Genomic DNA, 144,179 nt, shown 5'->3' with positions numbered 1-144,179 from the left:
AGTTGTTTAGCTTAAGCAAGAAGCTCCGTGGGCTTCGAGCTGCAGGGAACTTTGAGCGTGAGCCAGTCCAGACCAGCTGTGAGGCAGGCATGGTGTCTGCTGCTCATCAGGTAATCTCAGCTCTGAACAAAGCAGGTAACCTACACTTTTTGGCTGTGCAGGGCTACTGAATAACACAAGGCAGGAGGAGGAGAAGCAGCTAAGAAAGTATCCTGAGAAAAAGGCTGGGAACTGAACATTGCAAGTCTCTGAAAATTTGTAGATGATCGGAGATTGTTTAAAACTCACTTCACCATTGACTAGATATGGGTGCTGGCAAATGAGAAGATAATCTAAATGCAGTTTCAGTTTTGGCAACACTTTGATCAGAGACAGGTCATGTTTTAATTTCATTAATGATTTTCATTAAACTTTCTTTTGGAGACATGACTGAGAAGGGAAGAAAAATGTCACAGAAGAAAAACATGTTGCCAATATTGCATGATGTATTATATATGAACATATATGGTGTATGTATATCCATATATGCATATAAATGCAAGCATATGTGTATGTATATCTATATCTATGTATCTATGTATCTATCTATCTATGTATCTATGTATCTATCTATGTATCTATCTATCTATCTCTATATCATCTCTATCATCTCTATCTCTGTCTCTGTCTCTGTCTCTGTCTCTGTCTCTGTCTCTGTCTCTGTCTCTGTCTCTATTTCTATCTCTATATCATCTATATCATCTATATCATCTATATCTATATCATCTATATCTATCTATATCTATATCTATATCTATATCTATATCTATATCTATATCTATATCTATATCTATCTATATCTATATCTATATCTATATCTATATCTATATCTATATCTATATCTATATCTATATCTATATCTATATCTATATCTATATCTATATCTATATCTATATCTATCTGTATCTATAAATCCAAGACTCAAAAAGAGAAACATAGTCCATGACTCATTTAAGGCCAACAATCCTGAGGTCCAAAGTCTTTAATAAGAGACAAGATCATGACAAGGATCTGGGGCAAAATACTCACAGGAGTATTTGAGAAATTAGAATTAATCTGTGACAACAAAAAAAAAAAAAAATAGTATTTCTGGTAGTGGCAACTGAAGCTGCATTTTTTTTCTTATGGGGGCTGCATGAGGTGACACTATGGCTGCTAAGGGCAGTACAGAATGTTAGAGGAAAAGAGAATGACAGAATGTCCTGGTCAACAAAAATAATGTATAGATATGCAGTGAAAACCAATGTAAGCAATGATAATGCCTGATATTTGGGAAGAAATGCAAAGTTGAAATAGATTATGTTACTTTGCAAGAGTGCATATGCCAGTAGAGTGTGCACAAAGATGGACAAAGAAGATGACATCACCAGCTCAGAAAAATTCCCTCTGATCAACGAGCACTGATGCAGAAGATGAATGGAATATTAGCTTGAAATCAAATGGAATTTTAATGAATTTTAAGTTGGACACAGGTAGATAATCTGGTGTGAAGCCAGATATTCTCATGGACATAACAGATGCAGACAGTGGGGAATTGGAAATTTTGGGGCTTACAGTGGGAAGTGCATCTCTACTAAGAGAGGGTGCATAAGCAAATAATAAATTAATGAAAAAGGATCTGCAGGTGTGTCAAAGATGAGGGAATCTATTTTTTACTTTAAACTCCAATGTAATAAAGAAACTGTTGTTATTACAGTGAAAAATACTAAATATATTTGATAAGAACTTGTGGGGATCTTTTAGGAGGCAGGAAAGGAGGAAAAAAACTCCAGACTAAATCTGAATAAAGCCTTTATCCTCTGTCTAACACTTCCAAATCAGGTGTTTCTCTCACCCTAAACCTGAAGGCTAAAGCTCAACTAGTGAAGTGGCTGCTACTGAATCACAGAGTAAGTGAAGTGTCCCTCTAGAGTGGATGCAATTTCTGGTCATTGCAAGGGAAAAAAGAATCCGTGGTTATTTATTGATGTACTAAATAAGGATGTGGGAGCTGAAGTCTGCTTCTCAGAGAGAGAAGTCTCTGGAAACACAGACCTTGCCAAAGATACTGTGATGTGCCAGTGCTGTCCAGCCTTAGTGAAAAAGTGTTTGCTCACCCCACATTGTGCCTGAGGAGCTGCTGACTGTACTAGATCATTGCAAGTGCCCACAGGTTCAAGTTATGCTCCTGAGGAGAGTTCAGCAAAACCCTCACCATCCTGCCCCCAGGCTTTCACTTGTCCAGGCTGAGAAATTTGTCTCCACTTTCTCAAGCATTTCATCCTCTCTCTACCTTGTTTATGATACTACCTATCTTGTAGTACTGCTGAGTTGATTTTTTTCTCTTTCTGTCTGCAATTTAATAAATTGCCTAATGAAAAGATAATTAATGAAAGAATACTTTGAAGCTGTGCTACTCTTCAAGCTTTGGAAGACTGTGGGTTGTCCTGGTTCATCCTGTGGTCTGGGTTACAGACCTCTCTCAACTCCATAGTGCTCTTTGCTTGTTCCAGGACAGAGGTCTGTGTGGCTCTCCAAAGATTACAGAGAAGTCTTATCCCAGCAGGAACTCCTTTTTCCATTTGTGGGTTCACCTCTGCAGGATTGGTGATGGGCTGCACTAGCCCTTAGTGACAAATCTGCAGAAAACCTTTGAGTAATAGAAACTGAAAACTCACCCTGCCCCTAAATCAGCACCACAAGTGCCCTGCCTGGCTTTATGAAAGAAATGACAGACTGGTGTGAAAAACAGCAGCAAGTATCAGGCAGTACATATGCAGATGGAAATAACAAACACTCAGTTACAGGATGCTGAAGATCCTGCTGTTTTCTGGGTCCAGCATAAGGAAGATGATTTTTTCCTGAAGCATGAATGGTGATTACCATCCATTGGAGAGGGCATCAAACTAGATGACCATTAAAGGTTCTTTCCAACCCAAACTTTTCTATGATTTTATGATCCCTCCTGTGTGATTCCCAGCTGACTTTGCTTTGAAAACAAGGTTTGAGGCAGACTAGAGAGGCAGAGACAGTTCAGTAGAATGACCCTAAAGTTGTGACATCTTTGGTAATTGGTTACTTCTGGGAAAGGTAGAGTCACTGCATCCCTACACCACCCTTCTACCATGCTACAGATTGTGTAAGCCCCACTGCAGGCCTTCAGGTCTGGAATGGAGGCCAGAGGGATCACACTTGTTAAGATACAAGCTCATTTTCCTGCTCTTTGTTAGCATTCAAATGCCAGGTGCAAAATTCACAATATTTTTCCATTTTTCTAGGAAAAAGGATGGGTGTGAAAAGAAATGGTTTGGTACTGACATGACTTATGGTGAGGTAAAAGACAGCCAGACAGCAAGAAGTGGCTTCAGGGACTGGAGACTCCCTGTGAGAGCCTCCCAAGGAGCTAACTGAGATTTTATGATGCTGAGAGTCAGAGACAAGCAGGAGTTACTGTGCAGGGATGGAGGAAGGTGGAAAGAAGCCTGCAGAGCCATGATATATGGTGTCCTTTCAGGCTGTCAGATGAGAGAGAACAGTGCTCTTTCAGACACAAGGCTGGGCACATAGGGTAATAGCTTGCTATAGTCAGACTGCAGTGTGGGATTATTATGGCTTTGGATAAGAGCTATTAACTATTGTTAAGGTGATTGATCACTTTTATCATTTTGGTTATGGAAGGAGTTTCACAATCAGAGCTAATCATGGGGCATTGCAGTGGCCCTGTCTACCTAAATGCTGAAATCCAGAGACAGATTGTGAGATGATTACAAAAATTGCAAGACTGTCATTTCCATATTGAACATGGACTGGGCAAAAATCATAACATGCCTATTGCTGAGACACCAGACATAGGGGAAAACACTTAGAAAACTTGCTTGCAACTGCCTCCAGAGAGGGAAACAAACAAGTTTGCTAACTGCTCTGTTTAAGTTTTCCAACACACAAAGTTTCTGCAGTTTTAAGGTTGAGTTGCTGTGCCAGCAACTCCCATGGTGTATGGATGTTTGGGTTCTTTGGCACGATTTCTGCTGCTGCCTGTAAGATTCACTGAGGTTTCATCAAAGAAAACTTTCCCTGTACCTGTGTTTGAGGTAAGGGGTTATAAGAATGTACCTCACATTCAGAGGAATGGAGTAAAGTATTGCATGGCCCAAGAGATGCATTCAGTTGTCTCCAGAGCAGCAAGATGCTTTTCAAGAATACAGACTTCCATCTTACTTTCTTGCATGTTATGTTGTTACGGCCTTTTAAGAAGGTTTCATCTGAGAAGGCTATCTGATGAAAAAAAGAAAAATACATACTAGTTAAAAATTAAACAAGTTTTCAGAAAAGTAGTTGGATCAGACATGTAAGTTCTAGGCATGGAAAACTGTTCAGAAACAAAATAACTAATCCATGACACTCTGAGTAACACATGTCTGATCCTACATTAAGATTTGAGATGCCCAGAACATATCAAATTAATTCACACCTATACCTTGATGTTCTCACTAGCAGTGGATAAGAGTAAAAAGAATAACTTGCCCATACACTCAGCATCAGGAAGATGGCATGAAGGAGGCAGCTCTTTCTGTGCTTTTTCAAGGCTTACTTTCTCTTCTTGGGAACACCATAAGATCTGCCTATAAAAATATTGGATATCCACCATGAGCAATATAATGGTCTGCTCCTAGTAGGAAGTGCATGTTCAGCTTAACCTTGCAGAATTTTTGTATTTAATGGTAAACATAATAGAAATAAGAGGCAAGAGACTGCATCAGGACTGGACAGAATGGGAAAATACCAATGACACAGGCATGGCAAGTCAGGCTTAGATTGATTAGTACAAATAATAAATGGTGCAATTGGAATTCTGCAACTAAGCAATGTATTGTGGTGTGCAATATTAATAACATGCCAAAATAGCAGTGCATGTGTTCACCAGGGTGGGCTCTTGAAATGCTGTTTTCTGCAATGACTGACTGCTACAGGAAGAAAGGCAGTCAGTGCAGCTAGTCTGCATCAGAGACCTCATGCAAAGAAACCTTTCCCTGTCAATTCTATGCTTGTTTAGGCTTTATTAAATAGAGACCTCTGACAGATCCTACCTCACATCTTCCCTAGTATTTTTCCATTTTCTTACTAGGAACACAGCCTCTTCTGTCCCTAAGCTCCAATGTTTGTAGAATGTTTTTTTTGCACAACAGACCTAGTTCTGCCTTGAAAATACCACCACCATAATCCATTAATGGGAATGTGAATAAAAAATGTAAGCATTGTGTAGTCTTCCTGGAGCAGTGGGTTCCAGCTCAAGTCCAGGTACATGAAGTGCCTGAAAGACACTTATGTGGGCTCTCTTTGTGCTCCTCTGACATGGATGACCACCAAGCAGAATTTGACCCATCAATTTACTAGTCATAACACATTCATCTTTCACTGGTGCAAAAGAAGTTCTGTTCATAGATGCTAAGCCAGTGGATAGAGTGATGGGTACATAAGATGAATTTAGGGTTATTTTCTATGACTAAACTTATCTGCCTTGGGAGAAGATAGTTCTACAGGAAATGGAGAGTCAGTGTCAGCTGATGTGCCCAGATCACAGACTGCTTCCTGAACAGAGAGGAAAAATCAGCTCTAAAGTCTGTGAATGTGCATGCTAGCTAGATTAGATTTGTACAGATAGCTTTTGTTTCCGTTCCCTTCTCTCTTGCCTGGTTTAATATGCAAGGCTATATATGGAGAAAATGTGTCTCTATGCTGGCACAGCAAAGATAACCTTGAAGAGTATAAATGAATGTACGTATTGATGGAGCAATTTGTGTTTTTATTGATTTCTTGCTGCGTCTCGCTGAATTTCTAGTATGTAGCATGGGCTGTAACTATTTTGTTATGAAGAATGTTACAGAATGTATTTTCCCACACCAATTCTTAAGGGATATGGGCAATTTATGCATGAAAATATGAAAGAAAACATACAGTATATATTGATTATTATTATTCATTACTATAAGTAGGGTTTAGGGCTGTAGCTAGAGATACTTGAGATCAAAATAGGGTGACATACTTTCTGTATAGGAGGGCTGAGCTTATGACATACCAAGATTTTAAGCTTAAAATACATAGCTTTTGCCAATGCAGAAAAAATTGAAGGTGAAATGGTCACAGAATGACATATTCCTGAGAAGATAGGATATTTTTGTAGAGCAATGATGAATGATGTCAGAATGCAAATAGGTGTCTAGAAAAAGAAAGGCTGGGCTGGCTATCCTCTGTGCTGGGGGACTGGTTGCCCTGCAGGACTTTTTCCAAGCAGATGAAGTGGGGCAAGGTGCCACCAAGATGAGGATGTTGGTCCTAAGGCAGGAACCCCTCTAGGCCCAGATCCTGCAAGTTTCTGGATCTGTGATCCTTTCTTGAAACAAGTTATCTTCAGTTATTTACACAGGAGTGTAAATTAGGGATCTAGTCTGCATTGGTCATACACTGATTAGGAGCATTAAACTGAAGACTGTGGATGTCTGTATGTGTAGCTTGGTTGAGTTTTCTTCCATTCATCCCTGTTTTGCAATTCCTGCTCCTGCCACAGACTCTACCTTCCCTGAGCAGAGAAACAAAGCAGAGAAATATGTTTAGCACTGGCTCTGTGCAGCCTTGAGGGCTTTGAGAGTGGGCACTGAAGACACCCCAAGTGCTGTTTAAGGCAACTCTATGCCAAATTGGAACCATGTCTCCCTTCATCTCAGGGAGTAGGAACTGCACCTTTCTGGTCTGGTGGCTCATGAATGAGGGTGTCCACCCTGCTCTGGAAATTAATGATATCAGAGACACCAGGCTGAGAAGGGAGCACCTGCATTTGGTCCAGTATTTGCTCTCTGAAAGTGCCAGAAGTGGATGCCAAGGAATAGAAATAACAGTGCACATGTAGCATGAGCCTTGTTTTTGGATACTGAAGGACTTTCTTACCTAGAGGTTGCCTCTGGATCATGTTTAGTAGGCAGCAGTAGCATCACTGTCCATGAGTGTGTCTAATCTCTCCTGAGCTCATTTTTACTTGCCCTTTGTAACATCCTCTGGCATGAAATACCACAATTTCATTAGACTTTCTTTTGTAGATCTGGGCCTCTTGGTTGTAAATGAGCATAGAGGCAATTAAGAAGGCTTTCAAAATGGAGAAGGGAAGTAATGAAGTGCTCACACAGATTGGGTGTGTGGGGGTGAACATTGAAATGTGCAATGCCAAAGGCCTGAAGGACTGAAGGTTATGACTGCCCAAATGGAATAGCAGTAGTTCCCCAGTTCTTGCAGGACTGGCACTTACAAGAAATAGAGAGATTAATTATGTAACAGTATGAGAACATCTGAACAATGATTTATTGCATGATGTACATTATCAATGAAGTTTTGGGTCATCATGCATCACTGTGTATGATGATTGCCTGCAAATGAAGGTGGTTTTATCATATTACCTTTCCATTCACCTCCTTACTAAGACTTGAACTGAATAGTCTTCAGAATTCCTGTATATCATGGGTACCACTGTATTGCAGTAGAATATGTTCCTGCTTTTTCTCAGCCCTTTGTCATTGTTTCTTTCTATATACTACATTCTTAAGACAACTACAGAGCCTTATTGTGGAAGAGTGATAATCTAAACCTAGACCAGCTTTAAATTAATGTATTAATAGAGAAATATACAGATTTAACAAAATGACTTAGAGTGATTTTATGCACAGGTGAGCTGCAGAGCTGTAGGTAGGTCCCTAAAGGGGATCACCAGTGGACAGAACTGGTGATAATTATTGCAGCCTGGTGAGAAAAACATGTTGGCACATCCTTGCAGGAGAGCAGCAGTGCTGCTAACCTCCCTGAGCAAGTGCCAGGGGTGTTCCTGCTTAGGCCTGGCACTTCTGTTGTCAGCATTCTTGATTCCTAGCAATGTTTTGTTGAACCAACCTGTTAGTGTCTAAAGACTGTTCATTTCCTTGACTCCCTTTCTCCTGGCTTAGTGTCTTGCAGGGGTGACTTCAGTTTCACACAGGGAGAATCTGCACTTGGTGACACAGGCTGGGGAGGACCCAGGGGTGGCTGCCCTTGCTCTGCCTCTGGCCATGCCATGGATCCATGGATCCCAGCTCTCTGCTCCTTTAGAAAGGCAGATTCTGCTTCCAGCACTCATGCGAAGAGAAATTGGAGAGAGGCGAATGGGCCCACAGCAAGTTTGATTACATGGAGAAGCCTTATTTTCAGGATTCTGCTTTGGGAAAGAGCTCCTGGATCTCAGTCCAAAGGAGAGGCAGGGCACCTCCTGACAGGCTTCCAGGGGGCTGGGATGCTTCCTCACCTCCATCCACACTGACTCAGCTGGGATGGACTCTGGAGCCCTCCTGCATTTCTCATGGGCTCTGCCTGGCTGAGCTGATGGACTCAGATATCTGGAAGAAGATATCTTTGGATGCCAGCTCAGCTGTCTCTGGGTGGAGGGGTGGAGCCAGCCTTGGAGCCAACCCTGTCCTGAAGCTCCAAAACCTGGAAACCCTTTGATAAACTGCTGCCCTAAATTCACATCTATCAATCTTTGAGACACCACATCTCCATTAACACTGCTACTGGAGGGAGCAGAGAGGTGGTGCTGAGGAGCAGGGACAGCACGTTCCCACAGGGCTGACAGCAGGACTGCTGCTTTTAGTGAGAGTCTTGCTTCTGTGGAATTCTAGTGGAATTGCCATTCTGTGCAAAACTCAGGAACAAAAAATACTCCTGTGGAGAAAGATATCTGAATGTTCTGATTGGCAGGAATTACATTTACAAATTTATTTTTGATTTAAAAATTCTGAGCTTAACAACTTGAGGATGAAATCAAGTTAATCTAGATCAAATATGATGCAACAGATGTTATAACTTTCTGAAAATGTTTTACTGATTGAAGCAAAATACTATAGAAAATCTTCCTGCAGGAAGATTTCAGTATCAAGTTGGGGAATGTTTCTAGTTGAAACATATTATGACACAATGCTTTAAGCACACTCTGTATTTGTTTTGAATGCACTCTTTAAGTAGTTTTAATGCACTTTTATAACTTCAAAGAAAATTTTAAAAACATGATAAAGATAAAACAATTTTTTTCTGTGATTGGGATTATTTAGCAATAATGGGCAACACAAACCCAGAAACACCATTTTTAAAATGGCCTGTACGCACTGTTTCACTCTGAAAAGTAATTGCTTTTAAAAGCTACCACTCTTCTTTTATATAATGCTCAGATGTTAGAGTGCTTTCATTAATTTATGCTGACAACATTGTGAAACACCCCTCCAGAAGTACACAGGAGTGGGAAACTCATGGACCAGGCTCTCAAAATACATCAGTGATGCCAAGGCTGAAATATAAAGCAGCAATTTGAGGATCTTGAGGGCACTATACAAACTATTAAACTAATGGAACAGCTGTTGCTGACAGAGGGGCAGGGTTTTCAGGGCTTTGGGAAACTCTTAATTACTTGCTAGGCTGGTAGATTTGTTGCAGATGTTGGAAATTCAGATACTAGCTGTTCAGCAGCTAAATAAAGTGAATATTTTTTAGAAAAACCCTGAATATGTATTGACCAACAGGATGATTCCAAATGCCATTTAATAGTCACTAAAAAATGATTTGCCAGATGACCAGCTCATCCATTCAGGGCTGCTGGTTATTACTTCCATGTCAGTCGTTCCTTCTGCTGAGAATTTGCACCAGTTCCTTGCAAAGGAAGAGCAGGGACTGTTGTTTCTCACTGTGAGTTTTGTGTCCCCAGAGCATGAAATGCAGTCAGAGGTTGCTGTTGAGCAATTCTCTGTGGCTGGAGAGGGCAACACGAGGAGTGGGAGGTCTGGGGTAAGACTGACCTGTGAGACCACAATTCTGTTTCTGATTTTAGGAGACTTGTGGTATTTAAGGCCATATATTGCCAAGATGACAAATTTGGATCAGTTTGGGAAAACCAAGACCTCAAAGCCTCTTTTTGATCATTGGTGTTTCAAGGCAAGTGCAAAATTGAATAAAATGATGTGAAGAAATTTGTGATTTGAGTTCATGGCATCTTCCATGATCTTTCTCTGAGAGACAATGGTCCATCTTTCCTGTGTCCCAAAGACTTTCCTGTGCTTCTACCTGAGAGTGATAACACAGTACCTGCTGCTGGGACTTATTTAAAAGTTTTGTGATTTGGACAGAGACGACCATGACAACAGAAACCACATAAAATTGTCACTTATTTCTTCATAGGTTTCTAAAGAAAGATCCTTCTGCTGTGAAATAATTGTTTTTTAAGTACCTCCTGGAAGACTGCTGGGTCAGAATCCCATCAGTGTGGATCTACCTTGTACAAATCCCCAGAATATGCAGCTGTTTGTTATTTCCAGACTGGGAAGGAAGCTCCTGAAGCACAAGGCTGATTTTCACTCTAAATGCTTAGTACCCCCCCTACTGAACTTAACAGAAATTTCTGGAATTATAAGATTGCACTTTTTTTCCTTATTTTTTTTCCTGTTTAAATGATAATAGAACACTTTAAATAAAATTGAATCCAAATCCAAGTGCAAATGAGTGTAGATGACCCAGAAAATTAAGAACTGAAAGGCTGTATTTATATTGATTCTGGTTTTTTGCTAATAATTTTATGATAACAAAATGCTAAACTAATGGTACCAAATACAAAAGAAAGAGAAAAAAAAATCAATACTTATTATATTCAGACTCAGAATGGTCAAATAGCTATGACCACTTTTTGACACATTTGCCAATATTTCCTTCTGGCCTCCTGTTTGCAGCTGTCTGGTGAAACCTGATGAAAGGACACAAAGGGATAAACCCATCCAGGGTATAACTTGGGAGGAGTGACTCTGGGGACATGTCCAGTCCATTATGGTGAGCAGAGGCTGCCAGCTGATTGGCAGGCCTCCAACAATAAAAGATTGTACCAAAGATGGGGAAAATACTTTTAGCACACACTGGTTTTCCCCCAAAATATGTGCAGAGCAATGCATATTGTGTTCTCAAGAATATGATTGTCTTTTAAAGATAAGTTGCTTGGATATGGTTTTTTATTTTTCTTGGGTTTGGATTTGTAAAATGAGAAAGTTTCCCCTCAGTGGAGGGGAAGTTTTATTTTGTTTCAGTCTGTTCTGGGAAGCCTTTCTTGTTTATGATGAGAAGGATGGAATCTTTGGGTGTTCAATTAGCATAAAATAAAATGTAAAATCTGGTCACTAGGAAGAATCAGGACAATCTCCTCAGGCTTCACCTTGCCTAGAGAAACAATTTAGAAATGCTAGCAGATGTGTTTGTGACATGGCTGAGATCAAACCTAGAAGATATCCTCTACTCAAATCAAATAGGCCTGTTTACAAGTGAACCCTCAAAATTTCTGAATTTAATTCTTTTAAAACTGTCTCCCTGGAGGGTCAATGAGCCAGAGTAGGAGCCACCCTACTGCTCTGTGCTTGCTCTGAGGCTTGTTCAGAGGGGTCCAGGTTATGATCAAGCCACTGAAAGCACTGAAGTGCTGCAGAGATGAAAAGAAATGCCATGTTCCTTTCTCAGACTTGTGCTTTGGTCTAATTAAAAAAAAAAATTAAAAAAAAAAAAAAATTAGTCTTTCCAAACTACAGCTATGGGCTTGAAGGGACTGACATACTGAAGCTTGCCAAAAGAGAGATAGAATTGCCAAGGAGGGTAAGGTTGCTCTGTGTGAGAGGATATTACTTCACACTTGGAAGCTTGGAGTGATCTGAAGCCAGAATGTGGAGTCAGGTAGTTGTTGTTCTGATTTTAGGCATGTTTTGAGATCCTGCTTTACTCAGAATGTTGTCCTGTGTCCCACACTTCAGAGTGACAGCAAACTAGGAATGTTACAAATGGCCACCACCTTCGTTTTCACATGGTTTTCCTCAAGAGATATCTGGTGCATAGTGTTACTGATAATGTAGCCAGCTGTCCAAGATTCATTTGTACCAAGGTACTGTGTTGTTTTATGTCTCTGAGAACCGGGAATGCCACAGGAAAATATCTTTGGCAAGCAGAATCCAGGTTTAAACTCTACCCTAAACTCTTTTAAACTCTACTTCTATAAATTCTATGAGCATTACCCCTTGTCCTGTTGCAACAGACCCTGCTAAAGTTTGTCCCCATCTTTCTTTTCTGAAAGGCTGCAATAAGGTCTTCCTGAAGCCTTCTTTTCTCCATGCTTGACAGCACATTGCCAGGTCATGTCCAGCCCCATCCAGCATCATCCCCAAGCTGTGGGAATGGAGAGCAGGGCTGCTCTCCAGCCATTCATCCCCCAGTTCGTGTTGATGCTGAGGGTTTTCCCGAGCCAGGTGAGGTGCCTTGCATTTGGCTTTGTTGAATTTCCTGATGTTCCTGTGTCAGGCACGTCAATCTCAGGCGCAACTTTGAAATGCTGAGGGAGCCCTGAGAGAGCGCACCCTGCTGTGGGACACGGTGGGACAGGCGCAGGGGTGGGGACCGGCGGGGCGCGGTTCATGTCGCGACAGTGACGGCGGCGTGCGCGGGCCCGCGGCTCCGGCGTTGCCTCCAGAGGGCGCTCCCGGCCCGAGCCGGACGGACCTTCCCGAAAAAACAGCAGCGTGTAGGGAAAAGGAGGTTTGATACACTGCACTGCTTCTGGCTGGGGTACAGCTCATTTTTTTCATAGTGGTTAGTATGCGGATTTTTACCATTCCGATTCTCTCCCGTAGCCCACCGATGAGAGCGAGCTGCCGGCCGTGGATACACAAAGCTTTTGGAATAGCTGTAGGGTCACTACTGCAAATACGGTGCCCAGGGAAAAGAGGCTTATGTGTTTCTCCGTACGTTCTTAATTTTAAGAGCTAGCAACAAAGAAAGAGAGGTGGTGTGAGTCTCTTGTGGGATGCCTGTGACTCGGGATGGATTTGACATCCTCTCCTCTCTCCCCTGATGCTTTAACTGTAACTAGTTGAAAAGACTTTCCTATACTTGGAACAGTTTTTACGGTTGATAAACATGCAGATACTGAGTGTGCTCACCTTTACTTCAAATAAAAGAAGCTGTGGGTGAAATAAAACCTCAAAGAAGATTCACGAAATCTTGTGAAAAGTACAATGTTTTGAATTAATACGTTGGATAAGAACATAGACTTCAGACAGGATTTTTATTTAGTGATTCTCTCTGCCAGATAATTTGGGATCTTGGAAATATGCCTTCCAATTCCAATACTTTTTAATTGCATCAATACCTTTGGGATGGGTCTTACTGAAAAGTTGCCTGTCTTTTAGCTAATAGAATATAGAGTTTGCTTCAAACAAATAGTGATGCTCCCATCCTAATGGTGAAGTCAAACCTGCCAAAGTAATAATCTGTACATAATATCAAGAAAAATTCAGTGGTTTTCATTTTTTCAGACTACAAACAGTGTGGTAAACTCCTGCAAATGTTTGGGATGCATTAATGTTTTCCTAATTCTTCTAGTTATGTTTTTCAGGGCACAATTCATATTTATTTGCAGACACTGGCAGGGCAGACAGTGTGCTCGGACAAGCTGCAGGCACACACTGCTTCAGCAGATTCCAGGGATTTGCTCTTACTGTTTATTCCAAAAATAAGCACATCTCCCCCTAATAAATGTTGTATGCAAATGTGGTTCAGTCATTTCTACATGAGATTCTAATTCATTCATTTAGAGATGTTCATTTTGTAGTGTATGCAAATTTGCATATGTAATTCAGCAAAGGCAGAAGCAATCTTTTATTCTCATCACTTCTGACATTTTAATCAATGATTTATGCCTTATTCTTACATTTTTTAGCCCTCCCTCGGAATGCTAAGGCAGATTATTATGCATTGATATTTCTATACATATATAAAGCTCATTAAGGCTCTTTGACAGAAAAATGGACAAAGTGCAGGAACAGGGAGAAGGCATTTGGGGGCTTATGCTTTACCTTCTCTCCAGACTGGTTTTGCTCATTTGATAAACAACTTCCCCATGTTAATGTTGCTCCATCTGTGCAATAGAGATAGTGCTGCCCAAACTCAGAGGTGAGACTAATTGTAGTTTTTAAAGCTTCTTGAGCTCCCTGGCTGGAAACTGCTACGTATTCTTCTGGTCACAAAGAAAAGGAATGAGGTACAGTCCTAGGTAATGGAGATATCATCCATTATTTCTAGGTTTTGTCTGTGTCAAAGATGTCTATAGAAATGTAACCTCTTTTTATAGAGAATACCCCTTCTAGGTATTCATAGTCACACACTCACTGACTTTTTGACAAAACACAGCTTTTACTGCTATTTCCTTCTTCTGACTTCATTGGCTTTCCAGATCTGAGGGACTCAAGTGAATTTTATTACCTCCTAGGCACCATCAACAGAATAATTTATCTAGTCTCAATGCCAGTCAGTCACTCCTCTGTGAATCCTTGGAGGGCAGTTGAGTTACAAAGATGATTGGGAAAGGCTGAATTGTAAGACACAGAATTATAGAGCAGTAATTTTAAAGGCCTGATTTAACCAGCAGACCTTTACTGTGGGGATGTGAATAGAAAGAAATCAGATGGGATCCAGATTCCATTCTGAGTCTGAACCTGGGTCTCCGTATTTAGAAGAGTGATGAAATAAAACAACAAGGATTTTTAAAAAGTGTGACTTCAGCTTAAAGGGTGAAAATATAGCCTGCAATTCTTTCAGAGTTAGAGCTTTGCTTACGTGATTTTTGGAAATGCATTTGTGTTTCTATATGCAGTAAAGTCAGACTTGCTCCTTGCAGGAATCCAGTTCCAATTTCTATGAGTGTAAATTCATCAGTGGCACTTGTCAAAACCAAAATCTCAAGCATGTTTACACTTGGAAATGGGAACTATAAACTTATACTTTGTGCTTAGAGGTGTGTGTTTGGTAAATGCCACACCATATTTCTGGAGAACACAGGCAGATATATGAGAAATCTCTTCTTTATTCTGTAAGACTGCTGCAGCTGAAGTTCACAGTGGCCCTGTAAAAGGAAAATTTCTGGAGGACACCCAAAGTCACAGTTCAAACACTTTTCATCAGAGTAGTTTCTGAATTACCCCTGCTGCACACTCCAGTCTACACCCCATGTTCGAGTCAATCCATGTGACTGCAGTTGCTAAATAGTTGGCCTGAAGTAAGGATGACAGTCACAAGAGTCCCAGAAGATATAACTGGGTATTCATTATAAGAAAATGCACCCTGACATCTAATTCTACACAGATATTGGTAAGAGACCTCTGATCCTCAAATATACCCAGATAATCTTGATGTCATACTTTCAAGCCCAGGATAATGAGAATAAACAAGATAAACAACCAGTATTATGCATTTCTTTCTAGTAACTATAGTAACAAAAGTAGACATTTTTGCTATTTGTGTAAATCTTAACAACATTATGGAAAATGAGAGCACATCCCTCTGATCTTGGAGCTTAAAACAGCTCTTGTTGCTACTAGTGAAGAAATTTTAGTTTCATTTATATAAAATGTGAAAAGTGACAACAGGGATTGATCTCTTCATTTTTTCTGTTGTTACTGAGACCAGACCTCAGAACCATGAGAGTTTTTAATGTGGAATAAAGGAAATTAACTCAATTGTAACTGTAATGGTTTATTTTTTCTTGACCTTTTTTCTATAACATCCTCCAACCTTCCACTTTCTGAGGGGCATTTTCCATAAATGGGAAAACAGGAAAAGGAAAGAGATTTGAACTGTGCAAAGTGCAAAGTGATTTCTGCTTCTGTATCAGACACAAACAAAACAGACACATTGTCAGTTAGGCACACATATTTTGTGGTTTTAATTGCAGGATATGTGGTGTCACAGGAAAGTCAACCCAGAGCAGCATGTTCTGTGCTGCTGCTCTCTCTGCTGCTCTTATGGAGCAGAGTTGCTCACCCTTGGTGCCCCAGCCTCTCAAGTCATTTCCACATTTCATGAAAAGCTGCACTTCTGGAAGGTTTGATATTTTTTCCAGTATCCACACAGGCCTAGCAATTTATTTTTCAGTAGTAAGTCCTACTCATTAATTGAATTTCAGAGTTTTCCTGTGTGGTTTTAAAGGTAATTTGGCCAGAGGTAAGACTACAGAGCCCAAGGGCTGTAGCCAGCATTTGTTTCACATAAATCACAGCTTGCTTTAGGTTATATTTTCTTTGGAATGGAAAGCTAATTTGTTTAGTTATGTTGGTCTGAGGGCATCAAATTGGACCATACTGTCACTGATAACAAAAACAAGCTCACAGACTGCTCAGGACATCAGTAAAAGTAATTGGTCAAATTACTTCAGCCAGCCATAACTCTAAAGGTAGACATCTGATAAGTAATTCTTCACCTTTCAGGAGCTATCAGTCCATACATCATTCCTGACACAAAAAGGGCCTCATTTCCACAGCTTTAGCACCAGAAGGGTCTTTTCTCCTTAAAAATAACAGCTGTGCACAAGGTAGCACTGAAAATTTTATACCAGTAACTATTGTCTTACTGAATCATACCTTAAGAACAGTTCTCATTGGATGTTTGAGTGTATTTTGTAATTGTACTACTCATTCACTGAAGTAACACGTTTCAAATCAAACCTTAATACTAACTCCAAGCAAAATAAGTCATCATGCTTCCATCTGCTAGCAGTAAGATTAAATAAGTTTAATTATTTAGTAAAGTTGTTTGTGCACAAGTGGCTTCTCTATCATCATTATGTCTCAGACTAGCAGAACAATTTTCTTAAACTAAAAGAGTATTTTTAAACTTATGAGTTATATGGCCTCTCTTCTTAAAAATTTTATGCTCCACTTCACAGAAACATGAGATTATTATAAGGAGCAGGACAGCAGTCTTGTTCATGAATAACATGAGAGTGTTCTCTCTGTTACTGGAGCAGATATCACCCAAACCCCTCTGGTGAACAGTGCAGGAGGGCTCCCAGGAATGGAGTTCCTGGGACTTTCCTCCTTTGCTTTAAGACAGAAGGAGCCCTGCCACAAAGAGCTATTTCTTACAGATTACACTCAATATAGATCCAGACACCGTGTTCTGTCCTTATACTGACTTACATAAAGAATTAAAATTTAGGGAGAGTAAAGACATCTCTTGATGTCCTTGAAGTTTAGTTCTCTTCCCAATTGAAAAAGTTGCACCATGATGTTACAATGCATTTCCCTCCTGGTTTGGTAATTTTTTGCTGTTGTCAAGATTTAATAGGACTGGCTGCATTGGTATAGACAGAATTAATTACTCTAGAAGATCAAAGGTGTTAGTATGACCCTGGCTTTTTACAGCATTAAATGGTGACCAATGTACAAGGTTTCAGAAGCAAGAACCTCAGTCTCCTTACCCTGATGGTCTTTTAATGCTGTCAGGAAGGAAACATTATTTAAGGCATCTGAAATGTGACTCATTAAACTTTTTGTTCCAACACCATTTCTTATAAATGTTTTTTACAATTGAAGAGACATAAGTAATTCTGTTTCACATTATCTTCTCATTCCTTCTTTGACAGGAAGGAGGAGAAGAGAGATCATCCTGGGTCCTGCATTCCAACTAAAATTCCTGCTTTGGCAAACTGTGTAAAGAAGCAACTGCTCATAGGCATAACACTGGTGAAACAAAAATCACCCCAAGTTATGGGACAGATGGAATCTGCAACTTCCAAAGCCCCTCCCCTGAATATCCTCCGTGGACACCTGGAGCTTGGACTGTAGGTTAAGGCACCACAGACATAACCTGAGGTAAAATAAAGTTGGTATTCTTGTCCAGGTGTTATCTCAGACCCAGGGGGAGGCAAAAAAATCTGGGGAGAGAGGAATGTATCACTGATGATGGACAAGGAAAGCCAACACAGCAACTGTGCTAAAATAATTTTCTAGCTCATTTTCTAGCTATTTATATGTCTCCACCACATAGTTTACAATCAAACTAATTTTGTTTGTATCACTTAGCAGAAGTTCTGCCTCCTTACACATACTCTAATATTCAAAGAATGATACTTCTGCAGGATCTAGCTAATACATAAATGTCCTGATGATAATCAGAAATGGACAAATCAGCAACCACATCCCAATGGATCTCAGCATGCAAACCTTGGTTATATAGAGTTTGGTATATATAGGAAACTGGGCTGTTTCTTCTTGAAAGTCAATGTAATGCTGAATTCCAGCCACTACACAAGAATATGTGCAGACAGGAGACATAAACTTTGTTACTTTCTGTTCAAACTTGGGTACAAGTTACTGAAAAACTAAACAAAATACTATGCTTTTAGCTCTTCCCATTAATGGCTTTTTCTATCTGTTTTTACATTTCAACATTTTTAATATGTGACTAGAAAAACAAAAGGGAGGCATTACAATACCAAAAAACTGCTCATCTGAGTTTAACAGTTATATTTTTACAATTATTGATTGCAAATTACTCTCTCTGCAAGCTGTTGAAAGATGTTTTCATGATACATTTTGCATCAAAAATGCCCATCTTCCTGCTCAATAGTTCTGCCTTAAGTTTTCCCAGTCCTTCATCTGCTAGAAGGAGTACCCTTTGTGTGATACTCCTTTGTGCAGCAAACACACTTGATTTGGCCATTCTTTGTAGTAGGATTGTCTCAGAGGGTCACTGAGATGAGGCAGATTAGAAGAAATGCTAAATTAAAGTGAACAACAAATGATCCAAGGGGATGCATGAGCACCAACCACTTGATAATCACTGCAGGATAAGTTGGGCTTGACTGCATGTCAGGGCTGTCTGATGCTGCCTGTGCCTGGTACACCCTGAAAGGCACCAAAATGATCTGATATTGAGATGTGTGGGTTGAATAGTTTGTCTTTTGGATTATCCAAGTACCAAATGTAACAGTAATCCCTTGCTGGAGCCTGACATGCTGGGAATTGACAGCTTCCATGTCTTGGAAGCCAAGGTTCTGCCTTGCTTTAGGCAAGAAAGGGGGGCCAAGGGACCCTTTGCTATCCAGGGCCTTGAACCACTCACCATTGCTTTCCTCAGTATCAGCAGCCTCCAATCTGGGGAATGAAACTATCAACACTCCAGTGAAATATAAGTGGGAGTGCAGATCTGACAGAGATAGGCACTGTCACCACTGATGAAGGTGCTGGTGTGACAGCAAGAGAGCAAAGAGCAGGGAATTATGAGGAAGCACCATTCCCAGGGTCACACTGTGGTCTGGCTGACAAAGAAGTGTCAGTTTTGGGCAGAGATGTGGCTTTGTGCTGCCTGCCAAGTAGGGAGCAGGGAGAGCACTATCCTCCAGCTGCTAGTGGGCTAAAGTTTTTCAACTGAGATGCTGCTTCCTGGGATTGCTGTACCTTCTTTTGTACTTGTAGGCATCTTTCCCATTGCTACTATGTGCATCAAGTTGTCCTGAAGCTGTCAGGGTTTCAGGGATAAATCCATGTTGCCACAAACCCAGTGAGTCTCAAAAGGCTTCTTGCAGTTTATGATTGTCAGGCATTTCTAAATTTTGTGGCCACCAGGAGCTTCAGTACATAACAGAGATTTTTTTTTGTATGTGCCCTGAGAAGTTTTGCTCCTAAACGATGTTGATTAAAAACTTTAATAATGTTTTTAACAACCAAGCTACATGAAAATGCTCAGCCTTTAAGTACTGTCCCCAGCATTAATGAAATTACTGGAAATACACTCTGCATTTGTGTTACAATTATCCCTCAGTTTCTATTTTGTTCCTGTAGATCATCTTGCTTTCTTGAAGTATCCTGTCTCTGTGATTTATTGCTAGATCTGCTTTGTCACCATCTGCTCTGCTATTGCTCAAGAAAGAACAAATCCCCAGAAAATATTACTGTCCAGACTAAGCACCATATAAGCATCCTTTGCACATTCAGCCAAACACAGTCTAATGGTAAGCTAGGATATAATCACAAATTCCCTCCTTTCCTGTTCACTACAGTTCAAATTCATATAAAAAACTTGGTGGAATTCAGCTAGCCTCCTTGGGGATATAGGTTACCATCTGTCTGGTTTCCAGTGGTACATTTAAAAAACATTTGTCCCATTTTCATAAAACATCCTGCTGCACAGAAACCATTTTCATATCTAATTACACAGCATTATGTATCACATATGTCACAACCAGAATAATTTGGCCTAAGTTTCTCTTATCTAGTCTAGTCTGTTTTGCTCTTTTAAATTAAGTTATCCAAACACCTACAAATCCAATAGCATGCCTCTAGCTAGAGTAATTAAAAAAATAAAATAAGTAAATACTGAACTGCCTGAAGAATATTTTGGATTTAATTTGGTAATCTATATAAGATTTTCTTTTCAAAAGAAGCAACATTTGAAACTAAAGGTTAGTGAACTTAACATTGCATTAAAAAAATCCAAATTAGTAAAAGCAGGCAAGAGAAGGGTAAAAGTTATCAGTTATAATGGTGCCCAAACATATGCCAAAAATAGCAAAATAAATTATTCTTTCACACTCCTCTAGTTGTCACCAGAGGACAGCCACTCTGTAGTCAGTCAGGGGACAGCCTCTTCCCAAGCCACAGCTACTCTGGGTGCTTGATGTGAAACCTACTCAAGCCTGTGGGAAGCTTCCCACTGACTTCACCAAGCCATGATGCTGCCAGGGACCTTGGGAGAGGCTCTGGGAGAGGCAGCCAGGCTGGGTCACATCTGTGGTGCAGTCACACCCCTGGCCAGCCATCAATAACTGCCCCCCTGAGCACCTTTACAACACAGTTTAAAATTCTCTGGGTGCACAGAGGCTCTGGGAGCATTGTGATTTCAAGCGAACATGAAACTTCTTGGTAGCAAAATCCCATGAAGAGGCAACATTCCTTGTCCTAGGTCTGCACCAGCCTGGCTGGGCTGTATTTCTGCCCTGCTCAAGCAGGGATGATGCTCCAGCAGTGGAGGCATGATGCCTGGAGCACCCTGCTTCCCCATGCCCTGGCCAGGATCTTTCTTCTCCCCCAGAAATGAGGGCATTCCTCCGGGGGAGCTCCAGCCTGAGTGAGACAAGACTGTCTTAGGAGCTGGAGCTGAATGAGAAGACAAATGTAAGTAAGAAAAAAATCCTTCCTCCTTCTACCCAGAAATCCAAGTAGACCCCTTGGCCAAAAATGATGGTATCCAGCACCAAGTTGTGTCATGATACTTGTTTGTGTTATCAGGTTTTGGAAGATTCAAATAGTATTTCCCACACTACCCCAAGGAGAACACTTGCAGCAGACCACTCTTGAGATGAGATACAGATGATGGATAGCAGCAATTATTTTTTTGAGAACAAATTTTTTCTGTCTGTATCTAGTCAGAAAGCACCTATCTTGTTCACAGCTATTTGTCTAAGAAAAGCTATAAATTTAACTAAAGTTTGCAGGAAACAACCACTCTGGAGAGTGGTGGAATACTTCCCTGTAATCACATTTGTTCTGTCACACTGAAACTGAGGCAAATCAGAAGTCTCCCTCAATTTCTCTGAGAGCTCCAGAGAGATATGACATAGTTGGCCCAAAGAACATTGTTAATGATGGAGTATGTAGTATATGATTTCCCCCCAAAACTCAGAATCACCTTAAAGGAACATGCAGCCATAAGAAGCTCATCCCAAAAGCAGCCAATCTTGATTAACCAGCCTGTCTCCACTGAAATGCCCTGTGGTCTTCCATGTGAGAAGGACTCTGGCTGCTTTGCAAAGAAAATGTCTGTTCTAAGGAAATGTCTTGTTGGAGCGAGGGAGAGAGGGGGTGGATGAATACACAGAGATATTTTGAGACACTTAAATCTGTCATTCCTAGAGGGTCAATGGACTTTACCTAGGGTGTGTGACTGGGAAAAGGAGACTCAAATCCCCCAGGACTGGTCACTGTTTGGTTGCACATTAACAAACATCAGTTGTCTGATGTCCTGAGCACAATGTGGGCACTTGCCCAGGCTCCCCATGACACACAGGGAGAGGCAGGACCATCACCAATGCAGCACCAGAGGCATATATGTAGTCAGAGCTACCCATCTTTTGCAAACTATGATTATTTTCATTATGTTATTGGTGTTAAACTGAATTCACAGTGGTAAATATCGACAGAGAGTGATGTAATTTAAAAAATGGACATGGAATCCTCAGGAAGAATTGCAGAAAGGAAGGGAAAGTTTGCAAACCACTTAGATTTTAGGTAAGTTGTTCTATTCTAAACACATCCCAGTAGGACAGAAAAAGCTCTTTGTAGGAAAAACTTCATAGACATCAGATATTTCATTATACTGCTGAGCTAGTCAAGGAGATTTAGAAAGTATTCACCTATCAATACTAAAACCTATTTGCTAACTACCCCCAGTGGTATTATTATAGTATCAGGTGCAGCTAGCCAGGAGAAAAATAATCTGATACCCATGAAAATTTATCAGCTGTTTCAGGACAGATTATCTGATCAAGAACAGTATGTCTCTGAAGTTATCTCAGAGGAAACCTCCTGAGTTCTATAATATTCAAACTGACATATGAATGAGTATAAAAGAACACAGGTAAGTGTCATAATTTATATTTCGTTATGTCTGTTATCTATGTCTCTTACCTCTTCAACTATCCAATAAAAAATACAGAAACACAGAAGGAAAATGATCTCTAAATTTACCTTGCTGTAACTTTGCACTTTTTGCTGAGTGACAGAATTTTTAACTTCTTGCCCAGAACTTCATTTACATATCATACAAAAACTGTGATTGCCAGAGCAATCATGCTTACAGCCTGGGTACACAATAATCCTCCATTTATGACTTGCCTATGCACAGAGGCCTAAGCACTCCAATAAAGGCAGGATTTAACAGTCATCTCACTTCTCATCATGGAATTAATCAGGACAACTGATGGGAAGGCAGGCATTTAGTAGGCAGATAACAGTCATGATTTTTGCACACATGAAGAGATAGTATCTGATGTCCCTGACCTGTACAGTGGGACAGAAGTAAAAGGTTTGTATAAACTTATTAGAGATGAGAATGAAGTAAAACAAATAAATTATCTGTGTGATTAAGTTGCCCTGTGAAGGAGAGTGGTCACAAGAGGCCATTGCTTTAAAGAAGCCTTGGCTCTATCACAGTAAGGAAGCTGCTGCTGCTCTGGACACCTAGATGCTTTCCATAGTTTCTCATGTTCAGTTCAATGCTGCTCATGTGCCATTAATTCACCAGTGGGATGCACAGCTTTGATCTCATGGATGCTTCCATTTTATTTAACTCAGTTGGGTTTCAAATAAGTCTCAGCCTATTTACCAATCCTTTTTTTGTGCAGTGTCCACATGGCTCAGCAAGGAACTAAGCTGATGTTCACTCCTTGTGCTTTCAAAAATGTATCTAACCTTTTGTGATGAATTTAGCATTGACTAAATGCCAGTGTATTTATTAGAATATATTTATTTTTTTGTTGAAAGCACGCCTTTCATCCTTAAGTGATGGGAATACTTGGCAGCACTTTTTGCATAAATCTGAAGTATGCACTAGGACACTATGTTAATTCCATTTTATGTTTGCTGGCAAATGCAAGCCAGGAATACACATATATTCATAGCAGAATATACATTAATAAACTTAATGAGAATTTTAAGATTCTTAAATGACCCAAACAAAAAAATAAAAAATATAAAGTGATTTTTAAATTATTTTCAAAATTAATAATTGTTTTAGTGTTTCTGTCTCAGTTCAACTTCTCTAACTAAATAAGAAGCCCTAGCTGGTACAATAAACTTCAGAATATAAAAAGTGTATTCAATTTCAAATGTATCTCCTGTTTACCAGAAGTTGAAAGTTGACTAAATTATCTTTTAGGAAAAAAAATTGTTAAAATTTGCTTGATTAGTTAATAAGAGGGTACTAAAGTAAGTCTACAAAATATGGATGCATCTTTGATTACAAATCAATATGACAAAATGAGCTGTATTATTAGTAATAGTGAACCTGAGCATTTTTATTCTTACTGTGCTAAAGATTGTGATTTCCTGTAGTATGTTTTTAATTCCTAAGGGGTATTTGATGGAGGATGTGGGAACAAGCCATTGTGAAATCTGTGACTGGTCTAGCATCCACAGCTGAGAATGTCTGAGGACTGGATAATGATGGCAGAACTACCAGTGTTTCACTGAAGACATGCATTTTTATCCTGTCTTAACTATTGCTGGTAAAGATCTGCAATTTGCTAGCAGAGACTCTTGCAGAATAATTTTCTGATACTTAAGTTCAACTCTGAAGTGCTTGTGTAAGAGTGATGTTTAACCATGCAGCATGTGATCAGCAGAACAAAAGTTTAGGCTAAGAAAAAGACAAATAGGTGACTGCAGAGAAGTGCAATTATTCATAATTGCAAAGTTATGAAAATTTTACTAGACAGTGCACTAGGTTCTTCACAATTAAAAAAAACTTCTCATGGAAGTGTAAGATTAGGTCTTAACTGGGTTAATCTACATGGCATTTGTTTGCTTCACTCCTTGGTGTTCTAAAGTGTAGGATTTATAACAGGTCTATTAATCAAAGTGATGGAACATTTAAATATTCCCACTTAGCCAGGAAGGCATCAAGTCAGTATCAAAATCACAACATTTTAATTTAAACCTGTCTATCTGGAGTTTGGAAATGTTTAGACTATACAACCAAAAGTTAGAAACCAAACATTTGAACTAAGCTGATAAAAAGTGATCATTAATTGAGGCTGAAGTCAACAATCTGGCACTGAAAAAAAATTCTAGGCCCCTGAGCCAAAAGTCTGAAGTAAGATGTCCAAAGCAAGTTGTAATAATTCATCATCAGTTCAGGATGAGATAAGCTCTTTGAAGGAAGCCAAACATGGGTAATACAGGCAGTCTGTACAATAAATGTTAACTTTTCTTCTGAGAGGGAGGCTAATGGTTCAGCTAAGTCAGACTGGGTTTGTATAATAGGATTAACAGTAATTTAGGGCTGAGGCTACTGATTATTATTGTTGCCAAAGATTTATATGGACATGCCAGGTATTGGACCAGTGGTGATAGGCAGTGTACTTGCACAGGCTAGTGCCAGCACTTGCTCCACTGACCTCAGTCTAAACCACAGTAGATGATTACTACAGATGTACAAACAACCTCAGTTATAAAGTGATAAACACAAGTGGGATGCTCTAGTTCAGCAGCAAAGGGCTCAAAACCAGGCTATGAGCAAGCATGTTCTGTTCTGGGGATTTTCAAGGGACAGCATGTGGCTGCTGGAGGTTTGCAAGGCTCACAGAAGTGGGTGGAAAAAGCAAAAGTAGTACTCCTGGTTCTTCCTGTATGGCTGCTTTTGCCTTATACAATGGTTCCCAGTTTCTTTTATCCCCCTAGTGTCCTTTGAAACCTTCCTGAAAAGGATAGTTGTGCATGGGATAGAAGATACAGGAGGGGAGCTGAAGGTATTTCACTGACGTATTTTCCCTTGATTTTTTTTCACTTGCAAAAAGTAGTGCAAGAGAGAGAGCAAATGTTGCTGATGTGTTACTAACATAAGCTATGTGTGGTACACTGGTACACCCTCCTGCTTCTCTCCTCCAGCACTGTGGAGAGAACTGCTGTCTGTGCCTGAGCAGGGACTTGCAGCCTTGCTGGGGGATGAATTGAACTGGAGGGTGGGACCAAGACTGCCCTGCACTCACTACAGATCCTTCCAGCTCTTGGGAAACGCAAGCACTGGGCAGTAACAGCAGCTGGCAGGGAGGAGAGGTGAGAGGCAACTGGAGAGAGATGGGTACAGGTCAGGAGTGGGAACAGAGAGACTGCTGGGTGAAACATCCATGAGAGCTGGGATCTGACACGGTGCTCGTGCAGCACAGTGCACAAACTGGGCTGCAGTGATGTCTGCAACCTGGCATCCCACTGGAGCCTCCCACCGAGAATGGGACATGCACTCCTCCTGCCCTCTTGCATGGCTTCCCCTGACTGCTCTGAACACAGCCTTGATATCATAAACACCATCATTCACAGAAATAATTACTCTCCACACTCTGTGCCATTTCTCATTCCTCACACAACAGTCGTGCACAGTCTGTATCACAATGCCTCTTTTGCAGCACATGCTCTGCACTAACAGAAACAGGTGCCAGAAGGGGAAAAGCCAGGACATTTTTGGTTATGAATACCCTCTCTCATGTCTCCTGGCGATAAACTGCTCCTGCCATATCCCTGGCCTGCTCTGTAGATGGCAGTGTGCAGTTACTTTCTGTGGCATATTTACATATTAGCTGCTTTCTTGACATTTGCTGGAAAACTACTTCACTCAGTAAACACCGAAAATGATAACATCGAAGACTATATTTAAACACTGTAAACTTCATATCTGAAATAGGAGTATTTGTTAAGTGTTTGCTGTAAACTTCAGAGTATCATAAATCCAGTTGTTTTTATAGATCAGATCCCAGAAGAAATTCAAGCAAAGAGTCTGAAATGTAGATAAGCAAAAGAAAATTTCCTCAGGCTGTTGTATATAAGAATAATAAGTAATACTTAGAAATAAAGTTGTTAATTCCCCAAGCACATGACTAAATTCAGTCTACATGAATACTTTAAGTCAAATTCAGAAGCTAAATATTTTAAGTCAGCATTACCGGTCTCCAAAACTAATGTGTTCACCAAAGCATTTTATGAATCTCCTCATAGTTCTTTAAAGTTTTAGTTATTTTTAGTTTCCTACATGGCAGAGTATAGCCTGTACAAGTTTTCCTACATAATTTTTCCTTGAGTAACAATCAGGCTTAACAATTGCATTGATTCCCACATGGTGGTTATGCTCTAAAGTGCAAAGGGTGAAATGGACTTGTGTTGACCCTGCTGTTTGTGTCAGAAGATCATAGAATCATAAAGTGGGTTGGATTGGAAAGGACTTCAAAGCTATTCTCATTCCAACCCCCTGCAATAGGCATGGACACTTTTCATTAGAGCAGGTTGCTTAAAATCCTGTCCAACCTGGTCTTGAGTCCTTTCAGGAATGGAGCATCCACAGCTTCCCTGGGCAACCTGTTCCAGTGCCTCACCACACTCACTGTAAAGAATTTCTTCCAAATAGCTAATCTAAGCTTCCCCTTGTTTAGGTTAAAACTTTTATCCCTTGCCCCATCACTATTTGCTTTTGTAAAAAGTCCCTCCCCAGCTCTCTTGCAGGTCCTCTTTAGGTACTGAAAGGTGCTATATGGTGTCCCTGGAGCCTACTCTTCTCCAGGCTGAACAACAGTTCCCTCAGCCTGTCCTCATGGAGCTCTACCCCTCTGATCATTTTTGTGGCACTCCTCTGGATTACTTCCAACAGGTCCACATCCTTCTAATGCTGGGGAGACCAGAGCTGGGGGCCCAGAGCACTCACAAGAGCAGAGCAGAGGAGCAGAATCACCTCCCTTGCGCTGCTGGCCATGCTGCTTTTGATGCAGCCCAGGATGTTTTTGGCCTTTTGGGCTGCAAGAACCCATTACCATCACATATCTACTTTTTTTTCAAGTGTCACTGAAATACAGTTGATGCCAGCTAGGAGGGTTTGAGCTGAATTTGGTTCCTTAAAGCTGGGCTTTAGGATTTGCCCCTGATAGCTAAAACTAGGCATGTAGCTGAGCATGAGATACAGCTTTGTTCCTTCTCCCACAAGTTTTATCTCCAAAGAAGTAAAGTTGATGTGGAGAAAAAGATAGGAAAGGATAAAGTGTGCATGGGGCTGTCTGGCTTGAGCAGAAGTCACTCCCAGGCTCACCCAGGAGCCCCTAACACGGCACTAGGTCCAATGTTGCTGTGGAAGTGTTTTGCTCTTCATTACAGCAGAGAGATAAGTAGAGTGGACATCAGATGGGATGGATATACATCCCAATAGTGGCTGCCTGCTAAAAGTTCTCCAGTTAAAATCTTCTCTGGTTGGTTAACTACTGCAAACCAGCTCAATCCTTCTCAAGCTGAAGCCCAAGCAGCAGCAGGATTGTGTTAGTGACCCTGAGTTACCACCCACTGATTGTTACTGCACTTGCTCACAAAGATGGAGGTGTAAGAGGTCCAGACCCTCAGGGAGCAGTGTTTGAAAGCCACTACTCACTAAACAGCAGTGACAGAAGAATTGCTCACAGACATTGTGCCAGGGGACACTGGGAGGCAGCCCATCTTATAGGAACCTTCAGCAGGGAAAGGCTCACACCTGGCAGCTCTTTGTGTGAAGGAACATGCCATGGGAAGCACACACAGGAGCCTGTCATGTCATCTCTCCATCTAAGGCGAGGGAGATGAAGAGGTTGCTGGCTGAAGAGGTTGCTCCATGTAACACTGGGGTGGGACACAAATGCAGACTCTGCCTGGCACCACTGAGTCCCAGTTGTGGTGATGGCAGCAGCCAGTTTGTAAGTCACCAACTTGTTTGGTTGTCTCGGGGGATCTTTAATCTCCAAACAGAGAAGCTGAGCTTGGAGAATTGTTACAAGACCTGAGTGAATCAGTGAGTGGGTAACCATGCTGTTTTGGCTGGGGTAGAGTTAATTTCTTCAGGGTAGCCAGTATAGGGCTGTGCTTTGGATTTGGGCTAAGAACAGTGTGAAGGAGAGGCTGAACTACAGCTGGGGTTAAACCATCACAGCAATTTCCAAAAGCAAATGAAATGCTGTACCTGCAAATGCAGGGTAATATGATTCAGAGAGACACTGAACAGGACTTTCAGTCCACAGTATTATTCCAAAAAAAGGACAGCCCAGTGAAGACATCTGCTCAATGTTCAGCTGCCATCAAAAAATTACCAGCAAAATATTTTTAAAAGAGTATTAATATGCCTCCTCTAGGCTTTGATCTAAAGCTATTACTGATCAGAAGTTTAAAATTACTATATATTGATCTCACTAGATAAGACCTCCTTCTGGCACATAAATCTTGTCTGGATAAAATTTAGGATGGTGCACTTCAGCACAGGATACCCAAATATTTCCTGCTCAGAGAGACAGCCTGTGCCTTACAGCATGCTCACTGCATAGGCAGGTGGAGGTGGCACTGTGCAGTGTTCTTGCCTCCCCTGAAGCAGTTCTGGATGGCCACAGAGATGAGACTGGAATAGGTGAGTGGCAGGACCCATCTTGCTCAGGATCTGGAAATGCAGCATATAAGGAGCAATAAGCACTTGAGCACAGCTACTCTGTAGCTACTCAAAATTGTGCCAAGGTGTTCCAGTCCCTGACTTGCTCTAGGCTATGGGAATCGAGGTAGAGCTCTTCCTTAAATCCTACCCACCTGCAATCTGAACAATGAATATGGATCTCAGTCTTTAATCTCACCTAATCTGTCATTCACTGATTAGATTATCATAAATAACTAGAACTAATTTGTATCAACAAATGCTATTTTCTTCAGACCTAAAATGCCTTAGCTTCTTTGGGAAATCTGCTGTTTGTAGGAAGTGTTAAGAGGCTATTCTGCAGACAGGATAAATTCAATGAATGGAAAACCCCACAACTATCTGTTATAAACATGCAATGGTATCAACACAAACCTGGATGGGTGGTCCTCAGCTGGGTGCAATGTAGCCTGAGGAAGACAGTATTGAGGACTTGAGTCAGAGGAACTGAGGGATATGCTCCCATGTTCAAAGAGGCAGAATTTGGCTGTTTTAGCATTGGAGAGCTGATATTTAATGCCCACAATAAATTCTCAGCAGCAGCAGTAATATAAGCCTTTTAAAAAATATGTGTTTGCAATATTAAAATATTTAATAAAATCATTTCTTTGGTTGCTGATTCAAGTGTAAGAAACCAGTTTAGTTTACCAGGTTTAGTGCTACAGTGGAATGACTCTCTTAAATCCAGAAGCTCCATTGCCTGTGAGTTATTTGTGTACAACTTTCATGTGTAAGAAGCAAACTACTAATGGTAGATATATCCTACAAAATAAGCTCTCCCTTAGTTCTTTAAAGGATGTATCCAACTTAAAGGTATCCATAATGTGTCCATTTGGAGATTTTTTTGTGCATTATTTGTCAGTTATTCTCATGTTTTAATTTAATAATAACAAAAGAAGGAAAATGCATATTTTTAAACTTAGGCATATGTTTATTAGGCACTCAGTTAAGGATTGAAACAGTGCCCTCATATGCAGCACTATTTATTTTGGAAAAAAAGAAAAAAAAACATTGGTATGTATTAATTTTTTCTTTTTGAATGTTCTTTTTTTTTCTCCCCCTTGGTTTGAGTGGAAAAAAAAAACCAAAAAAAACCAACCCACTTGTTTTCTTTCCATGGTAAACACATTTTCTTTCTACACTTTTCTACACTCAAATGTCATGTTCTCTCACATCCTTTCACCTTTTTTTGGTCATTGATTCTGTTTCAAGGAAAAAGAAATGCACACTGCTACAGAGTGAAGCAGGTTTGATGCTATCTCTCTCCTCTGACCTTTCTCTTGCACTATTCATTAATATGACTGTTTGGGGAATTAGGGAATTGCCTGGCAATAGTAAACCAAGTTTTCCACCTCTAGCTTGTAAGCTTGGTACTGTTTAAAAATGACTGCAGCAGTTAAGATTATTAGGTAGTTATTTACTAGCAATAACTCATATTTTCTCGGCAAGTTGTAGAGAAGGAGTTCTGTGTCAAATCACAATGGATTAACAGTTTTCAGGTGAAACAGTAGTCAAAACGTGGTCATTTTTCAATCTTTTTTTGGCTGTCAAAACATTTCCCCATGTTCAGTGCTTTGAAAACAGCTGTTAGAAATACAAAACACCAGTCATTTTTATACTTTATTTTTTACTTCTTATTTTGGGCTTTATTAGCTCTTGCTCTATTAGTGAGCTTTTTTTTTTTTTTTGGAATCAAGAATTGTTGCTTTGAGAATTTGTTTATGAATTCCAAAGCTCAGAAACTTCTGTTTTAAAAGTAAATAAAACACTTCTTCAGAAAACCTTGCTTGGTAGCCATAAGACAGGCTATTTTTAGCCACAGCTGGAGTGAAGAAAGGGTAATTGCACATCATGTAAGATCAGAAATTCTTATCTATTCTAGACATCTGTCCCTGCTTTTCTACTTCCAGCAGCTCTGTGCCCCTCTGGATGAGTAGATATGGAGCACACATGTGGTTGTAGAGAGAAAATTAATTCAGAATATGTGAGTTACTAAATGCAACCAAAACCAAGTCATCTTTCAGGACATGGTCTCTGCAGACCTCAAAAGTAAGGCAGGAGTCATCTTCTAAAGGGTAGGTGGGGATGGCTGGGATAATATGTACATCAAATAGGGATAGCTGCATTGCTAACTTAAAAATATCTTCTACTCTTGGTGTCTTATGAGGAGAATGATGACTCCTGAGGTCTGATCCTAACTCCTCTGCCTTGCAGTGCTACAGACTCCAGATAAGGAGCCATTAGGGTGACATGTGTACACATGGATCAAGATACCAGTAATCAAACCTGCTTCTTGAGTGAGCCCTAAGGCTCCTATGATTAATCTCATTTACTTTGACAGTTGTGACATGGCTGAGATAACCTGACCTCTGCATTTTTCTTCACAAGCTATAACCAGCTTTCTCAATTATTACCTGTGGGGAAGAGTAAGTGTGTGTCCTTTAACAGCTGGTTTATGTTAACTTACCCTCAAATATTCCTGAGAGACTTCAGAAAACATGGTGATATTCCTGACTGGGGTGGAAAACCATGCAATGCTGGTCAAATCCCAGGAATAAATCATAGAAGGTTGGCTGTCAGAGCTGCATCCTCCAACCCAAATCAGAAAAGTACAAAAGAATACTGAAAATGAAGCAAGGAAAAATAAAGAAGAAAAGCACTACATTTCCCCTTGATTCAGTCAACCATAATGCACTTTATGGGCTTCATGGGGTCATTTTAATTTGCTGGTGTAGGCAATAGGATGAGGCTCTGCAGCCAGAGGAGGAGCAAAGTTGCAGCTGGAGCCTCCTTGGGACTGGTTCTGGGGCATCTCCCAGCACTCCTGCCAGCCCCTCCAGTCTGGGACACGTGTGTGCCCTGGCAGGTGACAGGGATGCTTGTGGCCTGGCAGACAGCTCTCCCAGCAAAGCAGCTGTGGAAAGGGCATTCTCACAACCAGCCAAGAATAAGGATATAATTTTGGAGAGCAGCACACAGGATTTTATTCAACAGTCTTTATATGCATAATGAAGAAAATCTCGTAGCTCAAGGGCTTGCAATTTAGGCAGCAAATCTTTCAGTTTTATTTTTAAAGGAAAATCTGCTTGCATCAGGCTGTTTTTAGAAGCTGGTACCTCAATCTGGCCTTTTTTACTTTTCTAAATCCAAGACAAAATTTAATGAAGAGCTGGGGTGAAATGACTGATCCTGTAAGATATGACTATCAAGAAAGATATGAGCTGAGCCTAGTCATTGCCCTAGTCAAGACAGACATTATTTAGGAGTGTTTGGGATATTTTGTCTCTGATTGGATTCTAATATCTAAGCCAAACTTCTGAGACTTTACATTGGTAGTGCCTGTCTGAAATTATATTAGGATTTACTCTCTTCCTAGAGCTTCATGGGTCACTGGCTTGCTTTACAGCCTGAAAGAATGCCAAAAGTGTAATAGTGAAATCAGGGGGGGAAAAAAAGACCAAGGAAAAAAAGCCCAAACCCAGAAAATGGTATGTAGCAAAATTATTATTTGGAAATATGAACATGTTTTAGAATATTTTAATGTCTGCTTTTACAATTGATCTATTTGGCAGTAGTGAGGTAATTACGGTGTGCAGGGAGCCAATGAGTTCAGAAGTCATTTAAGAAAAATTGTTTGATCTTGCACAGAAGCAGATGAGGAGTACTATAATGTGTTCTCCCAGTAGGTTTGCTGTGGAGACAGTAAAAAAAGCCTGGTGAATAATAACACCTTAAAATACAATTAAGTATCTTCTCTCCCTGTTATATGACTGATCTCATCTTCATGATTTTTAATACTGAGCTTTATAAACAACAATCAGAACTACACGAGCTTTTAAAAACAATGTTTCTTATTCAAAATTAATGGGATGTAATTAAGTTTATGACACATCACCTGTAGGCTGGAAGGTTTAGGCTGGGAATAAATAATAAGCAAAGTCAGCACTGGTAGTTTGCAGGAACATCACCCAACAAAAGCCAGTCTAAAAGAGAGGTACTTGGAGCCACCCAATGTCCTCAAACTACAGAGGTAGGCTGCTCAGCAGCAGTTTACATGACAGGTTTTTCCTGTTTTCTTAATTTTTTGTGGATTTAATTTAAAGCAAATGGCAAAAATCAATGTAAATGAATCTGCTACCATGCCAAACTGTACCTTCACAGAAAAGGGAGCAGAACAAAGGTCTTTTCTGTCTAGGTCAGAACAATCCAGCTCACCTCCACTACAGTCACATCACATTCTGCAAGCTCTGTCAATATTTCAGAGAAAGGAAAAAGACTAAAGAAGTAATTTAGGACCTCAGCAGTTTATAGGAAAACTTATGTATCTTCAAAGCTTTCCAGGTTGGCAATGTTTGCAGGATCAGTCCTGAAATCTGCCTCTGACTTATTTGGCACGAGGGACATAAATCCACTTGTGTAATTGAAATGCCATTTAGCCACACGAAAGTAAACCAACCACACACACTTGCAAAACCATACTTAAGAAACTCTTAAAAGAATTTTCCTGCAGGATGGAGAAATTTGGGATTCAAAAGAGAAGGTTAATTGTGCCCATTTGCAGGAGACCCTGTACAGCTGCCATCACCAGAGGGTAGCAGAGAATAGCCTCTGCCTAAAGGAACACAAAGACATTTTTATTAACAATCCAAGCACTAGAGATGGAACAAACGAGGACAAAAAAACCCAGGTCAAAGAGTCTTCCTAATGTCTGTGGGCTGGGAGCTGCCTCAGAGACCCCACCCAGAACTCTGTCACTGCAGTTCCTATGGCATCTTAAGATCTGAAATATCTCTATATCTCAGAAGGCTTTTTTCAGACCACTTTTTTCTTTTTTTTTGGAAGCTGATGAATTAATTAACAAAATCAACAAATGAGCTGTGAGATATTTACTCATTGACTGCCTACTCCTAAATGGGGCTTTCCTGCAAACCTGAGAGGACGGCTGTGTTGCCTCTCTTTCCTCTGCACCTGAGACAGCTAAATGCACCATGAAGACCTTACTGAGTTCCTGCTCCAAGCCTCATCCTGGTCAACACAGAGATTCCTTTTGACCTTCCTGGAAGTTGGATTAGGCCTTTAAAAGTCATACATTTTAAAACATTCCATGAAGGTCATGTTTGCTTTAAAACCACGGCGAAGTAAATGCAAAACTGTATTAATATTTAACATTGGCTTATAAAAACTAGGAACTTGTAGTCAGGACAGCTGGTAAAAGTTTAATTCACATCATCGTTTCAAAATGAAAATGCAGAGGAGAGAATATCACATTTTCACTTTCAAAATCTATTTGTTTTTCTTTTATATCTGGTTTTGTTATTTCTATAGCTTTATCTGTTAAATAGCCATGAAAAAATATTTTTCATTTATGCAATTTTTTAATTTGCTTTTCTGATTTGGTGGTACTGGTTATACATACAGAAATCAAAACAGGGAAAAAAAAGGTGCAGAGGGAAAAAAGTAGAACAGATTAGTTAAAAAAAAACAAGTCACAAATATAGTGCTTATGGACTGTATTTAGGAACTGGCCAGAAGTCTAATGTCTTGATAGATGTTTCTGAGTGCACAGTTTTATTGCTGGTACACAGCACACTTTGTTCCTTTTGTTTGACTAAACTTGCCAGCTTTGGAAATTAGTGACATGGGCATTCAAAATGTTGGACAAGTGGTCAGACTCTGATATACATATTCATACCCCAGCAGTAAATGATGTCAGGAAGTTTCAGATGCAGGAAAAACGCATTTTTTCGTCCAGCACAGCTTTAATATAAGTTTCATAAGCACTTTCACCATTCGAGCAAGAGTGCCTCTTAGATAGCACACAGGGGAGACATCATTTAAAGAAATGTTTCTTTGCTTGAACCAGAAGTCTAAATCTGCTCAGTTCATTTAAAATGTTTTTTTCCTCAAGAATAAATGAATAAGCAGCTCCATTTGTGGTTTTTGCTTGGTGACTTGCTATTATTCTTGCAGCAGAAAAAGGATTGGATTCTTACATGAACAGATGTGTTCCTCCTCCCTAACCCCACACTCATTCTCTCCCTTTGGAAAATAGAGGTGACGGGCCTGGTGTTTGACTAAAAGAGGCTATAAATCTTCTGGGGATATGCTGTTATATCGCTGCACATAAAAAGTATTGAGGAAGGGAAACAGGTTAAAAAGCAAAAAGTCCTTGTAATAAATCATATGCTATACTTGGTATTTTAACCCTTAGAAGCGCAGGGCCGCTTTACTAAATTGCCAGCGCGGAGATCCTTCTGCTTCGTGGCGGTGGGAGTCAGGGGCACCAGCGGTGCGTGGGACGGGAGGCGCCCGCAGCCCGCGCAGCCCTTTTCCCGCAGAGGCCGGGCACGGCCCGCCGAGAGGAAGAACCCGCGGAAAGCAAAGGCTGGTCGGCCGCAGCCTCACTCCCTCCGCGTCCGGCCCCGTCCGACCGAGGGCTCCAGAGCGGCACCGGCCGGGCCGCGGGGCCCAGCGAGGCGCGGGGCAGAGGGAGGCGGCGGCGGCCGGGGCGGCAGGTGAGTGGCGGGGCGCGGCTGGGGGCGTGTGTGTGTGAGGGTGTGAGAGTGTGAGTGAGTGTGAGGGTGTGAGGGTGTGTGTGTGTGTGTGTCTGTGTGTGTGAGAGGTTGTCTGAGGGTGTGGGTGAGTGTGAGGGTGTGTATGTGTGTGTGTGTGTGAGGGTTGTGTGAGGGTGTCTGAGGGTGTGGGTGAGTGTGAGGGTGACTGAGGGTGTGTGGGTGTGTGTGTGAGTGTGTGAGAGTGTGAGTGAGTTGTGCGAGTGTAAGGGTGTGTGGGTGTGGTTCTGTGGGTGTGTGTGAGTGTGAGAGTGTCTGAGGGTGTGTGTGTGTGTGGGTGTCTGAGGGTGTGTGTGTGAGCGTGAGGGTATCTGAGGGTGTCTGTGTCAGTGTGAGGTTTGTGAGAGTATGTGTGTGAGTGTGTGTGTCTGCGGGTGTGTGTGTGTGTGAGGGTATGTGAGGGTGTGTGTGTGAGGGTGTCTGAGGGTATGTGTGTGAGGGTATGTGAGGGGGTGTGTGTGAGGGTGTCTGAGGGTATGTGTGTGAGGGTATGTGAGGGTGTGTGTGTGAGGGTGTCTGAGGGTATGTGTGTGAGGGTATGTGAGGGTGTGTGTGTGAGGGTGTCTGAGGGTATGTGTGTGAGGGTATGTGAGGGTGTGTGTGTGAGGGTGTCTGAGGGTATGTGTGTGAGGGTATGTGAGGGTGTGTGTGTGAGGGTATGTGAGGGTGTGTGTGTGAGGGTGTCTGAGGGTATGTGTGTGAGGGTATGTGAGGGTGTGTGTGTGAGGGTATGTGAGGGGGTGTGTGTGAGGGTGTGTGTGTGAGGGGGTGTGTGTGAGTGTCTCCGCGGGTGTGAGTGCTGTGGGAGCTGCCCCCAGCCCCCGCACGCGGCGCAGGAGGCCCCGCACCGCACCGGGGCCGCCCCCTCGCGCCCCGTCGGGGCGGGCGGGCGGGCGGCGGTGGCGGGGAGATGGCGGGGCGGCGGCGGGCGCTGCCGCGGCTGCTGCTGCGCTGCCTCCTGCTGGGGCTGCTGGGCGGCGGCGGCGGGGGCCAGCCCGGCGGCGGCGAGTACTGCCACGGCTGGGTGGACGGGCAGGGGGGCTACCACGAGGGCTTCCAGTGCCCCGAGGGCTTCGACACGGCGGCCGCCACCATCTGCTGCGGCTCCTGCGCTCTGCGCTACTGCTGCGCCGCCGCCGAGGCTCGCCTGGAGCAGGGCGGCTGCACCAACGACCGGGAGCCCTCGGAGCCGGGAGTCACCGCCCGTGAGTGCCCGGCCGCGGGTCCCGAGGCGGGGGGAGACGGGCCCCGCGGAGCATCCCCCGGGCCCAGCCCGGTGCCGCGGCGGCTGCGGGGTCCCTGTCCCGTCCCGCGGGTGGGCTGGAGGCGGGCGCGGCTCCAGGTGCGCTCCGCGGTGGCGCCGGGACAGAGCGGGAGCCCGGGGTGCCGGGGCCGCAGCTCCGCGCTCCCGAGCCATCCCTCCTGACTGGAAGGCGCACTTGTATTTTAAATTCGCACCGGCAAATTCTGCTGTGTCTGTCTAGCTTTACTGCTCCCGGAGGTGTCAGAGGCCCCGGTGCTCTACGCGCATAGCCCCACCGTGCGAGTGGCCGTCAGTTTCCCAAACAAAAGAAATCCGGCAGCGCATACGGAGACTGGTTTCCCAAGTCGCACGTTCTGCGCTTATCTCCCACCTTAGGAAAGGAAGCAATTTAACAGCATCTGCAGCATTTGAGCTTCGTCTGCCGATTAAAGCTGTTACACTGGAGAGTCCCGGCGATTTGGGGGATGAGAGAGGGGGGGAGGAGTGAGATTCTTGAGCTATACCTAACAAGAACCAGCGAATGGAACACGATGTAGACAGGTTTTACTTTTGGTAACTATTAAAACTATCAACAGGAAGAATTTTTTACTGGAACCTACAGGGTTTAAACTGATTTTGTTTCACTTGTGATGGTGCTCTGTCTTCTGAGCAGGTTGGTATATTATAGGGACTGAAATGATGTGAGTTTTCATAAACACTGTGGAATTTATTTCTGCACAGAAGACCTGTTACTTAAGTGAGCTAATTTGCACGGTTTTTCTCCTTCTTTCTTCTCCCAGAACCAATCTACGTTCCATTCCTCATTGTTGGATCAATATTTATTGCCTTCATTATCGTGGGCTCGCTGGTAGCAGTTTACTGTTGCACATGTTTAAGACCTAAACAACCCTCGCAGCCAATACGTTTTTCTCTGCGGAGCTATCAGACCGAGACTCTTCCCATGATCCTGGCCTCCACAAGCTTCAGGACGCCATCCAGGCAGTCCAGCACCGCCACAAGCTCCAGCTCGACCGGCAGCTCGGGCCGCAGGTTCTCCTTCCCCCGGGCAGAGCCAGGCTGCCTTGTGGCGTCCTCACCTCCACCGTACACATCTGGCTGCTTCCAGGCAGCCCACGCAGCCCACCTGACCCAGCCATCAGGATTTCTGGTGTCTCCGCCGTACTTTGGGTATCCTCTCCAGCCAGAGCCTGCCCTGGCTGGGAAGAGCTGCTCTGATTTTACTCAGAGCTGAAAGAAGCTGTGGAGAAGTAATGCAGCCTTTGCAACCACAGGGACTGCTGCTGGTGGGTGTCACACTGATGTGCTCTGTGGCTGCAGGATTCAGAACTGTTCCTGTGGGTGAGTTGCCCTTGAAAAATGAGGGGTCTCACTTGAGACTGCATTTCCCAAACTTGGACCACACTTAAAAAGGAATTGTAAAACACTCCAGAATGTGTTCAGAGACAAGTAAAAGAACCATGTTGGGACAAAGGTACTCAGTGTTACAAATGGCATTTTACCCTAATGCAGTTAACTTAGTTAACAAACAGTGGCTGCATGCCACTGATAATAATCAGACTAATTCTATAAAGCAGCAATAAGTCTGAGAAGTAAGAAGTAAGAGAGGAGTAATACTTGCTAAAGAGGATCCTTGAAAACATCTGACTGCTTACCACTTCCATGAGCAATGAAAGTAAGAGGAAGAATTTTATTAGATATCAAATTGTGGAGGTTTTTTAAAACTATACATAATCTACCTGAATTGACACTGCATATTTGTATTAGTAAACTTTAACAATGGTAGAGAAAACTAGTACTAATTAGGCTAGTTGAAGATCAGACAGTCCCACGCAATCAAATTATCTGTGAGGAAAGCAGAATGTATTCAGCAGTATCACCAATAACTTCTCCACATAAATAGTGTTCTACTAAAGCATTCTTCAGAAGGAAGTATTTATTGTCAGCTTTTTGCTCAGCAAGTGTAAGTTGGACAAACTGATCATGAAGTTCTGTTTGTAAAATTAGCCATGTATAAAATGTAAAGATAAGTTTGTAATTTAAAATGTATTTACACCATTGACATCACTAATTATTTAGTAGTAACATGTAAAAAAATTACCAATAAACTGTGTGGTTGAAATGTTTCTCAGCAGTATGACTCTGTACAGGTAGTATTTGTTGAATTTGGTTGGTGTGACTCTTTTGTATTTTTTTCTGTTAAAATAGTTTATTCTGCTTTTTAAAAAAGATTTACAACTTTAACTGCACCTGTTGTGCAGATTTAATATTATACAGAATTCTGGCTATATAGCAAAAGAACAGATTCATTTGTGTCTTTTACATGCAGCTGCATGTAAAAAGTGAAAAAGTGGTGAAAACGATACTGATTAGTTGGGTATTTTAGATTAAACATCCTGCACTAGGAATAAATTTTGTTTGCCCTTCTACATTCCTTCACCTAAGTAAACCAACAAACCAAATGGAAGAAGAAAAAAAACCATCTAAACCAAATACATGCAGTAAGCAAATGGAAAATACATAAGAAAAAAAAATTGCAGTCATTAAAGGGCTTCTCTGTATACTTATTTTTGTGAAAAACGAAGTCATTCTGTAGGTCAGAATCTGCAGTATCAGAGGCTGAGCTTTCCTTTTTTATCAGCCTCCAACTCCCTGTGTGTGTATGATCTGTTGAAGTACTTTATAGCTAATCTATTTAACAAGTAGTTTGGAAAGCCTTCATTGGTTCTTTCTCAAGAGTTGAATAATTTTTTTCATAGCAAATACTTAGCAATCAGTAGCTATGACAAAAATATTTCAAAATAATCCTTTAAATAAGTTTTTTTACTGCACAATTAGCATTATAATCCAGCCGATTACTGCTAGAAATGCAGTTTCTAAGCAGAAAGACAAGTTCTATATGATGTTTTAAGTAATAGGCCCTAGCTTGAATGCTGTAATCATTAATTACAACCCAAATCATGATACACAGCTGTGTATATGTTTTGCAAGATACTAACAATTTGATTTTGCAAGATACTAAAAATTTTAGATTTAGAGTATTTGGGAAATTGATTGAAAGCTATATGTTCTGGCCTGTAATTTTATTGTAGAAACAATCTTCAAGGAAGGGGGCAAGAAAATTTTTGCTTGCCTTTGATTAAGTTTCATAGGACTCTTCTCTGCATATTTTGAATGGCTATGAATGGGACTGTTCGTCAAGTAACTTTCGAAAAATCATTGAATATTTCAAGAGGTATCAGCTGTCTTGCTCAGAAGCATCCTGTGAGATGTGCTGATCACTCGTATACAGCAGAAACAGCAAACCAACTGTATTTTTTTACAAATTATAGCAAGTCTCCAATTAGAAGAAATCTTCATCCAGTAAACCAAGGCAACACAGACCCATTCTGGAAGCAGAAACTTCACTTTTAACTAAGAAGGGGCAATTTATGTACCTTTAAAGAGTGATTATTCATCAGAGCCACTGACACAGGTGCTGAGTGGCTGAAATTCAGTTTTTCCTCAAAGAAAGACTGTACACAGCAAAGTGATGAGTTTGGCTCAGTCACTGCCCGTTACCATTTGGTGCTGTACTGGCCTGGCTACTGCACTGTGATGGTCTCACAGGGCTCTGCAGCCAGTTAATAATGTTTTAACATAGAGACAGATTTTTGCTACACTTGCATGCAGCCTTAGAATTTAATGATTCTTCAGCCTAAGGAGAGCTGTGAAGTTTGCCATGTAGCAAGAAACAGCCTAGCAGCGAAGATCCCTCTGAACCACCTCCTTTCTTCCCCTGATGCTGCATAATGGATTTGTCCTGATGGAATAGGTGAACTTGACACACAGGAATAATTTAATTGAATCAGACTTACAGAAGTCTGTAAGTTTATAGACTGCTAAGTACTTCACAGATCAGTAGCCAGACTGCAACGAATCCTGCAGATGTGGTTCTTAGGGTGGGAAAGATCAGGTGTAGTTAAAATAGCTGTACTGGGCTACCTGTAAAAACAGCTGAGGTGGGCATTATGCACCATCTGCAAATAAACAGACAAGAAACTATAAACTAAAATAAAAGAAAAAAAATCTATTATTGTTCATGTAGTTGCAGTAGCAGTGACCTATATAGCTGAAGGGAAAGGAGGTGGCCAGGATACAGCCCATGGATAGAAACGCTTTTGCCTGTGCCAGTAGTTTCCGACCCAGATGGATTTGGTGTGCAGACGAGAATGCTGAATTTTCTTCCTATTGGAAAGAGCCTTTTGGCACTAGATACTCCTATGATTTATAGGAACAGGAAATTTTCCTAAAACTTGCAGACAGAACAGAAATGGCATTGTGATAGCACTTTAATGACTAATGAAACAGTTTGAAGGGCTGGATGTATGCTTGAAGCAATTGCTTGCTATCAGAAGTAACATTTACAGGCAGTACTTGCTTCACTACCTTGTTAACAAAGTAGATTTAACTATTTCTTTTGGAATTCTGAACTCAGTTCATACTCCTTTTACTAGCACTACACCAATCTAAAATCAAAATGAAAGAATATTCACATTCATTAAATTGATTACTGTCATTCACACACGACGCAACAAATACTTTGATTGCCATTAACTGGCAATGACTTAGATGAAACCCAAGCCTTCTGTGGATAATGAGCAATAGCAGCATGCCATTTGTTGTGTGTTTCCAAAATTTGGGATTCTGAAGTGTGTATCTCCAAAACGCATCAATACTTTCCAGTGCTAGGAAAAACATTACAAGTACTTGCAAGAATGTCTGAAGGATTCTGTTTGGAACTAGGTAAGCAATAGAGTTTGTGGCTATGCAAACTCATGGATTATTTGTAATACTAATCCCACTGGAATAAAAAAAAAAAGCAGCAATTTAAAAAGTATTTTGTCATTACTGCTCAGTTACAGCTTGACACAAGGACATTAAGGAACACAAATGAGATGAAGTTTTCCAGTCCTGTTTTGCTGCCTACTGCAATGGGCTGTCTGGACTTGAACTCCTCTGAACAATGCATCTGCTTTTGAGGGAGCCACTGCTCCACAGTAGCACATAAAGTTTTTGATTCACAGTTACACTGAGGCTATAATTCCATGCTATCCTGTTTTCATTAGCAAAGGCAGACAAGGAAATGCTTTTCTGTTCTTTTTATTCTTTCAGCCTATGACTTGTGCCAATCCAGGGGCCGGATACTGTGTATCAGGTTAGTGAAATTATTTTAGCTTCAAAATAACGTTTGCTGTAAGAAAGAAGGGATAGGATTGGACAGGGAGCCAGGATCATTATAAACCGATTATAAACAGAATAATTTCATTGGCCTCATGACTGCCAGTATAATACAGGTGGTAAAATATGATGAAATGGAATATCCCTAAACCAACTCTTCTACTACAGACTGGATTTTGTGAAACTAGCACCATCTAAAATGCATGTATTATCAAACCTGCTTGGACAGAATACAAAATAAATTAATTGTCTAGAGTATATATAAAAATCAGTCACCCATCTACTACCAAAACTCAGTTAGGGTTTGGATATACTGATTTTTTTCAGAGGTGGGCTCTGTTAGAGGAAAGAAGTATCAGCCATTATCAAAAGCAAAGGACACAGTATTTACCACTGTTGTCTGAAAAGCGAGGTCACATTTCCTTATTCTTACTCTTATCATTCTTGTACTGCAAACTTCTCTTTCAAAATAGGGTATCACCACCAGAGTAAGTTAGGGCATGGGTGGAAGTCTCTACATTGCAGACTCCTGTGCTCCTCACTGTTTTTTTTTTTCTTTTTAAACTTTTCTAGACTTCACATGAGAACTGAAAAAGACATCTCAAAATAGGTGTTTAATAAAACAAAAACCCAAGAAACTTTAAACCAATTTTCTACTTTTTCAGTTTACCATAAAAAACACAAGAACTCTATATTTGTGAAGTACTATTTCTGCTATAACTCACTTTAAAGAATTAAAACCCAAGAGTGATGAGGTATGTTTTCCTTGGAAAGTAATCTCTAGCATTTCCAACCAGTCAAGTCAACAAAACTTCTTAATTTAATGGCAAAGTTTATTCATTTTTTAACAATTAAAAGACAAAACATTTAAAATTTGCAGTTCAAAACATGCACATTCACCAAATGCCAAATGACATTTAACACTGCATAGAACTGAATGTGTTACTAAAAGAACTATTTAAAAAACACAGTGCATTTAACATCCAGTTAAAACTAAACCTGAGAAACTACCATAAACACCAAGTCAAAAAATCTTCATTCATGCAGCTTCATAATTTCCACAACAGTTTCAGCAGTAATGGCTTAGTGGAGCTGTAAAACCTCACCTTATCTTGAATGCAAATTTTGCTGTTTCAGACTGACCGCTTTCTGCAGCGGTTCATACATATCAAACACTGAAAATTGTAATGAAAAATTTTGTTGAAGTAGAAAAACAATATTAATGCATTTATGGCTTCTATGCTGCATTAAAGAAACACCAAAAAATATGACTTTAAAAAAACAAAAAAACTTGTTCTGGTCACAGCTTTGCAATTACAAATCACACTCTACACAGAAATACTTTTATTTCAGTATCAGCCTTAAAAAAAGTGCCCAACTTTGCACATCATTGCTCAGGTGGGTCCTCCTCATACTCAAAAGCAGTCCAGTTGAACCCTTATATGAGTAGTGGTTTGCATAAGCAGGAACCAGGTTTGGAATGCTAAAATATTCCTTTGTTTAATAAAGATCTATTGGTTAAAAGCGAGGAAACCGGGCGAGCGAGGGCACAGAGGGGGAAGGAGAAACTCATTTGCTGAGTTTTGTAACCAGTGAAAACATCCAGTACCAAGGAAGCTGAACTGACAAACTCATTTGCTCACACAGCACTAGCTTCTCAATATATTATGAGCAGACTTTTAACGAAGGCATTAAAAAACAGGGATCAACAACCACCATGCATCGCCTCAGAACACTTAGAAATAGTGCCTCATGCAGACAGAATGATAAATTCATCAGAACTACAACTGCTTTTACACAATACACGAGAAAAAAAGGGAAAAGACTTTTCTCCTTAAATTTAACACATATTCCAAATTACTCATCATTCAAGATGGGTTCAAATGTCATGATATACATCTTAAGACACTTAATGCTCATCTTTGTTACAAGGTGAATTTTATGGATGAGTGTGGACATATAGGAATCTTCAGCTATCTCTCAGTGTTTCAAAATATTTAATTTATCATTTTATACAAATAGAATGATGACTAAGTATAAATCTGTTGAAATTGCTTTGCAAAAATATGTGTAAAATTAGGAAATGGCAAGAAAAAATTCCAGGTACAAATTGTCAATAGGTTTGTTAAAATTTGTTTCCAGTTACTCTTTTGAATAATTTATATATATATATATATGTATGTATATATTTAAAAATAATTAAGCAAAAGTATTTATATAAGATACTCGATTTTTTAGTGGCACAGATTCATCTTTCAGATGGAAAATTTTATAATAACTTGCAGTGCACATGAAACAGATGGAAAAATCATGTGAACTCTCTATTTAATTCACTTTTGAATTTTCAAACAGTAAGAACAGAGGCATTGTTATGAGCATTTCCGCCTCAACTGTTTTTTTTTCCTCTAAACAAACACCAGCAGAATCCCCTTATTTTAACAAAGACATGACATACTAACAGGATGGAAATAGATTATGTTTCTGTGTACTTAACATGAAAATAAAGTGCATATTGTATACTTGGCCTGATTTAAAATGGGCACACAGAGCTAAGATAATTTTATATTTTAAAATGGAATTGTAGGAGCATTCAAAACGCACCGTTTTTTGCCATATTTGTCTTTTTTGCTCATTTTAAGAAGTAGTAGCTTTCAACCACTAATTACCAGAAAAAGTACAGAGACAGGAGAAAAATTCATCGAAAGTAGCAAAAAATGCACTTTGTGAAATAGTACTTCTGAAAGGATATAAGCATGACATGCTGTCTTACAAACCTTTAAATTGGTCTAAATTTAGGATCTTAGATCTGTTTCAGTCACTCGCTTCCTTTTTAAAGTAGTTAATTTGGGATGTACTGTGTGTTGTTTTCTTCAAACTGTATTACAGTGGTAAGACAGAATTTTATTTCATAGGAAGAATAAGAGATCATGTAAATATCTGACTGTATATATTTCACAATGTATTCTAATCCGTATCTGCATAATTAGCAATTCAACCAATTAGAAGAGAAAAAAAAAAATGCCCATGAACAGAGCATGCATGGATTAATTTTATATGAGTTAAGTACACTGAAAGATTGTAAAGGAGCAACAGTGTCATGGTTAATTTCAGAAATGTTTTGAAGTTGGTCATTGTCCCTTGGATGACAGAAAATAGGGATCCCTATTTTAGGAAAGTGCATGCCCCCAAATTTTTTCTTGCCTTAGGTCAAGTGATTTGGCCCTCCCATATTGATCCATCTATTTATCTATGCCTGCAATGGCTTTTCTGAAGGCAGTCCTTGTCTGCATGACTGACTGGCAGTACTGTTTCTAGTGGGATACATTCCCTTTGTCCTTGTGCCTTCTGTTTAAAGATCACTCCGGGCAAGTGAGAGGAAGACACTGTGTAACACACACATGAAATGCAGACTGCCTTCCCACTGGTACACCTTCCTAAATATGTACCTTCATATAGTGCCTTTTGTTGGGCTTTCTCTGTATTTTTAAGTTTCTCTCAGCATGGAGAATAAGAAATTTGGATAGTGAGATTAATTACATGTTAAGCGTTTAGCTAGATGGAAGGCAAGGAGGTAAAGTCACCTCTAGTAAGTATATGACAAATGGAGGGCAGAGAAAAGATGGGACTGGATGACTTGTTATGATTTGGAGAGCAAAGAGGAAATACTTAATTTAACAGGTCACTGGGGATATAGTTGTTCTGCTTTTCCATCTGGTTGATCTCCACTGAAAGAAAAAAAGTGATCATTCCTATGCAATGCATAAAAAATTTACTTAACAATAAAACCAACTGCTACTATAGAAAATTGTATTTTTAATGTAATTATGGTGGCTTTTTAACCCAGAATTAAACATGGACTAAAGAATTGCAAGAATTAGCTAAATTTCAAAGTTCAAGTAGCTTTTCTTAGTTTGAAACCTGATGGTTGTTGGATGGTAAGTTGAGAAATATCAAGTATAACTATTTAAAGAATATATCACGATGTTCTCATTTAATACCTCCCTCTTTTTTTTTTCCCTCATACCAGGTATGTATCATTCTATGCAGTCACTTCCTCTCCATTTTGATTAAAGGTGAGAGTATGTAAGTATTCTGCATGACCAGTAAGTTGTAAAGAGACTGCTGCAATGTATTTCACACCTTTATAGGAAGTGACCTTAGTGCAAATTAACCAGTATATACCACAGACTAGCGAAGGGCATGCTTTGCTCTGTATTTCAGTGTATGCATTTCAAACAATCTTAGTATAAAAATGTTGAAAATTTGATTAATTTTAAAAAATAAGTTTAAACAAACTTTCATTTGAACCTACAGTATAAGCAGATACAACTAAGCATCACAAAAATAATTAAGTTTGCTAAAGGGAAGTAAGGCAGAGAAATTCTTAAAAATTGAATAAAGTATTATGTGTACTCCATTATACAAGTTGGCAGCCATATTCAACATATGCAATACTAAATGAAAATAAGGGGAAAGCTTGTATAAGGCCGAAGGTGCAAAGACTTGCAGTTTTGAAAGCAAATGCCAAAAAGGCCACTCAAATTAGACTCATTTTACCTTCTCCTCAAGTGTGGAGACTCAAGCATGCAGTTCTGAGATCAGGACCAGAGATAGTTTCCTTTCAAATTGTTTCTAACAGAAAACATTTATGGAACTTCTTTGGCAAATGTTTTTAGGTTAGTTTGACACAAACATCTATGAGCATCTTGACTCAAAATCTTTCTTAAAGAAGGAGAATTAACACCATTAAGATACTGGGTTTTTTTCAGCACTTGTTGAAATCAAAGGCTTGTTATCAACTGCATTTAAATATATTAACACTTAAAAACCTTCACAGATGCTAGTTGATCTGTCAATGTAAAGTATGTTTAGCAATCTGACCACTGCCCTTCTAGTGTATGACCAGTATTGATTCAATTTCATTGTAAAATAAGCAAGCTGGCAAGATACAAGGTAAATTCCAATCTGTTTACAAAGGCTAAGCAAATACTTGTTAAAAATTTAGAGATGGTGTGTTACAGTATAGTTGCACAGTGCTTATGTCTACTGAATACACAAATCCAAACTTTATGGAACAAGACCATCATAGATCTTTCAATGTCTGATAACTGGACCATGGTCGCAGCTCACAGGCAAAGATCCAGTAGCCTGTCTCACAAAAGTAACAACTAAGGCCTAAATATCCTGTTGTGTTCCTTCACCATTCCTCAGGCCTTTGCTTTGTGGTATCATAAGCTCTTATTACTTCAGACTGGGACACAATTCCATTTTCATCTTGAGAGAAGGCGTAGCCATCTGCAGATATAAAGCAAAAGAGAAATAAATTATGTTTTGATCAGTTTTATTCTTTTAAAGCTATAATAAAAGCAACTTAGCAAAGGTGAATAGAGGGGAACAAATCTCTTCTTAACAGTTAGTGAAATCCTATGCCATTTCCTACAGAGTTTTGGGGTTATAAAATAGCAGAAAGAACTCTAAGCACAGTATCTTAGGTATGAAGGGCAACTTAACCATAGGCAAAGAACACAGTCTAATGAGTTTAGGATGTAGTTTAGGATGCACTTTTACTATAAATAAATGCAGTGAAAGGCAGAATTTTAGTGCTATGTTATTAATTGTCAGTGAATACTTACGGAGCAAGTTTTGTTGCAAAGAGTCAGAGCGATATAAGTTCACGTGATTCTTCTTAAAAACATTCTTCAGTAGTTGGGCTCTTTCAGTTAAGCTAGAGAGAAAGCAGACATGTCAAAACTACTTACTCATTACCCTATTCCTTTATGTTCAAGTCTGCTCTATGGGCATTAATTTAAATGAGAAGTGTCCACTCTCCCTTTCCTTTTTAAATTGTGCCTGTTTAATTATTAAGATGATGATTAAAAGCTTGTGTGAGGACAGATTATTAAGTTCTGACCCTGGTAATTATTTTGCTTGTCACAGTACAGGCAAAATATCTGTTTGAAACACTGCTGTGTGCTGGTAACACAAATAAATGAATAATATTGTAAACCTTTGAGTGTGACTCCTTTAGAAATACACAATGTACAGGTGAAGGCACTATCTTTTCTTGATGTAGCACAGTTTGAAAATTGCCAGGCTGAATTAGACTTTTTTGTCTTACATAGAAAGTGTTCCCAGCCTCTATTGAGACAATACCCCAAAGGGATGGGAAATGAGAGGAGGCAAAGCCACATTCATGGTCATCAGCTGTGTGTACAGAAACAATATTTCCATAAACAGTGTTCTAGAAAGGAGCATTCCCCAGGAAACTCTGGAAGGTGATTTTCTGGAGATCATACCCAAATAAGAGCTACTATTGCTGCTAAGATTGGCCACTTCAGCCCACCTTCTTCCTTCCCAGCACTACTGCATTTGTTGTGTTGTATGCTTATCGTGCTTTACTGAGACTCAAGGCACTCCCCATTTCAGCCCAAATGGAAAACAGAAGCATTAAACATTTTTAAAACTGAGACTCAAGCATCAGCCAAATGCTGCAAACTGTAGTGGAAGCAGTAGCAAAGGTATTGGGTTTCCTTTCTGTCTTTCTTATACTAAAGTTCTCTCTAATAGGAACACATGTTACTAAATAAATACCAGGTAGATGAGCCATAGCACAAAAAAATTGCAAAATCTGACAGTTTTAGTAACATGTTAAATATGTGCAAGGAACTATACTAAAAAAAACCCAAACAAATTCTTCAGTCTCCTCTTGATTTGATATGACTGTGAACTACAGGCTGTGTTTCAAGAAATACCAATCTATCAGTTAAACATTTCAGATGCTGAAAAATCCATCCCTCTCTCAATGCAAACTGGTCTAAAAATTAGTTCAGTTAAAAAAGAAATGTATCTTATGTTCAATCTGAGAACACAGTGATTTGTTATTGTTAAAGTTTTGCTAGATTAGCAAAGTTGTCTCTTGTGAAATGATGTAGTAAGAAAACCAGATTTCATATACCTTATGTTACCAAGTTTTGATTACTCAAATTACTTTTTAATATTACTGTCAATTAGCTCAACAGACTTACCTTCCCAGGCTATCAACCAGACTAAGTGGTGCAAGGAAGGGAACCAGGCTGCTTTCCTTACTAGATTACCACTCAAGCCATTAAATTAGAAATGTCCATTCTTTCTTAAGTGACTATATACTTCTATAAGAAGCTGAACCACTGTTTAAGATGAACAGACTTAATGGTTTATCTCATCTTTCTGTTCCCCTCTAGTCTGGTGGTTAAAGCATATGGTGAAAGCTTGCCTTTTCTAAGTTGGAAAAGGAAAATAAGCCTACTATTTCCATACCCACAAATGAATGTTAACTGGAAAATCTACAGGGTAAGGGGATAGGGAGGAGAAACTGCTTCTGTGGCCACATTTTGAATGAAAAGATAGAATGAGACTTCCTTGCAAGGAAAAAATTAAGGTACCAATTCCAGGAAGGTAGCTGGCATCTGCTGACTGCATCAAGAATGGAGAGGCTGAAGTACTGAGACACACTGCACTTTCAGTGCTTTCCTAACCTAACTAACTGGGGAATTTTTTTCATCCTGTTTGCCCCTCTATGCTGTGTAGAAGCCCTCTTTTTTAGTTCAGAGCTGTAAACTGATTAAGTGACAATAGCAATAAAAAATTAGGGACTGAAATCTAAACTGTAAGAATATAGAGAATGAATAAATAAATCAGTATGTTAATATAAAATTACCCTGTTGCCATTCAAAAGCATATTTAAATATCTACACAAGAAGCCAAGAAAACACGATTTCGTAATTAACACAGTAACTAAATGCCTGTGCTCATTATATGTACCTATATGGACAGAGTATTAACTACTTTTGAACATGAAATGTGTACCTTTACAGGCAATTAAACACAGTTGTAGAAAAACTACTACTTTATGTATTCCTGTAACCCTCACAGTAAAGAATTTCTTCCTAATATCTAAACTAAACCTACCCTCTTTCAGTCCTTTATAAATTCTCCTGGCTTTCTTGTAGGCTCCCTTCTCAGTAAATATTCAGATACATACTGATTACAACAGCTATCCAATAAAAGAATCCTGGCCAGTTACCTGTGGAAGCTGAGACTTCTATTTTGTGTTGTAATATTTCTAAGATGGGAGTGGACAGAGTGGGAAAGTTTCTGGGTTATATTTTTTCACTATTTCCCAGTTACCTTTTAATCATGCAGTGATTTGTATATTCTTAGGTTACTTTGGCATTTAATGAGAACACATCCCTTCTTCTGCTGCAACAGAAAAAGATACTCCCAGAGGTATAAACCCTAGAATAAGAAAGTCTCATGTACATATCTTAAACAGATGTAGAGGACATTCCTCACCCATTTAACTACTTACTCTGTACTGGTAACTAATTAATCCAGGCTTCTGCAATTTAGGAGACTCAAAAATGTTTACAAAAGTTTAATCAAATTTTTGTAGATGCAAGTAAGTCAGTTCATCAGACCATTTCTTTAACAATGAATACTTTCTCTGTTTTGGCTTTATCACCTGGATTTAAATTCATTAAAAAAGAATGGAGAGAATAAAATCTTAAGGGATATTCTGTAACATCCAGCAATTTGCATATAAGGTGGATGCTTGTATCCTTCAGAAATACTGGTCTAAAAGTAACTTTGTGGAGAAGAATCAGATCTAAGGAAGATATTCTGGCAGGTAACTAAACAGCTGTCATAGAGCCCTCATAATTATTCAACTATGAGATAAAAAGATAATGACAAAAACAGTGGTGAAAATACCAAGTTTATTTTACCTATATAACAAGGGATCTGGAAGACATGCTGTATATAGAATGAGGGAAAAGCATCCTTCCTAGACAACTGAAGTTAGTAGGTGAATTTGCAATACAAGAGAAGTCTTGGGAATGCAAGTATGAAATATTAAAAAAGGTAGGTTACCTTACTGTATTCTATACCCACAAAATGTTCCCCTTTTAGCACCATCCTGTACTAATGTCTGCTTTCTTTTCTGCAACTCATTCTTCTACAGCTTTTGCTTTTTGCAAAAAGAGCATACATTGCTCCAAAGTTCAGCACATACTGATGGATGAGTTGGTAAATCTGGAGGAAGATATTGCCTTCAATCTGCTTGAATGACCAGTGCCACTGGAGAAAAGCATCTGTAACAATCAATTTACATCACCTTTAAAAGCAAGAGAACTTAGTCTTGCAAGCACTGGTTAGGTCTTGCAGTGATGAAGGAAAAGCAAGCTCGAAGTAGGAACTGCCACCAGCTAGGGGATTCTGCAGTACTTCCAGAGTGAAGCTGCTGCTAAAAAACCAGCACATGGAGCCTGAGAGGAGACTGAATGCAGGTATGCCCTCTTCTGCAGCCCACCACACTAGACTAGGTGTTCCATGGGTGGTGGGATAAGCTTCCAGGCCCCTTGGCACCTCTCCTGCTCCTTGTTACCAGGAAAGATTAACCCAACTAGAGACAAAACGTTCCTGTGAAAGCTCTCACACAAGCTGGATACTACCCCATTAAAATGGTGGTTATCACACTGGTATCTGATGTAATTTGAGCTCAAACTGGTAAATCCTAGTAAACTGATTCCCACTGAACTGGAGGAGAGATACAACAAGATTGCTAAAGTATCTTTATGAATGAGAGGTACTTTCTGAAAATTGAACCTATAGTAAAAGATGTGGCTGTGTTTTTTCTGGTCTCTTTCTGTGCATAGCTTGGTAGGAAAAAAGCCTTCTTGGCTATGCTTTCTGCCATGAAGATACTAAAAGAACAGCAGTCCAAAGAAAAGAAAGAACAGGAAAATCAAGTATCAGCAGTTTTGGCTTTTTTTTTAGGCCTCACAAAACTCACAAAAATGAAGACAAGAGAAGAAAGCTCTAGTTCAGCCAAATGGCACTAATGAATTGGAAGGGGGGGAGAGGGGGATTTTGTCATCTCATACATTCAGCAAGTGCTTCTTTCAGGTTCAGCTTAGGGTTAAAAAGTCTGAAATATTTTAGTAAGTGCACACCTTTATGTTGAATTTACATGTAGAAAATGTCTAATTGTTCAGTTTTACCTTCTCCCTTTTCAAATTATCTGCCTGGTCCATAACGAGAATTCTTGTGGAGTCTTAAGTTAAAAATTTTACTTACCTTATATAAGTTAATCAAATTAATTTGCTCTGGACCGAAATTAAATACAAAGCCAGCTTATTATATTCAATTTCAGAAAATCATAGACATATTTTTTGTTTGTCCCCATGCTAATGAGCAGCTTTTAAAGAATTTAATTTTTATTTTTTGTGCTTAGGCCCTGTTTACGGCTACACTAGGAAATGATGCAAGTTTAAACTCATTTTGTTCTAACCCATTTTCTTTTAAATTTGCTTGTGAATTAATTGTTAACACAGGGAAAAGTGACAGAATTAAAACTGTACTTCAGGCTTGTTCTATGCATAAGAATCAGAAACCAGTCAGCTACAAAGAAACACATCAGTTAAAGCTTTTGGTAAAAACCTCTGTGTAAGCCTGTGAAAAAACACATAGGCTCAGTAGACCACAAGTCCTTCACAGATGCCTTTCAATTTGTACAGCTTTTGAAAAATAACCTTTTGTCTTTGATATGTGGATAAAGCTAAAAATATTCAGCTTTTTATTTTTAAGGCAACGTTCTACAGATTTTTACCTCTTGCCATGCACAACTGCCCCAGGATCCTCAGACTTTGCTTCCAACTCCTGAACTTCATCTACCAGTGTCTTGTAAGTAGCTCTCTTTACTCTGTAAGCACATAAAAAATACTGCCAGATTTACTCTTCTTTAAAGTAGAACAGATAGTTTTAATGCTTATATAAATATTTAATTTATAAATCCATTTCCCCAGACTTAAAACTAAGCTTTATAAGTAGAAATATCAAAAAAACAAATCTAAAGAATGTATTTTATCATCTGTTCTTACAAATTAGAAACAAAAAATATTTATTAATAAAACACTATAATTATTGAAACATTTAAAATAGTAATAACTCTTGTAGTAAAGCTTTTTAAAAAAAGACAGTAAAAAGAATTTAAAATAATCACCAGAATTGATATTACATAATCACCAGAATTGACCTTAATTTGTTTCTTATTATATTAGTAATTAGAACACACATTTAGAAGTCAGTACTTTCTTCTGCAAACTCTGGCATTTCTGTACTCACACTTTGTATACTATATCAAGAAGTAAAGCTGTCATAGGAATACACAGAAGTCCCATCCAAAATACTCCAGAGCTGAACATCATAGCTGCCTGAAGAGAGAATGCACAAAATGCCATGTCATGACAAGAACTAGCAAAAAAAATCTTAGAAATATCAAGTAGTTTGTTGAGGCTATCAAAAGCAAATGTAAATGAATCATTCTTGTCTGACTAATGTGAAATAGAACGTGAACTGCTTTCTAAAATCCCCTGAGTTGCAACATAAATCCAGTAAATATTAAGCACTATTTCATGTTGAGAAGCTGGTAGAAAGATAAACTTCTTAGCTCTTTGCATGGGGAATCACCCCTCCACAATCCTGCTCTATACCACTGTGCTGATTACAGGCATTTCCATTAAAACCAGATTTATCAAAATCCACCCTTCTCCAACTTTTCACTATATTATGAGCACAATTTGCAATCTACTCTAAGATGATGTAACTGACCCTTCATACTGATACTGGACACTGTTACAATTATCCTGAAATGTAACTTAGATCCAAGTTATCTCCCACAGAACTCGCTGTACCACAGTTCCCACACTACCACAGACCTCTGTTAAACAGATTGCTTAAAAATGAGATATATGGAAACTATTTATGTGATTATGAAAGTATGCAACATATTGTTAAATGAAGATCTAGCATATTAATATATGGTGAAGTATTTGAAAACTATGTAATTGTTTTTATCTGTGTATTTGTTTTTTCTATACACCACTATATGTAATACATAGAATTTTCCTCTGTTTGTAACTTGGTCTGTAGAAATATTAAAAACTAAAACATATTGAATGGCCAAAAAAACCATCAAAATATATGGACATCAAAGGAAAAAAGTCCTACCCTTGTAATTCATGCTCAAATGTCTACATCAATAATAATATGGATGCAATGATTAGGATAACTAAACTCAAGCACGTTACTAGAGGTTTGATTTACAGTCAATATTCAAAATTCTTTTATAATGTAATTAGATTGTACAGAGGTTAAAAGCAACATCACTAAACAACAGCCTTTCAAATATTTTGCTTCATTATTTGGAGACTAATTTCTTTCACAGATTAAGCCTCAGTATGCAAAATAAATAAGCTGAAATTTTACTAGTTTTAATTAGCAGACAAACAGTAAGTAGCTTGCAGTAGCTGAAGTCTAATTTCTCGACATGCATGTATGAATGTTTTAGAATTATGTTGATGTATGAAAACAGAAGTGAATTATTTTCAGAAAAAAACCCTAATTCTCATATAATGAAAAAAGTTCAATTTACTCTGTTTTTGTATCCAAATTCCTAATGTCACGGATTCTTTGGAAAGCATTAGAATGTACTTCAAAAATGTGGTAACCTTACCATGGCTATGTTAAAAGGACATAGATATTGCCCTGAGATTCTAACTACTTCTATGAACAGCTGTCAGCAAAGGTGTAAACACTGAGCAGTGGCAGATTCAAAATAAACAATTCATATTTTCAAAGGAGAAAAAAAAAAAAATTGTATCAGGAAGTAGAGGAAAAGTGTAAATGAAGAAAATGTATTAGCAGTCACTTTATAATCAAAACCTGACTTTTGACATATTTGATGAATTACTCATTTTCTAGAACAGCAGCTAATAGGAAATGTCTATCACAAATGCATTTTGCAAGACATTTTATAATTAAGTAGCAATTAGACAGACAATTCCCTTAAAAACAAGAAAAATGTATAAAAATACAACTTGAACTAATTATGATTATTACCTCCTATTATTAACAACATATTTTTATTTATAAGAACATAGCAAAGAGCTGTCCTTGTGTTAGCCACCCGGTATTAAATGTTTGCTGGTGAAACAGCAAAAGTGATAATGTAGGTCTTAGGATGTTAATTCTGACCATTGTAATGCTAACTATGAATGAAGGAACAACTGGCGCCCACTATTCACTCCATCCAGCCTTTGGCTTTACAAATGAACAACATGAATTGAGGCAAAAAAAAAAAAGTTTTTCTGCGTCATATTTGAAAGCCTGTCAGATTTTTTTTCTTTTACAGAGTTAATCCAAACCTAAAAGATTTAAAGCCGACATTCGCATTAAAGACAGAGGCCCTCTTTGTATTTTTTGGATGAAGAGGGGAAAAAATAAAATCCCACAGAGGTATTTCCTTCCTTTCTGTACAAGAAAGCTCCCCCCTCACTCTGTAGAAAACATTTTTGTCTCTAACTTTTCACATCTCTCTACACATAGGCAGGTCATCTGGGAAATGGCAAACCAATCCTTTTCAGACAATGGCACTAACAGGAGCAGCCTGTTCTGGGGACGGACTCTGGCTGCCTCTGTTTGTGGTTTACAAATTGTTCCTAATGTGAGAGATTTGTGGTCTATGCCAAGTCTTCCCCCTTTAGGCCTTGTGAAACCAAATGGAATCTGCCACAAAAGTGGCTCCCAGGGGAATTCAGAAGTAATCCAAAATGAGAGCTGGGAAGCCCAGTTTATTGTAGGACTTACAAATCCTGCGGGGGAGATAAATAATTTGTTCTACGTGTAGCTCATGCTCAATATTAAGACTTTCTAAAATAAATTAGTATTTTTTAAACTTAGATTTTTATATAGGTTCTCATTTTTCTAAAAAGAAAAAAATGCTGAGAAATACTCCTTTTCATGACTTAGTGGCACATAAGAAATCTTGGCTGTAAAACATTTTTAATGCACTGTTGAAGATGTACTGTTAGGAAATTACATGTCAGAATGAACAGGGAATATTTGCTTTTTCCTCATTATGAAATAATCTGCCAAAACAGCTAGCTTAGATTTTAAAAAGCCTTTAAAAATAAGAAGATGAAAACAGTGGTAAAATTCTTGCCGCAGAAAAGCTTACCCTTTTCAGTTTATCTATTTCAAGTATGATCTAGGTACACATCTCATTCCTATAAACTACAAAGCTGTAAAATACCTCAACAGCATCAAACCAGCAAAAATTTCTCAACATTCATTAGTAAGAAAAAACTTAATTAGTTATGTGTATGTGTTTGCCTTCATATATGCCAAAGTACTTACTGTTGTAGTACTAAAACAGATCTGCATTAACTTCCAATGCAATGAAATTCCCACAAGTAAGTTCTTGTATTGCCTCCAGTCTTTCTTTGCTATGTAAGTTTAAAAAAAATCTTTTAGCTCTTTTTAATCAAGAACTGTGTTCCTCAGAATTGCAAAGAATTAAGCTCCTCACTATTAGGATCTCTGGTTGTTAGGTATATTAACCAAGACAGACCACTGGAAGCAGAAAAGATAAATTGGCCAGTTCAAAGATCAGCTCTGCTGTTCCTGTTTGAGAGAATAACTACTGAATCTGAAGAAAGATCTTTGTAATATATCTGGGATTAGCAAATTCTGGCTCATAAACAAATGTCTGCTACTAGACCAAGTACAATTAAACCGTGAAGGTTTGAGGAGTCAAAATGGAAACTACCTATCAGGAATTAAATGGAAAAAGAAAAACCCCTTAGACAAATACTTTTGATTTCTCAAGTGAAAGATGAAAAGCAAACTTTAAATGCAAATTATTAAATAGTTAAAGTATGTTAGTGTCACAATGCTAACATAATTTTAGGCTCTCAGTGAGGACAGATGACTAAAATGAATATGTTTTATGGGATAAATTCTGATTAACTTAAAAAAATCATCTATAAATCACTGACCTTTTTTGAAGTAATAATATTCTCCACAAATGTACACTGAAACGTTTTTTCTCTAAACCAGAGGTTCATATAGGTATAGAAAGGAAGACATACACATAACTGATTATTGTTTTGTAAAGACTAACAGTTCTTAAAAGACAAGTGGGGAAAACTTGTAAGGGAGATGAAAATGTGCTGAAACTGTAGGATAATGCCTACAGGAGCCTTCTGCCGAGAATGGCCTTGAGAAATATTTTGGACTATGAAGGAAAAGCATAGCTTTTATTGTTAAATTATTTCAACATCCTTGAAAATTTAGTACACCATTTATTCCCCCTGCAATGATGACACAAAATTAATCCAGACTGGTAAGAAAAGCAGTGCAACAGGAAGAAAAAAAAAAAAAGGAAATAAATGACAGCACAACTACCCTAGATATTAGCCACTGAAGAATGACTATATTCCACAAATTTTGTGATAATGAAGTGAGAATTGATAGACATTGGTATTTGCTTACCATATAGAGCTCGAAGCAATTTTTAGAAATAGAGATTGCCAACTCAGTTACCTGCAAAGTTCCCTTAAAGTATGGCACAGTAATTCTCTTGTTCGGAGGAAGTTAAAGAAATCATAACTTCCCAAATTTTAGGGGCATTATTTATAACTCTCCCTGCTAACTGAGGAAAAGCACCATAGCAATTTTTCTTAAATATAGAACCATTTAAACTTATTTATTACGATGCATTCTGCAAAAGTTATTAAAATATTATTCAGCTGTTTTTTAAAAATCCAAGAGACAACTATCCATTAATAGCACCTTTTACAGCTGGAGGGACAACACAGCAGGGTGCAAAAGCTGTAAGATCCTCATAGAGAAGCTGTTGATGTATGGGCTGGATAAACAACTGTGAGATACACTGAAAACTGCCTGAAGGGCAGCTAGTGATCAGTGTCAGGCTGGCTGGAGGCCAGGAACTGAAAGTACACCCCAGGGGTCAATACTGGGTCCAGTTTCATTTAACATCTTCACTAAAGATCTGGATGAGAGGTGAAGTGTCCCCTCAGGAAGTTTGCTAACGACACAAAACAGGGTAGGAATGGCAAATGCAATAGAGAGTTGTGTTGCCATCCAGAGAAACCTCAAAAGGCTGAAGAAATGGGCTGACAGGAAACTCATGCAGTTGAGCAAGGAGGAATGCAAAATCCTGCACATGGAGAGGAACAACCCCCAGCAGCAGTATATCCTGGGGGCCACCCAGCTGGAAAGCAGCTTGGTGGAAAAGGACTTGGTCTCAATGGACACCAAGTAGAAAATGAACCAGCAGTGGGCTCTTGTGACTAAGAAAGCAAGTGGTATCTTTTGGTTTCACTAGACAAAAGTATTGCCAGCAGAGGGGAAGGCAGGTCCCCTCTACACAGCACTGATAAGGTCACATCTAGGGGAAGTCTCCAATTCTGGGCTCCCCAGTACAAGGAAACAGAGACAGACTGAAATTAGTCCAGTGTCCTGTAGCATCTCTCATATGAGAGAGAAACCTGAGCTGGTTGGGACTATAGCCTAAGAGAAGGCTTAGGGGGATCTTACTGATGGAGACAGACTCCTGAGCAGAGGGGGCAAGGACAGAGCCAGGCTATTTCCAGTGAAGCCCTGTCATGGCACAAGGGCAAGGAGCACAAACTAAAACTTGGATCTGAACATTGAGAAAACCTTTCTTATTGTGAGGGTGACTGAACAGGGACACAGGCTGTTCAGAAATGTTGCAGTGTCTCCATCCTTGGTAATATTCAAAAGCTGTCTGGACATAGTCCAGGGCAACTTGGTGTAGTGTTGGAAGCACCAGGCCACAGACCTGTTCAACTGTTCTGTCATAGTATCCTATCCTAAATACTTTGTTTTGTAGGTTTTGCTCTACATTACACTAAAACTAATTCCCACTTTTGGATCAAACTTTAGACAAACATCTTACTAGAGAAGACCTGCTCATTAGAGACTGAAGTATATGAACAACTACATTTTCAAAAAAGTTATTTGGTGTTTTTGTGTAAAAAACCCCAATGCAGTAAAGGCATTAAAGGATGCCTATCTAATATTTTAATAAACATGATTCCATATAAGCAGGATACTTGGCATAATACAAAGAGAAGCAATATTTAAGAAACCAATGCTGTCAATATAGTATATTTGAATAGACCTTTTTTACACAGTGCAGCTAAATCTTCCCACAAGAAATATTACTGCATTTCACAAGACTTCTGCAAACCTCAATCAAATGATCTAAAATTCTGTAAAATACATGCTTGTACCTAACTCCAATTTCCATCAGTAGTTTTATAAATCCCCTGGGTCAGACAGAGCAGAAGCAGATGGTGCTCTGGAGAACTTTACAGTGCATTGTCTACAGTACCACAATAAATTATGAAGTTTTGTGGATACTGCACTTTTGCTTAGTTTCAATGTCAACCTCTTATTCAAGTAAAGTATTATTATTCTAAGCTATCTTATTAATCATATAGGTGTAAAAACAGAGGCCAAACAATTCAGAGCATGTAACAATAACAAGGAGCTTGTGGAATAAAGAACAGATTGATTTGTTTTTCACCCCTCCTCAAGTACAGGTTTGCAACTCAAACCACAACCAGATTTTTTCAAGAAAGAGATAACTATACCAGTTTAGAAATTTATCTATTATTATAATTTAAAAATCAGTCTATTTTTTAGTTCTGTTCAGTTCTGTTTTTTAAAAGATGACTTAAAGGAAAAAGTACCCCTATTAACTGCAAGGATGGAAGTACTAATAGAAAGCTCTAGCAGCTTTACAGCCTACTGACACACGAATGGAGGCTGCTCTTATTAGGTGATGTAAGTTACAGAAATTTCATTATTTAATGCAATTATTGCAAAAGGACTACACAGATATAAAAACATATAACAATTTATTCACAGCTTCCTTTATTTGTGCAGTCATACACAATATGACAAAACAAGGACAGCAGGAAATGTCCAGCAACTCCCTGAATCACAGATCAAAAATGCATTTTGGTCAGTATCACAGAAAAGTTTTCTTTGTATTAAAGAGCTTCAAAGAAAAAAGAAAATACACCTACAAAGCAAATACCTTATCAAATACGAACAGACTTGGCATTTAGTTTTAAAAACTTACGCAAACTTCATCTGGCTTAAACAGAAAATATAATTTTTAAAAATATTTTGAAAGTATATTTCAATTATCTGTTTGCTGATGTGATACACAGAAGTATCAACCTAATTTATATCAGTGTAGTAGAAAAACAAACCCAGGCAGTTGATTTTTTCAAGTCCACCAAAAAAATTTTCTTCTGGTCTGTAGTGACACCTTTTTTTGAAATTAAGTGCAACTTGTTTAATGTAATGGGTCAAAACATACAGTGTTTTACCTAATCAAAAAATGTCTACAAAGAATTGTATTTTGTTTTTTTATATTGTTATTGTTATTTCATATTGTTTTTTTCCTTTCTTTCCCGTGCATCTATATTTAAAAGCACAGTCTTTACTAGTAAAATATTAAGAAAATAACCCGTAAAGTTCCTTGTTCACATGCTTCCATACGAGTCAGTACTGACAGAAAACAAATGCATGAATAAACATTTCTGCAGATGTAATGCAAATTGTAATATAATAAAGACTATGCTACAGAGGCTGCAAAGTTGTTATAAAATCAATGAAATATTGAAATGTATTCAGCATCTCTTTTTCACAAGCTGTGCATCCCCATTCCTTCCCACAGAAACAGCATTTTTCTACCACCAAAATCCTCCTTGCAGAAAAGGTATTTAAATATTTTGTTATAAGTAGATAGAAGTTGAATTCCTAGACTTTTAGGATCTGTGTTTAACACTAGAAGAATATAGTCCCTAATTCTTAGCTTTAGTGCTCCAACATAAGAGTATAAGTAGCACAAACTGACTCTTCTTCTGTTAAAACTCAATTTTTTCTTGAGTCATTACCTTGCAGTGTTCTCCACTGAAATACATTTTTTGGAGTTGAATATTTTATAGAAATGGATACAAAAAATGAGTTTCAAAATATTTAGATGAAAACCTTCCTCTGCATCCAATGAGTTTTTCTTCACCTCCATATGCTTTTTCTCTCCCCTTCAAGAGCACTAGAATTTTATTTTCTTGGAAGAGAACCAGAAATAAGCAGGAAGAATCTTACTATTTTCATGACATTAATATGAAGAAAGACCAAATCCTTATTAGAATGTTTGATTAAGTTCTTTTCTATCTCAAAGAAGACATGAAAACTTTGTTTGTAGGAGCTGGGACTTAATTGTTGGATGAATATTGTGTCAAGAATACAGATTAGAAAGAATATAAACCTACTAAGACACAATTATTAACATCTCTAAGAAGAACAAACTTTCTAAGGACTGTAGTTATATAGTCGTTATATATACAACTATATATCCTTATAAATCTGAAGTTTATTAAAAAGGGAGCATTTTAAATGAACACATTTAGGAAAAAAAAATGCATGGAAGTCCCCTTCAGCATAATTTCTCAGATCATACCAGCCAAAACAGACAAAAAGCTAAGAAGCAGATGTCAGTTTTTGACACACTCTAACTTCTGCCAAGTATATTTGGATGAATTTTTCAGGTTTGACTCACACACTTGAAGGAATCAGGCAAGCAGAAATTGCACATGCAAGCAGAGTTGTTTATACAGATTTGTTTCTGTCACATCACAATTTTTTCCACAGAATAAATCCGTGAATCTTTTAGTTTCAATAGTTATGGAAGGCTTGACTTGCTACAGAGAAACTCAGTGAATTCTGCCCTGCCAGAGACCACTCAGTCAGCAGAGGGGCTTCCAGGAAAGCATACAAAAATCCTGCTTCCAGTCTGAGCTGCAGTGTGCATCAACAGGACTCTTAGCCACATGAAGTGCAGTGCAAAAAGCTAGATCAGAGTTTTGAACAAAAGCTTTAATGGTCTATGATACTTTTAGAAGACTTTATTCTGACATCACAGATATTCTTAGAAAGAAAAAAAAAACAACCTCAGTCAACAACACCCTCCTTCAAACAACTTCATGCATGTACACACATCAAAACTACTATATACACATCCATGGATAAGCAAACACACTAACAAAATAAGACTACCCATTTCAAGTACAGATAAAGTTTTATAGCAACAAATAAATGATTTTAGGTTCCTAAGTCAGACTACTTTGGCACAATATTGAATTCAAACAATAAGAGTTGTTGACAGCTAGATCTCTTTAATGACAAACCATTTCTAAAAGATCATAGGAATTACATTCCCTCAAAACCAGGTATTTTCACAGTAACTTTGGTCTGAAAATGTACTAACTAAAACATTGTTATTTCAATAGTGTAGTAGCCACCTTTATGTCATACCAGGTATAACACACCATTTTTTTTCCACTGTGCTCATCACCATTAAAGTTCTGCTGTCTTAAAAACCATAAAGTTTTGACAAAATCTCTAAAAACACCAAATTCCAAAAAAAATCTGCTTCTTCTATAAAATACAGTGTAAGAAACTGCTGAAATATGATAGCTTCAATTCCTTTAATTTACAATAATGTACAGAATTAGTTTTCAGTGGAGGCAACGTGGTAATGTACAAAAGCTACATATATACATAGGTTAAGACATTATGATAGAGAGGAAAACCAGCTAGAAATTGTGTAATTTCAAATTCTTTTCCTTAGGTCTCCAAGTGTTTCCATTAAAATGTAGTAGTTACAGAAATGCCTTTTTTTCCCTGTAACTGTTTAAACAGGAGATTACCCAATTCCTTATCTAAATTACTTTCAATTAAGGGAGAGAGATGCACCTACATTTCCCACATCCTGCATAAATTTTTAAATTGCTGAATTATATCACAGTGGAGGTGGAGTCAGACTCACTCTTTTACTTGTGTAAGGCTTGATTTAGTTGATATGCTTTGAGAACCATTAGAAGAATATCTTTCTGACACAAGAAGGTATTCTCAGTTTCTGATTCCCACTGAGAATGCACAGGAGGTACTGGTCATGCCCAGAAGCAGATATTAATGTTTGGGAAATTAATACTTCAGATATTTCTGAAACTGAATGGTATTGAGAATTTGGGACTGCAGTTCCAATTATATCAGAGAAGGCAGCAAATAAGCATCTTTTATGGATTCAATCCAATTTGGAAACTCAGAGCAGGTTTATACAAATGTGATTACAAATGAATGAGACACCACTAATTACTGTCAAAAGGTTAAAGATACATTACAATAATGATTCCAAGCAGCTCATTAATAGAGAAGGAAGTGCGCAAGACAAGCAGTTCATGCAATGTCATGGCACCTCAAATTTTTTTGAGGCATTTTACAGCTTCAAGTACTTGGCAAATTTGTAAAATTCAAGATTGAAAAGAGCCTTAACCAGGCTACTACTAGTTACTTCATTATAAAAAGTGCTCCAGAAAAATAAGCACTGTAATTCTGAGTACTGCATTTGGTAATATTTCTTTAGAAAATTAAAGCTTACTAAGAAGTGCAAAGCAGCTCACCTGTGTAATCTTTCCATTAGACCACATACTCACAGCCTGTTAGTTGAGCATTTTCACAAGAGTAAAAACTGATTATATTTTAAATAAACATGGCTACCATATTGAAGGTATAAAAGACAGAATGACATATGCACCTCTAGTTAGCAGAAGGATCCAGTAAATATTAGGTCCATACTAAAGACAGAAACAATATTTTTTTCACATATTTGGCTAGTTAAAATATTTGTTAGTTGAAATATATTTTTACCTCTCCTGACATATCAGGTGCCATAGGAATGACTGGCCACAAAGAAGAGTAGATTCCAAAAAACACTACCCAAAGTGCAATGCTTCCCCAGATTGCTATATGGCTGAACTGTTAAAACAAACAAAGAAGAGAAAAATTATCACAGATACATTATAGCATAAAATAACATCCTTGCTACCTAGTATTTACAATGCTATTTTGATATGTAGGATTAAATTTCCATGCCATATATTAATTTAACTCTATTACTTCAGTAGCTATTTCTTAAAGGAAAATGATACTATCAGCAGCAATATTACTGCATTTTCAGCCAATTTAAATTCAGTTATAGTAAGTCCAGAGTAATTTGATTTTTCTAGTTTAAGTATTACGATTAGCCTAATTTTCAGTTTTGAGCATTATTTTTTGTATGTGGATATTCTGTCCTTCCACACAGTAACCACAGTTTGCTACTGACAAACTGTTAAAAGGTGCAATATAACAGATAAGAAGAAAACAATCCAATTATTCATCCATCATATATCACAGAACATTTGAGAATATGGCAAAGACATTTGCTTACCAAAGTCCAGTATGAGGTCTCTAACCCAGCCTTCAAACACACAGTCAGAACCACAAACTTAAGGAGAGAAAGATAGAGAGAGAATTCTTAATATGGAAATCTTAACATACAGAAATAATTAGTTTGGTTAAACTTTCAGGAGGAGACAAGAAAAAGCAAATTGCCACTAGAAGATTTAAGGATACAACCCAGTAATGAGCAAATAATAGAACATTAAGAATTACTAGTATCCATTACTAATGGCCACTGACTTGATTTGGAAAACTTTTCTTTTGCTTTAGAAATCTTATCCTTGCTTCTCAGAACTCTTTAAGTCTGGCTCTTACTAAGGTATTGGCATCTTTATTGACAATATTTTGGTTACACACAAAGGTTTGTGAAAACTGTAGTAGTCCTCTTCTGTAGAGATTGAAAATCCTCTAGTTACAGACAGGATGACTACAACTTTCTACAGCAAGACAGGTTTAGAAGACATAGATGCAGGACTGAAAGCTTGCAATTGTTCAAGCTTGCAATTGTTCAAGCTTACATTAGTCTAAACTTAAAAACCAACCAGAAGTTTTGTTCACTTCATTAGTAAATGAGTCATCTGCACCAAACCCTGAAAAGTTCAAGAGTTAAATGTCAGTAATATAAGACTTATGTTCTGCATACAAATAACATGTTAAGTAACCTTTTATGTAATTGCCATTATACCCCCGATCTTTACTCTTTTCTTATCTTTACACTTTTTATGGAGCAGTCTCTGAAAATCTCAAGTTTGTAGGACATGCTCCATTTTAACTTACAGATGAGCAGTAGGAGAAAGTTTATAATCCCACAGCAAGGACTAGTTGATCCAGGAAAATTGTTTATCTTCTTCCTTTGAAATTCACTCAAGCAAGTTTTTTGTTTACCAAAGAAATACTCATTACATTTTGTAACCCACTTGTGAATGTGTGCCACAAGTTTAGCTTTACATGTAATCTAAAGAATATGAGGCTGAAAAAAGGAGTCACAAAATCCAAGCTCCAACTCTTACACCTATAGTTTGTTGGGCAAGTTGGCAGCACTGATTGTCAGTGTTTGTATTGAATTTCAAGCAGCCTCAGAAATTCAGAAGAAATGTGCTTCAATCAGAAGCTGAAGCAACTAGGTAAAGATGTATGGCAAATCTTTCACTATGTCTGGTGCACAGAAGGATATAAATACTGCCAGACAGCATTCACCTATAAGCTTATACTTTCAATTCTGAAATCCTGAAATCTCCTATTTCAACTGTGCTATTAATGACTAAAAAAAACCCACAAAAAACACCACCACAATTTCATTATCTAAAACATGTGAAATCTAATTAGAAAAAAATGGAGGGTGATTTGGTACACTTGTTCACTACTTAGGTCAGTCATAAGAAAAGTAAACGTCCCTCAGGATGAGATCTAACATTCCTACTGCATAGACAAAATGTATACACAAAACAGACACTGCACATCTCTAAAAGTAGATACACAGAGTCAGTATAGAGACTTTACTGAACTGTGATGGGATCATATATGATATCCCTAACAAAATCACCAGCTATGCAAGGCACTCAAGAATATGGGATTTATTGTTCCCTCCTCTGCCTCATCCAAACTTACAAATATAGTGCACCAAATCCTACCCAGGAAGCAAGAATTCAAACTGGTATTCTGTATAAAGAGTGAGCTTTTTTTTCTTTTAAAAAAACTCTCTAAAATAGTCATACAGACATTTTCACAGCACCCTATTCCTATTTGAAATTTGTATTTAAAGAAATAATTCCAGGACATACTATGAATCACTGCATATTTCTGACTTTATTTGTGGATCCAAAGAAACTAAACTATGTCAACTTCAGAATTCCTTTCTTATTGACTTTTGCAGAACTGATGACTGCAGACTTCTGAAAACCACGTTGAAAACAGTATGAGGAATGAGAATTACCTTAGCCTCAGAATTTCGACATGACTGACAACTGTTACTGCTCATATACTTCATATGAACAGATTTAAAAAAATATAAAACTCTACCCTCACTTTGAAAATCTCTCAAATTCACATATGTTCAAGGTTTCCTTGAATTCCTGTGCAAGAGCAGGAAAACATCAATTGTAACTTCTATATTTCCCCAGACTTTTTAACCTGAAATGAAGGAAAACAGATTTTTGGGAAATTCTTGACCACTATGTAGCTTAGTAGCAAGAAATTAACCTCTCAAGATGGTCAAGATTCAGCTCTCCTAGCTGAAAACCAGCTGTAGAATGTGACATATGAGCAGCACTGTGACCTCTGTTTTAGCATGTGTCTAGAATATTTTCCTTTTATTTCAGTTATGATGTTTCCTTATTCCCCAAAGGAGTGATTTTGATGTGAATTCATATTGCAGCCACCTTACTTTAATGGAAAAATTAATTTTTTTTGTACCTGCCAACAGTGAGGAACTTGAAAAATTAATTAAACTTTTAACATTGAACAGAGGACAGTAAGCATAAATCTAATTTTGCTTCTATGAGAGATCTTGGAAAACCTGCTATTGAGTAACATTCTTATCTAGAAAATGAAAAGCACATATTTAGCTTTACTAATTTATTCTAGGAGATAAAAGGAAAAAAGCCCCAATAATTACTAGTATCTATGAGAGCAACAGAATTTTACTCTTAGGTATAGATCAAGTGTACTTCTGGTGGTTTGACTGTCTCTGAAAATGCATCCTAGAACCTTTGTTCAGTATGGCTCAATGCCTCTTTTAAGGCCTCATGATAAATTAAGATAGAGGGAGAGAGAGCAGGATTGTATCTTCAGAAGTCCACAAAGCACTTCTATAATCAATAACCTGCAATTTCTCCAATGCAAGAACTTAAACTAATATGCATGCTAATTAGGAAATTCTAATTCCCATTATTTAAATACCAGACAGTTTATAGTAAAGCAGAAATATATCTTCTGCATCTTTATTATACTGCTTTGCTTGAAAAATGGGAATTAGAACACAAAGTGCACTTCAAAACTTCTCAAAGAGTCATTCAAGAGCCATTTCTTACTCTTAAGGCCCTGCACTGAATTAAGTCTGTTATGAAGAGAATTAATAATAATAGTAGCACCAAATCTTTGAAATAGTTAGAGCCAATATAAACTTACAGTGTATACAGTGTTACCCAGGAGCAGGTAATCAGAAGTTTTGCCATTGCCAAATACAGTACCTGGAAAAAGAAATGGATAAAAAAAAACATTTAAACATTCACAACAGCACTATATATCATCTTAATTTTGATACAAAACAGATGGTAACACTTTCCACAGGGTACTAATAGATTTCATCTTGAACTGCACTGAACACTAGAGAACTATGACTTTCATCATGCTTAGTGCTCTAAAACTTCCAGTGACTTCAGGGATTGTGCAGGAAACAGGAACTTTTTGTGACACCACATACCAACAAGACCAACTCTCTATTCAGTAGCAGTACGATTAGAGTTTCTTTTAATATCAACCTTATCTTCAGAAAGATGTGAAATACAATGGTTATGGTATATATTGATTATAACATGTAAGTAAGCAGGAAGCTTAGAGTCAGATTTCCACGAATTCTGTTATTTTTTGGTATGGAAACTTCCTTGCTCTTATGCATATTTCTGAATTCAACTTTAGTAAAAATACAAAATATACTCAGTTTAAATTCTTGAGATGCTTGTCATTCATAAAATTTTCAAAATTTACCCAACTCAAATATGTGGATTTATATAAGTACATATCCATTTGGCATATATGGAAACACACACACATCAGTTATGCAGAGTCAGAGCTCTCAAGAGATGCATTTTCATAAAAAATTGTATTTTCATAAAAAATTGTATTTTCATAAAAACCACATGTGTTTCCTAAGTTTAGGATTCTAAAGCACTGAATTTTCCATTATTTATCAGAAGTCCAAGACTACTTTTACAGCATAGACTTTTCTGATCCCAGTTCTGTCAAATTTCTTTTTAGACATGGGATAACTGACAACTGAATTATTATGAGGAAATTCATCATTCTCAATTAAAAGTACTAAGGTGGCTACATTTTCACATGTTTAATTTTGAAATGTTTTTAGCATTCACATACTGTAACTTAAACAAACTAAATTGCAACACTCTGCTGTAGAGGTTCTAATCACCAGGATATTGCTTTTTACTGCATTATACAAAGTAATCAAATGCTGTGTATGTAACAAGTAAGGATAAAAGTAAAAGACAATAAAAAAGAAAAGAATAATAAAGAAGGATATTTAAAAAAAAACTGTACTGGGGGAAAGACAAGCATAAATGTGATTTTCTGTGGGGGGCACTGAGAGATGGGTTTATAACTCCTCTGATTAGGATGGACAGGGGTAAGTGACAAAAATGGTGATAAAAGCTGATAAAAATGGCCTGTAGTTGGAAACACTTATTTTCCACTACCTCAGCTGGAATATGGTCTATTAAACTGCTAATTAAGTATGTTTTCATATCTGTGTTGAATATTTTTCCAGCCTTCATATCATCTTTATAGATGTTTGAAATTAAATCCATTTTGGTGAATGAAGAGTGCCCCTCTCTGTCTCCCATTCCATGATGAGGAGCTCACAATGGCTACATCCTTAGGTCTAGAGATACTGCATGTATTTCTGACAGTTCAAATTTAACTTACTCCCTTGGACAGAGTAGCATACCTTGAAGGACTACAGGATCTGATGCCTGAAAAAAATCCCTGAGCTTATTTTAAACCACAGCTTATTTTAAAGATTATACAAAAAAGGAGTACCTGGTGAATTTACTAGTACATGTAGGTTTGGCTTTTGCCATTTATGTTGACAAAATTACATCCAAAGAAGCTTCTGTGAAGATTTATGTATTTCACATTTCATCCATGACAGTACATGGAGTGTAAATTTTGTGTACTGTACAGTGGTAAGATCCCATAGATCCAATGCTGACAAACAATTCTTACAAATCCATACTTATTCTCTGATCACATATTTCTTGATAGACTCTACTATGATAAATGCAATTTGAAATATTCTATTTAGAGATAAGAAACAGATGGACAAGCAAGACTAAGACTAAACAGGAGAATTTGACCAAGAGAAGGGCTCCAAGAGATTTTAATCTTCTTCAAGATTGGGCTTTCAACACTCTAATAAATACCTGCTAATATATGCACTGCACTGCTTTATAATATATACCTAGCAGTAAAGAGCATAATGAGAGAAAGACAGAGGAACAGGCAGGCAGCCAAGTTTATTTCCACCAGCCAGAGTGCTCTCTCAGCACTCTAATGCATGAATCTGAGCTGTACCTTTCATATTTTAGGGTCTACCTGCACCTCTTCTTTGGTAAGAGAAGGTGAAACCAGGGACATGTTCTCAGAAGTTCCTGTCTCTGGTATTCCTTAGGAAACTAATACCTTCTGCTCCCTTACCCATCCTTACTCTAGCAATGAAAGGGGAAGGCAGCAGGCAATTTGCTCAGACTCACAGAGGACACCTGCCAGAAAGACAATTCTAGCCCAGGGTTTGAGGGCTGAGAAGGCTGAGCTCTCACAAGTGCTTGTACAAATATCTCTGCCATTCACACATGAACTCTGCATCACCACAGACACTCATTCAACACTCATCCATGGTGTACTGCATAAACCTCTCACATGGCTACAGCTTTGAACAGGGATTTCAGTTTAATTTTGAGATTAGGGTTTTAGAGTATGCACTGACATTTTGGGAATCTCATTCCTCCTGGGCTGCCTAAACCTCTCCAATGCAAACTGCTGCCACTGAACACACATGCAGTGTGATGTGAGTGGCCTTCAAGAGAAAACAGGCTGCCACACACCTCCCTTTACCCATTAGGAGTCACTGAGTGTTTTTTCCCCTTAACCTTTTTGGGCACTAGCAGCTGTGACTGTCTCACTATCAAGTCCCAGCAGTTTCAAAATGTCCATGAGAACATTTCTGTCCCCTATGCCAGGGCAGGCTACTCGGCCACATCACAAAACAGGGAGGAGCCTAATTTTCAGAAAAGCTGCAATGTACACACTTGGTTTTTTTTCTCCCCATATACTGGAAAAAAGAAACAAAACCCCATCTTTATGAGAACTTTTCCAGCCCCAAACATTCCCACAAAATGTAAGCAGTGTTTTCAAGTTTGCTTTAACTAACACCACTTTCCTCTCAACCAACCCACTTCCTTCTGCAGCTCAAGTGCACATACAACAGATGAACTGGAAGATGGACAGGACTGATGTCTTGGACATCACTGTTCCTCTGCCACAATCCTACTCACAGAAATATATACTAGCAGGTTTGTATGGCCTTGAAGCAACAGGACAGAATGTATACACAATAAAAATAAATACTGACAAAATGTAAGAGACAATACAAGGGATAGCAGCATTTTAGGATCTTGTAGGTATTTACTATAGTAGTGTATTTTATAAAAATTAGCATAATTAAATAGCAATCTCTTTTTCTCCATCTTGTTACATAAACACTATTGAGATAATTAAATATGTAAGTACATAATATTATTCCTACTTTTACACAGATCTTAAATAGAACATTTTATGTATATGGCATCTGGTTTAGTTCTAGAAATGTTATCTTGAAATTTAATCACACTGAACTGTTAGCATTTAAAAATCTTTCCTTAGAAAGAAGACAATATTTAGAAATTTCGTACTTTTCAATATTTATATTTTTATTTTTTGTAATACTTACCATGCTGGAGGGCTTTTAGTGGAAACCAAAACAGAATGAATGAGTGGAAGAGGCCATTTAAACAATGAACCCAGAAAACCTAAGAAAGAGAAAACAGAAAATCCATGAGAACCATTTGCAATAAACTAGCTCTGTGAACCTTGACCTTTCTTTTTATCTGTGTGTTAGATTCACAAAATGTGTTTTTGTTAGGCCACCACTGTGAAGTAATATAATTGACAGGCACTTTCTGCCTCTTAGCTCTTCATGGGTCATTTGTTTATTTTTATGCTTTGAAAAAAAGTGTGTATTATCTCCTCCTTTTAATTTCAATTCAGAAGGGAAATTAAAATATAAACATATGGGAATATTACCAGAGAAATTAAACTAAACCAGACAGCTATAACAACTGCTACATTCTAAGTGGGAAATTAAAAAGGATTCCAGCTTTTATAATTTGTATTTAGTATAAGAATAAATTCAGATAGTTGAAAAATTAAAACCTGAGTTATACATATGCCTAACCTATATATTCCCACCACAAAGAAATTTAAAAAGGGACAAATACCAGCTTCTTCCTTAAATTTCTCCTTATGTACTCCATTCTTGAGCAGAACAATTTGATAGTTCATAATTTCTTTAATGTATTTGCTAAAAATTGAAGTTTTCCTTTCAAACTTATTTTCATTTGTAAAAAATGCCTTCTGCAAAGAATGGTATTAAGTTTAAGAATAAACAATCTGTTAATTCTTTCTTAATATACTGCATAATGATATTAAAAAACTTAAAAAAATGATGTAGCCCATTTCCTTCAGTACGGCAATTATGTTTTTTTCACTAACAATGCTTTCGACTGTTATGGCTTTTACTGTAACTGACTGATGTGTATCTTGAATGGAAAGTGTTCAAACAATTGAAATTAAGTTGCCTGTCTCACATTTTCCACAATATCTCAATGTCTTTTGTTAGATTATACAGCTACACTAGGTTGCATGGTCCAATTTACACTCCAATACTTTGCACATTTAAACTTGTGCTACTCATTAACCTTTGTCTCTCCTTCTTGCTATGTCATTACCAGAAGTTTTTATTTGACAGAAAGCACAGGTGGGTGCAAGAAAAATTAGTTCTAGTTTTCCATTTTCCTGACCAATTCTTTTTGTCCCATGCTAATCCTTTAACCTCTGTCACGACCTCATAACCTTTGATCCCTTTTACCATAACAAATATCTGCATCAATATTCAAGGCAGTAATGTTTCCAAATCTTTAACACCAACTATTCAACTCATATAGGTGGGAATTTTGTAGCTGCTGAGTTTGTAGACGTTTCCTCATAGCAAATGTTGTATGGGAACAGCCACAGAATTTCCAATTAAGTCAACAGTATATCTGTGCAATATAAATATATATTGCATATAAAATATGCAATAAAGCCTATTTTAAAACAGAAAAAACAACTGTTATCTCATACTTACACTATTTATTAAACCTATCACAACACAGAAGTGTCTGTACTTATGGGACCATGAAAAGACTCATATTTGTAAAGCATTCACAGGGACACAAGAGACTCTGTTACCTAGTTGGTAACAGGTTGCTCAGGTTGGCTTTTGTAAGTGAGGGGATGAAATGAGGAAGAAGGACAAAAATCTCATCTGCTTCAATGAACAAAGATACTTTAGACAAGTAATTATATATATATATATATTGGGCTAACTTCAGTTATACAGCACAAGTGGCACTGATACAAGAGCTCAGTAGGCTGAATCAGCTCTGCACATCTACTACAGACCATCACACGTAGACACTGTTAATTCAAGGATATACTGAAAATGTCCCCAAGTTCAACATAAAATGACATTACTTGAAATGTCACAATTACCTTTACAAAAATAAAATCAGAAGGACCTCCTAGAAAAGTCAAATACTCATGAAATCACAGATTCAGGCACAAGTTTAATATAGTTTTTTGAAAGAGATTATTTATGGTCAATACTATAGAAATTTTCTGTATTTTATGTATTAAAGAGTCCTACATTCTTTTTCTACTACTTATGCTAGTCTCTCTAAGACAAATATCATCCATTTCCCACCAAAAGTAGCCTCAGATTCCTTTTGATCCACACTGACACATTCTTGACTCCAAGTATCTTTTCCCAAAGCTCAAAATTAAACCATAAAATCACAACTGCAAATTGACAAAGAATAGTACCATGTCCCTCCCTCTACAAATCTAGTGACAGTTCTTATTGTCCTCTGCAACACTTCTCCACAGGCTTCAGTAATCCATTTCCATATAACAGTACAAATACATACAGCCCAGTGACAGTGAGGTCTAATCACTTCTCCCTACAGAAGACAGCTTTATTACCAGCAGAAAAAAAAAAAAAAGGATTGAAAAAAATTAAATCCTTGTCCATTTCCATACTTGGTAAAAATGAACACACATACATATATATAAATAAGTATATATACACATATACATGATTTGTACTATTTACTGACAAGTGTACACCTGGAAATAGGAGTAATAAAAATCCCCTCCATTTTTAATTATGAGCAGCATAGAACAAAAAGGGTAACTATACTGAATTCCTATGTATTTTTGCTTTATTATGTTTGATTTCTACAAAGATGTACCTTAGTATTAAAGTCCAGTGCATTTTGGGAAGTCTTGTATAACTCAGGGTATTTCAGCATGTTTTCTTTTCGGCAGGATCTCTCAAATATTCCAAGAGTTAGAGGAGGCATTGCTGTAAACATCTAGTAGATGGTTTAAAAAGAAAAAATTGCAAAACTTTAGAGGTGAGGATTTGCTTAAAGATTGCTTACTCAAGAAACATTCATGGTTAAATGTAAGCAAAGGCACACAAACTATCTTACCACATTGTAAAGACCTATACACCATCTTTCAAAAAGAATTTGTCCAGAAAAGCCATTGACAAATGCAAACCAGACCTGCAAAAGATTAGAACCATGTATTACTCAAATGTCTTGCAAGGTACAATAAACAGATTTTTCCTCAGCTTCACAAAAAGGGACATCCCTACAACACATTTACAACACAGCTGAAAATGCTCTGAGTTAAACCCATATGAAATGACAGACCCATGTTTCAATCAAGAACAAATAGTGAGCAGTCTACTGAGATACCTGAGCAACTCCATGTGAACAGGAAAACATTCCAAGGAGGTAACTATTTTCAGAAGAAATGTCAGGTTCTTCAAGAGTGATTTAAGCTCACTTAATTCTTAATGAAATAAAAATTCTGAGAAATATGGGCTGGTGGAGGGGGAACCTACAGATTAGTAGTCATCATCTTCCCGTTGTTAGCAAACTTGACTAACAGGATTCATAGATTAAGATGCTGTTTGGAACTTAAAACTATCAATAATCCTTACCCATGAAAGGATTAGGCTTTACCAGTGCACTAAAGTAGAACTACTTAGTTAAGAAGCTCTAACTCAGATTTAAGGGCAACAAGCACAATTTTCTAACCTTTCAGACTATACACTGAAAAGAATGGAATGACTTTTTTTCAGACAAATAAGATTTTTATCAGCTATTTTGTATTTTGATTTCGGACTTTCAAAATACAAATTATGATTTAACTGTGCTAAATTTAGCAGATGTTGGCAGCAGTTTCTCAGCAGCTGAGTGTAAGGATGCAAGATGAGTGCATAATCAATTATGCATTACAGAATAATTAATTATGCACTCAACATCAGTACAATTGATGCTTTTTTCCTTGTTTGTATCAAATCCTGGAGTAAATTTTAGAAATATTGATTTGAAAGGGTTATGGTGGTGGAAAATATGTGACTCAGTAGCTGGTCATAAATACGTGTGCATCTTATTGCTGGTAATTTCAGACAGAGTTAAGAAAAGTATCACTCTCTAGGAAGAAAAGATCACAAGTACACATAGACTTGACCCTTCTCAAGGAGTACAAGGAAAAGACATTAACTTTCTACTGTGATTTAACTAGCAGGCAAAGTGTTATAAAACACTAATTTTAAATGAAAGGTACATATATACACTGAATCTATTCACATGTTGACTGCTCTTACAGGTAAATGATGTTAAGCAACACTTGAAAATGTTATGGAGTGACTTTTAAAAAGCAGGATATTTAGGATAAAATTTTAATTTACAATGGAATGTTGTTTTCAAGTAATTTTGTACATAATTTAAGTTAGAGTTTTCAAGGTATTTAAACTGAAAACGGTTTTACTATAAAATTGTAAAGAAATCCTTTAAGGCATAATATTGACTTCCTTAAATAGTAGCATTTCCTTTCTCCTAAAGAAAAGTTATAGGCATTTTAGTTCATTTTAGTATAATAAGGGACTGGAATACATCCTGGCCAGAGGTCTAGATCCAAACTAAAGAAAGATAAAATCTGGTAGAATCTCTAACTTCTAAAGTTCTAATGGAATCTATCAAAAGAAGTCCATGAAGAAGAAAACTTTCAATGTGGCTAAAAACAGTGGTCTCTAATAGAAACACTACTGTTTACTGGAATACCAGATACGTACCTTTAAGAGAAAAAATATATTTAGTATCTAAGCAGAAAAACTAATTTGATATTGTTTACAGGATAGTATTTGAATGTTCACATTAAGAAAAACTGGCTCAAACAACAATGGCTCAAAATTAAAAGATCTAAAAGGTGGAAAAAGGAAAGAAAAAGCAAAAATACAGCCCTCACATCAAACTGTAAGAGGGGAAGAAAATAACCCACCTATTTGCCTTAACTTCTGAATCTTGGGCCCTAGAAAATTACACTGTTAAACCTGTATGAAAAAAGTAACAGAGCTGACTACATTATTAATAGTGAGAATGACAAGAAACACTTGCTCTGCAGTGGGCAGTTTAGTTAGAGACAACGTGTTTCATCCTAGTTATGATGGACAATGAAGGCAGCTGTAAAATAAGTTTTTAGAATCTTGTACATGACACCAATCGAGGAGCAGACACTTATCTCTTAGGGTATAGGTCCTACTCTAATAACTCAAATTACTAATCCAGCTCCCCTTTACAGGATAGGTGATTGGCTCTTCTAAAAAAGTATTTTAGACTATATATGTGAACAGGCAGTGAAAAATCAGACCATTCTGTAGTTCAACAGTTCTCCCATTGAAGAGGAGATTTAGGTCCCCAGCCTGTCTAAAATGGGATGGACCTCAACACAGATCTTTGTATTTCTAAGTTTTCCAACCATGTAAAGCAAAAACGTGGGCATGAGCACAATCACCTTGTGCTGTGTGTGTTTCAAACTGAACGTGGTGCAGTTTGCACACCCCATGTAAGCCATGGCATGGTGAGCCACAGCAGCTGAACTGTGCAGCTCAGACCCAGTGTGAGCATACACAGGAAGCCTGCTCATGTTTGGGGTTGTGCATTATATGGGACTCAGCATGATCATGGCTATTCTTCTGATATGTAAGGCAAAGGAAATCAGGAACAAAACAGTAAATCCCAGTTATGGACATCAACAGCAGAAAGTTGGTAACTCAGCAGTGAGAAGAAAAGTAATTGGGAGAGGAGTAAAATAACCTCCCCATCATCCAAATTTACAAAATAAAAAAATTCATTACAGCTCTAATTGCTTAATAAATTAATTATTTTCATAGTATCACTTAAATTGCTACAAACAGCCATGTTTAAACATCTGGGACCGAACTTTAAATCTCAACTCCACACATCTGTTTCTTCTGCTTGTCTTGGTCTTTTACTCTTTCATTTGATGTTTCATGTTGGGTAAAAATCAAATCTTCTTATTTTTTAAAATTGTAAATACTTTTTATTTAATATTTATTTTACATGATTACTAGTTATTACTAGATAGCAAAATGAGAAGTAGGAATAGGAAAGTTTTGTTCCTCTCAAGGTATTTTGCATAACTTCATAAAATGAGCATTTTAATGATAGAATGTATACAGTAATTATAATTATAAAACTAAAACCAATCCACAAAGGAGTGTTCAATCATGAGATCAATCTCAATTTCAACCACAGTTACAAAGTAATGACAGCCCCTCCAAATTAAGTAGGAGACTTTGCATAGGCTTATTCTACTTTGAGTGTGATGTTCTGTACAGGCTTAATAAAGCACATTAGTGGTCTGTTAGAAATTCAGAGTTTTCTCCTGCAATTTAGATTGATACATCAGAATATAACCTCTCAAGTCATTGTGGCTGATCCTACACAAAAGATGAGGCCCATATTTAAAGAGCTATTGCATCAAGACACAGAATAGAAAAACACTATTACAGATCACTTCTAGTTTCTTATGAACAGGAGGTCAAATATCAATAAACACTGACCACTGTGCCTGAGTATTACTATGGACCTTTACCATTTTCTGAACTAAGAAACCAATTGATGTAAATTTCATATCAGCCCATGAATGCCTAGGATAAAGGCTGTATTTTAGATTAGATGGAATATTTCCCATTACTTTCTTGATTAGTGCTGAGCAGACATTTATAAACAGGATACACATCTATTAAGTAAAGGCAGGTATTTTTAGTTATTGTCAGAATAAAAGGAAAATTGTTTAAAGTAACTTCCTGACATGCCTTTCACAGTACTATTTTCTAAACTCCAAGACAGAGGAGGTGTGGCCACAAAAGCCTCACAGAAGTTTTCCTGATGTAGCATTTCTGCATATTAAGCAGCAGCTTACAAATACTCATTGAGCTCTCTGCTCCCACGCCTGATCTGTACAAAAAAACTGAAAAGAGAGACTCAAGACTGGCAGTTGTCCTTTCTGGAGACATTCAATGATGAATTTCTGCCCATTCACTCACAGTATTGACATGAGCTATTAACATCTCTGAAAAGTCTTCTGAGCTGACAAACGTTGGGTATACAGGAATTCAAGTAGAATTCATTTTGTCCTCTAGAGAAGGTGTATATGGCAAAATGCTTGCATGCATTATATATAAGGGGTCATAACAACCCATTCCAAAATCATCTCTTTGCCTTTCCATCTGCTCAGGAGGAAGAGACTACATGCACATAAAATCAAAGCCTTTGGATCTTTAGACCACGACCTCTGTATCCTGCATTTAACTTTCTTTCTCAAAGAAAAAAAAATAAAAAAAATTGGGATACAAATTTAAGTTATAAATTTACAACATGTTTGCAGGTGACAATGACAGAAATCTAAGAAAAATAAGTTAATATGTTCTAAAGCCAACATTTGTATGCTTTCTGTAAGTGAAATATACATTGTTTTTTTCAAATACTTCTAGAGCTACTGCTATAATCAGTACTTCTGGAAGTCTGATCATGTAAGTAGATATCCAGGCTTTGAAATACAGGATCTAACGTCTGCCACTTTGAAGCAAAAAAGGATCTTTAGTGAACTTGGTTTTTTTAATAGATTCCTACTTTATATTTTTCTAAACAGACTACAAACTTGCTGCTACTTCGACAGAAAACTATTTCCAGTAATAACATGGTAAGGAGAGAAAAAAGAGGAAATTTAAAAATGCAAAAATATGGTAAGAAAAATGCACTCTTTTAGCTATAACATTTGTATATAGAAATGATCAAAGTATTTTCAAATATTGCAGCAAGGTCACATAAATAAGCATCAAAATTGGAAATGTTAATCTAATGTTTACATTAGGTTTAACAGAAATAAGGCATTTTCTTCCAGTAAAACTGAATATTTACTTCGCAAGATAAGACACCAATTAAAAAATATATTTAAAAAAACAGTGAAAATTTAAAGAGTATCTGTTAAGGTAATTAATGTAAAAATACAGAAAGCTATCCATAAAATGTATTTTGTGGTCAAGATTTTCAAAAATTAAATAATTTTTCCACATTTTTAACCCACAGGTTCATCATGAATATAAAGTTTGAATCAATAATAAATGTAATTGCTGTATATATATTTGACTGTAAAAATGCAGCAGCTGTTGGAAGAAAATGAAAGGAGGGGAGAGAGAAGCTTTTAAAATTTACTCTAAAATGTGTTCAAAATTTTATGGTTGCTGTGTGGTCGTGAAGGTAGTGAAAACTGTAATTATACATAATTTTATAATATAATAAATAAATATATATAATATATATAATAAATATAATTATATTCTGTTCTAACCATACCTACCAATAAATATACATTTATTACAACACAATCCTCCCATACCACTGTAATTTTCACAAGATTTCATTCCTTAAAATCCCAGGTGAAAAAACTAGGTCCACTAACTTTCAGGAAAGTATCCCTGTTCCTGAACAGGAACTTGAGGATGCATGGTCACTGCATTCAGCACATGAAAGGTACCCAAGAGTGGAACTAGAACAGCCTGTAAAAATCCTGGGCACTGCTCTGAACAGCAACTGCCCTGCAGTGCAGCAGAGACTTTCAAAAGGGGCTTCAGACCATGAACCCAACAGTCCCTGACACCAGCAAAAAGAGCTGAAGCACACACCTCTCTGGGCAGATTTGAGACAGAACTGTAACTGGATTCCTTAATTACTGAGATGATGTTACATGTACATTTTAATAAGCTAGCAATACTATAAACACATTTAGTACTAATATTTTATGAAGCATTTTTAAAACAACGGGTTTTTTTAAAGTAAAAAAAAAATTAATCAGTTTATTAAAAGTTTCAAGATTCAGTATTAGTAGGTATTTAATTACAGATATACTTCTCTAAAATCACATATAATAACTAAAAGCTCAAAATTAAGATTTTTAACATTTCATGTACTGTAAAATTACCTCAATAATATAAAGGACTATATTCTTGTAGAAACAATACAAGATGCATTTAGCTACTCTGTTATAATTCCAGGCTCCATGAACCAACAGCAAGTTCTTCAAATACTTGAACTGCAAAAAACATGAAAAATGAACAAACATACAATTAAAACACACATACACAAATATTAATCATATCTTAAAATATTTGATTGCAGTATTTTACAGTGCAATGACCTACCTGAGCAATTGAGTAGTCTGAAGAATTAGCAGCCTGTAGACCTTCATTCCCACTGATACCAACACCAACATGTGCTGTTTGTATCATACTGACATCATTTGCTCCATCACCAATTGCTAGAGTTACTACCTTAACTTGTTTTTTAACCATTTCTACAACTTCAGATTTTTGAAGCGGAGATACCCTAAGAGATAAAAAAAGCGACAGGTTTAATACAGGAATTTTAAAAGAATACTTTACATTCTGAGAAAAGGTAATAAATCCAGGTCTATTAACAGCCTGGTCAGCAATGTGGTCTTGTTACTGCCCTTGAAGGGTATATGCTAAAAGCACATTCACAGCAAAATTCAAACAACATTTCTGAACTCTGGACTACTTAAAAGTTGAAAGAGGAAGTCACCTTACCAAGGTGACATAAAAGCTTACCAAGGTGACATAACAGCTATGCTGAGGAAGACACCTAACCAAGAGAGAACTGTTTCAAAATGTATTTTAAAAAATAAAGGAATGGAAAATAATACAACCTTCAAATTGAAGGTGGCTATGTAATCACATTATTCTGTGGCCAGCACAACACATGTACAACTATTGAATTTCTAAAAAAGCTGCATGGGATGAGTACAGCCTTGTGGAAAACCTGGGATGAGAGTTTCTGGGCAACAGCCCTTCTGAAAAATTCTGTGGTTCACCTATATGACAAAAATCTTTCTATGATCTTTTGGTACATGTTTTATTTGAACTCTGCTGTTGAGAATTGTACCAAGACTAGCTATAGCCAGCTTGTACAGACGATTCTTGACCTGAGCACTTTTTTTTCATCTTTTCAACCTTTCAGGAACAGTGCCTTAATTCCTTTTTAGACAACATTGTAGAGGCAGCTGGAAGATGGCACTGTCACTCAAGTTCATGGTGAAAAAAAAAAAATTCATTCATTTTGCTCACTCTTATCTGTACATTTTTACTCTAGAATAACTAATTTAGCATTCTTTTTGCATATATTACTCTGAAACCAATACAGAGTTGGAATTCAGTTTGCTAAAGTCTTTAAGCCAAACATCTGCTTGGAATTAATATCATATACGGATTTTTATTTTTTTTAAGAGAAATATCTACTGAATATCATTCAGCATCATCTTTGCTAGTTTTTGGAAGAATTCATTGGTAATAAATGCTTCTGCACAAGTCAGTGCAGCCTGCAAACTTAAAAGAAAGTGATGTAATTTGTACTTTTAGAACAAAGGAGAGCTTAAGATGTTTACTGTCTTTATATGGATGAAGAAAGAGCTTACATTTTTGTTTAGTCTGGATTATATATATACATTTTTTTGTAAAAAAAATTTAAAGTGATTTACTCTAAAATTAGCATTTCAAACTTTTTACTTTCATGCTCATAAACAAAGAAAATAAGTTTTTCATTACTAAAGACAAAGCATTTAACAGAAACAAATATTTTGGCAGAATTTTGACTTTAGGGCAACATGGGATATTTAAAAATGTTCGCATTAAAACAGTGAGTGTTAAGAGCAAGTATTTAGCTTTAAACCTGTAGCCAATTTTTAAGCAACCACAAAATATGTCAGACATATATATAATATGCATTGAAACCAACTGACCTAAGCATATTATGGAAATATAAAATGAAGAAATGACAGAGAGAATACTACTAGAACAGAAACTTTCATTTTGCCCTTTTTTGTCTCTTTACAAGAATGCTTTCTAAAACACAGCTTTACGTACAGAATACTCCTTAATGGTTCCACAGCTCAACAGAAACAGAAAAATTATCTCTTTAAATGGCATAAAATGTATTTTGTAATCAAGGAAAGAGAAGAAAAAGAAATACAGTTTTAAAAGACCAGTTCTACATGCATCTCCTGCTCGTTACTGTAGTGAGCAAACTCAACCTAGAACAAACACAACACTCCAATTTATCTGTCAGAAGGACTACTGCCATTAGGAAAGTTTGTACACAATATAAACTATTCAGTTTAAAAGACAGTAAAACCTTAGTTTGAAATTCAAACTGTTTTAGGCTGAAGCGTGGCTACAAAGCTTAACCACAAAAGCATTAATTAAAAAATCCCTTGGTAGTATGACATTGCTTTTCAGAAGGGATGGAAAAACTAGAAACCCAGTGATTACTTGGATAATGTAGTATTACTTCCTTTTCCATGTCCTTTTGCAAAGCAGAAAAATACCTCCCTTTTGAACATATTTTTCAGATGAAACTGATTTATTTTAATAGAACAATGGAAGTTTATAGCTGTAATAGTTGATATTTACAGAAAAGCATGAAATGGTTCATTGTATAGAACAACCCTATAATAATTGGTCACGCTAATGATTTTAAAAAGTGTTTCCACCAGCTTCAGGTAATAAAAAACACCCCTTTAGTACCCTTAACACCTTTGTGCACTTCTTATACAGTGTAATCCACATCTTACAGAAAAGCAGCCTGTGGAGAAAGATCTACAGACAACTCTAGGTTTGCTAAAACCTGCAGTTAATTGTAATATCAATTCAAGGTCAAGATTAGTGTCTCAACCTTACTGAGATAACTCTCAGTGGGTTACGAATTATGTTTCTGGGAATATGCAATCTGAGTGACTTTGAGAGGCACACTCTGTTGCAGACTGTTTCATAACTTCAGTTTATTAATTTTTATATGTCAATAAAAATAGTATGGAGAGTGAATAATGCAAACCTTACCTGCAACAAATAACAGCTTTACATGACAAAGCCAAATCCAGGAAATACTGTCTTACTCCAAATGTTAAAGCATACTTCAGGGATTTACCATCAATGATGAGAGCAAAATCATTTTCCTTCCTTAAAGCATCACCAAGAGTACTGCAATGATGGCTAAGTGTCTCTCTTGTTCCCTGTTGCATAAAAAAATGATACAATTATTTTTAATTCTTAGTATTTTAAATCCAAATTTTCAGTGTGATCAGAAACACTGGCACTTTGATTTCTGAGGAAAAACACTTTTGCCTTTTTATTCTGCTATCAAATATTATAAAATGAAAATAATATTTGCAATAGTTGCTCTACTAGAAACACAGTAGAAATGTTGTGTAAGATTGCACTTGCACTCTGCCAAAAAAAAAAAAAGTGTATGTTATAGTGGAACTTTTAATGCTCTTTGAACAGCAACAATAATTGCACATATATTTGCCAAAGGACACAGATATACAGAAAACTAAAATAGTAACACAAAAGATGATTCACATATATAGAGATACTAGAATTTACTATTATACAAAATTTTCCTAAATGTTTAGAAAAAGGGGACACAGATAATTCATGATGTAAATAGAGGCATTATAACTTCTAATTCTATCACATTAAATTCGTATTTTAACATGATTTAACAACTATAACATCAAATACATGTTTTACAAAGGAACATATTTTTGTATTTTTCAATTGCTAATGACCATACAGTCTTCTAAGCATGGAATATTAAAATTAGGAAAGCAACCCCCCAAAACAAACATAAACATCCTCCCAAACCATGGTTTTGGCAGAGTTTTCTATGTTTGTCAAGATAAACACACTCCAAATTATTTTTTACACCACCTTCACCATGATGTCTGGATATCTGAAGCAAGAGAACTTTGAAGATTTTACTTACGTCAAGAGAGCCTTCATTTATAACAATTAGTCCCATGTTCTTTCTCAAAAGTTTACAAGAGTGACCTGTTAGAAAAGATTTTGTTTTTAGAAATCAGTTTCACAAATTCCCTTATAACAAGTTATTTTTTTTTCTATAGGAGAGCTACACAAAGAATTAAAATTAAGATTTACCTAGCTGAATTAAATGATAAAAAAATAAATTTCTACTGCATTTGATAGAATTACATACAGGTAATAAGTCAGAATAGTAAGAATTTCCCTTGCTGCAACATGCAACTATTCTGCCTTATTCAGAGGTGCTTTAAAGAGAGTTGCAGAAAACAACAAACAAATCTCCCTGAGCATTGTAAATTTTTAGAATGAAACTTGGATTTCCTTCAGAACTTGCATATACATATTTTCATTCTTTTCTTTTATGCTTTGATGCATTAAAGAGGATGCATTTTCTGTGCTAATGATTTAGGCTGCCTAGTCAAAAATATTTATCACCCTCCTTAATAAGTGGAACTATTGGTATTATGTGTGTTGCCTCAAACCTGAAGGTACTAAGGAAAATAACCTTAGATCAACGGTATCTTGTGCATATGAAGAGTTCTTTAAGATTAGAAATAATAACATTCTATAAATAGGATCTATATGACTAAAGTAAGGCTTTATTTTGGACAAGTATCTACACTACAGCAATAAGTGCTGATTGGTCACATGCAAAGAATATTAAATGTAAAAGCAGCTTTCATGTATAACTATTTAAAGATACAGATTTATCATTGTTGAAATTAGTCTTTTTTTTACCATCCTTCATAATAATAGGAAAGAGTAAAAATAAACCTTTGTTAAAAGGTTATAGTAATTTAGTTCACCTTTCTTGTAAATAAGGAAAAACAGAGAAGGGAAACTAAGAATACTTACATTCTCTTAATATTATTTCCTCTTACTGTCAAAAGCCAATGTATTTTTAATTAATTTCATATGCTATGAAAAAGTACAATTTCCTATTTTTTTGCCTCCTGTCTAACGTAACATTTTATTGCTCTTAGTGTTTTAACAGAGGCAGAATCCACCATTTCCTACCCTCCCTCTATCACTGACTAAAAAAATAAGTTCACATTCAAATTCTGGAGTGACAAATAATATTATTATTTTTTACAAGACAATTTTCCATTCTGAAAGAAATTTTATTCCATCAACTGCTATTATTTTTAAACCTGTAACAAAGACATAAAATAAATGCAAATGTAATACCAATATTAATGGCAGTCTCTTGTTTGTCCCCAGTAAGTATCCAAATTTTTATGTCTGCTTTCATAAGAGTCTCTATGGTTTCAGGCACTTTGTCTTGCAGTTTATCTTCAATTGCTGTTGCTCCAAGCAGCTGAAGATTCTGTGAACATAGAATATTTCATACATACAGGATTTTTCAGTTTAAATTCAATTTCAATGTTCCATTTATCTTACTTAACTCTCTGTATTTACAAGATTAATGTTCTCTAAACTCATTAATCAGATTTGATATCCACAAATAAAGTAATTCCACTTTATTCCATGAGCTTTAACTTAGATATCTGTGTGGCTTGACAAAACTGCACAGCATGACACTCAAACTTCAATCAGTTATTCACTCAGTAGCTCAGCAGTCCAGCAACAGCTACCTTTTCCTGAGGAGTACTTCTCTGATTTGAGGCTTCAGGAGTGCTAACACTACACCTTCTCTCTTTTAATGATTTCTTTTCATTTTTCACTAAAAAAAATCTGAAACACCTGTCCATTTATCTTAGTACCATAATTTACACTTTCCAGCAAGGTAGATACTTGCAACAAAACTTTTTCAGATTAATTGTTCCTTCGTTTTTTATTTATTGATTATTTAAACTGCAAGGACTACACAACTGTCAGTATATTGCTAGATTTTTTTTTCTATCTAAGCATTATTTCTCAGTAGTGATTCACTTTTCATGTGAAATACCAATAGAAAATACGGACAATAATTAAGAACCTGCTCTTCTGCTCATCCCTCTGCCCATCACATCCTTTCCCCCAACCAACCCAAACCCCAGAAAGCTACAAGCTGCACATACTTTTTCAATTAGTTCATAGCTCTCCTCAAGTTTGAGTACTCTGTTTTGTATAGCTGTAGAAGCACGGTGATAGACATCTAACCATTCTTGATAATCACTTTCTGAAATCTCAGCCACAGCAAAACACAGAGTTCTTAAGCCTAGAGAGAAAGCAGATAATGAATCAGTACTTGTTAGTCCCTTCCCTGATATGCCTGCAAAGAGTACCTTTAGAAAGTTGAAATTATTCTGTATTTTATGTATGCCTATGCTTGATTTTCAAATTGCTGCTGCACATCTTGAAGAACTTTTAAAATATACATAAAGTAAAAATGAACTATAAATAGAAATTTATTCAACAGAGTAACAAAGAAGCTGAATGCAATTCAGGTGATGTATTTCACTGGAAGAAAATAAATTTTTATGTAAGATTTGACCTAGTTTAAACTGTAAAAAAGACATGAAGAAATCAAAACACTTGCTGAATAAGTATGTACATTGAAACCTTAAAACTGTAGAACTGAATTGTATTTCTGAGAAAAGTATTTATGAACTTATTCGCTGCTATGCTGGAAAGAAGTTAAAATATATCAGCATAATGTTACAACTGGCCTCTTCACCCCTTGTCAATATCATTAAGAAATTCTAGTTTGCCACAAGCCAACTTTGAATTCCTGCATTTAGCTTTGCCGTCTCACAGGTTGTTTCAGCTTTCCAAATTCTTAAAATAAAATCACTATGTACCATCTGGCAATTTTACTTACCAACCTTTGAGCTGGTTGATATTATTAACAGATTTTTTCCTTCAGCAGAAATCTGAATTAAGCATTACAGTAAGAATTTGAGACCACATGATTTTAAGAAATATCTATTTTTTGACAACACACATTTTACACTCAATTTAAGTAGCTAGGTGTGAATTTTCTAACAGCTCATTTTCACATGTTACCAGGTTTCTAGAGAATGAAGTTGACAGAACTCTTTATATACCAGCCACAGTTTGCAGGCCAGTAGATTTAGAAGGGGACAGGCAGGATTAATGTAGTTACCCTCTGGCCACTTGCCTACTCTGCTCTAGGAGACAAACAGCACCACAACCAGGGATGTTTAAACTTAATTTGTTCACACGTTTCTGGAGCATACACCTCAGCACTAGTGGCAATTTTGAAACTAAAAGAGGGTGGGCATGAAATAATACATGTGTCTTAAATGTAAGAGTAGTTTAGTATCTCCTGGATAAAAACCATGTGTAATGTGGATAGTCTGACAACTAAACAGCATTAGGAACACGTGTCTCACCACCTAGACTCAGAAGAATAAACTCAAGGCTGTCAGCTCAATGGATTTTTTTTCTTTGCATAATAAGGATATGCTAACAAGGTCCAAAGCAACGAATAAAGGTGAAGGGCAAGAAAGGACTCTATTTAGTGATACTATTTCCACAATGCTTTCAACATATTTTCTGCAGACGATAAAATGAAGAAAAGAAATCCAAATGTATGAAATGTCAGAAAATAGTTTTTTCAAGGTATTTGCTTTCTCTTTTTCAATCAGTGCCTAGGCATTTAAAAAAAAATTAATATGCTTCTTTTCTTTGTGATTTAAAAGGATCTTCCAAATAAAATGTGGAAAACAAAATATCATTAAGCCTGAGTCTTAACAGACTGGAACAACACAGGAAAATTACACAGGACTTTTCTATTTATCCAAGCAGGCATTAACACTCCAACTTAATGAACGCTTACATATAAATGCCAGCCATGCTAACCACTTCATTTTTGAACAACACACCAAGAGAAGGCAGCAAATGCCAAGGACATACTGTCCTGCCACATGAAAGGAAACTCATGAGAAACTTTGCAACACAGTTGGCTGCAATTTAAATCTGAAGTAAAAATAAATACCAATTTTTTAATCGATTCCAGAGAGATGTAATTTTTTTATTAAAGATTGAATTTTATGCTTTCTAAAATATTAGAAATTCACTCTTCTGAACAGTAGATCTTTTAATCTGTTGAAAAGAAGGATACAAAAAATAGCTGAACAAACTTTTTATTCCTTTCATATGTATAGTGGTTGTAAAGACAGGTGGAATTTTTCACTTTTTATGTTGATTTATTTAGTGTAACCTGATTGCTAAGGAGTTGTACTACTGAGTAATGAGAATGGTAATTAAGTACTGGATTGAAATTTTCACATCAATTTGCACAGAACAGCAGATAGTGATCTAATTTTGTCTTTTCTGTAACCAAATATATACCTTATAACCCAAACTAACTTCACACCTAAGAAATGTTTTCTTGACTAATTCTGGTTAAGCCTTTCTAGAACCCCAGTGTGTATCTGAGGCTTTGTGCTGTACCATCAGTCAAATTTGTTTGGGCATAGTTCTGCTTTCAACTCCACTGCATAACTTATTCTAACTCTATTACTTTAAGATTCTTTGAGACTAACCAAATGTTTCCTGCAGAGATCTTGATGTGAAAAACTAACAAAAGAAACAGATCTCTGAGTTTCCTCTGCTGTCAGAGATAGAACCAAGTGACAGAAGCTGCTTAATACACTGGTCAAAATTCCATGATAAACCAAAAGACAAAAACTAGAGAAGTCATATGCATGACAGAAAAATTACCTTTCATGATAACAAGAGAATCTGGCCAGAAATCAGTTAACAAAATGTAAGCATTGTTTTCTAGTTTTCTTTTGAGTGTAAGTTTATTTCTTAAGACACATTAAAGATAATTTTAATGGTTTAGTAGCAGTGTATTAGAAAAATAAAGAGGTAAAAACTCTGCAGTTCAGATTCCCATAACTCTTATAATTCTGCTTCTAACTCCTGTCTACCAACTCTGATAAATTGTAACACTATATACTGCCCAGAACAGCAATTATCATTTCCTGAGATGTTAAGGGGGTATGGCATTGAATATCCAGGAACTGTGCAGAAACCTTTCTACAGCCTGCTTTTCTCATCACATCTGTACTGTGAAATCCACTATAATTAAACAACTAACTGGCTGCTTGTATCAATCACCCTAATTTCACAGTCTTTTAAATTTTACTTACTATTCCTACTTCACAAACCCTCACAGAGAGGTTCCCCACCTTGAGCAACTGTTTTGTAAAAGTGATTATTAAAACTGCAGACACCAAAACAAACCATATGGATGCTGGCAACTCCCTTATTGGGACTGGTGCCAGAAACAATACAGCTAAAAGCTACCTTAAGAGCACTACACTAATAATTTCCAACCATCTTTACTTTGGCTACTTCTTCCTGTGTGCCATCCCTACAGCATTCACTGGGTATGGGACATCAAAGCCACCATGGGAAATGAGATCTTCACAGAAACAATGTGCTATGTGTTTGCTCTCTGGAAAAATATGTTTTGGTTAAAAGATTCTACTGTGTACTCTGTGGGTGTGTGGGTTGTTTTTTAGGGTTTTTTTGAGCATGAAGTTATTACCGAATTTCTTAGGAAAAGGAAGACTTTTCTTAAGCAGACATTGCTAAAATGTAATTTTCAAACTTAACATGAGTAAAACATTACAACAAGACAAAATTGAAAAACTGGAAAGTTGACCAGTAACTGAATTTCATATTTATTTTTATACTGAAAAATATCACCAACCTTCTGTAGCAAACTGCTCTAGATGTTTTAAGGTGATTTCTTTGTATTTTGAATTTTCAGCAAGACGGTCATAAATTACAGTATCCTACAAAACAAATAAATACAGTTCAAACACTTTAATAGAAAAAATGATTAATTTTTTTTGGTAGATAATACAAATCATGTAGAAAAATGCCAGAAAAAACATAATTGCATTATTTAAGCATCAAAAATTAATAGACATAATCTTATTTCAGAAGTTTTAAAGGCATTGTAATCCTCAATTTTCTAAATTTACAAATTCTGATATAATGCAGTCTTTTTCTTCTACATTTTTGATGTTATTTCCCCTTATTTTGGAAAGTGCCAAAATGTTGTCTTCCACTTTTAATATTATACCCACAAAGTAAAATTAGTGCTTCATAACTGCCATTCTCAGATTTTTTGTAGCCAGCTTAATACACAGAATATTAACAGCAGTTTTTCTTTCCTTCACTTGAGATGATAAAAAATGGACATTTATATTCAACAAACTTCCTTTTCTCAAACCATTCTGGAAATGGATTTCATCTCCTTTCCCCTCAAACTTGACTTGATATACAGACCCAGAACTACTGAGCAACTCTGCCCATATGCATTGTGATAAGGATACCTTCCCACAGGTCCTGCTTTTGGGAAAATTCACTTCTGTGTAATATGAAGGGTTGGTTGAAATTCCCATCTAGTCAGTTATGCCAGTATACTATCTCTATCTCGTGATCCATGCCCAGCTACTCCAACAAGTTATTTTCATCCATTTTCTGGGAGTACAGAAGGAGGCAATTAATGGGAAGCAAAAAGGTCTTAGTCCAGTACAAAGAGTGGGATGAATGGGTCTGTCATACCTTCAGAGGCAGTTAGTAAATAAAGACATTAACTAGTTCACCACATAGAACAGCTACATAGCAAAACAATGTAAATTGGAAGAGGTGCAACAACATCCTTTCCCCCACATTTTCAACATTCTGACTGCAATTATTACAATCTTTTGCTTTCATGTTTGTACTGGTAGCATGTATTCTTTGTTACAGTGAAAACAATAAAACTCACAGCTCCTTTGCAGTAGAGTCTTAACTTCCCTGATGGTGTACGAACTATCACTGACATTCTCTTCCTAGTGCTGAAAGAGAAAGAAATTCTCTATATAAGGTGGTTCATAAATACAAGTATTTACCTATATTTTACCTAATAATATCAATATATATCTTATATTACACATAGGATAAAAAGTCAGTGCTATCTATTCTGAATTATGCTCTCAGCTGACTGGGATGGAAAACAGTTTTACTGTCTAACAATCAAAATGAATGCTGTTTTTCTATGCATACTTCTGTAGACCTTTTTCCATCTTCATCTAAATACTGTCTACTGATGACAAAAAAACACCTTAAAGCAGAAAGCACTTTCATCAATATCATAAAGAGGTAGTGTATCATGGACTGTTTCAGTTTTCCTTCCTTCCCAGCCATCCAGAGTCACTCATACATTGTACTGTCCTGCAGTCTTATAACTGTTATCACAGAGCTTTTTTTATCACACAAAGTTTTCAGTATGCTGGAAAGCAGCTGGACTAATTTTAACTGCTCTCTGGCTCTCAGTTGTAAATAAAATCCAAGTTATTTTTTCTTTTTGTCCTCATAACTGAGGTAGAAATTGGAAGAAAGTATGGAGAAGACTGTCATGGTCTGCTTTCTGTCTTCTTCCCTTTGAGGTTAGCCAACAAGCATTCTTTAGGTATAAGATCATGTCCTGTCAAGATGTGTATTTGTATCATAAGTCTTTCAAATTTCAACTTTATAAATAAATCTACAGAAATTATTCAGGGAACAAAACATTTCTCATACAACAGTTCACAGTAAAACAGAGATGGAAATAAATTGTCTTTTAACAATTTTGGTTCCTATTGGAACTGGATCCCATTCATACATCATCAAAGAGCATTATAGTATGAATGGTTCCTGAAGTTCAGACTGCCATGGAAAACATCCTGTAAATGGAACGTGGACATAGGTGAAGGAAAGAAATCTATAATTATAGGTGAAGTAACGGGCTGAAGAGTATCAGCAGATGAACATTTTCTAATCCCCCCTGGGTGTGAACTTTGCTTCAAGTAAAAATTTCTGAACAGCAATATTAAATTATATACTTACTGTGAATATTGCATAAAAGTGCATACAGAGCCATTAACTACTGCAACTTCTTTTCCATGTCACCTTTAAACCTCAGATAAGTAGAATTCCGAAAAGCTTTACAGAGTATCCAGCTGGGAATCTACTTAGACAACACTGGAGAAATTAGGATCATCTAAACTACAATTAAGCTGCCCAAAATAAAAGCAAGTCTCAGATCCACACTGATTTGGGCCAAGACTATCTAGCCTAGTGTTACTTGAATTCATTACACTTGCCTGAATGTTGAATTCAGAAATAGTGGTGGAATTAGTAGGTTAGGGGGCGTACAAACAATAATTTCATATATTTGCTCTTTACAGGTAAAAACTCAGCAGTTTTGTAGTTGCAATACCAGAAGATTGCAACCTTGAAGTCTTGCATGGAGCTGCATATTATTCTACTGAAGATGTACCAAAGAATAACTGGTAGCATTCTGGAACTTTAGTTATACAAACAAGATATTGAATCTTGACTGACATACACTTTCTTAGTAAAACTGCAATAAAGCTAATGACCAAGAGTTACTGCCAAGGACTTCTAACTTTTTATGAACCTTTTTATGGCAGTGACAGTTTTATGTCCTTTTCCTGGTGAACTACAGTAAGCCACTAAATTGTACTGCTACAAATAACTGTCAGTGTGAGACCACTGTTTTGTTCTGCTTGTTCTCTGTAGAAGCAATGTGAGCAGCTATAAAGATGACCTGGTCACAACAAAAATACAACAAAAATACTGAACAGAAGATATTTGCTGAAATACAGACAGAGAAAATGCCTGCAAGCCTAGAAAATTTGAGACATCCTGAGATACCATCAATATGCACAAAACAAAGACACCCTAACTAGAACTTTTTGTCTGGAAATAGGAGAAAATATTGTAAGAAATTAGGAACTAACAAAAATCTGGAAAAATAAAAATTAGTCTGGGAGAAAAGAACACACCATCATCAACTGGCTGTCCCAAGTGAAATACAGAAATTAGCAGCATCTACTGACTGCTGAATGTGGTGGTGTCCTGCATTCCCTTATTTCTGTGCCCTACACAAATGACTTGTACCCAACACAGAGCCTCTCTAAGAGTCAGTCCCAAGCAAATCATCCTCAGAGTGTGTTTGTATATATTCCTTTGCTAACAGTAATTTTTAATAATCTGTAATTTAAAAAAAAAGAAAAAGTAGGAAAAAAAGCCCCCGTATCCTTGTGTGCTATGGAATCCTACAAACCCACTGTTGTGATTTCTATGTACCTGCAGGCTGGGCAACCCCTTGGGCTGTTACAAAGAGGCAGAATAGCTGGTAGTTCCCTTAATGGGATTATAAATAAACAGAAGTATCATAAAGGGACAGAAATACTTCCCTCAGTCACAAGATTTGTCACTTCCAGAAGCAGGTCTTGATGTGCAGTTACTTCTACAATCTAATTTAAGATTAAGCAACCACAGAAAACAACACCACTACAGAGGTTTTGGTACCTTCTCTGTCAGTCACACATTCTTTTTTTACTTTTAGAAGTATCAGGTCTTCAGTTACAAAATCAGTATATTCTGGAGGTCTCTGAATGATTGAGAGGAGGTAAGGCCTCAAATGCTCTAAGATACCTTCTGTTTGCCCAGTACAACAACCAAAACAATGTGGATTATTCATGAAACCAATCACACAGGAGAGACTAATCAAGGTATGAATTACAGACAAATACGTTGGCATTGTAAACCAAAAATACAGGAATTCAGACAAGAAGCTTTAAACTGTATCTATCACAGATGATTTCTGCTAGGCTATGGAGGTATGCCCCAGGGACACAGATGAACATCAGTCATTAAATTAATAGGTAGTACACACTTCAGATATTGAGATATTATTACTCCACATGTACTCAATACTTGCCAGTGAAATTAACTCTGGTGCTAAAAATGCAATTTTTTCCACTAGGAAAACAAGCAGATACAAATCAAAACCTCATTCAGTAGCATTGCTAGACATGTTGGTGCAAGGACTGATGTGCAATTTGTGCATCCATAGTGGACGTTGCTTATCCTTAATGACACAAGGAACCACACACTCAAAATCTTACTCAGTTTTGCAACTGGCCCAGGTGAAAAGACAGTGCATGTAGTTGGCACAGGGATGAAACCAAATACAAGATTTTCTAAGCTTCTTCATCTCTGACACAGTGCCTTGCTTTTCCCTGCCCTGCGGACACATACCCTAGGATCTGCTTTGGGCTGCCAAGAGACAGCAGCAGTTTTTCCATTACAGCACCAGGTAACAGAACACAAGTACAGGGACAACACTGCACTATTCCTTCCCTACCAGTACAGGGAGGCCTGAACAGCAGAGAATCTGAACAACCCTTAATTTCCTACAACTAAAGGTACCACAGCACTTGTGGCATCTAAGCAGACTATCTACTCGAGGCTACGTAAACTCAGCACAAGTCATTAAGACAATATTTGCTAATTTAAAAAATTATCAATATAGTACTTTCAGTATGCTTTCAGTATGCTCACCTGTCAGTTAGACTGACAGTTACTTCCTTGCTATGAACAAACTATAATTACTATGTTGTGCAAGTTTACTTCTCTTTTCACAGACACAAGTGTAATCGCTGAAAAAAGAGAATACCAGAAGTGACAAGTCTACCAAGTATTCCTGCAAGTTTTACTTCTGTAAGATGCTTCTATGGAGGACTGTCCTATCAAATATTGACACTGATGTACTCCACTTGCAAAGGAGTCTTCATCTAGTCTGTACTGGAAAGCGGCAAGGAATTAATTTGCATTTTTTCTGAGAAAAACTTGGAACACCTGCAAACTCTTAACTCAATAGTTTATTCAAAATTTCAGTTTATTCAGATTACTTCTCTGAAGGTACATGCTCCCACCCATACAAATAGTGTTGTTATGGAGCCAAAATTTTCTCTTGCTGTGGTACACGGGTGACCTCTAGTGCATCCAACGAGTCAATTCCAAGCACAGCTAAATATTGCAGAATAAGAACAAAAACACCTATAAAAACTGAATACTTAATAAAATTCTGGGATCAGTATCCACCAAAAAGCTTACACCATCAAAGGTTGAGAGTTAAAAGTGATTCTCCCACCTCCACAAAGTATAATTATTTAAATTACAATTTTAGACTTACACAGAAGTTTAAAAAAATTCTATGAAATCAAGACAAAGAGCAAAACCAGAAACAAATTAGCAGTCTTTCACTGCTACTCCAGAAACACAATATGAACCTTCACAGAAGTCAAATTAACAGCAATGCACTTTGCACTACATACTTGCTAACTTACAAGAAAATAAAAAAGCAAAGCCTGCAAAAAAAGGAAATCATGACATAAATGTAGAAAATTTACGTGTTGTCCTCTACAATATATAAAACAAACATTAATTGCAGACATTAAAAGACATCCAAAATTGCAAAAATTATTTTCTGTTGCATCTTTCATGGTTTCATACTATTATTGCTATTAATGTAACTACAGCCAACTACTCTGATTTCACACAACTTATACATCTTCAGTCTGTTTCTCATGCACTGGACTGTTTTATTTTTTTTTGTTTTGTTTTTAGCTGAGCTCAAGGGAAATATATGACAGGAAGGAAAACAACAATAACTTTTCACAGGCACAATTATGAGTAATCATTTTAAGGAAAAAAGGAACTTCCTCTACATGCAAATCTCTTCCTTATCCTGTGCCAAAGTAAGCAACAGACCTACACAAACATCTCCACAGACAGCATACACAGATACCATACAAACAGCTCTACATAAGAATTGAAATTGCATCCATATTTCTTATGGATACATTTATAACTCCAAGAACTTTAACACAAAATTTTTACTGAAAGCAAAAGATGTGATAAACTCATATCCCCACTAAACCAACTGGTCAATACTGTAGTGACGCTGCTCAGAAGATAATGAGTCTCAGTCTAGAGTATTCAAACAAGTCATAATTGTACAAGTGCAGTCAAGGTCAAAAATTTATTTTATCAGTCATGATAAATACACTGACTTTTTAATAAGTCATATAGTGCCAGGGCTTTCAGAAATACATTTAGAAGTTTGAGTATTTTCCTATATTATTTTTCACAGATTTTTAAAAAATATTGAGATCAAAGGTGTTTTTAATTTTTGAGCAAAGGCAAAAGTGAAAAATATCAGTTACAATGTAGACAACGAGAAAAAGCCTCTGAAAATGTTTTACAATAAACCAGGAGGTGTAATCTTAATCATGTACTCTGTCACAGATACAAGCTACATGACCTGCATGCTTTACCTGTAGAAATATAAAAAATGCAAGTATTTTTATCCATGAGAGAAGTGTCTAAGTATTTTCACAAAAAGACATAAAATACAAATTTACCTTGTAAATTCCAGGACATTTAGCAGTTCATATCGCTCTTCCTGTCCCAACTGAAGAATGAAAAAAACCAAAAGGGTAAAAATTAAAAAAAAACTCAAGCAAAAGAACCAAAACCAACCAGCAACATGTCAATACAAAAGTATCCTAATACAGTTATTTATATTATTTTAACTAAAGCAGATGCAAATACAGTAAATTATAATGTTACTCCAGTGTACTTACAGACTCAATGATTACTGAGTCAGGTGTCCTTCCAGTGAATACAAAACGAAGATTCCTGGCTGCTCTGACCAGTGCTCCTTCATCTGCAGCAAGTTAAATAGTTATTTTACAAATGTACCAGAAAAATGTTAATCAAGATTTAATCAACACAGTCCAGACTTTACTACCTTTCACTTCCTTTTTCCTTTATGGATTTTAAAATTAAATCTGGTGCTGGAACAAACTCTTTGTTTCTCCTGTGAAAACTGATGAAATGAGTTTGAAGTTCAGAGAAAATAAACCCTGAAAAAAACACACGTCTTAGCTCAGTAATGAGAGCACCCTCTTCAATACACCTAGGTAAGCACCTTCCTCAGTAGGTCATTGGAAAATATACAATGCATTTGATTAAGTTCTGGTTTGGAAGAGAAGAGTTACCACTCTTCTCATTCGTGTCATTTGTGTAAACACATAACTTCAATGTCTACCTTCAGGAAACCAGCAATCATGATTTCAAAAGTCATCACTTCTCTCCAGGTGGCTCAGGATGTCAGAATGGAGTTTGCCTGCACTGCCCAGTAAAACACTGCCATGACCTAATTAACTTTATTTAGGGCACTACCTCTGCCCTTGTCTTTCAGCTGTTGAAGGACAGGATTCAGAGAGGCAGCCACCTAGAAGCTACCAATATAGCTTAGTGAATAACCTACCAATATAGGAGCCAAGGAATAATCTCTGCACTTTAGGTACTTCTTCCCATCATAAATTGTAATACAGTAGCTCACCAGAGCTGAGCATATTTTAATCAATCTGCCTTGCTTCGTCATTTCCTGAATTCAAAAATCGTCTGTGAACCACAACAGGCTTCAAACAGACCTTTTGCACTATAATCCTTTCTTAATCCTTAACAGAATTTATCACAACTTGTCTCCTATTAAAAACAGTTCTGTTTTGATTACACAGTCTCTGTTTTAAATTAGCATCATTGTTACCAAGTACAGAATAGGCTTATAGAATAAGCAAGGATATCAATTTGTCTCCTGATTTGATTTTTATTTACTTCTGAGCATTTCCTTTAAAATTCCACAGCAATCTGACAACACCTTAGTAGTGCTGTATGGTTAATGATTCTTTGCCCTTACATAATCCATGGGACATTCAACTGTATTTCTAATGAAAATTTAAAAAGTCAAAATCCTTTTTTACAAAACTGATTTTAGCTAATACCAGTTATCTTTTCAGCAATAAGTTTGGTTTTTTTTCAATTCTGGAAGATTCTTCAAAAACAATATACTGAATAAAATTTGCTTGTTGTGTTGATAGAATATGCTCATTCAGTTACTTGAGTCTCACCTGGAGATGCTGCTTGATATATAATTTTATCACCTTCTCTTTCTGGAACTGCTGTATGACACACTGCCATCATTGTCAAGAACTCACATATTATAGGTGCAGTTGGCTAAGAAATAAAAAGAGGTCAGAGTGTGATTAATCATTTAAGTAATAAATAATCAAAATGTAATAATAGATATAGACAAATAATAACCCCAAAATTTAATGAAAGGTTACCTCTCTTCTTTAAAAACTATCTTTACACTAATTTCAGCATGCAGGATAACTTCTTTCTGCTGTGCTTACATACCGGTTATATAAATAGAATTTAGTGGCATTTGCTATCATAACTATCAAAATAAGATAACCAGAAACACAGAACAGTCTAAACAACAATTTTTAGAGAAGGTAAGTATGAATGATGTATTGAAAGAATTTTACTTTATTCACAAAAGTCTCTTTGGATGTTGTATGTTGTCTTTTTACCAAAAAACTGTATCTCTTACTTCTGTCTAGTACTGCAGTTGACAACACTTTTTGAGAACCTTTAGAAAGATGTAGCAAACAAAAATCACATGGAAAATGTTGCAAGATCAGACTGCTTTTAAAGAAGACATTTAGAAGAATATAGCAGGCACTTCAAAGTGTAAAAAGTGGAAATAATTTAAAATTATTTAGCCAAGAGAGGGGAAAAGAAACATATATGTAGAACAGTTGATTTGACTTGACAAATACAACTAAGAACCTTATCACTACAGCTGGTATTTGCAAAATGAATGAACTGACCCCTGAAAGGTTGTTTAAAAGAAACCCCAGCATGCCCTGTGAGTTCAAAGCAGCTGCCACCTCAACTGAGGGTTTCTTGTAGCATATTTACGGTATTTCAGATTTGTAGTAGACTAAGAAAAACATCAAAATTACTCTATAAAATACAATAATCTCTGAAAACTTAATCTAATTCTGTAGTGCAGAAACACTTGTTTTTTTTTAATGGGAGCAGATTCTTATTCTCTTCCACTGAGGGCCCCCAGATCCTCTAAGATGTTTCCAGAAAACTGAATGACAGATTCTTTTCCAAAGCACTTCAGAATGCATTTAAAATACAGTGGTGAAACCTCTCATTGAATGTGCACCTGAATTTTTAAGATGCTTACAAATGCATTTTTATAGCTTGCATGCTCATATTATATATACTTACTACTACATTTCTACCAGAAAAATTTGAAGACTCAACAGTTGCACACTAAGGACACTTCAACAACAGCAGAAATAGCTGATGCCTCTTTCCAGCTATGCCCATCTCCCTGTTACTAGCACTGTAACTGTAAATGGCCTGTGCAGGTAAGTGTAAGAGTCCCCTTTGCTTTAGGTACACCTGAGAATTGCTCTCAGATATCTACCATTAAATACTGCCTCATTTGTTAGAAAAAGATGCTGCACTGTCTGTAGTTAAACTGGAAGTAGCTTCCTGGAAGGACAAAATTTAAGAAAAGAGCAACTTACACTTTTCAAAAAGAGATCAGTTATACTGTTTAAAGTAGGTATTGGTTATGACTAGGTAAAACAAATCTTTTATATAAACAAAAAGCAGAAGGTGGTAATGATGGTACTGTTTCTTAATCAGATCATAACTTGTTAATTTCCAAGGAAATGTATTGTCTCTTTGGGGCAAACATCAGCCTCCAAAGTGCCTCTGTCATTTCATCATCTGAAGATCTAATCTCACAGAAACATGAACATAAACCCAATATATATGGTTAACTCCTGACTCCTCTCCAAGACCAGATAAGTCACGCCAGGGTGTAAGTTAAGTTGGTTTATCCTGAAAGCTTTAATGGATGTCATGACACCATCTGAACAGCAAGGAAGACTGGTAAAACACCCAGAGGAAGAAGAACACAAGACTAATTCAAACTCGTAACATCTGAGCCATAGCATCAAAACAAAAAAGAAGGGGAGAAAAAAAGGGTTGGATCTAATTAACATACATCAGCAACAATTAGAAAATTATTCATGAAGTCATGCTGATTTTGTATAAATATACAACTTATTTATTTTCCCTCAAATGACATAATATTTTGAATTACTGGAAGCAATGGTTTCATCTCACAAAACAATTATAATTGTTTCTATAAAACTTACATGGTTGTTCTGAAGATTCTCCAGTAATGACACATCACTGAATGTTTTTTCTTCTCCATTTTGTGGGCCTTGCCTGGAAATAATTGAGCAAAAAAGAGATCATTCTTAGCATCATTTTAACAGTTTATATAAAAATAATCCAAACACAAATTTTGGGCTATAGCTGCAATCACATATTGTGAGAAAAAAAATTGAAAAGGTACTTGTTTCACATTTCAAAAGTTTATTTAATTTAAAGAAACTGTACTTTATATAAATACACAAAAATCCAGCAAAGTCTCTCTGCTGAATTCAGGTAATGAAGGATCAGTAAAAATATATCCACAATGTAAGAAAGAGGTTTCTTGTCTTCTGATCCCTAGAATGAGATCAGAAAAAAATATATGCCCAAAGAGAACACATTTGATCAAGAAATTAGTAGTTTTGGGATAGGTTTCTAAATGTTTTCAGAAAAGCAAGTCTGGTATCTGAAAGAAGTAAACAAACAAATTCAGACATCAGAGAAGTCTGCATGCAGAGGTTTTGCTTTCTACCACTTATGATCAAAAAGGAACATTTGAAATTGAAAGATAAAGAAGACAACAACAATGGTGAAATACCGACTTAAGAGATGCAAGGAGGAGATGATTCTGGAGAAATAAATAACATCTCCCAAATTGCACAAATATTCTGGCTGAATGTGAGAGCTCAAAAATGCAGATACTTCTAGGCAGATTTGATACTGCAGCTAACTACAGCTACAGTCTTAATACTACAGCTAAGTATCTAGACGGCTTTGAGTGAAACAATACACTGCTGAAAAGTGAATCCAGTAGAAGGAACTTTTTTATTCATTTACTTTTGGTCTTGCTTTGGATTACATAATCTTACAAAAGAATAAATACATTTGGTGATTTAAGTTGAAGAATAAGCCATATGCACCAAAGGCAGTCCAAAGATTCTCTATGAAAACCAAAAGTGAGCTGTTTTAGTCCTCCAGTAACCACCATGGAGGAATACAAAATGCAGAATCTCCTCTGTACAGCCATGCAAGGACTACTTTTTCTAACTATAATTAAAGTGAAAAATGTGAAGCATTCTTCTTCAGCAAGACTTCCTTATTAAATGCAAGGTAAATAGATCTTGAACTGCCAAATATTAACGCTTTCAGACACACCATGTTTGTTTAGTCTAAGCTTTAAGCTTTGTTTTTTTAAAGCTTTTTGATATATATTCTCCAGATTCTCAGTGCTAAAATATGGAAAAATATTTGCAGGTGTAAGTTGTAACAAAGTGGAACATAATTCTTTCTAATAAAAAAAAAACAAAACCAAAACAACCCCCACACAAAAAAACCAAAAAACAAACCCAAACCAAACAACAACAACAAAAAAAAAAAATTGGGATTTAGTATATTAGTCATGTTAGGGATAGAAATGTTACTGGCACAAATAGATTTTATTAATTGCAACAGATTTACACACCAAAAAATTTTAAGTATCATATTTTATAGATATTTTTAATATATTCTCTGCCTATCAAAGGTTTGTGTTGTTATTTTTTTTAACTATTGTTCAGATATCAGATTATCCATTTCAGATATGCTCATAAACATATTTATGTGAGTTAGTCAAAAACAGTCTTTTTTCATTAATGGCTTATAAGCAAGCATGCTTAATTTCATGTAAACACTGCATTGCTTTAAAGGACTTGTATGCAGTTATGCACACATACATCTTTATAAACATTTTCCTTCTACATCAAATGATGATATTAATGTAAGATTTTGGGGTGTTCATGTGTACTACATTGTACGTGTTTCAGGAGGAATTTTTCAGTGTTTGGATTGGCTTTTTTTCTATCTAAACAAAGAATTATTAATTCTAATTTAGCAAAGATTTTTTCCTTCAAATGTTTTCAACAAAAGATGGCAACACATTTCAATTTTGTGTGACATTATCTTGTTGTCACTTTCAACTAATAAAATAGTGAAAAAGACTGCAAATGGCATTTTCTTCTCTGATGCATCTGAGCTTACTTTGAATGGTATTGCAAATATTTAGTTTAAGAAAGTACAATGAAGAAGCACAAGGCTTCATGTAGATGACAACAGAAAGAAAGCCAGGACTTTTCTTTCCTGAAGTAACTGTTAAGACTTTAATGTTAGTTCCAAGTGTATTTGTGTGCTCTAATCTTAGTTAAGAACTATGTAGTGCTAATATTCTAAAACTACCTGGAGGAAGTAAAATAGTAAAATAACATTACATATTTTTCACTCAAATATGGATTTCTTTTCCTAAATATATTATTATTACTAATATATTACTAACAGTAGAAAAGTGTGATTAAAGTTATCATAGTACCAGATATGTAATAAGAGACAAAACTTTCTCTCCAATGAGTAATTTTAAATTGCACCAGGACTGTCAGTAGAATGACTGCACTATATTTCAGGGACCCTATTAGAAATTCTATTCCAGAGTACCAGAGTATTCTATGAGTATTCCAGAGAATTCTATGGCAACCTAATGCCATAGAATTTGGATGGCATAACTTTATGTAAGATGGCAGTCTATGTGAAATCAATGAAATAATTTCTGAGCAGTAAACAATCTCACATTTAGCTCAATCTCTAAATATATTGCTCAGTATTTTTAAGCCTGAATCTTCAAGAAACAGCAGAAGCTAAATGACTTTTAGAGCTTACCAATCATCTGAAGGAATACTATAATCCTCAGGCTCAGGGCAATGGCTGTGCAAAAAGCAAGGGAAAAATAGAACAGGGAGAAGAGAAAGAATCACAAATGCTAAAAAATTGGATCATGTGTTAGTAGTAAGTAGTTAGTTAATAAAACAAAGTTACCAAAAACCTCCATTTTGCAACTATTTTGCTAGTACCTAGATTGCAAAGCAAATTGCAACAATATGGTCTTTCTATTGAGACTTCACAAACTGTAACAAGCAAGTTTTTGCAAGTGTCTCTCAGGCTTTTGTTTGTAATAATACAAAACAGGGTAAACAATAGAAGAACATGCATATTGAAGTTGCAAGCCTGTGGTATCTCAAATCTATTTTTGTTCCTCTTTGCAAAAAGAGATGTCATAACAGAAGTAATCCTGTCTCTTATAAGTAACATTTTATAGTCACAAGAAGCTGACTGAGTTGTAGATATTTTCAGTTGTAAGTTTATTTTAACTACAGTATTAATGCATGGGTACATTTGGACAGGCAGAGGCACACAGATGAAGTATATAAAAATACCTACCCATATGCAATTCCTGCTACCGTACACTTCTTAAATTGCATGACATTGCATGTCAGGGTACCTGTTTTGTCAGAAAATATGTATTTGACCTAAAAAAACAATAAAATCCATACAGCAACATTCAGCAGTTAGTGACATATCCAGGACAATTCATGACTATCAACATATGAAGTATTTTTACCTGTTCTGCAATTTTCACAGTTTATAGGAAAGAAGCCAATAACAAAAACAATACATAAACATGGCAGATGCACAGCCTTCATATCCTTTTCCAAAGAAATCAATCAAGTGAGATGTCAGGACACTTAGGTTTTCTTCAGTGCATGGTGGTGTATTTAACCATCCCTCACTCCACATTTTGTTGAAGCACAAGAAACTAGTGAAAACCAATGATTTACCCAGTAAAACATTAAACCTTGGACAGAAAGCAATATGATAAGAAAAGTATCTATATGCATTTCTAAATTGATCTTTTTAACATAGAAATATCTTCTTTAAGCCAAAATGTCAATAAAAGCACAAGAGTTCAGAAATGCCAAATTACAGGAAAAGGAGAAATACATTCCTTTCTACCTACTCTAGATCTCCTATCTCCCTAGCATTGTAAAATCTTCTGCTCCATAAACTACTAGGTAAAGCATTTTAAAATTCAAAGCTGAAGCACATGAACCTGTAGTATTTTTAAATTTTTTTTAAACCTAATCTTAAGAAAATAGTTAATAAATGAAGAAATGAGGTAATCTGTGATGAACCAAAAGTTCTATGAGTGACAGGTAAACTTCAATTAATTAAAATTTATTTCTAATTTAAAAAAAATATTAAGGACTCGTAATTAGGAATTAGCTATGTTATACCTGGGACTAATAACACTATGTATTAGTAAAATTGTTTCTGAGGAATTATGCCTTAGCCAAATCAGCTGCTAGATGAAATCTTTCTGTGTCAGGTTTATGCAGCAAACTGTATTTTTTTTTGTGTGTGTGCACACAAATAGGAAAGTGGGAACTGCAACTAAGAAAATTCAACCTTTTTTCCCAACACCAAAGTTTTGCCTTTCTTAAAACCTGAATAACTCCTGCGGGAAATCTCTTCATTATATGCAACCCTCATGTACTTCAAAGAAGAAACCTGCTCTTTTTAGTAGAGTCCTTTGGTTTCCTAGAAAAATCTGATTAAATTAATAATCTATTGAAAACATTAAAGTGGAGATCCTAAGAAGCCTGACTAGCTCCTAATGGTGAAGGAGAATTTGATGAGAATCCTTAGAAATTAAGACAAAAACTACTGAAGTCAAAAGGAAAGAATGTGTCTGGGAATGCGAATAACAAGCTAGCCGCAGAGACAGAAAAACACAGATAATGTAAAATGAAACAGAAGGAAAGCTAAGATTCAACAAAAACTCCTTCCCACTAGATGAGCTTGTACTCTCTTTCTAATCTGGAAAAACAATAAAATTTTCTGCACATACATGTTAAACCCAGGAGGTGAGGGCCCTGTACTCCTCCATGCAGAAGAGGCATAGAACACATTAACCATCAACCAGTTTTACCAAAAGGCACATCTCTTAGGTATTAGTCCCTAGGACTGCTTTGCCATATGGCTAAAACCAATATATTATTTATTGGTTTTGGAAAGCTAGAGATAACTTACACATTCTCATGCAATAAAGTAAAGAATTAGTTATGAAAACTTCTAGGTTAGGAAATGCAAGAATATGCACACTTGTGTTCGTAATACAATTCAATTAAATGAGCATGTAATTTATTTATTTTCCATAGCAAGAGTTGCTCACCACCAGTGTACCAGACAGGTTAGCATGTTTTTAAAGCCAGACTGCAAATACAATTGAGTGAAAGAGCAAATACCACATGAAGCTCTTCTAGAAGCACACCCTGTGTCCCAGGCACACTTGTACTAAGTCATACTTCCTAATCATGAACAACATGTAACAAGTGATGTCTTGTGAAAAGTCAAACTGATTTTACAGTATTAAAAAGAGAACTCCATAGGACAAAAAAGAATTAAGCTCAAATTTCCAGGATTTAATTCAGTCATGAGTCCCCATTCCATTCACAACTTCCAGGCTTTAGTGGCAAGAAAAGAGGACATGTATAGAACTGTGATTCAGCCCTAAGATACTCAATGTCTTTTCTGAGGAATGCAGAGTATGTGAAAAAAAATGACATACTGAAGACACACATTATAAGTGTATATCCTGAAACTAATATAATGCCACAGACTTCCTTTGATTTTGTAACTTTATTGATACACTTCAATCTTCTGTGATCACCACATGCACACTGATACAGATTGTTCATGTAATACTGGTTTAAATTTGCTCATACTACAAAGTATTTTGAAAAACATATGACAAAACTAAGAGAATAAAAATAAGCAAATACTAAGTAAGGCAAGAATATTTTTTAAAATAAATCCTCACATGAATAATTTCAATAGAGATAGAACCAGTAATTCTTTTATCTACCTGTCCAAGTTCCTCATTGAGATTGGAAGTACGAGCCATCGCAGCAGTGTCCGTAGGTTCATAGTGCATGTCTATGTCCTAGAGATAAAAAAAGTACATACATTTAAAAGTCAGTCTTCCAAAACTTCTTACAAAAAATCTAGCATATAAATAGAGAAGTTAAGTATGTAAGAAAAGACCAAACATGAACAGATCTACCTAAGGTAGTTTCAACATGGGAAGCCACAGACATCATCAGATCTCTTCCAAGAAATAAGATTTTCTCATGGGTGATTTTGCTCAGATTATTTCTAGTGATCAGTATTACTGAAAAACTGTTGACCCACACATTTAAAATGATTTTAGCAACAAGTAGAAATACTACACTGTGACTCTTAGGAAGAAGTTAGTCTTACCTACTTCTACTGTATGCACTACAAGTACTTTCTAAATAGCAAGATAATTGTATCTTGAGATAAAAACATGAAGATAAATCTGAGAGTACACAATAAATGTAAGATACAGTTCACATGGTGTGAGTTCTTTTCCTCTTATTAAATAAACATCAGGGTTTGTTCTTAAATACAGTAAAAGATTAAAACATTGTCAAACATGGTAACATAGTGAAACAGATTGCAGATGACCAATTTCTCCATACAAATATAATCTACACACAAAGAGAAATATTACTTCACATAAAAATTCCAAATCCCCAGATTAGGATAAATTAAAGGCAACTAATCCCTCATAATGAGAAACTAGAGCAGGAAGAGAAGTTAAAACCTGCCTTTCTGATTTTTTTTTGTGCAAACAGTGGCAACCTACACAAAGATAGGTCTTTGTTGAAATTTATTTTAAAATACAAACAATTAGGGAAGAATTTCACTGCATTCTCCAATTTGTTAATAGTTTGTTTTACAGCACAAAAAAAAAGAAGAAATCAAAACCAGCTGACTGCTCACAGAAGTATTTAACTTTTAAAATAAAGCATATGCTTACCTGCTACTTCACATGCATTCTTACCTGTATCACCATGACATATCTCACACATACAAATCTATTTCACACATTTGATCAAGGAATTGGGTTAAAGTGTTCAGAATGCTACGATAAATTTACATTTGGAAAAAAATGGAAAAATGGAAGGTATGTTTACATGGCTTCAAGGAAAATAGCTCACTCCTACCTCAAACAGAGTAAACTCTTAATTTTCCCCACTAATTCATTAAGAAAAAAAATAATTAAAGGATGCCAAATCAATCTTTATATATTTCATAGGTGATAATACTAGCAGACGCTGCCTTTGTACAAAAAACCCCACTGCATTAAACTAAGGGTGTGCTTGGAAAAATACATAATAAGCAAAATGCCAAAGTAAAATGCCAGAGCCTGGAAAGAAAATATGAAACTGGACAAAACTCCCCAGCACTGCAAAACACATTCTTATGATCATTCTGAATGAAACTGATACCTGAATATCAATAACAAGAAAGTAAAAAGCACAAAAACACTGTCAAGAGACTGAGACACTATAGTTCATGGCTTAAACATTGATGTGAAAAGCTGCACCACCAAAGCCCACCTTGAATGGGGCCCCTAAATGAAACTTTGGACTGTGAGTTAAGCCCCCTAAGAGAACCTGAGATAAAACAAAAGACACTTTTGTTCATTCATCTCAGGTCTGGGAAGCAACAGATAAGGTTGGGAGAGCATCTTCAGGAGGGCCAAGCCCAGCAGCTGTCCCGAAAATCACCCTAGCTTCAGGCAAGGCTCTCAATCTTATCTTCTATTGCCAGGTTTGCACAGACTCCCCACCAAGGGCAGGGGAGGAGGAGGGTCTCAAAGGAGGGTTGCAAAATGGTGCAACCAATGCAGAGTCTTGCCAGAGACAGTGTCAAACTCGCCCTGGATGTTTCCACCAGGCCCTGGATGTGGCCCAAACCAGGCTGGTTAATGAAATACTAACCCTTTTCATTCTATGCCTTTCAGAGGGGAACTCCCACCACCAAGAAGAGCAGATGGAGAGGGCTGATGACACATTGTTGGGACCCAGAGAGGGGTGACAGATTTCTACCTAATCTTCTCTCACTCTTCCTGTCCCCCCACCCCCTTTTTCTATTTCCTTCTTTCATTTATTGTTACATAAAAAGTATCAATTTTCTGGTATCAACATTTAAACTCGTTTGGTTTTAATCATGTTCTGAGGACTACTCGAACCTGAAGTTTCTATCTGCAATCCACAGAAGGCTCACTTTGCTTCTCCACAACTAAGGGATCACAACAAACATGTTCCAAATATCAATCTGGTGCAGGTATATAAGTACTAAATAAAATAATTTATTATGACCTCCTCAGATTCCACCAATAATAAATAAACAAACAGAAAAAGTCTGATAAAAATACATAAATAGACAAGCAATCCATCATTTCATGTACTTGTGAACCACTTCATTCTAGAAATCAATGCATATGATAAAAATAATATTTACCCAATTTATGAAATATGCTTGGATAAATTTAACGACTTCAAGTGTAACCAACAAGCTGATTGGAATAAGATTATTGAAGAGAATGATAAAAGTCAAGAAATTCAATCCGAAGTTGCTTGCTCCACCATCTGCCAAAAAACAAAGTAATTAAATAAATATTTGAGACTGTAGTTAGAAGTATATATATATAGTCTATTCAAAATACTGCATTAACAGCTGATTTTTGAAGTGTTAGAAGAATCTTTGGAATGAATTACAGTATCACTTGCCTATAGATAAGAGCATCCTCAGAGGTAAGGATCTCTATTATAATATTGGAGTTCAAATTCAGTAATCTTTGCAATCATCTCCAATTTCTGATGAGCAAACTTACTAACCATTTCCTCTTTTACTAAACTTTAAGATCAAAATTTGGGAATATCTATATAAGCAACCAAGTTCTAAACTAAAAATATTACAGTTTTATATTTCCAAAGGGGAAATACATAGTGGAATGAATTTTTTCTCCATCCACCTTCACACAATCATATCCCTCAACAGAGCAAAATACTATGGAAGAGTTAAATTCACACGCCATGAAAGATATGAAATTAGAGAGTTCAATGAAATTCTAAACAACTGGAAATGTGAATATTAACATATAAAACAAGTAGTTTTATGCTATTCATTTCTTTGAAGTTTTAAGCTTTTCTTTTAAAGATAATTGCAGCAGTAGCAGCTCAGAGAGGATGAAAATGGGAAAGTCTGCTGTGCACTACAGCAAAAGGGTGAAAGATGGAGCCTGCCTTGCTGTATTCAAGGCACCTCAAAGAAAAACAGCCTCAGATAGGTTTCCACTGTCTGTTCAACGAGGATTTGGTTGTTACTCTAAGATCTAGGAAAGAAGGTTTTGGAGACTTTCATAAACATCAATTCCAGCATCAAATGAAGTTCTTGTCTAAAAGACCAGGGAGCTAAAAAACTAGATAACTAAGGGGAAAGGGGGATAAAATGCTTCTTACATATTAAAAATATCTGCTATCAGAATAACTATAGGCTGAATACAGCCTTAAAGGACATACCTTACAAAACTCAAAACAATTTCATTTAATCATGGGACACATACCAGAAAATAAACTGACACAGATAATCAGTTGAGAACACACAGACCAAAATATCAGTGGCCAATACTTTACGTTTCTTTTTTCAGGAATAACAACAATTTATAAACTGCTTCATTACTGTGCTAACCATATAATAGCCACCAGATTCTTAAAACTTTTATATTTCCCAGAAAAGGAAAAAAAAGTGCAGAAGAAGCACATCTAATGTCCTCCTTTGATATTACTGAAAATTGTCAATATTCTATGAATTATTTCACTTTTTCTTATCTCACTAGGAAAACATGAAAGTTAAGTTTCTTAATTAAAAAAAAAAAAATCTTTCTCAGCATCAAAAAGAAAGGCAGCAAAGTTCATCATAAATGCAGACGCAGAAACTTCAGGATTGCCTTCAAATCAGAACTTCAATATTTTTCTTTTAGAGCTTACCAAAACCCCAAAAAACCCCTCTTTGCTGACTACATTCAGAAGCTTTATACTCATGAGCTTTGTTCCAATTCTGCCTAAGGAAAAAGGCCCTAAGAAATTCTGAAAACATGAATAATTGACCACAAAGTATATTGATGAAAACTACCTTTAAATCTTGTTCCCTCACAGAGGGTCAGACTGTCAGTATGTTGCATGCTGCTGTGAAGGCCTGTGTAACATCAAACTGCCCTGCATCTGCCTTAAGTACAGCAGCACCATGTTAGAGGAGACCTCTTGTGCCTCTTTTATATTTTTTAGGAGGAGTCTATTAAGTTCTGATATTAATTAGTTAAAGCCCCATACAGTAAAAATTATAAAGCCACACTATCAGTTCCTAAGACAAGCAAGTTTAAAAATTCAGAAAAGTCACTGCAGCTTTAAATGTAATCTATTGGTAACAGCTCCAAGAGGTTTCAGTGTGATGTCTAGGAAGCTGACTGTTTTTGCCAGTGGAATGCTGATGCAGACCTTGCTGAGCTGCAGAGATGGAAAGACTGAAAGAAGCAGAGACAAACAAATAATCTTGCTCTTCCTGCATTTAGCAAGAGCTCAGATGGCACAGTAAGGCAAATTTTATACTTGCTGCAATATACCTAGCCTAATGACTTTAGTCAACAAACAAAGAAGAGAGATTGACAAAAAACCCACTGTGCAAGGGAAGGTAATCATCCTCATTTCCAAATATGAAAGGCAACCAAATATTAAAATATTAATATAATATTTTATATCTTACAATTTAGATCAAGATACCAGTCTCTTCCAGTATGCCTTCGGTTCCATATAGCTGAACCAATAGAGCAGATCAAAGACATGGCAATAAGGATGCAGAACAAAATCAAAATCTGAATATTCGTAATTCGTTCCACATTAGACATTTTAAGAGGTGGACTTGTTGAATTCTGCAAAAGATAAAAGACCAGTAGTGGCTATTAAATATTAAATGAGGTGACACTGTTCTTGCTTTTCAAATTACATGTTACTTTCTAAATATTCTCCCAAATATATCATAAATGCCCTCTTTTACTTAAAAAACCTCCAAAACCAGCAGCTTATAAATCTATGAATTGAAGCTTAAGAATTGTGTCACAAGAGGTTTAAACAATCACACAGAACACTGGTAACACCAATGGTTAACAGTAAACACTAAAAGTGGATGTGCATACACCTTGTCAGTGCAATAGAAGACAGTTGCTAACACAGACACACTTTTTCAAGTAATTATTTTACAAATAAGAAAAGCAAGAAATAAGGCATGAATGACAATCTGAAATTCTTTTTTCTCAACAGTGCATTTCAATTCTGATATTTGAAAACACATTAGGCAAAGTAATTTCAGTCTCTTCCTTCCTCATTTTGTTTTCTGACAAGAATGATTACCTTTGTACTTAAAAGAAAGCCCCATAAGAGAACAGTTTTAGGAGCAGTCAAAAATAAAAAAAAAGAGAAACTATGATAACAGAATTTACTAATGAAGTTTTCAAAGCACAAGTTACAAGATAGAAAAAATGAATATGCTTACTAGTGGAAAATTACTTTGGGACTAAGTGGCTAAAATAACAAGAAATTATTATTTTTATTGCTTTTACTTCATATGAAAGATGCTCTATTACTGACATTTCAGTACTATATTAAATCAAGCCAAGAATTCACCATGGAATGGTAAAATAAAGTAATAAAACAGACAGGTCAGACAAAGTCCAAGTGACAAACCTGCATAAGTTTTGTGTCATGTCCAGTATAGACAACTATCCCGTGAACCCACTGAGTATTTCTCAACTGAGCTCCTCGTAGAAGAATCTGATCAGATCCCAATGGAACAGTACTAGAAGGAAGAAATTTTATATTTTAATACTAAACCAGTCAATGTCAATGAAAAAATGTAATCAGCAGTTGTTAAATCTATTTTCTCAAAATTTACATGATTACTGTCAATAGGTTAGGAACCTAATTTTCACAGTTTATCTTTTGTTTTGATAGAAAAAACTTGACAGATAAAAACCAGGCCAAAAATCTAAGTTTTCAAAAAGATTGCTTACCACTTAAACTTTTATTATGTACTACTAATTTTGATATGGTACTACTAACCGAGCACAGTGAAAGTAAAAATATCTAAATCTCCTGTGATTTATGATCATCAATTTTTTTTCCTAAATGATCTCTTACAAAATTGATTTTCAAAGCAATTTTCAAATGAAGTAATTTTGTGAACTCTCACTCTTCTAGTGAAATAACCATTCTTCATGAACACAGTTATTTAACATTCGCACTAAATTTCATGTGCCTTCTTTAAACCAGGTATATTTTGTTCTATTATTCCTTTAAAACTGTGTATCATAAAGGAGCAACATACCCTCAAAAGACATGGGAAACATTTGTCTTAAATTCAGACAGCTGTCTTTATACATATATAATACATATAATGTAGGTAAAGTTTTTCTTAAAATACAGATTTTCAGATAATTATTACTCTTTTCCATGGACAAACATGGAAAAACATGGCATATCACCTGGCAGCTCTCACCTGTCAAAAGTGCTCTAGTGCTTGGAATTCTTACCTAAAACTACTGTCTCTACTTGTTTGAAAGCAACACATTATTAAGATCACAATTTAACTGACTAAGGACAGTTTTGCATAATCCCCTCACCACTCACCAAACCACTGTCTAGTCATAAACCAAGTCCATATAAACCAAGCTACTGAACTTTTCTCCTTTTTCTAGCTAATTGTTTTCATGGACTAAAACTGGGCAGACATACTTCTGTATACTCATAAGTATAATAAAGAGCTGCACACTGTGGTGATAAGGGTTAGCTCACTCTATGGCTGAGGACAGCAAGAAAACTTTTGCCTCTTTTAGTTCACAGATTTAGCCAAATGGCAAAATATCTGTAATGGTGAAAGAAGATGGAGACATTTCCAGTATCCTCTATTGCTTTTGCAAGTATGTTGAGATGGTAATGGATAAAGTGTAAACCACAACTCCTGGACCTACATAATGAGGTAGGAAGGTCTAAAGATCTGGACAAATAAATATCAATTAGACAAATTTGCACTCCCTCTACTATGGGCAGAAAAAGAACATATCCCTGATTTTTCAGGTTGAAGTAAAGCCAAGATCCAGAAAGTGCTACTTACCTGCAATTCTTTTTCTCTGAAGGTAAATATTATATCAGAGCCACACTTTTGGAACTATCATATTGCACAGGAAGTATAGACAAAATATTCCAAAACAGAATTTCTCAAATGAAAAATTTCTTGACCAGCAGATGGCATCCTCCATACACATTCTTGAGGCATAATAGCCATCAGCATATTCAATATTTATTTTTTAAATCAATTTAAAAAAATTAAATTATTAGATTGAAAAGGAAAATATGTTTTTCCTTCTATCCAGAGAGGCAGAATAAATGTGTGGATCTGTTATAACTATTACTTTCAGAGAAGAATTACAGGTAAATGTTTTTCTCTTCTTAATGGCAAGAACAGTGGAATTATACTAGATCCACACTCTTGTGACCGAAAAATCCTGGATTACATCTGTAAGAAATCAGTAAAAAAAAAATGGAATATTAAGGGGGAAAAAAAGAGGTATTTAGCAATTAGTTAGTACTGTATGCATCAGTCTAAAACCAGAAACATGAACAATACTGGATATGGAGAAATAAGTACCTATCAAATAAATAAGAAATATTGCAAATCTTTGGGAATGAAGGATTCCACAATTCTGGATCTAGCAATAAATCTTTTGTGAATCCACAGAGGACTCTGAATATCAGTATCTGGTAAGCATTTCAGTATTCTAAGAATTTTTAAGCAGTTGTACAAGCATGTGTATTGTAAGTGCACATTTTCTATTTTTAAAGGAACACACCTTCAGTACACTAAGGTATTAAATGTTTTTCATGTACCAAATTAGAAGAATTTGAGGTATATAGCAATGGACTGTTTCACTCCAGACTTACACAAACAGAAGAAAAGAAAAATTAAAAAGAAAAAAAAAGATAAATTATTTCTGTTCAGCTTCTGTAACAGATGATATGCTTAAGAAGTGAGTTACTAGGCACATATTCCAGAACTGTCAGAATTTGATTAGCAGTCTCATCTATTATTAACACCTAATGCTTTCTGAAGGACAACTAGTAAAACAACTCAAGTCGTAGACATTAGGAATAAGGTTTCATGCTTCTAGTTTTTCAAAAGAGTAAAATCTAGCAGAGAATACATAAAAAATATTTACTATTCATATTTTTACTTCATTAGTTTAAGAACATATAGCTGTGTATGTGCAACACATACTGTTACATTGAATCTGCCAAGATCTTCTTCCTTGCTTTTACATACCCATGCCCATCCAGTCTGATGTTTCCAACAAAGTCATAGAGGTGTCGGTTTGGGCTCTCACACTCAATTCTGCCAGAGAGCTGCATCAGGCTTTCTGCATCCTTGATGTCTGCTGTTAGTGGCAAACCCTGTAAACAAAATTCATTTGTCATGACATTAAAAAACACTATTCAGTAACAAATCTACATATAAATCTAATACTAAACAAGAAAACAATCATCCCTATGAGAGCAGAATTGAAAACTACACTTTACTGTTGTAACTGGGTGCTACAGTGAAGTCACCTTGGCATCTGAAAATACCAAGACAGGGTCATAATCCATCACAGAGCTTAGCAAGAATGTCCCTGCATAGTGACAGAACACTCAGTCAAAATCTGCTATTCCCTACCTGTCCCTGAAGGACAATACTGGCCCCATCAGCTGATTTCTGCAGGGCTTCTGCCTCATCATCTGTTAACAAAGCCAGCACCCAAACTATTTATATTTCTACCTATTCTCCCAAAGAAAAACCCTAAAACAAAGCACAAAGAGTGACTTAGGAACAACCACTCATTCCTCCGCTTTTATGATTCCAATAATCCACTGCATTTTATTCAAAGCACTAAAATTTCAGAATCTTCTAGAACATCCATTAATGCTATAAAATGTTTTTATAAGCATTAAGAGATAAAAATATTAGAAATATTATAAAAAATGAAATTCCTACCTGTCGAATTTTTAAGTTTGTCTCACCATCTAAGTTAGATGTTTCAATGTAGCACATGGCCTGTGGTTCACTATTAAGAAAAAAAAAGTCCTGAATTCAAGATTTCAATGGCAAAATCCATAACTTCCTGTAATCCTGTAATACTTATTTATAAAAACACATTTGTCTTATCAAATCTTCAAAACCAGAATAATTTACAGCCAAATCTATAAAATCTAAAGCACTTTACATCTTCAGAGAAGTTTGCCAAAGCCTATTTTCTTAAATGAAACATTGATAAAAGCACTGCACTTACAAAAGAAGCCTAAATCATGGATAACATAATAGGAGTTTTTGAAATATATCCTCCTTCTGCCATTGCAAAAGCTTTTTTATAAATCAAAAGTTTTAAGTTAACACAGAATATTACTACTTGAATGCATAATCTGTATGACAGATACCAAGAAATTTCTGAATTACTCCAGATCCCTTTTCTGGGCATGAGGACAGAACACATACTATTTAAATTTAAGACAGAAAGCAGTTTTGATTCTGAAAAGGATCAAATAAGTCACAAAACCCCCTTAACACTTAAAAGAATAAAGGTTTATTTTCTACACCACTTTAATGCTTCTAGTATTTTCCTTCCTTCTAGCATGAAATTCAAGCATCAATTATTTAAAAAAATTCCTTTATTAATGCAACAGTGGCTACAAATAAGTGACTTAATTTCAGATTATTTGCAGGATAATGTTAAGTAGGCTATTTAAAACAATTTTGTAGAGTACAAGCATTAAAATGTGAATAATTATAAAAAGGTACCTTCAGGCTACTGTTTTATTCTTGGCAAACTTCTCTAAAAATATAAGTAAGTTTTATTTAGCCTGCTTGGATGGAAACACCTGTGTAAGACACACAATTCTAACATTTTCATTAGTTAACAATAAAAACCAAATGATATTTTTGTAAAGCACTTGTAAAACAAACTAAGGCAGCAAAGACATTTCAAGTGAGACTCATGCTTAATTGCAGTAACTGTAGCAGATTACAGTGACCTCCAAAGTAAGTTACAGATCAAGGCAGGCCCATTGATTGGTTAGGGAAAAAACAAAGTGTGGTAAGAGTGCAGACAATAGCATAAAGCTGACATGTCTAAGAAACATGCACTTTGTCACAATACACAAGAACAACGCTGCTTTTGCCACCACATGCAGCAGAGATTGTGCAACATCCAAGTTTGTGCAGAGGGTCCTCTACCAGTCCTACCAATGTTAAACTGTATTCTTTGCTGAAAATACTGAGTTGGTAGAAATATGTATATTCCTCTTAAACATATATTTAACCTGGTGTTTAACTGTGTTTATTCAATGACAACTTGTATGATAAAATTTCATGGGGGTAGTGTAAAAACCAAGAGGAGTAAACAATTTTAATTTCTTAGAGTGTTATTGCATATTTTCACTTCAATAATCTGTACTTGATAGAAGAACCCTTTCTAATTTTATAAATATGTACGTTTTGTTGGAGAAAGGTGAATAGCAAAACAAAGATTATCAAAATATCAGTTTTATTCATATTTGGTATATGAGGACCCACATACACGTATCCTGTGCAACTACTTTATTCTAACCTTGATGACAGACTGATGAGATCAGCTGGGAGATGTTCCCCATTGGTCACTCTCACTACTTCCCCTACTGCCACCTACACATCCCAGTTTGAAATGATTAGAACAGAAAAATAAGTGACAGGGAAAAAAAAACAACAAACAAAACAAAACAAATGAACAAAGACAAAAAGACAGAGTTTGAAATTATTATTCAAACAATACATGTTAATTAAAATGTCTGATGACAATTTTTTCAAAATCTATTTTAATCAGGTCAGAAAGAAAAGAGCTAGAACACTTTCATTTTCACTCAAGTTGTTTATTTTATTGTAAGGCACAAACTTTAGGCTGCAGAACACATCGACATTGTATGTAAACATTAAACAGTCTTATGCTTACATCTCAACTCCATACTTCAATTAAAAAAATAAAAGCCACAACAAGAGATTTTACACCAACTTTTCTGAAGAGACAGGTAACAAGTACCTTTTTTATTTAGATGTGCTGAAAATTATTTTGCCTTTTTTTCCAGCTTTGTAAATTTCAGTGATCACTGAACTAGCAAAAATCATACAGAATTAAATCTCAGAGGTTTGTGCTCTTCTCTGTAAAAGATTATAGTTTCCTAAAATAATTAAGATCCTCTTGTTCTCCAGAAACTGCTAGGCTGGTAAAAAAATACAGTATTATTAGTTTGAATTAAAACCAGGCCCACAGATTTGCACTGCTTTTGGAACCTAAAATGTAACTGGGCATCAATAAAGACCTGAAAGCAAAATAGATGAATGTCTTCCTGAAGAAACATTGAGATGAGGGATGGAGGAGAGAGCACATGCCAGTATGCAGGCAGAATTAGAGGTCATATAGTAGTACAGGGTTCTCTCCTGGACACGAGGCTGAAACAGGATCCCAGTAATGTAAGTAGGGAAGAAGTTTTGGCTGGAAGAAATGCCTGAACTGGGCTTAGAAAAGCAATTGTGATTCAGAGTCCCCACTGCAAACTGGATCCTAGAAATAAAGCTGACAGGAAAATTCAGCATGCATAATAGTGATAGTTGGACACATACAGTGTGTTCTAATAAGGGCACTAAAGAGGGGTTAGACAAAGTGGAAACAGTCCTGACCAAGTTCAGTAGCAACTAATTATTATTTTCTCTGTCAACTTGTGATGTAAGATTTCTTCAGGGGTACAAGGATTGCAGAGTAGACTTTTCAGGCAGTTGGTGCTTTCCTGTGTGTAAACCACAAACGTGATGCAAGCGTCCTCCAAATTTGGAAGGGCAAAACTGTGGAGACACCTAGGAATAGACTGAAATTTAGGGGATTGCTCAGGGAGATTATGTAGAAGCTGCTCTGAGAGGATGTAACCTCTTCCACCTGCAAGACACTATGGTTAGCATGACAGAAGCTATTATCAGGCCAAACACAAAAGGTGCCCTTGCTGCATGGTGTATTGCCTGCAAAGCTCTTGGTGGAGAAGCAAACATCTTGGTGGAGAATTTATAAATACTTCTCAAAGTACAGAAGTAAAAGGTTTACAGAGGACACTCAACACAAGCTAAATTATGACCAACATTAGCACTGGAGACAGACTGTGGGGGAAATTTACAGTATTTTCTGGGAACTACTTTACACTTGATAATAATTTATTAGGAGTGTTTTAGAAACAGCTACACTTAATTTTGAGATATAATGGGAGACAGAGAAACAATGTACTAGTCTATACCACAGTCTGTCAACAGCAATGCATAGAATCCAAACTTTATTAACTGTAGGCATGAGTAGATTAATTAACTTCAGTGGGGTCATAGAGGGTTTATACCTAAATCACATTCATACAAATAACACTTCTGCTTGTGCCAAAAAGAAATAAATTACAATGCATTCACATTTAGATAATATTCATTAAAAAGGATTCTTAGAATATGTAGTCTGTTGACCTGATCAAATAGATGTTGAAAAATGTGCATCTCCCACATAAGATGTGGATTTCTTAAATAAAACTGTCCAAGGAAATGATGATAAACAACTTCTGATTGTCCATGTAAAAAGGGTCACAGCATGACATGCTAAAAATTAAGTCTTGCTTCCAACTGATGAAATTATTCATTATATATATATTAGATAATAAAGTGAGTGTTCAGACAGTGCTAATTTGATGATTCACATCTCATGTTCACTTTTTTTCCCTGATTCAATTATCAAACTGGAGACTATATAATTTAAAAAGCATTTCTGTTCCCTGTAATATATCCATTTTGATTTATTTATGGGATGAAATTTGTTGGGTACATATCAAAAAGCCAAGATGGTTAAATATGGCAGTTGAGGTCCAATTTTGAGACAGAGAACCAGTCTTTTTTGTATTATATCCAACAACAAAATTAACACTATATTTTTCTTAGGAGTAAATTCAATGCCAGTGTAATTTCAAAACTGCAATTTTCACAGTTTTGAAAAAGAATTGCCTTAAATGATAAATGACCAAATGAACACAAGACCACACTTCAGAACAGCAGCACTTTTGTTTATTCTTTATTTCCTTGGAGCAATCACAAATAAATAAATAAATGCAGGGTAGAGAAACCAGCCTCTACACTATAAGCATCAGTGGGCATCTCTACCTTGATGAGAGCAGTACAGTGTCAGCAGGTATATACTCTTTGCCTTTTATTATAACTATATCTCCAACATCTACCTGAAAGAAAACTGGGAATTGGTTAATGGTCTCAAACAAAATGTAGTATCCCCTTGTTTTAAGCACAGTAAATATTTACCTGCTGAATTTGCTATCAAGACTGTTAGAAAACACACACTTAGAGAAGTTAGATTGTACAACTGGAGTTCTATCAAAAGTTATTGGAATTCTTTGGAAATCTAATCTTTAATAAGCCTAATTAGCCAAATAAGCCTAATCTTTAATAGCCTTCTCTGTGCAGTTCTTTAATTTTGCTGGTTTTGTAAAATACTTTACTGAAAGACTGAAGTTTAGTTAAAGAAGAAATTAGTTGCACCTAAGATCACAGTTTTGTTGCATCACACTATATCCATCTTCAAAGGTGTAAGCCAATTTCATCTGAACCTTGCCTCCAAATTATGGTGGGTGAAATTTTCTTCAAGTTTTCAAGTATGGAAACCATTCAAACTATGTGACTTGATGGTAGCATAACATTTAGTTCTTGAAAGATACCTTTAAGAGTCCACTCTTAACACTGCATAAAAGTCTTTGAAGTTCTCTTCATTTAAGCTGATGAAACTCAACAAATACACAAAGTAACTAATTTCCATAAAGAAGTTTCTGCCTTGGCAAACCACATCAGACTAAAGACATGAGTAATTTTGCCACAGCCATCATATTATTCAGCTTATTCCCACTGAACTTAACCAGTTTGGACTCATGCCATCAAAACTGACTTGATTTCAAAGTACATTTTGAGAGACAAATATCAACAAAGAAAAAATAGAATACAAGAGATTATACATTTCCCATAATACCAGCCATTTTTTATCCTTAACAATTACATGGAGAAATTAAATAAAAAAAAATTTGCATTATGCTCTAAAAGTGACCAATAAAGACACACACCTTTTCCCAGTGGACAATCTCCCATGCACCATTTCGTAGTACTAAAAAAAAAGAAAAAAATAAATAATTTTCCAGTCGTACAATCTAACTGCAGTATACAGGTATGTGCTAGATTCCTTATGAAAAGCCATGCAGACACACCTCACATAATATTTTAGAGCATGCCTTGTTTCTATGAATTCAGATCAAGCATTTCAAATATATAGCACATATTCTCTGTAACAGTTTTTGTACCACTAAATCTTATTACAAAGTCAATTAGAACATTTTATAGGCCTTGAGAATCAAATAAATCTGATATAGATTTTTATGATAATGTGTTTTCCAAAATAAATGAGTAATTGGAATAAAAAGTTCCAAAGTTAAAACGTTTTGAAATTATTGAGGAGGCAAGAGGAACATACTCAATATTCATTAGAAGTGTCAGGAGGCTCACTGGAGATTATCTGTTCTGTTATTATTGTCATATCAGAGAATTTTAGGATCACTATAGTCACCTCCTCCACAAATATACTGAAAATACCTCATGCTATTTAAAGTAGTATTAGTATAGTTTTTCCCTGGTAGTCACAATTAATACTGCAACCACATTCCACTATTCCAGTTTTAAGTGTTACTATTATGATAGAAAAAACATGCCTTGTTCCCAGTTAACTGCCAAGATTGCATTTTCAGAGAATAATAAAGGTAACTTTTTTCAGCTCCAGTTATTGAAGATAAATATGCACCCTGAGGATGAATATGCAAAAAGAAACATATGTATGAAACATATGTATCAATACTCAGACAACTTTAAGAGATTGCTCCCTTTCACTGGGTTTTCCACCTTTTAAACCATCAGGAAGCTCAAGTTCCCAATCAGGACCAAGATCTTATGCAAGAGTGTGCTGACTTCAAAAAAGTGGATCAAAATCTGGAACTACATATGGCCTTTACATTTAATCCTTCCTGGAGGTTTTGTCCAGACTGACTCCTCTTCTTGTGTATCTCAATGATACCTGCAATCATTACTTAATCTGCTTAGCAATTCTTCCTGCTTAGTAAGTCTTCCCCGTCCTTCCCCCAAATTTATTAGTATTGATATGCTCAGAGCAATGGTAGATGGGGCACTCCCCCTTTCTGACAGTATGCAAGTTGCTTTAATGACTGCCTCACCAACCAGCTGATCATTACACAAAATCTATTTTGATAACCATTTCCCCTCTCTGGTAAAACTACAGGTTCAGTGTGATGACTGGTTGTAACACTGTCCCAAGGAGCCCAAGGCATTTGATCAAACCGTTACATTGATTAATAAAAAAATTATTTAATAAAAAAACTCCAACAAATCAAACCCAAAAGAACTCCATTAGTCTTTATCCACAGTCTTGAAGCAGCACAGAAAGATAGTTTTATATTTTGTTATGCTTCCTTTTTATTGCTGGCTGAAAAAAAAATTATCTGTACTCAGAAATTTTTGTTATAATGTAGATCCATTAAATATACAGGTGATTATGATCTTCTAACAGCAATAGCATCACCTGTGATAAATAAGTAAATGATCAAGTTTCTTAAGAACCTCACAACCTTAATCTAGAACTTATTCTATTTTGTGGGGCTAATGTCACTGCAAATTATTACTTCAACTGTTTACTTTATGAATTTTGGAGTAATCTGCACATGCAATTTTCTACTCAAATACATCAGCAGTTCAAACTGTATTACTACCATGTGCAAAAATCCAACCCCCCTGCCAAAAAATGTTAAATAAATTTCCTACCTTGAGTTTGTTTCTTGTTCACCGCATTATCAGCTTTATGCCTTTTCTAAATTAAAAATGCAGAATGGTTAAACATAAAATTCAAATTCTGATGATAAAATAAAGATTTCATATTTCTATTAAAAAATGCACCTATTAGCTCCTCCCACTCATCTATTCAATAAGCCATGTAAACACTTAAACAGGATTATTAATTACTTGGGTAGTTATGAATACCAGGAAAGTCACATCCAGTTCCAAGCTAATTGTATTGTATTAAAATATCCTTTCATGTGGTTAATCTCTATCTGGACAAGCTCCTTACAGAAGGAGCATTTCAATACCATAACTTTGTCCTTTCCTGGGAGATGACTCTACCATAACAAAGATCATGGAACAATTCTTCATCTAAGTGTCTCATACAGACACCTGAAGTCAGGCAGTGACTGTGTAAACATAATGAATCCACTTCTACCAAGCTGCCTGCAGACTTCAACAACAGTAACAAACAGACAAAAAAAAAACAAACAAAAAAATCAACAGCACACCCTCCCCAAACAGGGGATGATGCCCCTCAGTTTTAACAGAGCTGTGAGACATCTTTGACAGTAATCTTTTGACACGGCTATTAACTACCAGAATTTTCAAGGTATGACCAAACTCAGACACAAAAAGCTTAGGAGAGTACTAGTTTAAACACACTTTTTAGGACTCATGAACCCATTTCTTCCTGAGCAGGAATATGTTTTAGAAAATTAATCTAAACAGAATTAACTGGTTTAGGTACACTTTTGAAACAGGTGTTCAGAATTCATGCAAACAATGCATGAATGATGCAAACAAAATCAGAAATAATCTTGTAAAATGAAAGAAAAATAGGAAAAGATACTTGAGTGATTTATTGCCAATAAAATGTTGATTTGACTCTGAGCTAGCAGCCCTTAAAAGGCCACCTTAAAACTTTGCAAAATTGAAATATTATTTTTTACTAGATTTTCACAGATTACCAGCAGATTCTCCTTTCAAAAAGATGGCTGACTGTACAGATAAATAAACTTTGATCAAAGGGATAGCATAACTTGATCAAAGCAAATGTCTATTTGCTCACAGGGTGAATCTTCTCTGTTTTGGAAAGGTTAATGCCAGTGCTTTCTGAGGTATGACAGATGAAAATCACTGGAAACAGCTGACAATCTAACAGTTCATGTCACAAATCTTGCTAGCACCTTTGGAGCATATGGAAAACACATGCTGTTCATGAATAATATCCTTTGCTAACATCTTGCTCTTCTTGGTATTTCATTCCAGAAAAAGAAACATTTGGGTCTTGAGCTAAAAGTGTTATTGTGACAAGTGTGTTTATTTTTATCAATATACAAGGTTCCCATCCAAAAGCTTTAGTATTAGATGAAGATTACCATTTGTGGAGATCCTAAATATTTCACTGTGTAAAAAAAAAGAAAATTAATGTTTAAGGGAATAAACTTTGAATATTTTACTATGCAGAAAGTAGCCAGCTTTCTCAGCAAAAATCAGTACAGCAGTATTGGTCTTAGGTATCTTTGTAGCATTTGGTAATGGGAACTTTATTTAGGTGGAATATGCAAAACCCACTATACCTGATCCCTGCCTTTTTCCCCTGCCACACCAAACTGTACACTTCAAGCTACAAAGAGCAAATAGTAGAAATAAATAAGAAAACAAAAGCCACTGGATAATTTTAAAAGGGACACTTTGTACAGTAGCAGCAGCCTCAGTTTCATATTTGCCTAGACACTGACAGATGGTGTAAGTCTGTAAGCACTAACAGGAGAATGGTTAAAAATATCTAAATGAGCATGAATTTATTTTATTTTATTTTATTTTTTTTTTTTTTTTTTTTATCCAAAGAGCAAGCAACAAAGGCATTTAAGGAGAACTGATTGCAAAACTAAAAATGCCAAATAGAAGAAAAACATCTAATGAAAACCTCATTGTGGCTTGCAGGACCACTTAACTCTGTGACTCACAAGCTAGGGAGCCTATATTTTGCCTACCATCCATTCACAGAGGCAAAAACCTCACAGAGGAGAAAACCCATTTGAGTGTTTCAATAAAGGCAGCATGTGACTAATCATCTTCCATTCCAAGCCTTCTTTAAAGCTCAACACTCTTCCTCTTGGCCATGTTTCTGCATATACATTGTAATTCTGCTCGAACACAATAAATCTGATGTTCCCAGACCTTACTATTTGTGTGCAAAGAAAGACTACATACATCACCTACAACCCTTTCCAAAACTCAAGAGAAGTGCCCACAAACAGGAACACTTCTCTAGTGGAGAAGACACTCTGCTGTATCATGACATCTAATTTCTTGTCCTTCTCATAAGATACCTGCAGAACTAAAACAAAAGCAGATAAATTCGTAGCATCTAGAGTGATCTGATAAATACTTAAGATTAATTTAATCCCTTAGATACAAAAAAAAATCAATTAAAAGACTTATTTTAAGAAAGTCAGAGAGACAGGTTTCTATCACGTGCTTTTAGTGAAGGCAATAAGGTGCTCAGAAAACCCCAACATCTTTTGTATGAAGTGAAACAGAGACTGAAATTCCTTCCTCTGCCCTCAAAATAAAATAAGTCTGAATGGACACTCCTATGTTCACAATGCCCCAGCTCTTTTAAAGTTTTTTTTCAACGCAAGAAGAAAAGCAAAACAACCACTACCACAGACAGTCACTGGAAAGAGCCTATGAAAACCTGGCACAGGTGGAGGCACCGCCTAACAAGGACCAACTCCATGTTTGTTCCTGGCCATCAGGAGTCAGCAGATCACACTTAGCACTAAGATATGAAATGCTAACAGAAAATTGCACTGGACTGGAGAAACAGGAAAAACTGAAAAGACCTATTCTCTGTGCAGTCTACAAAGCCATGAAAAGTCACAACAGGGAAACTAAGGGTTTTACGAATGTGACATTAGAAATAAAGAGATGCATCAAATGCTTGGACCTGGATTTGACAACTGGGAAACATTTTTGCAATATTACAAATGAAAAATATGATAGCTATTTCCAAAATAGTGTTATTAGATACTTACAATATCCTCTATTATCTCCTTCACTGCAGCTACAGCTAAAATAAATAAGAGAGGAACCAATGTTGTGTAGCGGCCTGTTGGTGATACATCTGGTATTTGCTATTAAAAAAAAAGGAGAAAGAAATATTTTGCATTGCTGGTTGAAAACATTTTTAATACAATAAACAGTACTTTCTGTGCAAATAAAGACAAGTGCATTCACTTTTTAGACATGTGTTAATTGTTTCCAAGACAGCTTTATGGTCTTCAATTCAAAAGCATCTGATACAATAAAAAATATTTGCATTTTAAGCAGTATAGTGTTCAATGGTTCAAAGGTTTTAGTGTTTGCAGAATATTCGCCTTCCTTTTCTGTGTTTCAAATTGAATTAAAATAGCTATTTATAAAATATACCTAAACTTTCCAATTTAGATTTTTGTTAGAGTAGACACTAGCCCAAGATATTTTTTGCTTCTTTAGAGTCTTAATCTCTTAAGAGATATTTTTAATCATACTATTAACTATATATTAGATATTAACTGATAAATTTTAAATAGCTGCCAGACTGTAAAAAAAACCCATTTTTTACATGGTATGGGCACAGATGATGCAAGCAAATATATATGTAAAGTAAATCGTGAGAAAATGCAGCTGCTTGTGTGATATACATGGATAATTACCCATAATTATCTTTATATTGACTAGAGTTCTTAATGGCAAGACTGATAGTTGAAAGGATTGCTGCCATAACAGAATTATTATGGGTAATGGATTGTGATGACAATGAGAACTCTGCAAGAAAAAAGTACACTAACTAGTGGTGCCCCAAAGTGGTTAAAAGAGATCCTCAATTTATCATAAAATGTAGTGAAAAACAGCCAGTGTTACTTATGAATTATATACATTTCTTTTTGCTACCACCATATTGTACTTCTGAAAGAAAACAGGATGGTTTAATATGCTTATTGTAAGACCAATATAGATCTATCTTCCAGGTTACTGTAGACATTTTTCAAGGAATTAAAATGGAAATGAGGCCAAAAGCTACTGTTTAGCAAGTGACTATATGCTGGCTACAGAGGAATCTATCCCTTCTCCAGCTATTCCTACCTTTTTATTACTTCCTACATATATGCCCGAATTCCCATTCCAACTGCATGTTATTTTGCTAGCAAAATCTGAAAGCAAAAGGGTCACCAGCCCGTACTCCAATTCCATTCTCCTCTACTTCCTTCTCCTGCCAATGCAGTCTCACTGATAGCCTGACACACTAGTGGGCTTTAAAGACCTAACACTCCACTTGCTAAAACTTCTGAAACCTCTTATTCTGTGTCACTACCTTGAGGTGCATAGTGACACCACAAGGAACACTGCTGGACCACTGGATTAGCTTGAGATGCCAAATGGGATTAGCAGGATGTTTATTTAGAACCCACAGGCTTGCAGGCAGAAAACCTAATGAAACCCTGAACTTCTTCCCCCTTAGGAAACAGTTGTAAGATACTTATGCAGGTGCATCATAAAAAACTGCCCCAAGTGCTAAAAGAAGTAGCAAAGACATCAGAGTAAGGACAGAGGAATAAACTTTGACTTGCAGAAGCATTTGAAGTGAGAAAGGGAAATGCACATACTGCAGTTTATGTGCCATTTTTCAGTAATTTTTGTTTGATATGTCAATCCCCAACACAATGACCTGCTCAACAGACAAATTAACACATGGTAAACAATGTATTTGAAATCATGCAGAAAATGTGTTTTTATCAAATATTTGAAATGCAGAACTAGTCAATGGTAATTATGACTGCACCTGAACACAGTTCACTTTTTCATTTATCATCAGCTAATGCATTGAAAGAATAGTATACAAAAACTCCACAATGTTTTTAACTTCAACTATCACAAAACTAAAATACAGATGAGCAAAATGTTATGTACCTCTTCAAAAAAGTCTCAGTAAGTTGGGTCAGAGATTTTACTTTACAAACAGATCTAATGAAGCTGCAGTGGTGATATAGATTGTGTGCTTCCTTCATATCCAGTACACTGATTAACTGGTTTACAGGAAATAGTTGCTGTAGTATTGGACTCCATAACTGGTTTTGCTTGTCCAGCCTCGATTTCAATCTTTAAGAATAAACAATCACTTCCCCTCAGCTGCAATTCCTGTCCCTCAGAAGTTCACAGAGTTCAGGTTTTTAGACAGTACCCTCTAGAAGAAATGCCAGCTACAGGTAGGTAACAGTTTTCTGTATATGCCAGATATTTTTAAATGGAATTTTCTTTTCACAAGTCTTTTTGACCCAACAGAATTTCAGCTATACTTGACCTGTTTTATAGAAAAATCTTTGTGTGCATTTTGCTCTCTCCAAGGAGCAAGAAAACCACAAACCCAAGCATTTTATTAAAGATATATCTACACCATACAGGCGTTCTGATAGGCCAGCTATCTTGGAAAGAACAGTACAGCAACCTCGAGTATCTCAGTATCTCTATCTATAATATAAATGGTCTCTTAACAAGTTTAAAACACTAGAATCTTATTGTTGATCTTACCTGAAGCAATGCAATAAAAAGAAAAAATGCATTAGCAGCTCTTCTGAACTGGGAATAAAGGAACCTTGGCAGGAATGTGATTATGTTGTACTTTGCAGTGCTGAGAGGAAGAGACAAAAACACATGCTATTATTACAGTACAAAAAATTCTTCAAATGTATTGTTTAACTCTCAGTTATACAATCTTTCAAACAAAACAGTTTGCTTTTTGATTCTAAACTGATAAATACTGGATATTAAGTGTGCTTTTCCTAGGCTGGAAGAAGAGGATAAAATTTATCCTAGCAAAACAATCTATGCTAAGCTATCATCACAAAATGTTTAAATTACCAGCTCTCTGTCAGCCTTGCAGATCTGTTTAAGAACAGACCACCACCATCTAAGGTTCTAAAACAATATATGCAAAAAAACAATCATGCCTAAAACTTCTAAGCAAAAGATTTGTAGGAACATTTTAACTTCTTTTTAAGTCAGTCATATTTACTTTGACCTTGCATAAAACAGACAATGTAAGGGGAATGAACGTATCCTGCAAAAGACCTCTACCAAGCAAAAGAAAAAAGGACAAGTTGTATACACCAAGAAATAGCATATAAAGTTTCTCAAGATCATGGAAAATCCCACCACATTATTCTCAATGTCTATAAAGTTTCTGCACATTATCAAAAGTACCTTCAGAAAACACACCTACTTGGGACAGAGGTATCTTTGCTGTTCATTTCCTTTGAATTTTAACAACAGAAGTGAGGATGTTATCAGATCTAAAAACACATTACTTACAAGTATTTACTGTATGACTTAAAATTCATCAAAAGCAAACAAAAAAACCCAGTATATATCATTGGCAAAGTCCCTAAAGCCTGAACCTGAAACTGAAAACTAGTCTCATAGGCAACCACAGCATCCTTGTAACTGGGTGACTGAAAAAACCAAGTGTTTCCAAAGCACAAACAATGCTGTGCTCAAGTGAAGTACATCTGCATCAGCATTCATCTATCAGGAATAGGTTCAAAGATGAACTGAACTGAAACCTGAAGAACAAATCCATCCTCTAGGGACACACTGACGGTACAGCTGTAAAGCAGCTGTACCTTCCCCACTCCATTCTTAAAAATTCAGAAGGTCAGGTTTGTAACTGAAACAGCCTACTTATCCCCTCATTTCTCTTCGTTCCTCCCTCCAGTGTCTCAAGACTGTCATCGGAAATGACAGAAGTAGAATAAACGATATCTTTTCAATTTTGCTATTCTGCATGCAATGTTTTAGTGTTTTTGTTAATACCTGACATGATTATTGCAGAATTTGGTTAGCTGGGGCTGATTGATGAATATAGTTCTCACTTCCTCTTGATCAGCTAGGGAAGTTTTCTCTGAAACATCCTCTGTCTTCTCATAGCCTGTAAAAACACAGCATGGTTTTCCATATAAATAGATTTACTTACACAACATTCAAGGCACTTTACGAGACAAAAAAAAACATTTGTTTTGAATGTGAACTCAATGTATTTGTATTTCTCACAATTAATGACCCCTGAAAATACAAGAAAGTCTTTTTTATATAGTCAAGATGCTCAGTAAAAATCTACACTCCCCACAGACCATCCTTACCTTGCAAAGATTACTGAGAGAGAGTAACAGTGAGACCTGCCAGCTCCCTCTGCACTCCTGATTGAATCTTATTAGATCCTATGGACTCTTGTATTGCCAGTTTGTTCACTAGTACCCTAAACTGATCCTTCTCCACCAAGCTAAGTCTCTTTTGTTTTGGACTTTCCAGCTGGTGTCAGGAACCTGTGGTTCCTGAAGGCTGATCTTATCAGCAGAGACTGAAAGGGAGAAGACACTGTTTACTGTCTTGTTCTCAGGTTCCCTGCAGCAGGTGGCTGAGAGGCACCACCTTTCCCACAGTCATCTTCTTCCTGCTGCTACATCTGAAGGAGAACAAGAATGGCATCTACAAGCCACTCACCAGGTTAAACCCCAGGCAGACTGTCACTTTGCCAGCTAAACCCATTTCTCTCTTCTCCTTTACAGCCACCTGTTGCTGCTTTCACCTCTTGCAGGTTCTCCCGTTTTACATGTGAGCTGTGTCAGAGACTCCTTGCTAACTCATAGTCATAGAATGGTTTGGGTTGGAAGGAACCTCCTGTCATGGGCAGGGAACCTTCCAGTCAATCAGATTACTCAGATTACACATTCAAACATCAGTATTTATCTCAAGAAGTCTCCTCAGAAGAAGGGCAGCCAGCCTAACAGACCGGCCCATCTTAACAGGTGCCAAAAAAATACCCCTCAAGGAACCACACAGGCTCATTTGGCAGCCTAACTCAGCAAAAAAAAGAACATCTTCAATAACAACAAATTGCAAATAAGTAACCAGTGAAACAAACAAACACAGCCCCAAACCAATTACAGCTTCTTTCAACAAGAGCAACCATTGAAGACCGTATTTTGATTCAAACAATAAATTTGAAATAAGCACCTCTCTTCAAACACACCATATTTATAGGGACATTTCCTAAACCAGCCTTGATTAAAAAGTTTCTACATTAGTAAAACAACAACAGTAAATTCCATACCCCTAATTTTTTCCTTTAGGTAGGGTAGTTTAAAACTTTCAGCTTTCATTCCTTAGAACAGTCTCATTTTCATTACAAGAATGAGACAATATTACATACACATACACTGCAATATGGAAATAAAGGGAAGGAAAGAAAACCCTTAACCAAATTGTCAAAAGGATTTTAATACACTCCTCCTAACCATTAAAAATTTCTTTCTTATTCTCTAAGTAGAGCTTCCAAAACCTTTGAAAGCTGATGCTGTAGCCAAGAACCTCTTATAAAACTAAGTGCTGTGGTTTAACCTGGCAGGCAGCTAAACACCACACAGTCACTTGCCTACCCCAAGTGCTGAGACAGAGAATCAGGAAAAAGATAAAACACACAGGCTGAGCAAAAATAGCTTAACAGGACAGAAGAAGAAGGGAAAATAATGATAAAATATACAAAAACAGCAATGCATAATTCTCACCAACTGCTGAGCAGCAGGCTGCTGGCCCCTGGCAACTCTTCCTGGTTTTGTTGTTGCTGGGATATCCCTTTGGTCAGCTGGGAGGCAGCTGCCCTGGTTGTGTCTCCCCTCCCTGATTTTTGTGAACTCCCAGCCTCCTTCCTAGCAGGGCAATATGAGATGCTGACAAGTCCTTGATTTAGTGCAAGTGCTGCTCAGAAATAACTGAAACACCAGTGTGTTATCAACATTAATTACATCCTCAATCCAAAACACAGCATTGTATCAGCTGCTAGGAAGAAAACTAAGTCTATCCCAGCCAAAGCCAGAACAGTCTGTTAGCTAGCTCGTATTTCTGAAGCATGTGGCATAGGTCAAAGATGGAATCACCATGAAAAAGATGTCTTCAGAATTATTTGTTGCAAAGCCATGACAAACCTTCAGTGACAGAAGGGTCAGGCACTGGGAACCTGATCCATCAGTCTGTCCTTCTGAGGAGTCAGAGCACAGAAGGGAATTTAAATGACCTGCTTGAACCTGCTGGTACCACTGAGATGGCCAAGCCTGTCTAGAACTAAACCAAGTTTCTTTCTGAAAACACACTTGGCAGAAATAAACCCCAGACAAAAGTGACTACAACCATAACTAAATCTGGTAAAATGTTATATAGTCCTGAAGATCATAAGTAGAAATATCTAAGGATATATTAGGCACTACAAAAACCAATAGTCTGCTGAAGACAATTTGATGACCAGTACAGAATTTCAAAACACATTCATTCTTCATGTGAAAGTCACCTCATCTTACCCAAGTTCAGCTTCACCTAGGTTTTGTAGAGGTATTTACCTCCACCAAGAACTAGTTATTATGTACTAGTTTTGGTAGGCAGCATCGTGGCACCTCAACTCTCTACCCTTTCTCAATGACCTAATATAGTTTACTGAACTCCACCAACACACAGAGGAAAAGGATTAATGCTTCAATCTTCAGAGAACCCTAATAACTGCCAAGAATAATTCCACTCTCCCAGAACCTCTCAAAAGAAATAAAACTATTCAATTTAATATTATTTAATAGATGCATATATTAACAGTGAAGCTATATATAGCTAAAATAACCACAGTTAGTTACTGTATTTAATAAAGCTTTATGTAGGCCACACTACTCAAAGATTCCCCATGTGTTTTGCAATTGCAGAATACGTGACACAAATTTCCTAAATTTGTTTAAGAGGGGCAGATCTGTGCCTTGAGATTTTATTGATACACATACCACTTTAGAATGGTAAGCAGCACCTGTTCTTTGCAACACAATAATTGACACAAAAATCTATTAAAACATGTTTATAAGCATGCATGGCTATCCTTCATCAGCCATGAAGAACTTGCAGAAGTTTGGAAAAATGGCACAAAATCAGTTGTTTCTTTTAGTTCAAATTCATTTCTCTATGCAGGTAACATGTTGGCTTACAGACCCTAAAACACCTTCAATTTTTATTTTGCAATAAATTACAGACTGTAGTGTCAATTCTTCTGTGCAACTGTTGACTACTTCTTGGAATGCTACACGTGCACATCATTCTGACAGTTCTGATTCGGTTTGTTTCATGTGAGCACAACAGTTGATTTTTTCTAATAACATTATCACTATCTCTTCATGTGTGAGAGAGATTAGTTCTTTCTGAGATGGTATCCAAGATAGTCCAGCCTGGTAAGGCAGTTCATGATCCATGGAAAAGGTCGCTGAAGCAGAAATTAATTGCTGCAGTGATGGGAGAGAAAAGTGAGATTTTAAACCCAAAGATACAATACAAAAATTATAGAATAAGGAAAGTAACACTGTCTGTAAGACCCCCATAAGTCTTAGGCTAAGGAATGATCCACAGCATGACAGAAGACCTGGAAGCTGCTGTTTGTGATTACAGAATTACTAGTGTTCCAAGAACACAGAGGGACCCTGCCAGTAACAACTCTGCACGGGAGGTAAGACTTTGGTGGAGTTCTCTGAAAGCAGCCTTATCATCCTTTGGCATAGTGCTTATCCAAGAGACTTGGGTGATTGCCAGAACCAGGGTTTGACAGTTCCTTTATGTCCCTGAAAAATACTAAGACCCACATGGAAGAGTGCTAGAGTTCTCTCTTTCAGAAAACAGTGGCATTTACAAAGAGCTGTTTAGAAATGCCAACTATGTATTCTAAATGTATGGACTAACTGGACTTGGAAGTGCTCATCTCAAAGAGAAAAAAAAAGAGACTAATTGATGTTAGTTTCATTGTGAATTATACCTAAACAAAGACTAAGTATAGATCAAATTAGTTAGTAAGTGCCACATTAATATAAGACTATGAAAACAGTAACAGATTTCAAATTTGAGTAGTACTATATATGAAGTACAGTATAGATCATATAAAATCAATTCCACTGGTGTCATGAAAAAACTACCACATCACTTTGCGAAAGTTACGTTTCTTAAAAGATGTTTTATACCTATTGTCAGCCCTAAAGAAAGTGATTTTGGAAAGCTTCTTAAACACAGTATTCAACTGCTTCACAGTCATTTAACCTTGAAAAACACTCTTTTTTTTTTTCCTTTTACTGCAATTGTAAATCTTAGATAGCCAGTTACCTTTAGAGAACACCACATTTATTCAGTTAATAACCATTAAGAGTTCTGTAACTAGATAATTTTAAATAGAACATCAATTCTCCCAATTTATTTATGCAATGCTCAGCTTGCAGTGAAAACCAATTGTCTGGAACAAGGATAAGTGGAAAAGAACTGAAATTAAGCACTGAAAAATTGGACATTTAACTAGTCTCATTATATGCATCTACTAATCACTCTGAGTATATAGGACTGCTGGTCTGGTTGTAAACACATTTCAGAAGTGTTCCTGAAAGGATTCACTTTCTCCCTTTCTTCTTAGAAAGATGCATTCCTCTGTTTCTTCACCACTACCATTTCCTAGGCAGAGGTAGAGCCAGACTCCTGTGTACCTTCTTTTGGTGGAGGAAGGCATATAACATGGTGAAACTGAAAAGGAGCATCAATCTAACAGACCACATCTAATCTATGTTTCTTTGTGCTTTTTCTTGCACAAAAATTAAATAAAATATTCTTTGTTTGGAAGAAGGAAGAAAGACACAGAGAGGAAGTTTCTGCCTCCCTATACCAAGCAAAGCAAAACAAAGCAAAAAAAAAAAAAATTAAAAAAAAATCAACTGGACATATGGAAACTTTCAGACAAGGGGATAAATCCTTCATACGTGCTTCAATACTTCTTATGCCATTACCACGACACTGTTGTTGTTACCTACAGCAACCAAAAATCCGGCTGTCCCAATATACTGCTGTTTTGGGATCCCCGATTACAAATTTTACTTTGGCATGCAATAAATCTTGTAGTAATGCAATTCCACTGCAGTGATTCTTTCCACAAGGCAGCTGCTGACACCTGACCTGAGGTTAAACAAATCCACTTAGGCACGAGAGCCCAGCAGCGTCCGAAGCTTCCCGGCACAAGCCTTGTATCAGAAACGCTCATTTCCGATGATGATGCTACACACAAAAGAGGGATTCCGGCTTGTTCCCGGGCCGAGCACCCCCGGCCACGAGCCCCCGCTGCCGCTCGGGGCCGGCGGCCGAGCAGCCCCACACGGCGGGGAAAACGAAACCACCGCAGCCATGGCTGAGGGGCAAAACGCTGCCCGGGGCTCCCCGGACATCCACAGCCACAAACACGAGGCCTCCCCGAGCACGCCGGTACAGCTCACGCCCCAGCGGGGGTCGGTGCCGCCGCAGCCCTACCGGGGGCGCACGGCTCGGCACGGCACGGCTCGGCTCGGCACGGCACGGCACGGCTCGGCTCGGCACGGCACGGCTCGGCACGGCACGGCTCGGCACGGCACGGCTCGGCTCGGCTCGGCTCGGCACGGCACGGCACGGCTCGGCTCGGCTCGGCTCGGCTCGGCTCGGCTCGGCTCGGCTCGGCTCGGCACGGCTCGGCTCGGCACGGCACGGCTCGGCGCGGCTCGGCACGGCTCGGCTCGGCAGGAGCCCGCGGTGAGGAGCGCGGCGGCGGCTCCCACCGCCCCCTCCCGGCCAGGCGGCGGCCGGGCTGCCCCGCCGCTCCCTGCGGGCGCCGAGAGGCGGGCGGCTCTTACCCTCTGCGCGGGAGCGGATCTCGGACACCGTTTTCTGCACCGTCGGCATCGCCGGGGCGGTGGCGCGGCCGCCTCCCTCCAACGGCGCGCCCTGCACCTGCCGCGCTCCGCAGCGCGCCCCGCGGGGCCGGGGGCGAGGGCGGCGGGTCCCGACGGCGGCGGCTCCGGCAACGCGAGGCAGCGCCTGTCCCCGGCTGTGCTGTCCCCGGCTGTGGCTGTCCCCGGCTGTGGCGGTCCCCGGCTGCGCTGTCCCCGCTGGCGGCGCCGCTGCTCACTGACAGCCTCGGCGCCCGCGCTCCGCACTCGCCGGCCCCCTCCGGAACCTACCAACTCCGCCCTCCCCCTCCGCGCCTCCCTGTCCCGAGGCGTCCCGCCGCCATCTCCCCGTCCCCCCGGCCTCGGGCTTGTCGGGTCACTGCGCCTGAGCGGGCACGGGCACTCCGGCGGTCCGTGTCCGCCTCTGGAGCGAGCGAAGGGCTCCCGATGCGCCCCCCACCCCGTGACGCGGGGGAATGGAACGCGCCGAGCCCTGGCCGCTGCCCGCGCTGGGGCGGGCGGGGAAGCCCCGGGCAAGGTCGGCCGGTGTCTCCGGGCCGGGGCCGGGCGGGGTGAGCGGGGCCCGCCACGCGTGTGCGGCCCGCTGGCCTTGCCGGGGGCGGAGGGCAGCAGGCCCGATGGCGAGGCAGCAGAGCTGTGGTTGTGTGCAGAGCGGATCCCTCCCTCCCTGGTCTCGTACGCCGCGGAGCGAGGGGCGCGGTGGGGGCCGGGAGGAGTTCATCCGGAGAGGGAATTTGAAACGGTGTTTCACAGCCCTCATCCAGGCGAGGAGTGTGTTGGTGCCGCGCTCCGTTTGACAGGCACCCTTCAAACTCTCGCCCGGCTTTTTATTTTTAATCTCAGCCAGGATGCCGCAGTTTGACAGCCGTGAGTCAGTGCGAATCCAAGCGCCGCTCCTGTGTGGGCTGTTGGGAAGGAGGTCCCAGCCGCAGCAGCAGCAGCAGCAGCAGTTTCACTTGGTGACAGTGAGCGTGACACTGGGGTGACTGCAACAGGCTGAGCAGTGCGCCTGCCCCTGTCCTCAGTGAAAAACAGCCACCGTGAAAACAGGATGCACAACAAAATGGGAGAGGTGATGGGATTGGGAGGCAGGTCTACTCGGCATGGTTGTGTCGTGCATCTGCTTCAGTCAGGCATAAAGCATACTGACTGCCTAGAGGATGATGGAAGCTATGAAATGGAATAAAGCTACTATTGTCCCATGAATCTTGAGAGGATTTGAGGCTGACGTGTCCACTAAAAGCCACCATTGTGTCCTCCAGAAAGTACATGACACACATAACACAGATTACAGATGTAGGATTGCTGCTGTTTTCACTACAGAGCATACAGACCCACTATAAGAAAATAAACGATATATATATAGTCTTTCTTGACAGCAACAGAGTGGATATTTCATACAGTTATACGAATTTAATCTCTGTAAATGGATCTAGGAAAACATGTAGATGTTGTTAATGCTTAGGATTTACTGATGGACCTGGCAGTATTACATTAATGGTTGGACTCAGTGGTTGTAAAGGTCTTTTTCAGCATTAATAGTTTTATGATTCTATGAAACAGTGCTTCATTCATGGAGGAACCAAGCATTTGTTTTTCTCAAATGCTGAGCTCAGATATCAAGGAAGAGGAACACTTTGCTTCAGAGAAGACTGCATTAGGAAATAAATACTGTGGATTTATTTTAAGTCCCAGGCCAGAAAACCTGCTTGAGAGTGTCCTTCAAAAGAGAATGCTCTTCTGCATCATTCTATGCAGCAATCTGTGTGGGTTGTTTGTGTTTTTGTGGGTTTTGAGGGTTTTTTTTCTTTTCTGAACCAGAAACAAGGATTGTACAAAGATGTCTCTGCATGCATTTTTCTGGTAAAAACCAAAATGCCTGGAAACAACATGCATTGCTCATCCAGTTTTAAGAAATACTCAGTGTGGGTCAGTCAGCTGTGGGCAGTCTTAGCTGGTGCAAATTACTTTTTATACACCTCACATATATTCCTATATATATACCTCCCAGCATAAATAGGGCCTTTTTGTGAAAGGATCTTGAGGGGGGTGGGAATAGTGGGTTGCAATTTCTAGCAGCTTCACTATTGTTAAAAGGCTGCAGTGAAATAGTGAAATTCACTATAAATCAATACACGTGCCAGTCAGCATCCATTTCCCCCCAGATTACTTCAGGGCTGGTGACAAATAGGATTGTCACTTAAATCCACATTTGGATGCTATTTTGTGTCTAAACTGATTTTTTTGGCCATAATATCCCTGGCAAGTGGTGCTTATTACTGACACCTTTGGGCAGCTGGAAGTGTACCCTCTTGCGAACAGAAGATGTTATAACAATGGTGCCAAGTGTTATTTAAAGTTGTGAATAATTATTTTATAAATAAGGCCACTAGCAACCTCACAAAAAAGCACAGCAACAAAATTACTAGCTTTATTCTTGATATACTTTAATGTACCCTGAGTTACTATGAAAGCTTAATAGTCTTTTTTTTAATGAAAAATCCCTTTTTTAAGTTATAGCATAAGTAATATTTGAAAGAATGAATAAGGTTTTTTAGATATTGCCATCAGTTAAGAAATTCTCCATTTTGCCAGGCTTTATTTTATAGAGTCTCAGTGGTATGTTAAACACATTTAACAATTTAGTTATACAAGAGACAGTTCATCCAGACGTCATCCAAATGAATGAAACTCAGCCACTGTATTTCCTAACAGTCCCCATCCACTTGCAGCATTACTCCAGGACAAGCACAGTAGTATTTTTTTTCTTTTACATTTCCCCCACAAGATCTGCCAGCAGAACCAACTGACTCTTGTATTTATTTCTTTCCTTTGGAAGACAATTGTATGAGCTCCATCCTTTCACCTCCTCAATGTAAATTGAACCTGTGTTACTCAAGTAGCTTCCATCTCCATATGACACACTTCTTGTTTCAATATAAGCAGGTCAGAAAAGGCTTCTTCAGCTTTTTAAGTTGAGAGTATAGTTAGTTTATGCACTTGAAAATCTGCTCTATATATAAGGAATCCAATATTTAGCTTTGGATCATCACTTGTTTGGAATGTACATAACAGGACTGCAAAACAGAAGCAAGCCAGTCTGCTTTCCAACACACTATAAATTAAACAGTATGCCTATATTCTGCTTTAAAGATTAGATGACACTCTTGGGTTTTCAATTTCAATGTGTATTTTGAAATATGTGGAAGCTCTGGCGGAACAGATAGAAATGTATTAGCATTAATTTATTAGCACGCACTACCTTTTGGAACAAAGGCAATTGAAACCTCATTTTAAAAATATATGCAGAAAAATTGCATATTCTTGAGAAGAATAAATTATTTCAGATGTAAAATGTCTTGCAATGACAGCTGAAATGTTGAGCTAGTAAAAGAAAATTGTGAAAGGGTACACGTTTATATATATGTCAAAAATATCACCTCCACTATTCCATAGTTTGATGATTTGACTGATCTATGATGATCCAGTCTTATATCACCATTTCATCTCTGTTGGCTTTCAGGAGTATAGACTACTTAACCCAACTCAGATCTGATTTTGCAAATGGTATAAACACTTACTTTATTAGAAAATATAGATGTTTCCATTCTTTCTGGTACACTAACTATGCACTATAGTAGCCTACCAGAACAATAAATACTCTAGATAAAATGGCTGCATATATAAAGCAGGATAAATTAAGTCTGCAGGCTTGAATTTTCACAAACTTGACATAGAAAAAATTTTAGTCTTGCTATTAATTAGCTATTAATGCTATTAATTCATATGAATTAATATTTCATATGAATTTTCAGGGTGGGATTTCCCTTTGTGATATATTGACAGAAAACAAGTGGCCAGGTTTCTTACAGTAATGGAAGGGAAAATTAATACTATAACTTTTGTGTCTTTTCCAGAGCTTTGTGGAAAGAATTTCTGGTACAGGGCTTTTCCCACTTCATAGGATAGTACAGCAACCCGTGGCTGTGCAATCAATCTCAAACTCTGATAATTTTGAACCATTACTTTTGTAATAGAATATACAAGATACTCCCATAGCATGGGAAGTGTCTAATGAAATTTTATAAGTAACTGCATCTAAAATTCAAAAAGGTATGGGGAAGGAACCATTTTAGCTCAGATGAGTCTAATTTACTAGCAGGCTATGTATGGTATTGCTGAATACAACTAGTTCTGTGCTCAATGGAGCAATAGCATATTTATTCTTTGTTTGCTTGCTTTGACCCTTTGTGTATGGCTTTGTGTATGAATTTTTAAATCCATTGTGCATATGTCTAAGCATAAGCTTCTGCTAACTATTCTATAAGCAGATCAGATTAAGTGCTTTAAATATCTTCCTGAAACATTAAAATGGTAATAAGTTTTATTTAGAAAATTACATGTTAGCTCATTATTTTCTAAACTTTGGGATTTCCCGTGTTAGGGTTTTAATCTTCTCAGATAAATATATCTCCAAAGCAAGATTTTAAACAATGTCTTACTTTTCTTTGCTGATATTTCAATCTTTCTAGTGAAATTCCTGACAGTTTTTTTGGTGGTTTAACAGAAAACAGCAAATATTCTGTTTGCCCACGTTACATCTGTGAAATTTTTATTATAGAATGTGCTTGTTTCGTACAAGACTGTGTAAATTCATATTGCACATACCCTTTATGATTATGAAATACAAAACTTCTCCTGCCCTGAGGCAAGACATGTTAATAAAAGAAACCTCAAACCCCTGGAGCAGATATTTAGACATATAGAACATGCCACAAAAGACATTAAATAATTCAGTCTCTAGGCTGATTTATAGAAACCTGTGAAGGTATTCCTGTTAGTTTGTCCCTCAGCTGCTGTAGCAGTGCCTGAGTGCATAAACAAATCGTAGGAAATAAAGAAAACCCCAGACAAACAGAAACAAAGCAGATCCAGAGTGTAACAAATAGATGCTACATCTGTATATCCTGTTCTTTGTAGATCAAACTCCATACCTGAGCCTAAAGATCCTTTATTAAAATTCTCTTTGTACTCTTTTTGATTCACATTCAGGGCACTGTAGGAAAAAAATTCTTATGGATATATATTTCCATAGCATAAAACCAAATTCGTGGTTGCTTGCAATGGAAGTCTGCAAGAACATCTTCTCTGGTGTGCATCCTATAACACTGTGTGGCAGCATTATTTGGCTCACATCAGACATACAAGTTCCTGAAAAGTTATGATCTCACATGCTAAAAGAAATTGTGGTAGTTGGAAGAAGTCAACCTGCAGATGTCCACAATGGTGCAGTACAGTTGTGGTCAGTTCTTAGTCTGTTTTGTAGCTTGGCCTTGAAAAGACAGCACAGATACTATTAAATGTGCCATCAGGAACATTCCTTTTGGCCAATAAAATGAGTGTATCAGTATTTCTTTAAATCTACCTCATTATCCTTTCCTTTCATATCTTCTTTTTTACATGTGGAGGGAAGTTACTCTTTCCCCAAAATAGGCCTTGCTAGAACTCAGTTTGCAAGAATGAGGGATAGAAATAGACAGAGAGAGAGGTTATGTAGGAAGAGATCTTTGGAGACCTCTGCTGTCTTCATTGTGCCATATACTTCTTTAGGAGTTGTCACATGACACATGACTTCCAAATTCTCAACTTTGGAAGTTTTTTTTTTTTTTTTTTTTTTTTTTTTTTTTTTTTTTTTTTGTGTTTTGTTTTTCTTTTTTTTTCTTTTTGTTTTTTGCAAAGACATGCAGTGATAGGGCAAGGGGAAATGGCCTTAGTCAAGAGAATAGGTTTGGTTTAGATATGAGGAAGAAATTTCTTTTCTGTAATGATGGTAAGGCCCTGGAGTAGGATGCCCAGGGAGGTTGTGGACTCCTCATCCCTGGAGGTGGTCAAGACCAGGTTGGATTAGGCTCTGAGCAACTTGTTTTAGTGGAAAGTTCCCTGCCCATGGCAGGGGGTCTGGAACAACAATATCTTTAAGGTCCTTTGCTATTCTCTTTTGATATTAATATGAATAATGTCACCCCTATTACAGTGAGGTCCTGGCCTCAGTAATGCTAAGAACAGTGCTTAGCCTTTCAGAGGAAGTCACAGAATCATAGAATCAGAGAATAAGTTGAGTTGGAAGGGACCCACAAGGATTAATGAGTCTAATTTCTGGCCCTCCCTCCCCAAGAGTCACACCATGTGCCTGGAAGCATTGTCCAAGTGCTTCTTGAACTCTGTCAGGCTTGCTGCTGTGACCACTTCTCTGGAAAGCCTGTTCCACCATCCAACTGAAAAACCTTTTTCTAATATCCAACCTAAATCTCCCCTAACACAACTGCAGGCCATTCCCTGGGAGGTAACTGCGGTGAGGTTTCCCTTCCATCTCCTCTTCTCCAGGCTGGACAGTCCAAGTGACCTCAGCTGCTGCTCATATGGCTTCTCTCAGTTACCTTCCTTTGGATACTCCCTAATATTTTAATGTCTTTCTTATATTGACCAAAACTGAGCACAGGACTTGAGGTGAGGCTGCCCCAGTGCAGAGCAGAGTGGGACAATCCCCTCCCTTGCCCTGCAGGCCATGCTGTGCCTGATGCTCCCAGGACAGGGTTGCCCCTCCTGGCTCCAAGGTCACTGCTGGCTCATGTTCAACTTTCTGTTGACCAGCACCCCCAGGTCCCTTTCTGTGGCACTGCTTTCCAGCATCTCGTTCCCCAGTCTGTCTGTACATCCAGGGTTGCCCCATTCCAGTTACAAAGTCTGGCACTCTTCGTGTTGAACTGAATTTGGGTGATGATAGCCCAGTCAATACTTTGGAATGGTGGGTGATGGCCCAGTTTGTCAAGGACTCTCTGCATGACCATGCAGGGCTGGGCTGAAATGATCATCATCTTGTGTTTCCATGGTCTAAAGTCATAAATATAGGTTCACAGTAGAGACAGTTCTTACAGGACTGCCAGCCCCTATCTGCTGGACCCACAGGAACTTGTGCTATAACTGGTAAACATGGTAAACAGGAAGAGCAGTCATACAAAAGCAGAGTTAAATGGGAACATGAAAGTCTTGGTCTGTATGTGATCTCGTGATAGTCACAGCTGTAGAAAGTAAGAGGAAATTCATTATGCCTGAGATAAAAATGAAACCAGTAAGGCAAAGATTTGAACTCTTGCAAGACTACTTGGCTTTGCAGTGGGTCCAAGGCTGTTGAAGCATTCTGCAGGCATTGGTGTTTGTGAAGCTGTGGCAAACACACAAGTACTCATTGCTCAGCAGACAGAAACAGAAACAGTAGTGCTGGTAGTGTGGGTACAGTGTTGCAGAGAGCGGATTTATCCACGAGGAATATGGCACAGGAGCAAGCACTGTTGGCACATAAAGAAAATGGATCAGGGAGAGTGTGGCCAGCCAGATGGCCTCTGTGGCTGATCACATGCTTATGCAAATACTAGATTAAAACCACAGAAGAGAAACGAAATGCAGATGTTTATACAGATTGGTTTCTTCTGTGAGGGTGAATCCTATAAGAAAATCCTAAAAGGGAAATGACTGGTACCACATACAGGTCTTAATTACACAGCATGACCATTTAATTCTGCTCTTCAGTGATTACTTTCACTTTAAGAAATCAGTGCAAATTAAAGTTATATAATTTTATGTCGATAAAAATAGTAGAATTCACTGCTGTTTTCCTCAGGAGTGGATTTTATGCTGGCTTTAACACTTCCAATTTCAAAGAGGTTGTAACACTGTGTATGGAATAACTGGATGGTGAGGAAAGCTGCCAAAGTTTAAATTGAAACAGCTGGGATACTTTTCCAAAAAACACTGCTAAAATACTCATATCCAATTAGATACATGTTTTTGTGGGGAGAGGGAATAAGGAGAACCTCTATCAAAATATATGCTTTCAGTTTTACAGTGAGCCAGTTACAGAAAGGACTGATAAGAGATTTAAGTATCTTTCCTAGTACCTAGCTAGAGATAGCTAAGAACTCTGATAGTAGGCATTTTCAAATAAGAGTAAAGAGAAGGAAATCATAAACCAAGCATTCATTATCAATCTCAAATCTACTCATAAAAACATTGTTAAACAAAGCAATATAGTGCATGAGTCAGCTCCATGTTTTGAGGAGAGTGAGCAGGTGTCACTCTCTGTAGTAGTGGGGCAGTACAAGTGTAGTGCTGTCCTGCAGTGTAGCAAATTTGAGATTGGAGACTGATTTCTGTGCCTTCTTGTCTTTTCCTGATTTCACTGCATCCAAATATGAGCAGCCAGCCTTTTGGGAGAGAGAAAATGGTGTGGTGAGGGGCTCCTACATTAAATATTAAGTGATTGTTTACTTGAGAAACTGCAAAACCTTTGCAGACGTGCAGCTGATCTGCCTAATTGTTAGAGGAACGTTTTATGACATTGCTCAGAAGAGGCTGAGAATAAAGTCAACTTGAAATTGGGTGAGTCATGACTCCAAACATCTGAGCTTGCAGATTCTCAGTGCAGGCAGTATTTGACAGCCAAATCTCTGAAGGTTACATCATTTGCTCAGACTTGAAGGACAGAGCAGGATTCTACTCTGTAGTAACATTTCACATTGTCTTTCCAAGATTTGGAGAGAATGTATTAGATTAACATTGAGCAACTAAAAATATTAAACTTCCAGGGTTTTCCAGTGTCACTTTTGGAGACAATTGCATGCCAAGGAGGATGAGGTGTGATTGCTGCAATGAGGGCTGGAGTCAGGAAATAGTTGTAGATAGGGAAGGTAGGAGTAATGGAACAAGGCAAAGGAAGAGAGAGGAGTTAAAATAATGAGTAAAGTGTCTTAAGCTACCAAAGTACACCTCTTTTAGGACATCAAGAAGCTCCTGCTTTCTTACACACTCATGGGCAAATGTCAGGTATTTTACCTTGGGGTGGGTGCTTGTCCTGGTCCTTGGTTAAGAGTTTCAGCTCTTGGGCTGTGGGTAGTAACCAAATGTCCAACTCTTATGACAGGTAATATTTGAAACTCAGGAGTGTCAGAATATGCATGATGTTTATGGCACACTTCATCAAGCCATTCCAGGACAATGTCTGCCTGTAAAAAAATAACTTTGACATTACAGATGTCAGATAGTTTAGATTGAAATCTAATAATTTTAATGAAAATTGAAAATAACCTGCATGATTATTTTCTTATCTTTGGCTCTAGAATGCCTTTTAAAATCTAGGCAGTTTTACTCTAAGGGTTACAGAGTCAGGTTATCCTGAGTTGAAAGTCACAGTATCCTGGCTGCCTGTTGAACCTTACAGGCATTAATGCTCACGTGAAGCCCTGCTCAATTTAGACTTTGGTCACAAGCCACTTTTCCCAACCTCCCAAAGAAGTTTTGTTTTCATATGCTTTTGTGAAAAATTTTTTTCGATATATTCCATGTCCTTCAGTAAAAAGAAAATCTCAGAATTAAATCCTGGACATGCTAAACTTGACAGTCCTTTTTGCTATTGACCTTAGAAGTACAAGGATACTACCCAGGTCTTTTTTTTCAGTAATTTTAAACCCATCATATTACTATCTAGTTGGTAGAAAAAACTAAAAACCTGCTTCTGTCTGAAAGTCATAGTGCCAAATAACACTATGCTATAACATAGTATTATTCCTCAATGATGTGACCTATTGCTCTACCCATTGTCTTTCTGTCTTCTCTAGAGTAAGGTAATGTGGCACGATTAAAAAAAAGATGAAGAGCAGAAGGGCATTCTCATGTAATTACTAAAAGAATGGCACTCTTAAATGAAGAATGTAATTATTCCTAGTCTATGTTAGATGCTCATGACATGATATTTCACTTTCTAATAAAGTCTGTCTTCAGCATTCATTTAGTTCTGCAATATTGGGATGAAGAGGAATATAAAACTACCTAGATAGAAAGGCAGCTGCAATACGCTTTAAAAAAAAGAAAGTTCTGCTGTATCTTGTTTCAGGAACTTTAGAACAGCTAATGTAAAGAACTAAAACATGCAACTTTCA

General features: G+C 37.2%; 2 protein-coding genes across 5 annotated transcripts; one reads left to right on the top strand and one right to left on the bottom strand.

Annotated features, from left to right (window-relative positions):
• The first annotated feature begins 36,591 nt into the window (after positions 1-36,591).
• SHISA3 (shisa family member 3) lies at positions 36,592-39,091 on the top strand. Its single transcript, XM_056489643.1, has 2 exons — positions 36,592-36,886; positions 37,725-39,091. The coding sequence occupies exons 1-2, from the start codon at positions 36,592-36,594 to the stop codon at positions 38,174-38,176; spliced, it is 747 nt and encodes a 248-aa protein (XP_056345618.1). The 3' UTR covers positions 38,177-39,091.
• Positions 39,092-42,974: 3,883 nt separating this feature from the next.
• On the bottom strand, positions 42,975-134,380 carry ATP8A1 (ATPase phospholipid transporting 8A1). Of its 4 annotated transcripts, none has more exons than XM_056489726.1 (36): positions 134,131-134,380; positions 128,237-128,351; positions 126,956-127,055; positions 124,423-124,521; positions 121,361-121,406; positions 119,602-119,642; positions 118,640-118,713; positions 114,428-114,497; positions 113,720-113,847; positions 111,088-111,199; positions 110,111-110,276; positions 107,810-107,937; positions 105,342-105,419; positions 102,857-102,945; positions 99,613-99,685; positions 97,492-97,597; positions 96,160-96,242; positions 95,938-95,987; positions 90,447-90,516; positions 89,379-89,463; positions 85,768-85,907; positions 84,935-85,073; positions 83,691-83,755; positions 82,763-82,935; positions 80,054-80,237; positions 79,834-79,944; positions 73,968-74,042; positions 73,725-73,847; positions 71,105-71,183; positions 67,513-67,574; positions 64,376-64,432; positions 63,814-63,921; positions 53,323-53,411; positions 52,808-52,900; positions 47,796-47,887; positions 42,975-47,457 (listed from the first exon to the last, which is right to left on the bottom strand). In XM_056489726.1, the coding sequence occupies exons 1-36, from the start codon at positions 134,177-134,179 to the stop codon at positions 47,360-47,362; spliced, it is 3,450 nt and encodes a 1,149-aa protein (XP_056345701.1). In that variant the 5' UTR covers positions 134,180-134,380; the 3' UTR covers positions 42,975-47,359. The 4 variants fall into 4 exon arrangements, with proteins under 4 accessions (XP_056345701.1, XP_056345700.1, XP_056345702.1 ...); XM_056489725.1 differs by lacking the exon at positions 118,640-118,713 and adding an exon at positions 116,037-116,110 and having other exon boundaries at positions 134,131-134,276; XM_056489727.1 differs by lacking the exons at positions 126,956-127,055; positions 128,237-128,351; positions 134,131-134,380 and having other exon boundaries at positions 118,640-118,709; positions 124,423-124,468.
• Positions 134,381-144,179: the final 9,799 nt, after the last annotated feature.

The sequence above is a fragment of the Oenanthe melanoleuca genome, chromosome 4 (assembly GCF_029582105.1).
Source record: "Oenanthe melanoleuca isolate GR-GAL-2019-014 chromosome 4, OMel1.0, whole genome shotgun sequence".
NCBI lineage: Eukaryota > Metazoa > Chordata > Aves > Passeriformes > Muscicapidae > Oenanthe > Oenanthe melanoleuca.
This window is presented reverse-complemented; position numbering and strand designations above follow the sequence as displayed.

Excerpts from the sequence above, each read along its gene's own strand:
- SHISA3 (XM_056489643.1), top strand. The coding sequence starts at position 36,592 with ATGGCGGGGCGGCGGCGGGCGCTGCCGCGGCTGCTGCTGCGCTGCCTC. Across the intron at positions 36,887-37,724 it reads GGAGCCGGGAGTCACCGCCC|AACCAATCTACGTTCCATTC; the intron begins GTGAGTGCCCGG and ends TTCTTCTCCCAG.
- ATP8A1 (XM_056489726.1), bottom strand. The coding sequence starts at position 134,179 with ATGCCGACGGTGCAGAAAACGGTGTCCGAGATCCGCTCCCGCGCAGAG. Across the intron at positions 128,352-134,130 it reads GATCCGCTCCCGCGCAGAGG|GCTATGAGAAGACAGAGGAT; the intron begins GTAAGAGCCGCC and ends GTGTTTTTACAG. Across the intron at positions 82,936-83,690 it reads TAAATGAAGGCTCTCTTGAC|GGAACAAGAGAGACACTTAG; the intron begins GTAAGTAAAATC and ends TTTATGCAACAG.